The sequence below is a fragment of the Rhea pennata genome, chromosome 7, assembly GCF_028389875.1.
Source record: "Rhea pennata isolate bPtePen1 chromosome 7, bPtePen1.pri, whole genome shotgun sequence".
Classification (NCBI taxonomy): domain Eukaryota; kingdom Metazoa; phylum Chordata; class Aves; order Rheiformes; family Rheidae; genus Rhea; species Rhea pennata.
The window spans coordinates 30,316,109-30,438,004 of record NC_084669.1 but is presented as its reverse complement, the minus strand read 5'-3'; the positions used below and the strand labels follow the sequence as shown (position 1 = coordinate 30,438,004).

General features: G+C 38.6%; 3 protein-coding genes and 1 non-coding gene across 12 annotated transcripts; 2 read left to right on the top strand and 2 right to left on the bottom strand.

Annotated features, from left to right (window-relative positions):
• Positions 1-5,567: 5,567 nt before the first annotated feature.
• NCOA4 (nuclear receptor coactivator 4) lies at positions 5,568-17,644 on the top strand. Of its 4 annotated transcripts, XM_062580628.1 has the most exons (10): positions 5,806-5,944; positions 10,416-10,569; positions 11,072-11,212; positions 11,338-11,426; positions 11,923-12,031; positions 12,663-12,734; positions 13,400-13,546; positions 13,753-14,760; positions 15,144-15,233; positions 15,807-17,644. In XM_062580628.1, exons 2-10 carry the CDS (start codon positions 10,429-10,431, stop codon positions 15,810-15,812), a joined length of 1,803 nt encoding a protein of 600 aa, XP_062436612.1. In that variant the 5' UTR covers positions 5,806-5,944; positions 10,416-10,428; the 3' UTR covers positions 15,813-17,644. The 4 variants fall into 4 exon arrangements, with proteins under 4 accessions (XP_062436613.1, XP_062436610.1, XP_062436611.1 ...); XM_062580629.1 differs by lacking the exon at positions 5,806-5,944 and adding an exon at positions 5,568-5,631 and having other exon boundaries at positions 15,144-17,644; XM_062580626.1 differs by having other exon boundaries at positions 5,803-5,944; positions 15,144-17,644.
• A 4,070-nt stretch (positions 17,645-21,714) lies between these two features.
• Positions 21,715-40,532, bottom strand: TIMM23B (translocase of inner mitochondrial membrane 23 homolog B). Its single transcript, XM_062580630.1, has 7 exons — positions 40,376-40,532; positions 39,851-39,909; positions 36,308-36,401; positions 36,000-36,084; positions 33,774-33,832; positions 31,514-31,624; positions 21,715-22,370 (listed from the first exon to the last, which is right to left on the bottom strand). Exons 1-7 carry the CDS (start codon positions 40,470-40,472, stop codon positions 22,255-22,257), a joined length of 621 nt encoding a protein of 206 aa, XP_062436614.1. The 5' UTR covers positions 40,473-40,532; the 3' UTR covers positions 21,715-22,254.
• Positions 34,495-34,694, bottom strand: LOC134143103 (small nucleolar RNA SNORA74). Its single transcript, XR_009959036.1, has one exon. It is a non-coding gene; the product is annotated as a small nucleolar RNA SNORA74 (small nucleolar RNA).
• Positions 40,533-40,871: 339 nt separating the features above from the next.
• Positions 40,872-119,309, top strand: PARG (poly(ADP-ribose) glycohydrolase). 6 transcript variants are annotated; one of them, XM_062579740.1, is made up of 18 exons: positions 40,872-40,967; positions 43,938-44,004; positions 46,521-47,519; positions 50,855-51,038; positions 52,313-52,435; positions 53,608-53,691; positions 55,980-56,054; positions 77,240-77,332; positions 79,044-79,201; positions 93,052-93,131; positions 95,637-95,697; positions 96,319-96,394; positions 99,046-99,193; positions 105,299-105,377; positions 106,303-106,411; positions 110,107-110,212; positions 115,254-115,382; positions 116,166-119,309. In XM_062579740.1, exons 1-18 carry the CDS (start codon positions 40,892-40,894, stop codon positions 116,327-116,329), a joined length of 2,811 nt encoding a protein of 936 aa, XP_062435724.1. In that variant the 5' UTR covers positions 40,872-40,891; the 3' UTR covers positions 116,330-119,309. The 6 variants fall into 6 exon arrangements, with proteins under 6 accessions (XP_062435724.1, XP_062435723.1, XP_062435727.1 ...); XM_062579739.1 differs by having other exon boundaries at positions 50,852-51,038; XM_062579742.1 differs by lacking the exon at positions 40,872-40,967 and adding an exon at positions 41,315-43,285 and having other exon boundaries at positions 50,852-51,038.
• The last annotated feature ends 2,587 nt before the right edge of the window (positions 119,310-121,896 follow it).

Genomic DNA, 121,896 nt, shown 5'->3' with positions numbered 1-121,896 from the left:
AAATATAAGAGATATTAATGGAGATTTAGGGGAAAAAATCTAAATATTAACTATATGGATAAAACACGTAAGCTGTTACATTTGTATGATGGATGCTTCTTAAAAAAGAGAACATGCATTTGGATTTCAAAAATTAATTTACATTTCAAGTTGTACACTGAGTATTTTTCATATTAGACCTCTGTTCAAGTGTTACTCTTGTTAGCATTCATAAGAAATGGGATTAGTTTTGCAACAAGAACTGTATCCCTAGGTTTTTTTGAATGTTTTCTGATTTAGGAAAATTCAAATTGATTACATTCTACTTTTAAATAAAATAGGCGAACTTAACTAGATTTTCCTCCAGCCTCATACTGCTGGAGGAGACCCTTTTACTTGCTACAACTTGGCTCCTGAGCCAGTTCTGTTCAGAATGGCCCCAAATTTTCATCCTTTATACATAGGTTTTTGCTTTAGGACTCCCTGCTCTAAAATAAGCTTCTTTCCTTCTGGACATAGCTTAAGAAATGCTGTGCGTTATGTAACAGAGCCAAAAGGCCCTATTGCAACGCTGTTCCTGGTCCCCTGAGACAGTGGGAAGGAAAATGCAGTGAGCTTCTTAGTGTCCAACTGTGACCAGTCAAGGATGTTTCTGAGGAGAAAACAAAACAAAAACAAACAAACAAAAAGCATCTCCAGCGTAGGTACTGGATCACTTGATCACTTCTCTGCTTAAAAATAGTAAGAAATAATGGCAAGTTGGACTAATTGTATTATTGGATAGACATTTAGTCTTTTAAATCCAAAGCAGTAATGACCTGTCTGGAGACATGCTGAGGTAAGAGGCCTTCTGGAAGGGTGTTATTCCCTGTTAACGATGGAATAAGAAAAACTGTGCCACTTTGTTTAGGAAAAGCAGTTTACAGTGGGGTTGGAATAAATCAGCATCTTTGCACAGGGAACTAGACCCAAGAGTCCCGGTTCCCCGTGCAGGGCAGGATCGGGTGCCCCCGCAGACTGCTCGCCCCTTCCCTCCCGAGGGTTTCTAACTGTGAAGTTGCAATGTTAATACTTCATTACCATCTGTTCCTTTCAGACATGTTGAGGTGATTAATTTGTGTTCTTAAGCTCTTTGAAAATGAAAGCAGTCTATTAGTGCTAAGTAATACTGTTAATTGGCAAGAGAGGAGGAGGGAGCAAGTGTTTACTAGATGGAAATAAACAATTCTCATCAGCTTCCAGAGCACAAGTGAAAGAACTTAGTGGAACTTGCTGCATCAGCCATTTGTCTTCCCCTTTTAGGGAAATTCAGGATTCGAAGAATGAAGAAAGAGTTTTGGTTTCTGAGTGTTTTTTTTGTTTGTTTTTTCCTTCTTCTTTCCCCTGTGTTCAGAATTACAGGTTTGAAATGAAGAGCACAAAGTGCACGACGAGCGTATTTCCAGAGCCGTGGCATTTAAATGAGTCGCACGGTCCTGCCGGCCCTCTGGGAATACGGAGAAGCTGACCACGGGCTCCTGGCAGAGGCCGCGGCACCTCAGGTCTGCGCGTGCTGCATGCCCACTGCTAAGCTGGCACGCTGTTTCCAGGCTCCCGCTCCCCTGCCCTGCAGAAGGGGCCAGCTCTGGCAAGCTACGTGATTCATGAAGGGGAAGACGTGTGTGCACTTTGTGGGTGACTTGGGGATTAGTGGGAATTGCCTGCCTTTGAGTGAGTTCCTTTGCGTTCTCACTCAAAAAGAAACTTGCAGCCAAAACTTCTGCCCAGTACGGAAATGGATGCGCTCATCCTTCACCTCTGAAAACTAAGATGAGTGTGTCCATTTTCTGCCTGTGCTCCTGCTCTGCTTTTTCCTCTTGCAGTTGCTCTTCTACACAAAAGGAAAGGTCCTCAGAGAAAGGGCTAAACTCAGTGAAGTCCCAGCGAAGGACTAAGTATGCCTCCTGTGGCATTTACTGCTGGTCTGCGTCAGTGAAGGGAACAGGTATCCTTTGCCACAGTCACTTGGATGTCTGGTTTCCACCCTTCTCAAGCTCTAGAAATGCTGGGTCTCGAGCAAATAGCCATCACATGTACACGAGCCAATGTGTTCAGATAGCAGAGTACTAAGCTGCAGCTTGTAAGTCTTTAGAAGCATTAATCCTATCTAGTATATGACTGAAACAGATGTCATCTATCTTATTACTAGTCTTTCAATATACCACAGGCTATGCTACTCAGACAACATGCAAAGCAAATTTTGAAAAACAAGGGGGAAGGTCACTAGTGAGGAAATGAGACTGCAAACCTCCATCCCACTCCAAGCATCTGTTTGCTTACCAGCAAAAAAAACCAACTCTAAAACAGTCAACTACCCGGCAGTGCAGGCTTTCAGTGGTATAATGAAGGAGAGATTTTGTCCTCCATGCGGTTCAAGGTAATGTAGTTTAATTAATCTGTCAAGAGCTTTCTGTGAAATAGAGGGCAGGGATGCTGCTGGCCAGGAATCCATCTCCTAGCTCCACCTGGTGCTCAGTGGCTGGCACATGGCCTGGCAGCACAAATCCACTCACTCATCCCTGAATTTTCTTGTCTCTACTTGCCTTACAGATCATTAACTGCAGAGCAGAGCTCACAACTCCCTGCACAGTGAACCTTGCAGAAACCCACTTTTGTTTGTGCCTTCCAGGGCAAAGCTGCTGACGAGAAGCCCTTTACTTACCCTGCCTTTGACGCTGGCTGTAGTGCAAGCTGCTTCACGCCAGGTGAGGACCGGGCCAAAATTCCTGCCTGTAGGTAGGTTTAACGCTGCCTGCTGTTCACAGTGTCTGGAAAACCTTGTAAGTGTCGCTGTGTTGGAGAATCCAGTTTTAGCAAAGCCTGTGCATAAATGTGAACTCAGTTAAAGTGTTCATTTCTTCCTTGTTTTCATAGTGATCTTTGTATGCTAAATGTTGTGCTTTTTCCAGCATCAACTTCTCTACTATAATTATGGGCTAATTTAGTGTCATGCTGCTTGTAACTGCTTTCTTAAAAACGGTCTTGGAGAAAATTTGAGACAAGCATTTCTTAGAAAGCGGAAGAGACCTGTTTTAGTTTTGCAGAGATGTCTGTTTTTCAACAAGCCACTTTCCACCTCAAATTAGAGCAATCCCTAGAGCTATAACATAGCATAATTGTCAGTATTTTGAAAATTTTATTTTAAAAGGGAAATGCCTACAAGACCACATGAAAGCCCAGGCAAAAGTTAGAGGATTGTGCTTAATTTATAGTCACACAGTATATAACAAACTAGGAGAAGTTCAAAGTTTAAGGTTTGAACCAATAATATGCACTTTGGGGAATTTTGAGCAAAGGTAACACTCCTTCCTGAGACCTGTGTTAGCAGGCTGTACCTCCTAATGCATCTCTGGGAATGCAGTCTTGTCAAAAGTCTAAACTGCGGTCTGTTAGTCTGACCTCTTTATCTGGAAAACTGACATAAAATTACAGTCTAGAAATACCAACACTGTATAGAACAGAGGTCTTCTGCAAAGTGAGTCCCTTTGCAGAAATGAAGTTTTTCAGAGATGATGTCTTGAGGCTACTGCAAATTCAGTGTCCAATAACTGGACACAAAACTAACCACTCGCTGGGAACCTGCGTATGAACCGTCCTCACAGCAGAAAGCTGCTGCCCCATCTCAAAAGCTATTCACCTCCCAGCTGAGATGCATGAGGGTTTTAACCCCAAACCCAGCTCTTCAGGGAACCAAAGACCTCTAAAATTTTAGCACCAGGCCCTACACTTGTTGATAAACTTATCCATTAATGGTCTGACTTTTAAATTTATAACCTTTCTCATATGCCAAGTATGTCCTTAAAATTATTCAAAAACTGTATAGTGTATGCAAAACATTACTAAGGATTTATTTTTAATATTTATTTATCTCCTTTCCCACTAGTTAAAGTTGTAGGAGCCACTGAATCTAGGATCAATGAACCAGTGGTTGCATGTGACTTTGCCTATTGAATGTATATGTATATTTCTGTAAACTGGCCAGCAGACTACAGCAAATGGTATTTTCAGCCAAACACCACAAGGAGAATTTTATCGGGTATCAAAGCAAAGCCACATTCTTGGCATTGGCCGGTCTCATTACAAATATGCACAGGTTTTATGATGGTTTTTCAATGACACAAATGTCACTGTCTTGAAGAAGTTACTATTTAAGTCAATGATATGGTTACTGAGAAATAACACTTCTATGTTAGCAAATTTTGTCTAGCTGTTGGGTCATTCGTGCTTCCTTGAAAATGTGGTCAAGCCTATTGCAATCCACAAAATACAGATTACAGATGTACATGGATATTCCTCTGATTTGTAAAGTGTGTGGGAGATATAGTACATATCACTGTACTCAAGTATGCTTTCCACTTGATATTTGAAAAGGCATTAACATCCAAGAATCCCCCTTCTGCAAAAGTCTATGTATGTAAGAAGTGGTCACTGTTTGAGATGCACCTACCAGCTGAAGTTTTGGAGGCTCTGAGGAAAGGCAAAGGAGTGATTAAAAATGAGCAGAAAAAGTTAGATGGGGATTAAAATGTGCCTGTAATTTAGGTAATGTGTGGGGCTCTTAGGAAAGCCTCCTTGCCTACAAGGCACTGACAGTTTCGGTATCAGACTCTTGCGCCCTTCTGCAAATGTCATTATATAACTTGAGGGCAGGGAAGTTCTGTAAAAGTTTTAAAAGGGTATCAGCGTCCACCAGAAGAGAAGCATCAAACTTCAGGGTGCTGCCCAAGTTCTCCTGGAGTCTGTGATTACTCTTAAAACAGCTTGAATACTACTGAGAGCATGGGTGAACCAGTCCATGCGTCTGTGGCAAACGTGGGCTTTGGTGGTCCCAAAGTAACCCAGGGAGTGTCCTGAGAGAGGGACACGTGCGCCCCAGGACAGAGATGTGCGCAGCTGGTCAGGACCTCCTGCCTCTGCCGCCGACTTAGATCACCACAGGAAAGATCTGCAAGCGAGCACAGTGCAGTGAGGTCCGAAAAGCCGCCGCTGTGGCACGGGGTTCAGGCACGGCGGCCCGCTGCCGAGCGCCGCGCCGCGAGTGGGCGGGCAGCAGCGGCCTGGGCCCGGGCGGCGCTGGGGACGGGCCCGGCGCACAGCTGCGCCGCTGGCGCTCAGCCCGGTCGCGGCAGGTCTGGGTGGCGGCCGGGGACCGACGTCGAAGAGGAGGAGCCCGAGGAAGGTCGGACGCGAAGGGAAAACAGCCCGGGCGCTGCACGCCCGCCGCGCGTCCTGGGTGCCACGGTGCGGGCTCCCCTCGGGGGTGGTGCCCCGCCGGGGCCCGGGCGGCAGAGCGGCGTCCCCGCGGCCGCTTCCGCCCGCCGGAGGAGGAGGGCGGGCCTGGGGGCCGGGAGCGCGCCCGCTCCGCTAGCCCGGCCCGCGGGCAACTGCTGCCCTCGCCGCCGCCCTCCTGCTCTGCCGCCTCAGGTGCGGCCCGCTGACACGCGGCGCGGCGGGAGGCGCCGCGCGCACCGCGACATGGCGGCTCGCCGCCTCCGCGACATGGCGGCGGGGCGGGGCGGGGGGCGTGGCCGGCGGCGCTCTCGCGAGAGCGGCCGTTCGCCGCCTGGCAGCCGGGGCGCCGCGCCGCTGAGGGGAGCCGGGCCGCGGCCGCCGGTAAGCGCGGGCGGGCGAGGGGCGAGGGGGAGGGGGGCGCGGGGCGGTTGCTCGGCCCTTCCGCGCCGCTCTCCGCTCCCCCGCCGCGCACCCGCGCAGGCTGCGCCGCGCAGGCACGCGCGGGTGCGCGGATGCACATGCGCGCGCGTCCCCGCGGCCGTAGGCGCCCGCGGTGGGGAGCAACGTGGCGTTTGCGCGGAGCGGCCGGGCCCGGCAGCGGCTCCCGCGGGGCGCCTCGCCCCGACCTCGGCGTGCTGCCGCGGCGGAGCGCGCCTGGCTGCCAGCGGCGCAGCGCGCGGGAGCTGCGCGAGCGGTAACGGCCGTCGGCGGGGTTAAAGGCGGGGGGGGGGGGGGGGGGAGAAGGGCCGGCGTTAGGTGGCGGGTCGCGGGTTGAGCTTTTAGGGGCTGCGCTGATCGTCCCTTCGGCTTCAAGTCTGGCGCTTGTGAGTGGGGCTGAGGGGAGAAGCTGGGAGGAGCAGAGCTGGCCTTTGTTGGAGCGCTGGATAGCGCCTGCGGTCGCGGGAGGGGGAAAGGCCCACAGTCGCTTAAAAATACCACTCCCGACGCTGTCAGAGCGCGGCGTTGTGTTTATGGATATGCGAAGCGCGCAGCAGCGCTATCTCTGGGGCCATGTGCTTCGGGCAGGGCAAGGGATTTGTTAGTTGTTTTCTAAAGAGTTTCAAGTGTAAAAGGCTGCAAGATAATTGTGTTTTACTGTAAAATTTGGGCTGAGTCTACAGTCTGTTTCTTCTGTTCAGATGTCTGCTTTAGTATCTTACTGTGTGGTGGTTTCAGACATTCATTTTCAGGCATTCTATGATGTTACTTAAGCGCTGTTGCTTGCAAATATGTTCTCAGTTTAAAGTCCACAGAATAAAACTGTAACCAGATTTTCTACCAGTGCTGCACCAGCGACTTGTGACTCTCCCAGCAGCTGCCTCTTGTGAGACCTCCTCCCTAGAGGTGCTCTGTGCACTGGCCTAGCTGCTCCAGTGTCGAAGCAGACTAAAAATGCAGTTGTGTGGGTTCAGGTTCATGCCACCCTTCCAAAAGAGTGTGACCAGAAAAAAACTCCTTCAGTTCAGGAAGGAGTTCAGAAAATACATTACTATTACCTGAAATTGCTTTTATTCCTTAAGATGCTATTTCAAATTCTCTCTTACTTACAGGTGTTGGAGCCTATTTTTTTGCTTGTGGCTTCTGACTTAAAGCCACAATAATGTGGCTTTAATGCCACATTAAATGTGGTGCTTAGAATGTGATAGTACCCAGTTGCTGTTTTGGAGTAAAAAAAAAAAAAAATACCCCAACCAAACAAAACAAAACATAGAAGATTCATGTGGATACTTGCTGGTCATATTAATGCTGTGCTGTATAGAATGCATGTCATTTTTAGATACAAATGGAAATTTCTGAGGCTGACTTCTTGTACTTAAAGTACCAACTCTGCTGACCACAAGTCCCACATACCTAATTTGGGATAGCTACTTCAGAGGACCAACTGTTTTCTGGTGGGGTAAAATAGACATGAAGAGGGGTTTCAGTTCAGTCAAGGCAGCTAGTTTAAAACTAGGTCAGTGAGACCTTTGCAACAACCAGGTACTGGCAACTGAGAAAAATCATTCAACGTTTATAAATAGAGCCTGTCAAGCGTGAGTTTTGTTCGCTTCCAGAAGCTTTTCTCCAGTGGAGGCTTGGGAAGGTCATCTTCTCAGGCTATGCAACCTTCACTTGGAGTAGGAAAGCAGTGATCTTTACAGGCAGTAATTGAGATGACTGTGCTGAGCGTGAAAAGCTGGCAAAACCAGTTTTCTGCTGGGCTGTTAGCAGATTATGTAGGCAAGGAAAGTGTGTTATCCTCTCCTCCCTCTGCTCCCCAGCCGCATGATATTTAATTAAAATCTAAAAAATGATCTTTGCTGTTGAGCTTGTGAGCTGCAAAATAAACACAAGAAGAGAGGAGCGTAGGGAGTAAGAGCTGGAGGATGAAGGTGGGCAGCCACTCTGTAAACTAGATCGTGCAAACTGCTAAGAGGAGCGAGGCTGGGCCCAAAAGGTTGCCGCTGAGGCAGTACCAGCCTGCGGTGAAGTTTTGCAGCACCCCTGGGAACGGCCAAAAACTTTTCCGTGGAGACGGGCGATGGTTCGGCAGTTCGGACCCGAGCGCGGCTTCCCGGCTCGTTTAGGCCTTCCCGTTGCTTTTGTAGCCCCGTTTTTTCAGCAGACGTCGGTACCGGAGGTGCCCGTGGGCGAAGGTGCGGGCGGGGGCGCGCTGCGGATGGGGCCGCGGCGGCGAGAGGCGTTTGGTACGAGGGAGGGGGCGGGGCTGGCGCCGGGACGCCGCGGGGATGGGCGGCGCCGCCCCGCGGCCCCCCATAAAGGCGCGGGGCGGCCGCGGCGGCTCCGGCGGCTCCGGCGGCGCAGGTAGGGAGCGGCGGGGCGCGGGGCGGTCGCGGCTGCTCCGGCAGCGCAGCGCAGCGCAGCGCGCTTCTGCCCCCCCTTCATTTCCGCTCTTTGGGAGCGGCAGGGTCGCTTGCTGGAGTAATTCCCGTGGGATTTACCCGGGCTGCACCGGACGTGGGAGCGGGATTTGCAGTGCCGGGGGGGGTTAGGGGGGTGTTGGCCGTGACTGTGGAAAGGCGCCGGGAGCCAGCGCCGCCGTGCGCGGCCGACGGCAGCCGCCTGCCGAGCCTCCCGGGCGGGCGGCGCGCCCGGGGCTCGCTGCAGAGGTCACTGTGCGTTGTGGGTGCTGAGTCCCAGCGCGCGATCTGGAGCGCCTGGAAGCGCTGCGGGTGTCTTAACCCCCTGGTGCCACGGCGCTTGTGGTGACGGGGAAACAGGGAAATCGGTTGCTACACCACTCGTCTTCGCTGTTCTGTGTTACAGAGTTGCAGAAATTGAAATTAGCAATGAATTGGCTCTCAAGACATCCTCAAACATAGTCTTAATTGTGTGTTTTGTTAAAAGTCAGCCTGTAAGAACAGCCATATTGTGAGAGTTGCCTGTCAGGAAGGAGGAAGACAGCACTGAATTCTCTCTCTATTCATTTTGGAGAGAGAGTTATGCATTAAAAACAAACAAACAAACTTTGCAACAAACCAAAGTATTTTCAGAGAGCGTTAGAGGAGCTCATGGAAGTCTCTTAACTTCTTCTGCGTAAGTGTGAAATTAAGATAAAATTCAGGGGATGTTGTGAAGGATAAGCTCATCTGTTATTGAAAATCACTAGCAAGATAAAAAATGTGAAACCTTATATAATTGAACCTCTGAACAAACTACACTGTGTACATAAGAGCATAAAGCTGGGCCTTGATAGCACAGAATGGAGAATGATGTGTTTTGGACTTACCTACCCTGAATAATATGGTGCAGAATGGATATAAGTTTAAGAAATGAATTCAAGTTCCCTTCTCTTGTAGTTTAGATGCGCTCCCTGCATTTACTAGAAGATGAGCCGTGTAGGGACGAGGTGCGTGTGGGCACTTGGAGTGGTTCCTGTGCTGTGGTGGCTGGGGCCGGGGCAGGATGGGAACCCCGGAGTGGTGGCACCAGGCAGCTGTGGCCCTGCAGGCCGCCCTGGCCCCCAGTGCACGCAGCCGCTGCTCTTGCCATGAGCCTTGCATTTGCTGCCTGCGTCCATTTGGGAGCCACTGGTGGCCCTCTGCGCTCTGAAATGCACAGTGGCTCCTGGCTGCAGAAGGGTTTTGGATCGCAGTTTACATGGTCTTGGAGCTTGGGAATTGCAGGCTAAGTAACGGCTCAGTAACTCTAGCTCTGGGGTCTCGTCGTATTCAAAATACTCTTGATTTTCCTCCAGTGTATGTGTGGGAGAATCCATAAAATATTTATATGGGCATATGTGTGCTTTTAAACTAATTAATTCTGCTGTGAATTTTCATAGGTGTCACTGCTGAAGTTCTTAGATTCATAATAAGCATTTTATTTTATTTTTATTTGGTGTTTCAGGGATTCTATGAAACTTAACAGGAGAAATGAAACTTAGGTAACAAAATGCCCACAGTTTAGAAAAAGTGCTACTGCTTCCTGTCTTTATTAAAAAAAATATCTGTATTTAGCTTTTTTGCCTGACTTGCAAAATTCTTATTTTTGTAACTTCTGCAGAAATTTCATATCTGAGCTCCTTTTACTTGAGGATATATTGAAGCTAAGTTATGGCAGGCTCTGTTCACAACAAAAATAACAGACAGCTTTTTAAAGTTGGGGCCCTAGGTGCTTAGTGAAGTGTTTGAACCATGAATCAACAGGGAGTTTATCAGCTGATAAAAATGACCTCGATTTTTTTTTTAATTGATGATAGATTTTAAAGGAGCCAGTTCATTTGCGTGGAGGTTAAACCAGGGTGACTGAAGCAGATCATGCCTTCGGGTACCTGCTGCGGCAGGTTCGCTGAAGGGTGCCTGGATCAGCTCGCCTGGATCAGCTCACGGCTGCTGGAGTTTGCTAGTTAGACATAAATACTAGAGGAATGTGAACGGCAGGAAGGATTGCTTAAGCTCTTGTAGTTCAGTCCGTTGAGAAGTAGCTATTGTGTTTCCTGTGATTGCATTAATTCCACATGCCAAGGCTTTTGAGACGGTTGTCACTGCTGGAGATTTTCTTAACTTCTATCTGTAATTAGAAAACTTATTTTTGTGTAGGGTCTTAGATTTTCTTGTTCGTCTTTATAGCAAATGAATATGTAGATGGTGATTTTCATATGATAACCACCTTCTATTAAAGCAGAAGAGAAACTATTAAGAAGAATACTTTTCATCATGTTTTAGGAACACTTCAAGAATGAGTCCATCACAAGATAGACGTAGAAATTCCTGCAGCAGCGAGCCTCTAGCAAAGTGCCTTCAAGCTAAGAAGGACTTGGAAACAGCCATTTCTGGAATTGTCAAAGCTGAACAACAGATTAAAGACAACTGGAGAGAGGTAATTTAAATTAATTTAAAAATAATCAGCGTAGCTTCAACAGCAGTTCTGGTTATTCCAAAGTACTTTGTAAAATACGATACTGGACTGGAATTTTCCCAGAGGCAGCAAGCATCTTGCTATATAACTTGGTTATGCTCTTGTAAAGATATTTCGGTACTGCTAGCTTAGGCATACAGAATGTACTAAAGTGTCGGTCTGTATTTTTCTCCTGCCTTAAAAAAATACTTGGAAATAGCTTTTGATTTAAACATTAGGATAGAGAGATGCTGCAAATAACAGTGTTATTTGATACTCCTTTAGAAATTGCCTTGGAACTTGCACTAACTTGTGAGTCATGTGGCTTAGCGGGTGAATGTGGTTAGTGTTTGGAGAACTTGAGAAATAGATTGGTACAAAAATACCGCTTCTCTGTGAGAAACACTGTTTTGTAATGGGCACAACATATTGTTGTTCCTGCTGTTTGACAGTTGTTCTTGAAATGCTGCATGTTACCTTGCAGGTGAAAGCGAAGATTCACAGCCACATAAGTCGTCATCTGGAGTGCCTGCGCAGTCGTGAGGTTTGGCTGTTCGAGCAGGTAGATCTCATTCAGCAGCTTAAAGAGGAGGCCTTGCAGCAGCAAGCTCAGCAGCTCTATTGGGTAAGATTTCCTTGTAAACTGATTTAGTTGCACTGGCTTTTTCAAAGAAACATCAGCCTTTCAAGTATTTCCCTATTTTTCCCTTAGAAGCCAAAACAATAACACATGTTTTGTTTTCCATGTAGTATTTGGGACAGTTCAATTGCCTTATTCATCAGCTGGAACGCTCCTATAGTAACGAACTAGCAAACCAGATTTCAGTTTGCCTGGAGAGGTAAATATATTGTATAATACATTGATACTGATTTTGATTTAATAATTTAATCTGTTGTTTGAGTATAATAGACCTAATAATAGATCTAAGTTGCTTTTCACACATTTTCTTTCATGCTTCCTCAATGGTTCCTAAAAATAAGATCTTTAAAGCAGTCTGATATGATTCCTCTCGTGAGGAATCATATCAGGAAGTTTTTAATCTTAAATTGAAAGAACATGACTATAAATAATAGTGGAGACATTCATTTGTGTAGCTTATAAAGTGAGAAGGAAACACTTGTTTTTTGCTGGTTATTTCTTTCTCTCTCCTGTTTTTTTTTTTTTCCTTGGGGATAGGCACCTCTGTTTTTTGAATGAACATGAAAAGTCTGTCTTTAGTTAATTATTGCAAAGACTTTAGTTTGGAAGCCTTTTTGTGAAATGCAGGTCTAATCCTCAAAACATGGTAGGAGTGGAAGATGACAATTTCTGTAACTATCATCTTATTCTTTCAGACTGGCAAGTCTTACTCTTAAACCAGAAGAGTCTTCTGTCCTGAACTTCGAGGCTGATACATCTTACCTTCGCCAGGCTATTACCTCATTTGGCTCCATTAAAACAATGGTAAGCACCAAGACTTTTCTGGATTGCAATACTTCTAAAATAAATAATTAAATAAAAATGAAAGCACGGAACTTTTTTCAGAGCAGTAGTAGAATATATTCTAAGTGACTTTTTTAGTTACAAGTTGAGTAGATATGGTGTATAAATCGTATTGTTCTAGCTGTATAATATATATGAAGTTAATTAGGTTTTGCATTTAGTTTTGTTTTTGACCAAGTTTAGATCTGGTAATGTTCATGTTACTGTGATATATTTTGGCAGAGACTGAGCAGATGATGGCAGTATTCTTACACTTCACCAGCAACTGAAAATTCATTTTAAGATTTTTCTTTTTTTATGTTAGTAGTTGTATATTGTAGGTAGATGACTTTCTACAACATAAATGTTTTGGGATTCTTATTAAACAGCATATTTTTTGTATTAATAGAGATAATTCTTTTAATGGCAGTGCACCGAAAGTATTTTTATGCTACATCTCTTTCCATCCTGTTTTTCAAATGTTGAGAAATTTCTTAGCTACAAATAACTGATCCGTTGCAACACTGCTTTACCTCTACTTTATTATAGAATTTATTTTACAAATTGGACAAAATTGAGACTTAAATCAAATTCTACTTTACCTTTCTTATAGCAAACCTCTGAGAGAGAAAATACTTCTCCCTGGTTTCTGGGGCAGAATTGTACCCTAATGAACTGTGAGCAGGTAAGATTAACACTTGCACCTTTTGATTTTTTTTATTAAGGTGAAAGGAGAACTCAAGCACAGTATGTTAGTTTGCTTGAGTAATGATTGCTGTTTGTTAAGATGTTGTTGAGTAGTCAGTAAGTCGCTGTGGTGAACATTACTGCTCTGCTGTTTTAGCTTCTCCAAGATTAGATTAGTATCAAAGTGAACTTGGAATTCATACTTTCATTCAAAGTGATTGAAATAAATACTACTAGGCATTGTCACGTTGGGATTTGGAACTGATTCATTTTTAATGCAGGAATTCACAGGAAATACTGTACTGGGCTCTGCACAGAGCCAGCTTCAATGCAGATTTGGAGCGCAGAAAATTAGTGGAGGAATTATGGTCAAAAGGAAGGCTATGGTAGGGTTATGCATATCAGAACTGTGTGTTGTAGAAGTTATTACTTCTCTTTCTTGTCACTTGCACTCTGAAGAAACTGGGGACACAAACCAGTATTTCAGTGCAGTGACTTACAGTCATACCGGGAGTTCATTTTTTTTGTTTGTTTTATGAAAAGGAACTCAATGATTTTCTTTTGTTTCAGAAATACTAATGCGTGTCAAATGCCCATTTTGATGTTTACCGTAGATTGCTTCAGCAGTTAGGTATTTTTGTAACCAGGAATACTCTTTGTCAGCAGAAAACATTATATGGGACAGTGGGCGCTTCACTGGCTGACTGGTTACTTGGAAGCAGACCTGTGGGTGTTTGCCAAACTCCGTATGTACCCAGCACCAATCTTGAAGACTGGGTTTTGCAGAAATGTGTGTCAGACCCCAAGCAGGTATGCTCTTTTATGCACTAACCTAGCTTTAATAAAAAGAAAATGCAGTATCTAATTGCATCTTCTGTAATCCTGTTCTCCTTGCCTTGTGTTCAGCTAATAGGTCTGCATTTATTTTCAGTGTACTCTGAACTATAGCTGTGCAAATAGTAATTGAACATTGGCTTTCAGTGTTACTAAATGCATGTAAATGTGTCTTTTACTAGGATTTACATTCTTCCAAAGTTTGTTATTTTGAGCAAGCCTGGGGAAATCTGAAAGGTTTGGAACACTGGCTCCTGAAGAATCAACAGCATGATGCTGCTGGAAAGACAGATTCCCATAGCCGCAAGGATTCCACCTCTACTTCCGCTTCGTCCTTCTCCGTTGAAAAGATTGAGGAATTGGAATCCCTTGGTCAAGAAGAGATGGATCTTTCTGACTGGCTGCTTACGCCTGACATGGAAAATGGAAGTAGTGCTTCAGATGAGAAATGGAAGTATGAATTTAAACCTTTTAGGGAAGAATTTAATCTGAATGATTGGCTCTCTAAAGCTGAAACGTGTACCAGTTGTCGTGGCAGCCAGGCCAAAGGTGTGGAAATTGAGAACCTGGGAAATCTGAAGTGCTTGAATGAGCATCTTGATGGAAAGAAATCGCCCACCACGTCAGCTGTAAACGCTTGGCTTCTTCAGCATCCCCAGGCGCCATTTAAAGTGGAAGATGTGTGCAAAGCTAATGAGCTTTGTGCCAGCTTTTCAGAATGCGTGTGTGACGAAAACTGTGGAAAGGAGGCTCTCTGTAAGTGGCTTCTGAAGAAAGAAGGGAAGGATAAAAATGGTGTTCCAGTAAGCCAGAAAGCTGTTCCCAACCCAGAGAATGAGAAGCCTATTTCTGCTGGCAATACCTGGCTTCACCCTTCCCAGCAGGTTACAGAGGAGCCTGTGACTGCTGAGAAATCAGATTATTCAGCAGAGATAGCAGAACCCCTGAAGGTGTTGCTCGAAAGGCCTTTGACAAGCTGGCTCGCCAAGTCTGAGCACAAAGCAGAAAGTGCAGAAGAAAAGGCAAGTAGGGAAAAAGCAGATATTAGTTTCAAGAGTCCTTTCCTAGACCTCTTGGCTCCATTCCACCTCCCTCTGAATGTAAACAGTTGGGTGTTGACTTCAACCAACCTAGAAAATACCAACCCGCCTCCAGTGGAAGATAAATGGCTCCTACGCAAGAAAGCACAAGTGAGCATGTTTCAGGTTTCGTTGTTCTGGCATCTTAAGCCAATGTGCTGGGGTTTATTACTTTATTGAATCTATTTTTTTTTCCTCTTTCAAATTCATAACTCTTCTGGAGAGTACTAAGAGATGATTTTTAGATTTTTTTCCTCTTCTGATGTTTTCAGTGATTTCTTAGTTATTTCAGAAATGAAGCCAGCACTGAACATAAAGTATCAGTTAATTTTGAAGTCTAACTGGTCTTACTAAATGAACAAAATACTCATTTCAAAGATTCTCAGTATTCAGTTTTATTTTCTTTGTGAACACTTGACAGAATTTGAAGATTCATCAGAATATATTTAAGTTTATATTTAGAGACCTGTAATTAAAGCAATTTTCTCTTTCAGGAGTTTGGCCTTCCTACAGTTTGTGACCTTTTTGCCTGTATGAAACTGGGTGGGGATAAAGAAAAATGGCTGCATCAGACTCCTTTACAGGTAGGATGCATAGAATGCGTTAGAACGCTCAGACCTAAATGTAACACTCAAAATATGGATGGTGGTAGCTAATCATAATCACCATCTTTTGAGTTCTCTAAATATAGTGGCAAACATCATTGTGATTTCCTTCCTATATACCTTTTTATCAGCTTGGACCACTCTGGTTTTTCATTATTCCTTCCTTCTCTTTCTATTCCAAGCTAGGGAAGGAGTTAAACTCTTAAGTAAATCACTATTAAACTGATTAACTCTTGATACAATCTTGGTAACTTCTACTGTAACTGAAATGTCTGAATTCCTAGGCAACTACTTTCTTATCTTGATGGTGGGCCATGTGGGGTCGTGTTTTTGCTGTCTGGCAAGATTACTCTTTTTCACTGTTTAGGAAATTCATGAAAAGCATCCTTTTTGGCAAGTATGCATCAAAACCTAAAATACAAGTCTTGGTTCTAAAAACCATCTTGGTATTTTTTTTTCTTCCAGTGTGCTTTTATACATGCTTTTGTCTAAAAGCATTATTTCCTGTTTACTAGAGATCAAAGAGAATAACCCTATTTTGAATTTGTTTAGATGTGAAGAACTGGAAGCGCTGAAGTTGTCCCCTTCCTGCTGATTAATCGCACATCTATGCTGAGTGACTGCAGCCAGATGAATTCTTGTGTTTGTGTTTGGCTGTCTGCTTTTTCTTCCAAAATTATAACAAAAAGAAAAAATCTTCATGTAACAGAGTTATGGTGCAGAAAATGCCTTTTTGTTATGATTAATTCTGCAATGTAGACCCACTGAGCATAAGCAAACTGACACTCCAGTGGTGTTAGTAAATTTGTATCTGTTACGGGACTACGTGAATCCTCTTTAATGGGTTGTCACTTGAAAGCCAGTGCAGGTATAAAGCAAAATCTCTGGTGCTGTGAAACCTCCACCGTTGACGTTGGTTTGTCATTAAAAAGTGTTGTTCCTTTCAGCTGCTGCACCTTTGTCATGAGCTGGTTTCCAGCTTACTGGGATCATAAGATGGCCTAGGCTCTATTTGGAAGCAGTTTTTTGTAGGGTGGTTGCTAACTTCAAAGATTTCATTTGCATCTTCTGTTGGTGCGTCACCCGGCTGAGCCTGGGCAGTCAAGATTTCGAGAGATGTGAATTTATGGGACTTGACCCGTGACAGGAGAACTGGTAACTTAAGTTTTGTGTGAAAACTTCCCTTGCAGGTTTCTGAGCGATTCGGAGACCAGGCAGACTTGGGTCTCTTAGAGAAAAAGAGCAAAGCTGGATTGCCAGGCTCTTCTGTGGCGTTTTTAGTTTTCACGCAGCAGCAGACTGAGAACCTGCATCCCCAGCTTTTAGCAGCAATTTCAATTCCACTGAAAAAAGCTGTATGATGAAACACGTATGTTTCTTTGAGTTTCAGATAATTTGTAATTAACCTGCATTGATAAGCCACTGCATAGCAGGCATCTCAGTTAAGATTTGGGGAACTGGATGCCTTCTCATGCTATTTAACTGGAAAACACCACCTTGGCGACCTGTGTGGATCCCACTGTCTGATGCATTTTAAAGATACTTAAGCTGTGGATTTCCTTTAGTATTACGCATATGAAAGTGGGGTGGGAGCAATTGTGATTGCTGTAGCAGCAACACCATTACTCCACACCTCCTTGGGTGTGTAAGAGTTTGCACCCAGAGGAGAGCGCAGAGATGCTAGATGGAAACATGGCACGTGCTTGCCAGCGTGCATGGAACACTGTACAGTTACAGTCTCTGGTGCAGCTTCTAGACACTTGCACAGATTACTCCTAATGACTGTACAAACCAGCTTCCACTTTGCCCCATCCCCAAAGCTGCCGAGAATAAAAGTGGTTTAAGTTCTTCACAATGGTGCAGAAAATAAATTATTAGTCAGCTCTAACCGTGATACCACTTTGCAGTGTGACTGCGGTCCTCTCTGCTACAACTTGCGCATGTGTGTAAAAATGAGTTTTTTAGTATGAGAAGGATATACTGCTAGACTAGACCCCCAAATGGGCTTATGATCAGTGGACCACTTGACACTTCTATAATTTTAATAGTTTTGGCTTTCTACTGAAAGCAGAAAGATGTTTTTTTTGAAGTTAACTTTTCCCCTTTCAATGTGTCCTTGTTGCTGCATGGGAAGACTGCACTATAACTAACTCCAATAATAGCCTATTTTGATTAGCAATTTAACTTGATGAAGGTGATTGAAGTGCAGCCCACCTCTTACAATTCCTTGTAGTTGTCAGTGTGTGCTACTCTGTTAGTTCACTATGAACCTTTAAAATTTGGGGGTTACGTGTATTCATTTACTTGTTCAACTGACCTGGTATCACTAATTGGTATTTATGGTAAAACATTGATTAGTCTTTTCCATTAAAAAAAAAATTGCAACTGAAGTCTGTGGTATGTCTTCTTTCAAAGATGATTAAAGAACAACGCCCAGGAACCGTGTGTCATTAACTTCTGTTTGACCACTGCTCTAGCTGTGCCCCAGCACTGGCGTCGCACGTTCTCCGGTGCGGAAGCGCAGGTAGCGCCCGAACATCGGTGGGACCCTGGCAGCCCTGTGTCCAGGACGCCCTGGCAAGAGTAGCGCAGCATTTCCTGTCCAGAGCTGCACTGAAACATAAAGTGCACACAAAGCTGATGTGGCTAAGCCACCTGGGCTTTATTCAGGCACTGTAAGAAATACAAATTTAGACAAAAATGACATGTTTGTTTCTTATCATTCTTGAATATTTGAGGATTTAGGAATTTTAGTAGGTTCTAGCCTTCTCTGCCTGTGGCTGGAGACCATCTCTTTTCTGGCTGTGCAATTAAAGGTTAGTTTCCCCTCTCACTGTGGCTCTTCTGCTTTCTTTGTTTTTGGATGTCAGACTGTGGTGTTCTTTCTCTTTTGAGGATTTTCCAATCCTTTAAAATTGGTAGTAGTGACTTTAACCAAACCACGTTCTAGTAGGAAGAGAATGTTCCTGTAAGACGGTACACAGCTGAGTCTGGCAGCGTTTCATCCGTGATACCTTGGATTTCATGTATTTGTGTAAATACACATTTAAAAAAACAAAGGAGAAAAAAAAAGGGGACTAGAGGGTGGGTTAGAAGATACCATGTGCAGAGCTCCACATACCAGTCAAAGAACCCGAGTACAGTCAGCAAGTGGGTGAGCGCGTGGCGCCTCCCGGCTTGCGTCGGGTGGGAGGCTTCCGTGACAGACCAGTGCGTGCACGGCGAAGGCCTGCTGTGTCCCTGCGGCGGCCGATGCCGTAAGGTGCCGCCGCCTTCGGGCCGGGGGCGGCCAGAGCTCACCCAGGCGCCTCCTGCGCAGCCAGGCGGGCTGCAGCGCGCACAGGTCAGTAATGAAAGCTCGCTGGCCACGCGAGTCGTGCTACTGCTAACTACAATTTCCTCTATTACAGGAGGAATTTCCTCTTATTTCCCAGACGTGAAGTTTGGGGGGGGGGGGGGAACTTTATAAAAAGACATGAGTTAATGCTACTTCCAAGTCTGTTAAACAATGGGGCAGGAGGGTGCAGTGGCAGAAGGAGGCTCCTCTGAGCAAGTACCTACCTGGGGAAGCACTCCTGAGCACGAGACTCTGCCCAGCGCCTCTGGCTCAAACCTATGGCTGCGCCTCTGGCAGCCCTGGTCATGGGCAAGGGGCGTGACGAGCAGGATCAGGGCAGGGAGAGACACCCCAGGGACATGCGAGACCAAAATTAAGGATTGCTTGAAAGTACCGAGAAAGTTCAGTCTCCTTTGGTGCGGTGTATGCTTGTAATTGCACTGGTGTCTTGGTGGCTGATTCTGTACAGATCAAGGCCAGTTCAGAATATCCATAAAGCTCCACTTACTTAAAACATACCAACTTAGTAACTTAGTAACTTAATCTCGGCTGTTATACACAGCTGTAATCATCTGCTCAAACCTCAGAAAAGCCCCCCCCCCCCCCATGCCACTCCTTTCCCAGTCCCAGATCAGCATAGCCAAAGGCCGTGAGCACTGGAGTCGCTCTACTGCCCTAACGTCAGCTTCTATTCTGTGAGGAACCTGGAGATTCCCACCACATGACTACAGATTTTTCAACAAATTCCCCCAACTATAAGAGAAGTTTGAGAAGCTGATGGGAAATCGTGAAAGTGGTTTGCCTTTCTCGGCTCCTTACATTACACCAAGACAGCTTTACAAAATGCAGAAAGCTGTCATTATAGCCAGTATCTCAGATCTGGCTGCAGTATCTGGCTACTGCAGAAAAAGCACCACGCTACAAGATGGCCAAGCTCTCCCGTGCTCACATGTATGTAATTCTCCACAGAAGGACCAGAACATGCTTGCCAAATCCTATGGCTGTGACTTCGTTTTACTTCTTTTTATTCCCACTGACCTCAGACATCCTTTTGGTCCTTGCAGCTGCCTCTTGAGTTACTGTCTCCTCCTTTCCTCAGTTTGTACACAAGTGAGCCATCTCCACCTTTGCTTTAAGTTGTTACAGCCTGCCACCTCTCATTTGTTTGCCTTGCTCTCTGCTCTTCTCTGAAGCCGTTCTATGCCTTTAGCAACTTCCCTTGCTACGACTCAGCACTTCTGAATCCAAATCTAATCCAGTAACAATAGTTCTTCGAGGTCTACAAAATGAGAATCAGTGTCTTGCTGGTTCACCGAGTCTGGATGCTCCTTCAGTATTTTTCAGTGTTTCCCATGACTCTTTCCCTAGCTAAGAGAGCTGATGCAAGGCAGCACAGGTCACAGCTTTCGATAACAACCTTACACCAATTGTTGGCAAATTGTGAACATGGTAAAAGTCTTGACAAGGAGTGTCAAGATGGTTCCTATATTCCACACTAACGATTCACACATGGAGTTTTTGCTTTGGAGAAGTTGGATGCATAAAATATGATCATATATGAGTACATGTAGATGGCCACTGCTCGCTCTTTCCTCTGCTTCAGAAGTGCTGCATTCACAGCACCAGCTGCCTTAATACTATTTATTTATTACAAACTGAAGATTTTTCATAGCCTTAGGAGCAAAGCTGTTTCAGAAAAACGCACTCTGTTCTGCTCTGAGGCATGTCCAGGAAACCTGAGGTTACTGCACAACAGTTAGACAACACACAAGTTTGTTCCAACAGCCAGTCTAGCCTTGAGCTTGTGGCAACTTTGATCTTAGAAGCTCATTTCTACATTATCCCTATTGCCCCTAAAGGAATAGACATTTGACAATTTGCAGCTTTCCCACTTTAGTTAGGGACAGAGAGCTCCTGAGTCACACTTCAGTCCTGAGAAAGCTTCTAGCAAAACCAACCCCCAAAGATACACTGCTCAGCTCCTGACACTTAAAAGCAACTTCCCTCCCCACAGGCAACAATCCATTTCCGTCACAGTAAAGGGCAGCAGTACAGGCACACAGTAAAGGTGACCAACAAAAAGGGAGGGCAGGACTCACTGATGCCAGAGGGCAGAGAAAAGGCAGTTCATGAAGAAGGCAGCGTACGCATTTCCAGATGTCCCACCCGACAGCACCGCACGGCGATGCCCACGTCACCTTACTGCAGCCTGTGAGCAGGACGCAGGTTCTTTGGTGGTACGGCCCTTGAAAAATACATGCAGAAGGTCTAGCGCTTATACAACAGCAGTATACAACCTGCTAAAAAAAGCAGAACCCAAGTAAGGATTAAGAAAAAACGGCACTTACAAAGCAGGTCAGAAAAATTCTTTTCTTTCCTTCATGCCAGATCTAATAGGTACTGGCAGGAAGCACCTAATCTGAACTGGTATCCAAGCAAGGCTAATTGAATTCAACTGGGAAGGCTCATTAGCGAGAGCCCTCTCGCTTGCTTGCACTCTATAAAAAGCTAGTCTCAGAGGCTTCTTCCCCTCAAGAAAGAAGCTTCTGGGCAAAGCTGTATTACTTCTCAAAGGAAGGTAAGAGCTGGCTTCTTCCCTTTACTCCCCTTCTGTTCTTTGTATTTTGTTGGGTACAATACAGTTATCAGGAACTGCTGCTTCAGTAGGAAGCACCCAAATAAAGCAAGCCTGTGTTCTCCAATAAGCTGCCCACCCAGCCCTAGGTTTCTTTTTCTTCACTTTCTCTCCCTTCATGTTGTTTCAGACCAGTTTGATTGTTTACAGATTGTATTTTAAAAATTTGGGAGAATAACCTATCAAGTGGTAACTTGAACCAAATAACCCCCTGCCATTTAGTTTATCTGCAAACACTGCTCAGTACATGGTTTAACACTACTGAAACCTTAGAACAAATAAGGGAGCAGAGTCAAGCCCTGTCTGCTATGTCTCACCATCATCTCACATCAGGAGACAATCAGCCTGTTAGTTTACTTCCTCCCATCCACTAATTCTCTCATGATTTTATCACATCAGTCCTTTGAAATTAAACAGTAAACAAGAGAGCCACAGGATTTGGCAGACTCCTGTCTTAGCAGTAAGAACAGCAAAGCATAGGAAGGATGTTGCATGAGTACCACCCTTTTTATTATGATATCCCTTTTTACAGCTTACCCTGTGCTGTAAGAATAACAAGCCTTGCCCCGTGTCTGGCTTGCTCCAGCTGCTGGATGCTGGCTGATGGGGTGATGTATGTTGAAGGACTGCAGTGAATAGCTCTATGGACACAAACTTTATTATGCAGCGCTATCGGTGTAGTACACGCAACTGAACAAACCTGGTGGTGCAGCATGTACAACTATGAGGCCTGGGCACACCTCTGAGCATACACCAGAGCTTGTTGGTGAGTGTGTCACAGAGACTGGATCCTGGTGGCCATTCTGTTTGCTTGCAGGTCCAAGAAATGTTGCTGCCTCCAGCAACTGGCTGGCAGGAAGGAAAGGGCCAGTCCAGCTAAATGGTGTCAACAGGTTCCTCCCAGCATGATGTCTTCCTTCAGTTTCATGCTAATTGTAAATAAAATAATAAGGGGCACCAGACAGGTCTCAACTGATTTGACTGGTGACTATGCAAGCATGTCCTCTGTCTGGCGCTGGCTGCCCTGCTCAGAGGGACTGCTGGGCTATGGAGCCCTTCATGTGCTCCCAGTTGTTATAGAGAGCGTAGAGGCCAGTAAGAGTCAGACCTGCAATGCCGCCTCGTGCTATCCCACGCAATCCACCTGGAGAGAGGGGAGGGAAAAAAAATTACAAGCCTATTAAGTTATATCCAGGGAAATAGCCAGCTGCAGCAACTTTTGAGAAGCTGTTCAAATCCAGAAGTATCTTAAGTACAGTGCAATTCTGCTTTTTTTGAGTAACCTTCCAGAAAGGGTACCTGTGGTAGTTTCAAATGCCCGTCAAGCCTACTGCCAGATTCAAGAAAACAGGGGTCATTCCTGATCCTGACTCCAGTTCTGCAGGTGTTTCTGCTAAGCTATTTTAACACTACTGCCTTAAACAAATCAGTACAGAACAGATGAAGCAAATATGGCTTTGCCTAACTCCTACTTTACCTACGTTTTTTTTCTGTCATCACAACAGATGCTTATAGGTAGATATGATCTTTTACTACTTTAAGAGTCTCTTAGCTAGAATTTCAGTTGAGGAATAATGATGTTTGTCAGTTACAGCTGTTATGTTTGGGAGGAAGGGGAAAAGGCAGGACAGAAATAAGTGACTGCAAAAGCAGCTGATGTGGGCATGATCTGTGGCACCAGAGCTTCATGAGGGCCAGCACACGGAACTGATCACTGCTTTTAGGTTTTTGAAATTTCTGAAAAAATTGAAAAAGTAGATGAAATTAACAAGAAATGAACAGAGCACTTGCTGAAATTTTACTAATATTAATCCTCAAAATCTTGCAAAGACAAAAAAATCTAGTCACATAGACAATAAAACAAAATTATTTCACTTCTTTTTGAAACTGCTCACAGAAGACAGACTTCTAGTAGTGGTGGAGCTAAAAACACTTCAAGGTTGACTACTACCAGCTGCCAGCACAACTGACTGGAGTGAGGAGTCAGATGGCATCACAACTCTTTCCATTCCCCGTATCAAGGCTGTGATATACAAAAGTGGAGACTTTTGCCACACTGTTTTTACTGAACAGCAAAATATATATTTTTTTTCTCCCCCCCCCCCCACTTCCCCTTCAGTAGTTGACAGTGCCTTGGAAAAATTCCCAGAATACAGTATATGTGCAGGAACACCTGAGACCATGACCCCCAACGTGTCAGAAAACTTCACCAAGTCCGATATGGCAATGATTATCAATACCAAATGAAGCAAGCTTGATAATGTGCACAGGATATAGATAGTGGAATTCAAATTCGTACTACTTGAAAAGAAACACCTCCCAGTAATCTCTGTGTGTGTATTTTGGGGTTTTCTTTTTTGTTTGTTTTCCTTCATTGTAGGTCATAAAGTTGTCTCCCTGAATTGCATTTAGGCTTGTATCAGGGCAAGGAGCTGCTGGCGTCAGCTAGGCTGAGACTGCAGTATGTGTGCTGCCAGACTAAGCACAATCTCACTGAAGCTGTTAAATCTTATTTTTTGCTGCCCAGGCACATACTGAAACCAGGAAGCTGTAGAGGGGACAACAGAAGTTGGACTCAGCACTACAGGTCACTTCTCACAGAAGTTAAGACTCTGTATAGAGGTTATATCTAACTATTCTTCCTAGAAATTTTGCAGTCAGACTAGTTGTAATGACCTGAGGGCCCTTCTTGGGAGAAACGGTTGCAGCCACAGTTCAGAAAGCCTTACTGAGTGAGTTTCTACTGCTGTAACTGCGGAGAACCCAACAGCTCTCAGTGAAGTTCTGAACAGTAATGAAAGCCATACCTCTCACCTAGGTGCCTGAAGTAGGGGTTAGGAATTTGAATGTAGACTTCTGTTTTTGATAATTCATCCTGAATTTGTGGCATGTTTTTTTTTTTCTTTCCCCCTCCCTCTCCACATGTAGCGGTTACAGCTGGGTACACAGAACTGTTCAGTAGCAACCAGCCTCAGCCAAAAAGCTGCAAGTTAAATTTAAGAACACTTTGCGCAAAACAAATATGTGAGAGAATCAATAAAACCCCTACCTCTTCATTACTTCTGGGAAAATGAATAAAACTTTAGTTTTTCTTTTTTTTTTTACTTGCCCTTTATATTAGGAAGCAATTGTTCATAGGAGAAACGGCAAAAGATGGCTCTTAACCAGGCCTGTATACAGGGAAATACAAGGAACTTGCAACTCCCTCACAGAACACAAGGCAGAACAGAGCTATGACTATCCCATACTCTTACCTCCCTCCCAGTTCAAATCTTCCCCTTAAACACCTATTTTTTTCCATGGAAGAAAGGTAGGCTGCAAACTGATCAGGTCTGGTTTTGGATTAGGGGAAGCTATGATGGTACAAGAAAGCTGCTTTAATCTGGATAGCAAGTCACTTTCCAGCTTCCACACAGACTTGGATACAGTGCTACTTGTATGTACTGCTCCTAGCACCAGACAGTGTTAATACTCTCATGTGGTGAGGCAGTTAAGTGAGGATGGCAGCTCTGAATCCACTTACAAAGCATCAACCACAGCTGCCTGGAGCAGTCTATAGGTCTGCAGACAACTTAGGTGCCTTGTACTTCGCTTTAGTGGAAGTCTTTCATGGATTGGGAGTAAACTTGTGCAGTTGGTACAGGTGCACTATTGAGTCAGCTGGGAAAAACTGCAAAAACAAAATGCACAAAAGGTGTCTTACAGGTGTAGTTTGCTTTTGCTACAAAACTTTACCAGTCATCTATTTTAGTTGTCTGCTGTCTGAAATATCCACAATAACTTTTCTTAAGGCCTTTCCTTTCCCTAACTAGTTAGATTTGTATTTCAGCAAATACCTCCAGGTCTGTGGCAGACATCCTACAGCACTGCAAGGCAGAATACAGCCCAGCTGCTGCACAGGAAATGTCAAGCCCTCTGTGGAGATTACCTAGTTTAAAAAATTCCATGCCAGCTGTGTTTGCATGATAGACCAAGTTCTCACCCCTCCTCTGCAATCACTCTTTGCAAGCTTCAGATACCAAGTCTGCTTTGGCCAACCCTGCTAGAAACACGCTTGTAAGCCCCTCGTCTTGCATGTCAGAATAAGATAACTTAGTTTCAGCTGACAGACATTTCTGGAAGCAGGTATTTCAACCAGACAACTAGCAAGATAGCTGAGAAGCTGCCATGGGTTTTTAAAGGTGCATCTGATGCTCTCTAAGTGAGAATTTAGTTTTGTTAGGTTTTAGGTGATATACCCTTTCACCATGAAGCAGTGACCACCTTAGTGACACATTTAAAATCTGCTTCAGAGCACACTGTGCAATGACCCCCAGCACTCTAGCACAGCTTTGTACTGCTTGGCTCCCTAACACTGAATTTGACCTGTACAGTAAGGAAAACAATAACCGCTATTGCATAACATGAGGGTACACCTTCAGTTGAGACTTTAATGCCTCTATTAAATAGCTAAAAATTTCAGAATGTGTTACTTTAGCCATCCCAGGAAACGTTGTTTAAAGCAAGAACTACTCAATGGCAAACATTAGAAACACCTTAATTGGAAGCCAAGACGCCTATATTTATGCCAGACAAAAGAAGCCTAACAGCTGAACTGCTATTAGTTTTTTGGCTTCCCGTCTCTCTCTCAGATGTTTAGAATTTAAACATTTTTTTTCCCTTTAGGGCTTTCAGGAACAAAACCATTTTAAAATGGTTTAAGGGGCTTAACTTTTCAGACATACAAGGCAACCTCAGTTTGCTGACTTCAAGCCCAGCAGTAGCTGACCAGACTCTCTGCACCACTGGGCTCAGATGTTTGGTGAACATCTGTGGGTGTCCCTACGGCAGGAGAAAATTCTAGAACTTTCTTCCTGCTGCCCCCAGGGGTTGTATGAAATTTTGCAAGTGGACAGTTTGTGGGTACAGGAATTACTGAGGAAAATGTGGTTAACTTTTTGGAAATGAGAAACATTCTAGATAAACATGTTCCTTTTTCAAACTGCTGTAACTAAGACAGTGGTATGGTTAAAATACAGAAACAACAAAAGCTTGAAACAGGGAAATTTGTCCTGCAATAACTGGTCAGAAGGCTAAATTAGAAAAAGTCGAAGAATTTACATTTTCATTTACAAGTTAACAGGTATTAAAACTGGTGAAGTTACTCTGCATATATTAAATTATTGTTCCCTCACTGAGGGCAAACAGCAGCACCTGAACTACAGGAGACCACGGCGGTCGCTGTGAACGGCAGCAAGAACCCTGCAGTTTGCTGTGGGAGAGCAGAGCTCTCCGGCCCGTCCAGGAGAGCTGGGCAGGAGGCAGCACCGCACCCAGCTGCCCTGCGTATGCTCAGGGTTTAGCTCTCCAGTCACAAACACAGCCTCGACAAGCTCTTGCATGCATCTCCTTATGCTTCACCCTCATCTTCTACTCATTTCAGATCGTAAACAAACCGTTTTTGCCAACACCTTTTGAGTAACAGACTTTTTTCATGTTAAAAGCAAGTTTTAACAGAGGTTGTAACTTTCTAAAAGGCCTAATAGACCTTATGCTCACAGTTCAGAAGCAAGTCCTTTTAATTTTCTGCAGGCCTGTATCTGTGGCAGTCTGTAAATGTCTTCCTGTCTTCCAAGGAAAACAAAAAACAAACAAACAAAAAAACTTGTCCCAGAAGAAAACATACAAGCCCAATGGAAAGACGTTTACAGTTCCAGACGCACTTGGCTAACTCCATTGCCCTGAACTCCTACCCACTAAAGGTCACCAAACTTATCTTTGACTCTGGCCCAATTTTATTGCTAGCAATAAAGCATTTAGCCCTTCTCAATTTGTAATGTGCTGGCTTTTGGGTAGTGTTCTGAGGTCTTAAAATGATAACTATTCCCTTTAGTTATCATTAGCACGTGTCTCCCTTCTCTTCAGATGCACAGCTTCGCATACCATGTTCTGTAATGTTTATTGTGCAAAAGGCATGAGAGGTTCTAACTAGCATCAGGTTTCTACTACACAGAAATACAGTAAAACAAATGGGTCCACTTTGTCCTAAATATTAGTTCACTCTTGCTCCTATTCCTCTATCCCCCTAATGGGGGGAAAAAAATCTGAGAGAGAACATCTATAATGTGAGTAATACTCAGATAAGAGTTAAGGTTGTTTCAATTTCTGCCTAGTTAACGCCTTTTCAAGAGTTTCAATGAACAAGATATTAATGCCTGTCACACTGGCTCAGTCTAAAGTCCCACTTACCTCAGTATCTTTTTTCTGACTGATCAATAGTGTGTGCTTAAGAAGGGGGTAAAGGTCTTAGCCAGCTATATCTTTCTTGTGACATGATGACTGGAACCGTGTACATTTTCATGATGAAAGAGTGCAATAGTGACATAGTGTACAGTGACAATCGTTCTCTTGATTTTGCTCTTTTGTTTCTAATGTTGTTTGCCTTCTTAACCACTATTACTTTCAGAAACTAATACAATTATGCCAAAACAAAGATGTTGGATTTGAAACAGAAGATGTTGAAAAAGCATGCGACATAGGGCTAAATATTTGTTTGCTTTAAAAGCTGTGTTAGTGTTTGTGCTTTATACCATTTATCCTAATAAAACTTAGCATAATAGATTTTAACTTCTGCCTTTTTCAAAGTCAAAGAATACATACTCTTACTAAATGGAAAATTCATCCTAGTGGGATTAGGAAGTTGATTCTGTTTTAGTAAAAACAAAATAGATTTGACAGTTTTTTTTTTTTAAATACAATAACTTATGCTTGAATGTATAGCTCCTGAAAACAAAGGATAGACACTTTCACCAGAAACTGACTGTATTTTTGGAAAATCATAGGGAGCCAAAGGAGAACTAGTCTTTCTCCAGGTCAGTTATAAGCACATGTACAGGATAGATTTGTTTACTTTTCCCGGGTAAAAAATTAAGTTTTGCTTAATAGCTCAGCAGAATTGCAACATTTCCAATTCATAAGCCACTGGCAAAGGAACAAAAGATTTTTCATCATTCGCTTAACTGCTAACCAGAACATTCAGCTTAAGTTGTGAGTTCAAAATGCAGCTTGCATGAAGTTGCAAGTCTAGTTTATCAAGCGAATACTTGATTGCTACATTCAGGCTAGAAGCTAGTAAGTAATCACAGTAGTAAATTCCATCTCAAATATGAAAGCTATAGTCACTTTAGATAAAAGGGATCAGCCAGTGTATTGTTTTGAAGTTCCTCTAATTACTGTTTCACTTAAATTCAATTCACAAGATCTAGTAATCTAAGCCTTACAGTATTATGAAAAGGATTCTAGGCAAACACTTTGTTTATAATGGCAAATTAAGTTGCCTACTTAGTGCAAGGAGGACCATCAAAAGCCTTGGACCTGCTTCAGTCACATGCAACAGGGAATTTTCCCTGACAAATGCTACTTCCAATGAACACAGGAGGGCAGAACTTCCAGCTCTCGCAGGCAGATCCTTTTTTAAAGCTCTTTCGTGCTCTCACGCACAAGTTGTGTTAAGTAGCCTTGCACAGAACTGTTCGCAATCTAGTTCATTGCTGTGTGGGTGCTTCAGAAAGTCTGTGTTTGACTACTAGCATTTTGGTAATGATTAACACCTCCACAAGGACAAAATGTAAAAATTAGGATTAGTTCAGGCAACAAATCTCATCAACCTTTACAGTCTTCCCACTACCTTTTTTGTTTGCTTCCCCCCTTAGCAAAGACTTAGTCACTACAGTTTCAGAAATTCAACCTACGGGAAGACTTTGTGGTATACACAGAGATATTTTTTTGCTCCTGCAGGACTGTTGATGTGATTATTCCATCCAAGTTTAAAAATGAAAGCTTGCAACAAGGAAACTCCCTAACTTCATACAGTTTCTTCTTAAACACATTCCTAATCTTTTAAAAAACAAGAATGATGGAAGAGGGATATCTGAGTACTTGAACAGCACTGTCTATATCAAACCTGTATCCACCCTTTGCGGATGGTAGAACAGACTTGATTTGAAATGGGGTGTGCATGGGAATTGCCAGCTGCCACTAAAACATGAGGGTTCAGAACAGATATGTATCTGGCAGCCTTCAAAAATTATTTTTTTTAAATGCCAACATATTTTAGCATTCCCTGTAACAAGGAAAATAATTACAGATTTAATATATCACAGATATGAATCTGCATTAAGTCAAAAACATTTTTTTTAATCTCCAGTATATATTGATGCTGGTAAAAGGCAGAGTTTTTACACAGAAGGCTTTACCATAATTAGGAAGGACATTTCTAATGCAGAAAATGAAACACAAACATTGGAGACAGAGCAATAGGGGGGAAAAAGTCTCTAGAGACCTAAAAGTAAGATTGGAATTAAATTCTTTGAACAACTGTGAGTATCTTTTTTTACTCTAAGAACCAATTCTTAACCTTAAAGTCTACTATACTGCTCAAATTTTCTGTATATTCTGAAACTGTTTCTTTTTAGTTTCTGTACACTGTATTTCATATGCAAGACACTTAAAAGAAGATACTGTAATGAATACAGACTGACTTCATCTACCTTAATTGATGCTAGTATTAGCTCAATAGATTCCATGTTACAGAACAAAAGTTCCATTGTGCTCTGGTAAGAAAAATCTCTAATTCTGTAGTCTCATATGACAGTGCATATGACTAGAGCAGTTATCCGTGGCTACACTTCCCCAAAAGAGCAACATTGTGCATAATACTGTTTCTACACTTCTGAAAGGCAAGGGGGAAACTTCTGCTAGAGTGTAGGACAGCAGCTGTCTTTAAGGATAACCTTCTACAGAAAATATTGAACTCTTATCCTGCTATCCTAACCAGAGCTTTGCTTGCAATCTGGCATACTACTTTAAAAATGCCAGATAAGTCATTTATTATAGAACTACATGGTCTTGCAAGGTTAAGTGCCCAATCTAGTATTTATGAGGCTGCAAAAGCCAATTCCCTCTGGTTTCAGTTACTCAAGAGCAACACAAAAATAAGGTTTCTCAACTTGTTTTGCCCCCATATATAAAGGTGACCTTCAGGCCAAAGACACTTAATTCTAGTATTTGCATTGTAAAATACAGATAAATCAGACAGCCAAACCTTTATCATGGTACTTAAAACATAAAATACTTTCCCTCTGCCCTCACCAATCTGTGGTACCCAGTAGTTCTCTAACTACTATCTCCAAATGTTTGGCCTGTAAAATCTACTGACAGAAGTTCTGCTGATGAAGGTCAAACTCTTTCTTCTGTAAACAATTCAGTACTCAGCAACAAACCAACCTTAAATCCATGCTGTTCTCAAATAACATTCTGTTGGCTTTCATTACTACGCAAAGATTAGAAAGAAATTTCACAAACAGCTACGTACATATCTTTAAAAAATCAATTTCCTTCTACTTACTGTAATGATACAAATTTATAAAACCTGTTTAGCAAAATCTCTTCCCTAAGGAGGGGAAAGAAAAAAAACACAAGGATTTGTATTAAATCTGAATTTTGATTTTTTTTTCACTTTCTTGGAAGCAATTTTTTTCTAAATCATTATTTAGACAGTAATTTTTTTCTTAAACCATATTTAGGATTCTACATATTTAGTTTCATGTATGCTTAGAGAAGGTCACAGTCTTGCCACCTTCTAACTTTTCTGGTTAATGTTGTTTATCCTTAGAAGTAAACGGCATCATTTGAATTTTCCTTTTTTTGGTACAAATAAATCTAGCAGTAATTGAGACCTAATAGTTTAATATCCCCCAACAGCATATTGTTCTCCACACGGCTAAGACTACATAAAGGAAACTTGTACTTTCTAGAAATTATTTATTTCTAGACAAATTAAATTGGGTCCTTTCAAGCTTGCACAGGACTAATGATAATTATAGGAGCTTAACTGTGCATTACTCTAAATCTGAGTAAATACTTAAGCATTCAGTTAATATGCAAAACCTAACTCATTCTTAGTAACATTTTTAAGGTATAGCGGGAATAAGAACAGTCCACTAGTGCATGCAGGAAAATGAGAATTAACTTCTGAAGAGAAAGAGGGAAGAAAATGAATATACAGAACACAGGTTGATTGCCACAAGATCAAATGCCTTGTTAAAAGTGATTCATACGGTAGTGAGGCTGCAATACCAGAAGACTGGGCTTTATAAACAAAAAGCTATATTCTAATTCTGTATTCCTAACAAACTATTTTTTTCCACTGTTAACCTTCAGAGCAGGACTGTATTTAGAAAAAGGAACGAGTTCCTAATAGCTTGGATAAAGCACAAGAGTAACAATAGAAACATTTTGCCACTCTACCGGTGCTTTTGTACAGCATTCCTGTCATAGTTCCAGCAGCTATAGTATTCAGGTCATCTTCGGCACCTCTTGTTTTCTCAATGACAACTCCAAATGCACTGTAAAGCAGAGCTGAGAAAGAAAATACACACACTGAAAAATTGAACCAAAGTCCCATTCCCTGAGAAATAAGGCTTAAACTCCAGGCTCAGTGTAACTATTTAGGCTATGTTTCTGAAGCACAGACCTTTCCTTGAAGGAGGGAAAACCTCTACCAAATGCTCTCTGGTGTTTTCAGCTGTATTTCTATTTTACATGTAACTCTGACTAGAAAATTAAGTGTTTGGTGATAAAGTAATATTTTTCATGACACCTGGTTTCATGAAGATGACAGATTTGATGCTTACAGCAGTTCCACTGCTGTTTGAATATGAAAAATTTGTCCCCAGCCCTAGAGAGCTTTGGGGACTGATCTGGAATTGATGGGAGGGAGAAGTGTGTGGGCTTGTAATATGGATGCACATATAACCCATGTCTTTTGAAGGGGACTCCCTCTCCTGCCCACCTCACCCTGGCCAGAAAGTACCTGTGATATAACCAAGTATTAAATGGTTCATGCTGACAAAGAACAGGAGAGTTTGTTCTTTTATCAGAGCAGAAAAGACATTGTATAACTTTAATTCCTCTTCTTTCAAGAAGAATAAACATTTACTCCTGCTGAAAATCACATTAAATCCTTTATAAGCAGCCATATTACAGTCAACGAGAGGAACAGTAGCATCTTCTTTCACTCAACGTAAGAAAGGTTATTTTTACCTAATCTTAGTACATATAATATTAAAACAAGAAGGATGAGCTTTATTCCACAAAATTTTAAAATACTTCAACACAGTTGTTGCTACATTTCTTTAGGAACAGAATGACAAAAGTTGACAGCAGTGACAAAGAAATTAGTTACAAAAATACTGCACAAGTGAACCGAAATGCAAAACACTTCACCTCCTTGCAAGGAACTTCTCTAGTAACTAGCACGAAGGGGAGCTCATACTGGCTCCTAAAATGCCAGATTCTGCTTAATGCTATGCTTGGGAGGCCACATTAAATAATAATAATAATAATAGTAGTAGTAATTTGTTACTGAAATGTAACTACAAACATTTTCCTAAGTAATCTTTCTTCAAATACAGCTGGAAAAAACTGTTAATGTTTCACTTACCCTGGAACCTTGAACTGTAGTGTGCTAACACCTTTGTTTTCAGATACATTTTGATTAGTCAGAATTGAAAATACAAAAAAAGTCAGGCAATATGCACGCCAACTTGTAAACTGCTGTGCTCAGTGCAGTCTAGAATCCCACCTCTGATCATTGCCTCTATATGATGCCTCAAAAGCTGTTGTCTGGGCTAAGCAGCACACTAATCTACTTTTATCTATTCTATCTAATCTATTAGAAATAAGACAATATATTAAATGTAACAGCTTACATTTTGCATTTTTCAAAACTCAGCTGTTTCTAAATGGAGTTACAACATGACATAATCTGTTTTAAATTATTGCTAATTTCCCTTCCATTATCACATTGTGAGGCAGTAAGTTCCATGCTTTATCCATTCAGAAATAATCTCTTTTCATCAATTTTATTTCTTTCACAGTAGCAGAGCATCCTATGTTCTTGTAAGAGTGAAGAAAAAACTTGTATTCTCTAGTGCACTAGTTATTTCACTGACTGATAAAGTCCTCTAGAGTCATCTTTCTGAGGTAACTGGTGAGATTTTTTTTTTTTCTAAAGCTTATCTCATAGAAAAGTTCTTCCTTCTTGCACATCATGCTTTTGATATTTTTTTTTTTTCTCTTTTCCTAACCTGTCAACGTCTGCATTTAAAGTGGCCAGTACTATATACAATTATTCTAGCTGGGCTAAAGTTATTTCAGAAACACTTGAATTACATTTTTGCTTTAATTTATGAATTAATTAATTTATTAACAAGTAAGCACTATCAATTTTGAGTTGCAGCTTTTATTCCAACTGGTTAGAGTTCCAGCTTTTATTACACCAAAAATTTAGTTTTCTAATTACAGGCCTCTAGCTACTTGTGCTTAAACTTTTTAGTGTCTTTAGTTTTCTTTCCAATGCTTACTGAAGTTCCCTTAAGATCTAAAGAAAAAAGTTGAGTTTTTCCCTTGACAGATTTGATAATGAAAATTTTGAAGGATATTCTTCCCTTCAAATAGGTACATCTTTGTCGATTAAGTTTACCCTAAAAATAGCAAGTTCACTTACCTAGAGATCCCAGTGTGTTTGCCCATAATGCTCCTTGCCTTGTCACCATATTTAGAATTCTATATGAGAATTAAAAAGGTATTAAAAGATTTAGTTCTCTGTATTTACATTGAGTTAGTGTCCTAAACTACAAAATTAATGGTATGGGGTTTATGTTAGGCATAAAGTATTCTGCTCATTTGCTTTATTAATAAAAATGGAATAACTGAACAAAAATACATTCAAAAACATATCCAACTGGTAGGAAATGCACAGAGCTTGGTAATATATACACTCCTCTACAATGCATATCACAAACAGCAATGTGTGCAATACTGAAGGCAAATATTTAGCCCTGTCAAGACTTAAGAAAATATTCCTCTCCTTTCTGGTCTAATTTATACTTAAGAATCCCTTCTCTTCTTAACATGACTTTCCACCCTAGTCAGTACAACTTCTTTGTACGGTGACTGTATGTGACTAAGGACTGATACGCTTAGGCTGACTTATGTGCCTACAGCTTATGGATTCAAGAGCTCCAGGAAAACTATAGTGCTCCTCTAGTAGGTGCAACTGATGCAGTGACCATGCGTGAGGGAGCATGGTGATGCCTGAAAGAATGGATGGGAACCGAAGGCAAGCTTGAACAAAAGCAAGTCAGGGAGAAGAGAGGCAGTCTTTCACATCTCCATTTCTCAGCGGCAGCATGCACAATGAAAGTGAAGCGCACTGACTATTTCTGTATGTATCCTTCCACACCAGCGCTAAAGGAGGAAAGCGTAGCCTTAGCACGCTTTCAGGGAAGCACAATACCACTTCTTTCTGGCATTAGCCATCTCCTGAACAGTGACAACAGCCAGAAGAAATGATTGACTTTTATCTCCCAGCAGTGTAACACTATCACAGGCACTGTACTGCTCTGGACAGCTGACTACCACTGGAAATTAGTTCATCATTTAATGTGAACTGTTGCATGTTATGTTTCTTCTGATTTGAATTCATTTCCCATTACATTTCATTTTTTACGATTTTTCACTAGGAGACACAGGCTATTAATATGGTTAAGTAATAAAATAAATTATGGAAAACTTTATTTTGAAATGAGAAAAAAAAAGAGGCCAGAGTACTGGCTGCCTCTTCTGCCCTCTTCCTCGCTCCCAATTTTGTTAACCTTATATCAGTTCTGAACCGATGAGAAACTTCATAATCTTAGTAAGTTACCTACAATGTATTGTAAGACATCTAGCAATGGAAATATTAAGAGCAAAATTTAATTCAGGGAAAAATCTCAGTACATAAAGGATAAAGTTAAAGACAATCTAGACTAGCATGTCTTTTCTGCCTGATCAGGAAAACATGGAACTTAATACGCTGTTTCAAGGTGACAACCTTCAACATGCCTTTTCCCTTGAAAGGCAAGAACTAATAGCAGTCTGTGCACTGACTGCCACCTGCTGGGCTCGACCTGTCAAAACTTGCACTTGACAACATGTTTTTGTTTGACTTTGCTCATTTCTTATACATAAAATAGACTTTTTTTTTTCATTTAGAAGATTATGGAGGAGTCATAATGAGGAATATTTTGTTAACATTTTTAATTGCAAATATGGGTAAAGTCAAGGAAGAATACAGAAACAATATTTAAAAAGGAGCAGAGCCAATCCAAACTGTACTAACTTCTAATATTCCCTTCTTCCAAAGCACTGTGGAAGAGTAAAAATGTTTTCCCCTAGTTATTTCACTCCTCTAGGTTTCTATGCCCCCTTCACAGGTAATTGAATTTTCCTTAGTTATGTCTAATCAACAGATACTGTATAATTTTAGAAAGCGAAGCATTCTGCATGAAAAATGTATTCCTATCTATTGCATTCTTTCAAAACTTTCAGGTGAAGTGACAACATGGGAATAGTATGAGTGTTTCTGGAAGCCATAATCAGGAACAACTTGCACCACGCAACACTTGCTCAGTAGCATGCACCTATGTTGTCCTTAAGGTAAAATTAGGTAGGCCTAGCTTCTACGTTTTAATCTCTCCTGGTTTTGGAAAAGCCAGGAATTCAGAGAATTCACTCTTGGGTAAGTGAAAGCAAAAAATGCCTCAAAAAATGGGGCTTCTTTGGGAATATTTCAACATATAAAAAAAATATTTTAATACATTTATTTTTGCAGTACATTCAGGTCTAACTATGTGCCAGCTGGAAGAAATAACTGTCACTAATGTGTACATTTTTGAGATCAAGCACTTACTGTACATTTCTAGGTTTTGACCATGTCATATTCTGTGTCTCCTTCAAGCCAAGCCGCAAACCATTCAGCGCACCAAATGCTGCCCCTAGTTAGCATAATAGTAGTTATTACTTTTTAAGGAAAAAAAGGAACAAATCTCTACTAGAAGCAAACACTGACGATACTGAAAGTGTACAGACTGAAGTCAAGTAGCTGTTTATCTAAATCTATAGATAAAGACTGAAGAACAAGACACTTAAGATCTTGTGAATTAGTTTGGTATATTAATGCTACCTGGATAATTGGGGGGAAAAAATATTACCACCTACCTGTCATACAACATCCTCCAATGGTAAAAAAGGCTAGTTCAAATCTGCCCCGTGTTTTGTTGGCTCCTGTGGGCAAGATAAACTCATCTGTATCCTGGAAGAAATAAATATTATAACTTTGTATTTTTTTAGGCATACCCCCTTTAAAATATAAGCTACACTTAAAATTATTATTCTTTAATTCACACAATGAACTAAAGGAAAAACAGAAACAACCAGTGTTTCTAGATAATGGCTACGTACATTCAAATGGAATAGCCCACCTACATATTTTTAATGAGAACAAAGAAAGATTTTAAAACTAGAAATAAGTTGAAAGCTTTTCCTTTTCCAGCTCTCCTAACTTTTAAAAATGAAACGAGGCAGCCATGGAACTTATATTGTGTGATTTATTTAACAAACATTTGCTTAACAACTCATTATAATGAGCAGGCAATACAAGACCAATTGCTCTTTAGGGACCCTCCTAGTGTCTGATTATGCAGTACTGTTTTTCATTGACCAACCTATACTAATACAGTAATGCATTAAGATTTTCCCACTACTTTGAAATTAAAGAAATACTGTCCAAGTAATTCATTGCATTAAGTGACCTACCCCAAGGACATGAGAAACTAAGGAATATATTCAAACTAGTGGTGGCCAGGAAAAAAAAAGTTGGTAGTTTGGTTTTATTTGTGCATTCTTCTATAGGAATAGACTTATTCTTGTACAATAGAATTGTCTGAAAAGATGAATATCAAGAGCAATTAGGTTATAACTAGCATGTGTGTAGAGATAAGGTCAATCAAAGCACTTTTTCAGTATTAGACATTGAGATGCACATATGCTGCTAAGGTGCCAAAGAAGTAAGATCTTTTTCTGCTTCTGAAATTTCTCCAACCATGCCAATAATTTATCTACTATTTAATCAATACATCACTAGGAGAAGCACAGTCTCAAGCAACTGCATTCTAAGCCTTTTTTGGTCCATACTTGGCACTTTTATTATCCGTAGTAGCAATTATTTAAGGTGGTTGGCAATACAGATCATATGCTTCTAAATTTTGGGATATCGTAGCAATAAACGGTACCTCTCATAGGGTTCCCTGTATCCAGATTATTTGGAGAAATTGTGTGTGATTATTAATCAGCAGTTTATTATTACTTGCCACTACTCTGCAAAAAGTCAAGTTTAAGCAATCATCATCTGTGTGTAATCTCTATGTTTCTGTAGAGATAACTACCTAGGAAGGCCACCCTCCAGCTTTATGGCAAAGCCTTGTATCCTATTTTATAATAGATATCTGGTGAAGGTAACAAAAGCATTATAGAAAACACATTAGTTCATGCCTGCTTTACGGGAAGAAAAAAGGGTGGCTCTCATGAGCACAGAATCTTTAAGGTTGGAAGGAACCTCTGGAGATCATCTAGTCCAACCTCCCAAAGATTTTCTGGTGCTGGTTCCACTGGGGCTTGAACCCAGGACATTCAGCACGTAAAGCAGATGTGATAACCACTGCACTAGCACCACTGTAGCACTCCTTATAATGGAAAGGCCAGGATCAAAACGTAAGACTGTAAACAGTAAGGGTGACTTTCTTAGGCAGAAATGTGCACTCAGCATTCTGAAAGCAAATGGATGTTCTGCTTTAAAAACAAGAGACCTCCATCCCTCCACATACACTTTAAGACACGAAGCAGATTCAAAAGCTAATAATTTAGGCTCCTGTATTTTAAAATCTTAGATAAAATATTTCTCCACTTATTTTTAGAATAACGGAATTGTTGAGGTTGGAAGGTACTTCTGGAAATCACCTAGTCCAAGCCTCCTGCTCAAAGTAGGGTCACCTACAGAGGTTGCTTAGTGCCACATCCAGTTGGGTTTTGAGTATCTCCAAGATGGAGAATAGGGCAACCTGGTCCAGTGTTTGGCCGCCTTTACATTTTTTTTTTAATAAAATAAAATAAACCAACTATCCTTAATAGAATTTCCTTTTATTTCAATGTGCTTCCTAGTGATAAATGGCGAGAGCAGTGAAGTGTTTCAACACATGCTATTCTGTTAACCTCTAGTGTTACAGCAATAGGTATTTTTAGATCTGTTTTGCAAGTTATGACATTAATGCCAACAACTTCCTTTCTTTTAAAGCAAGCTATGTATTTTTAAATCTATTAGTATACAAAAACTTTGCTCCAAAAACTCTGGTCTCATCACTTTTTCAGATGTACTGTACTAGCTAAAAGAGACAACACTAAATGGCATATTGGGAAAGAGATCTATATAATCACTAGCGCTTTTTTCTTCCACTATACATTAACAGCAGGTGAGAAAACTGCACTAGTGAATCCAGCTCAGACAGAAGCATATCCCTTGTTTATTGCTTTTAGAGGAATTTTGTATTGTAATTTTGACCACAGCAGCTTATAGTGGAAAAAAAAATAGAAAAAAGTCCCCTCAGCTGCATTCAGAGTTTTCTGCTCGCAAAAGTGGTGACATAGTGCATCATGAAACAAAAGGCACAGATTAGTAGATACCATACAACTGATTATCTTCAATGCTACTCCAGCAAAATTTAATATCCATAGGTAATACAAGCCCTATATATAATATGTTAATTAAATGAAATCATTAAGACATGTTTCCTTATTGAACTAACTTAAACCTTTTTAGCTATGCTTAACATAACTGAAAAAAGGGAAAATACGGGGTCTTTAATAATCTCATTTCCTTTATGACCGCCTATCGCAGAACCACAGAATGGCTGAGGTTGGAAGGGACCTCTGAAGATCTAGTCCAACCCCCCTGCTCAAGCAGCGTCACCTAGAGCATGTCTGGGCAGGGCCCTGGGCAACAACTGAATATCTCCAAGGAAGAAGACTCCACAACCTCTCCGGTCAAGCTGTTCCAGTGCTCTATGGGCCATCATATTATATTAACTAAATACTAAGCTGTGTAAGTACAAAAGCTACATTATTCTGTGGATTCAAACACAAAGCTTTACCTCCTAACAGTATCACTTCAGCTGCTTTTCAGCTGGAAAATGAGATAGGGGAAACTAACAGAGAATTTACAGCCGCTGCGGAGACAGTACATGCCAGTTACATAGATTGTATCACCCCCTTTGTGACCCATCCAACTCATCACAACACAGAAAAACAATCCATTGAAACAGTGAATAGTTTCTGGCTGCTTTTATTAGTTGAATGGGCTCAGTGGAGGGTTGGAAAATGGCAGAACTGGGGCAGGAGCAGTGATGCAGCCACATGCCTGAGTGCAGGGAGGTAGAAGAAAAAATACAGGTGGGCAATACCTTTTCAATAGCAACAGACTATTATACTGACACAGCAGCCTCGTTTATCCTCTATATTTAAATCTATTTTCCTAGCCGCTATGGCACTGCAAGATTTTATTAAGAACAGCACTGAAAATCATTCATTGACTTTCAACTGTTCAAGAGTTAATTACACACTACGCAGCACTGCATGAATGTTGAAGTCTTGGTCCCTACCATGTCAACAGTGGAATTAAGTTCAATACGATAAAAACAGCCATTTTCTCACCTGCACTAGATACCTGGGATCCAAATTTAAATATGGAGACAAGGGGCTCATTCCAGTTACTGAAAGAAAAGAAAAAAACACTTTGACACCAGTTTCTCTGATCATTTTAACATACTGGACTTGAAATTAACAGAGTTAGTGCGCGGAAGCAGTGACAATACTGTCCTTACTGTCCTATTCTGTAATAGATTAATAGGGCGCCTACCAAGAAACGCGTATTTATAGGAAACACTGCCGACGGGTAGGCAAAGGGTATGCACTACGTTTCTGTCACCGCGCTAGGCGACACGGAGTCCTCGTTCAGAGCCTGCCTGTACGGAAGCGCGCGTTGCCGCCCCGGCGCGGCACGGGGCCAGGCGCGGGAAGCCGCGGCCCGCGCGTCGCCTCCGTTTCCGCACGCCGAAAGGGCGACGGAGGCCGCTCGCGGCCCGGTGGCTTCCGCGAGGCCTCGCGCGGCCCGGCCCGGCCCGGCCCGGCCCGGCCCCGCCGGCCGCCCCCGCGCCGCCTCCCCGCGCCGATACTCACGCGGCACCCCGGCCAGGTCCGCGTGGGAGTAGCCCGCGCCGCCGGCGCCGAAGAGGCCGCCGAGGCCCGTGCCCTTGGAGTTGCCGCCGCCCTCCATGGCGCAGCGCCGCAGGCCCCGCCGCCAACGGCCGCCGCCGCCCGCAGCAACGACCTCGGCGCCGCCGTAAAGCGCCGCGCGCGCCGCGCTGCTTTCCGGCGCCCTGCGCGCGCGGCGGCAGCGGCGGCGGGCGGGGCGCCGTTGCCATGGTGAGAGGGGAGCGGCGGGCGGGAGCCATTTTGCAGCGAGCGGCGGCGGCCCCGGCCCCTCGCCGGCCCCGGCCCCGCCGCCTCCCCGCGCCGGTGCGGGCGGCGGGACGAGCCCTGCGCTAAGCCGCGCCGCGCCGCGGGCCGGAGGATGCAGAGGGGCGGAGGCGCTGCCGCATCGTCGCGCCGTGCCCGGGGGGCGGCCGCTGCCTGGCGCCGGCGGCCGTCGGCGGCGCCGCGCGGCTGAGGCGGGCGGGCCCGCGGCCGCCGAGGATGAGCGCGGGCTGCGGGCCGGTCCCCCCCCGCAAGAGAGCCCGGCCCGGCGGCGGCAGCCCCCTGCGGAACGAAGGTTTGTACGGGCCGCAGCGGCCGCCGGGCGAGGACCCCCCCCTCCCCCCCGGCGGCGGAGGGCTCGTCGCTCCCCGCCGCTGCCCCTCGCCCCCTCCGGCCTCTCCGCTCCCGGCCCCGAAACGCTGTTGCGGGGCGGGGGGGGCTGGGCAGGCCCCGCGGCCGCGCCGCCCCTCCGCAGTTAGCGTGCCGCCGCCCGGCCGTCGCCGCGGCGAGCTCGGGGCAGGGCGGCGCTGAGCCGCGCCGCGCCGCGGGAGGCTGCTGGCGCGGGCGTGCGCGGCCTGCCCGGAGCGCGGCCCCGCGCCAGGGCTGAGGTGCGCCCCGCTTTAGCTCCCGGGAGCCGGCGGTCGGAGCCCTGCCGTGGCCAGCAGCCCGTGCTACTTCCCTTTGAAGAGAGCTTTGGGGCTGGAATAAGGCGTACCTGCCCCAATGTTTGCAAGCTTCCTGTAGTGGTCTAACCGCCCGAGTGATGTGTGAACTCTGGGGGGTGATATTTGGCAAATAGTGGATGTCTGGGGACAAAATCTTGCTGCAGTAGGAATTACGTTGTTGAGCATAGTGCTGTGCCACGCAGTGGCGGCGGGGTGAGGTCAGGGTAGTGGCAGAGTCCCGCGTGCTTGTGGGGAACCGCGTGGCCGCCCTGGGTCCGTCGCTACAAGCCAAGGGTGTTGCTAGTGCTGCGGAGTGCTGCAAAGCTGCATGGCAAAAGCCTCAGCGTGGCTTCCCGAGGTTGTTTTATTTGGAGGAAGTGCTGTTAAAATCTTAATGCACGATAAAGTGTGTATTTCAGGAGTAGAAAGGAAGAGGATGAAGGAACTTAAGTTGATGACTTAGACCTCAGTAGCAAGTAACTGAGAGGCTACTTTGAGTAGCTCTGTGTAAGCACGTTTACGAAGTGATAAATATGAACTAAAAATTCAGTTGTTTTCCCCTGTGGTAGACTCTGAGGAAATGCTTGTTTGTTTCTTGGAAAAGAGTAGGGAAATCATGACTAGAAACCTAGTCATTGCTTTAAAAAATAACAAAAAGTCTAAGTTTGTTTACACTGAATATAAGCATATGTCTTGTCTTCACCTTTTATGCTTTTACCACCTTATCAGTAGTAAACGCAGATGTTAGTAGTGTTAAAGAAAAATAATACATGTTATGTTGGTTTGGGAGCTTAAAGGGCTAGTCACATGTGAAAGTTCCCAAACCAAAGTGATTTTGTTCTGTTCTGAAGCTGCTGCTGCCATTTCTCCTTATTGTGCTAATTAATAGCTTCCTTTCTCAACACAAGGTCATTCCTCAAGAGGTAGTCAGCTGGCTTTGTAGAGATTTATTTATCACATGTTTCAACATGTCTAGCTACTTTATTCCCCTTCCCTGTTGGCGATCTTGATTTAACACATGAAATATAAAATGATGAAAACTTGACAAACAACAGAATAATTAATATTCTTACATCTCGATATCTCTTTTTTTTTAATTGTTTTGCTTCATAAAATCTGCCAAAGGCTCTTATTTTTGTTTGAGTGGGATGATGCTGAGGTATTTTTGAAAAACTGAATGGCTGAGTGTGGCACAGATGTGTCTGTGCCTTATCTATATATGGCTTGACCCATTGACTTGGTCAAATGGTAGCAACTTTGCACCCTTGTTTGTGCTAGGTATCATAAGAAATTGAAATACTTTAAATATTTTCTAAACATTACTTTCACATGCAAGAATTCTGTGCTTCGGATAAGGATGTTGATAACCAGCTGTGGAGAAAGTGGTGTTCATGGCCTTGAATGTTAGGGAAGTGCTTGTGAAATGATTTAAGTTACCTATGGCACGAAAAAATTACAGAACCCCTTTAGCAATAAAATGCTGACTCTTTTAGTAGTGACTATGAATCAAGATAGCTAGATCTGTTGTACTAGTTTGTATGTTGTGCAAAACTGCTGTTGCAGTAGGAAAATTGCATATTTTACTTATGCAATTGACAGCAGTGAGTAGTTACCTTGTATAGTCATCAGTGGCAGGTAGAAAACTTCTCCTGGCAAGTGGAAAGGAAGGGGAAATGAAGCCAGTTGTCAGATTTCTAGCATTAGCTTTAAAGAGTTTAATAAGAACAAAACAAAGCCAAAAAACTCTTCTTGCTACTGCTTCTGCTTACTACTATCCACTCTTACTTTCCGGATGTGAAATGACTGCTTTGATTTTTTTTTGTTTGTTTGTTTATTTCCCGAGTCTCTAGATAATTAGTTTCTGGGCTGCTGTTCTAAGAAAGCTTTTCTGAACCCTGCTGCAACATGGCAGAGAGGAAAAGACTGATAAATTCACTGGATTTTTATGGTTGGTAGAGAAAGATATAACGTGTTTTCTTGCTGTTTAGGAGAATCAGTATTGATAGCCTTTACAAATTGTTTATTTTTGGAGGGGGGAAGAGTCTCCTTCTCCCAGTGTTGGTCACTCTTAGAACACACAATCTTTATATCAAGACTCATGTTTCACAGTACACTACATATGAATAAGATTGAGTTGGCATCTCAGAACACAATAGAGAATGGCTAGTTTTTGGGGGGTTTTTTTTTGTTTGTTTTTTGATTACGTTGCATCACTCTTTCATTCCAAAATTTAACAGAAGTCTTTCACTGCAAGTCTTTCACTGTGTTGGTGATAATAAAAGGTGATAAAGATAGTTGAAAAGTTAGTGAGTTTTTTCCTTTAAACCATACCAAAAAATTCTTAGAGGAAAATAAACAAAGCTTGGTGTTTGTAGGGGTTATTATAGAAGCCACAGCTGCTGACTGTATTACAAATTAAACATTGCATCACATGTAACGTTAATAATGTTAGTCTGGATGCTTCCTTTAGCAGAGATGATAATAAAGATTTGACTGAGATGCTTTTACCTTCATCAAGTATAAGTTATCTTACTCATATGCAATCATATTGCAATTTTATCATGTTTCATGTAATAATGTAGTGGATTGTGGTTTTTCAGTTTGTAAACAACGGACAATTACCACTTGGTTGGAGAATAAAGGACCCCAGACAACTGAGTCCAAAAGGTAAAATATACAGTATACCTATTCAAAAGTTGTGTTCTTTGAGTGGGCCTGTGGAGAACTGAAACTGTGGTTTGGTTTGTGAGTACAGCTAGCCCCTGAAAAAAGGTACCTCTGTGTCTGCTGCTTTCCTTGCCTAGGCATGTCTCCCATGGATAACTAGTTGAGAGTTTCACTACTGAAAACTAACTAGCTAAAAAAAAATTTTTTTTTTTATTTTTTTCCTGCCTTGGCTTCCTGAACTAGCACACCATTTAGGTGAGTAAGCACTGGTTCTCCTGGAAGGAAAAAGATGGGAATGTGCAGCAAAACAGAAGTGCTACTTTCAGTGGTAGACAGCCATTAGATCAGATTAGTGGTAATGTCCTTAGTAAACAGTTCTGCTTTTATTTTGGTTTAACATGAAGAATAATTTTCAGATTTTGACTGATGGTCTTGTATTCTACTCACAGTTCTATTGTTAATTCTGTTAATTTGCAGACAAAATTCAACTTTGCTTCATCTCATTGGACTCTGATAGTATAAGCAACATGCAGCTCAATTTAATCTGGACTTTCTGCTGATGTAAACTGTCAGGAGCAGTGTTGACGAGAAAGTTAAACTCTTATGAGTTTCATTTTAATGCGGTCCAATGCAAAGGAGTATCAGATGGTACTTTTCCACAATCCCAATTGTAGATATACTGGCTTATTTTTTATTAATATTTGTTAATAATTAGAGATTATAATCCATATCAGTGCTAAAACGATCAACAAAAGATAGGAAAACTTATGAAAATGATTAATACAGATGTCCAGAGGGCTTGATTATGGGCTCACAGATTGTGGTAAAGCAAAGACATTAAAATAATACTTAAGAAGTAAATGAATCTTTATTTCAAATTCCCTTTTGAGCATTGTGTTTATATATCCTCTTCCAGCCTCACTGCCAGATTGAAGCCTGGCCAGTTTTAAGCAGTAAGATTGAGTCATGTGAACACTTCATGTGCCTCTTTCTTGCTGATAAATTTCATGATTCTGGTTTACTCTATTTGAATTTTAAAACATTTTTTTAAAAGATTTGGTTTCTCATTTATTTTTGACATCTGTTCAATACCTTTAAACAGTCACTTCCTGAGATGGCATGGCAATAGCATGACTTCTTCATTTTGTTCAGTGAAGTTTTCAGTGTAGGAACAAATGGATAGATGAAGGATATAAGTTCTAACATAAAACAGAAGGATTTTAGGGGCTTTTCAAGTGATTTTTCTATGTTTAAGTTCCAAGTTATCTGTTGATCCAAGCCCCTTCTTTTTTATTTTATCTGTCTTTGTTCTGTAGTGCTAAGGTGTATGGCTGCTTTTTTTTTTTTTTTTTTTTTTTTTTTTTCCCCCCTTCTTCTTTTTAATCCAGAGTGGTCTTTCAGGAGGGAAGCTGTAGTCATTCATGAAGAGAACGAATGCCTTCAGAAATGCATTAAGATGCTCAGTTGCTGGATTTAGGATTACATGGTGATCAGGAATTCTCTTATTTATCGCAAATGGCAGACTGCGCAATGACCAGACAAACAATTTAACATGTTTTGTTTGTGTAAATTATATGCAATACTGTAATAATACATTCTGTAGAAGGTTTTTTCAGTGATATGTTCACCAAGAGCAGGTAGATTTCTTTTAAGATTCATATAGCATCTAAGTATTTTTCCTCATCAATAAACTTGTACAAAAATCAGTATGCAAACTTGATAGGACTTTCCCATGTCTCTTGAAAAGTTTAAGTTGGTTGTATAAAACTCAATTAATTTTCGTCCTTAATCGTTAGGAAACATTTTCCCATTCTTTGTGTAATTCTTAGTACAGAACAAGTTAATTTTAATAATCTTTAATTTCTTAATAATTTAAATAATTACAATTTAATAATAATTCAAAATTTATTTTTTGTTATCAGTTCTAAACATACTCCAGTGTTATACCTATGTATGGTGATTTTTGTTAGCAGCATATGACTTTTCAAGAGTAAGGAAATAGCATGATGTTTTTGAGACTATTGGATTATTCTGTGTCCTGCTCTTCTAAAGGTGAATCTGAAGCAATAGCTACAAAACAACAGAGTTCTTTACTCTTGCTGTTCTTAACTAATTAAAAAGAAAGTTAAGGAGGACTTTTCATGATTTCTAACTTTTTTTCATTTGGAGAAAATACCTGAATAATGAACTTTAAGCTAATAGAGGCATAGCTTAATACAGTTTTGGAAGTTTAGACAGAACTTAGATTTGAACATAAGGATAATGAATCACTGGACTATATTACTAAGGTAAGCAACTGAGTCCTCATTCCTTGAAGCCTTTAAATGGAAATACATTATTACTGAAATATATTTCCCATTTCAGTAAAACTCATCAGTGCTGGTATTGCTCAATTAGCAGACATGATGGAGTTTCTATTGTATGTTTATAATCATTCTCTGTCTTAAAAAAAAATAAAAAAAGAAAAAAGATTTCATTTGGAGATAGTATTAAGTTCTGTTACTTCTCTTCCACAGCTTACAAAGCAAAATTAATAATAATACTGAAGCAAATCTCAAGATGACTTCCATTAAAAAAGACAACTTTTGTGAGCATGATGTGAGAAAGCTAGAGAATATTTGTCAGCAAAATTATCCAAAAATATCTGTGGAAGTTGGTACAAAGCATGCAAATTTGCCTCAGACAGGCAGCATGTATAACTGGGAGGCTGGAGGTGTGTGTAAAGATCCAGTCTTGGACACAGAGCCTGTGAAAGGGACCCAGTCTGGAGACCTCTTTAGAAATGCCAACATTGATCAGATGCACAAAACTGGCAAACAGGCTCAAAGACACTGTGAAGAAAACAGTGACAATTGGACTCAAAGGAAATTATTGTCAGGCCGGTCTTTGAAAATGGGAAATACAAAACTTTCCTCAAAAGACACCGAGACTGATGGACAAGTGGCTTCATGCAATTCACAGAAGCTTAAGAGTTGCAATTCTGTTGATGTAGTCTGTTTGATGAGTGAACAAGAGGAAGGGGATGTAGTTCCAGAAAGCCCGCTTTCAGATGCTGGTTGTGATGCTGGCGTATCTGATCTTGGAGGTCCTGGAAGACTGAGCAAATGTCGGAGTAGTTCTGGGGATTCTCCTGCTTTTGAGAAAGAAAGTGAACCAGAGTCACCAATGGACGTAGATAATTCTAAAAATAGCTGTCATGGATCAGAGGCCGATGAAGAAACAAGTCCATTTTTTGATGAGAGAGAGGAGATTAATATGTCAAAATCCATAAACCAGTCTTCCAGAATTCGATGCATGGATGCTGAACTGGAGTCAAGAAAGTCACGGTTTTCTACCAAGGGTTGTGAAGGCTTTGAAGGAACAGACAATCCTGTCAAAGAGGATGGTCTGCATACAAAGTCACCTGGGATCTCTCCTGTTCTGTTGTCAGAATGCAAAGGTGCAAAACAGGGTGGGAAGAAAGACTCCAAAATCACCTCTCATTTCATAAGGATACCAAAAATTGAGGAGAAAAGGTAATGTTCTGTTTGTTCATCTGTATTTTCTCACTTTCTTTTAATTCTCAGCGATTGCACTTTGGATGCTGGATTTTGCAAAATATATGCTAAGAAATGAAGACAACTTTGCTGCAAGCTTGAAATAACTATTTTTAATGGGACTACATTTTTAAAGGATGTATTTTTTTCTACTGCAATTTTTTAAATCATTGGAATTATGCTCAATGTAGAAAGTTGATTTTGTTTATGAAAGAAGTGATTTAGGACCATGGCATTTTTAATGCTTGAAAACAAATGGTAGTACAGGGAGTGATTTGCAAAATGTAGATTTAGCATTCATTGCTTCCTTTAGAATATTTGAGGAAACTAGTGTTTTCTTGGTTTTTATTGTTTTGCCATGTTTTTAAAAGTGCTGAGTCAATTTTGTTGCAAAAACAGTGATATTGATGCTTTGATTGAGAACAGCGTGAAAAAATTCCCTTTTCAAAGAAATTGTATAGATGTTCATGAAGGTTTTTGTTTTTTATTCATATTTTGGGAGAAAGGAGGAAATAGTGATTAGACACTACAGCATAAAACAGAATGACCTGAGACTCCATATGCTAGAGGTTGTAAAGGACAAAAGGGTAATCTCTGCCTCAAAGAGCTTAGATTTCAGCAGGAGACTGAGAAAGTGAGGGAGAACTACTTAGTGGGTGTAATAAGCAATTATCTCTGACTAATGTCTCCTCTCAGGCCTTAAAGTAGGACAAGAGGGTAGTTTTTCACACATTTGCTGAGAGCTGCCTCCAGATGTGAGGAGCACCACAAACCATACTGATGAAAGAAATAACAAGAGGGTGACAAAGGGTGGGAAGCTTGCATATGAAAATCTTAAGAGATGAGTAGGTTGGGAATGGATTTGGAAAGCAAGAAAAAACAGTAGCTTCTGGGGAGGAAAAGTAGTGATGAAGCACTGGCTAAAAGTAGTATGGAAAAGATTATCATGAAGTTTAAAATGATGGATTAAGTGAATATTCTTTCCATTAGTTTAAATTAATTGCTGTTGTAAAAGTACAGCAGAGGTTGAGGCAGACTTGCAGTTGTCAATGCTAGAGAAAAATGTGTTAAAATACTTACATGTTTGAGAAGGGAAACTGATGCAAAGTTTTACTGTATGGATAAATGGGAATATTAGTGGGGCTTTACAGAGTAATTAGTAAGGTGAAGTATGAGGCTGCAGGGAGATGTTCTGGTGTTAATAAGATGATGTGGGAGTTTTATACTTCACTCCCAGGCAAAATAGTGAAATTGTCTATAGTGCTTCAGAGATCAGTTAGAAAATCTTAAAGCTCTCCTCTGAATTTTAGGTAGACCAGGTCTGCAGCAGGTAAGAGTAGCAGAAATCTTAACTGGAGGAGAAAGAAACAGGGCTGTATTAAATTGATTTCAGTCATCAGTAAAGTCATGCTAATGTGACTATGCCATTTGCATATGATCAGCCAAAGTGACTATGCCGTTTGCATATGATCAGCCAAAGTTTGGACATTATCTGCACCTGAAGATACTGGTGTACACAGAGATGCAGCAAACAGGTTGGACATCTTTATCCAGGAGATGGAGTAAGCTTGCTAAGGAGCTTAGAGATCTAAACTATACCTCAAAGTGTAGGCTTTTATCTTATTTTGTGTTTTTCTCTGAGAACCTTCTCTTTTGAATGAGAAACATTTGGTATGTCACATCAAACACATAGCTAAGCTGTAGAAACAACCAAATCTGTAGGAACAGTTGTAACTGCTATGTAGGGACTCTTACCTGCTGCAGTCAGATTGTGTGGTTACAGTCCAGCAGAAAAAGAGTTGGTAAGTTCTCCTCAAGAAGGAATAATAGTGACATTACGTGAAATGCTGAGAATGGACAGCAGCGCAGCAAGCGTATTCAGTGTGACGTGCTGAACACCAGAATATGCGTTTATTTGAAACCTGGGCCTACTTTTGCTTTTTTGCGGTAGGGGAGGGAGGAGTGAAGTTTGGAATGGACTGTCATGTCCCTTCATGTTAATTTCCAGGTAACATTTTTGCCTCCGGTGTCAACTTACAAGGATACAAAATTTATTACACATCTGAAAAAGTTGCATCTACACATCATATTGCAACATAAAAGCAGTCTTATCTAGAAACATGGTGAAGGTTAAGAGGCCTTCCCAGTATTTTTATTTTCTGATATCAAAGCAAAACATGAGGAACAAAAAAAAGTATAAAAATAGTGTTGTGTGGATTACGTGCTTAGCTTTGAAAATGTTTTCTCGTGTTTGAATCTTTAAAGGAAAAAAATTATTGCAGCCATTGCAAGTGTTTTGTACCATTTGAAATGGAGAGGATGTAGGTTTCATTTTTTCTAAATACAAATAAAAAATTTTGACACATTCTCTCTGAAAGTGCAAAATTTTCAATAGGTTTCACAGATTCTTGATGCCATTACTGCATAATCTTATTGCTAAAACTTCTACTTGGATCCAATTTTTATTTCCATTATAGACCTCCTTTTGGTTGCTGGATTAAAAAAAGGGAGGGAAGAGGAGGTCTACTTTTTTTTAAGCCGATGTAGAACAAGAGTCTTCCTTCTCTGTTCTGGACAGACTTGTTTGTTAGGCAGTTCGTGTGCATTTGCTGTGGGTTTTCATCAGGTTCAAATTTTTTTTCCCAAAATATTTCAGATCAACAATCAAACATATTTCTTTAGAAGAGGGTAAGTTCATCTGCTCTTGCGCGCATTTGAAATTTGCAGGTGTCATTACAAGTTTTTATCTGACATGAAAAATTCAGCTGAGAAAAGGTAATCAAGAGTTTAATTTTAGTTTTTAGTTTGTATGTATGTGTACATATGTGTGTGCGCGTGTGTGTGCACGGGCGTACATGTTTCTGTTTTGTTTTGTTTTTTGTTTTCCTAACTCAGAATTGATAAAAGACTCTAGAGAGGATCCTGACAAATGCAGACCAGTGGGTCTGACTTCTGTCCCTGGTAAAGTCTCTAACAAGGAATAGGATCATGGATAAACAGAGTCTAGGAAAGAGGTAGCATGGCTTCACAGAGGAGAACCCTGCCTTGTTAACCTACTGCATTTTGTAGGTGTTTCTGAGCATGTAGAAAAAGGGAATTTCAGTGGGATGAGGGGAAGAGGCTGGAGTTAGTGGTGGGATTCCCCCCCTCCCCGCCCCCTCCCCCAAATAAACCTTTGGCCTGCGGCTGCAGCAAGGCTCGCACAGAGGCTGGCAGGATTATAAACTTAACCCAGAAGTGGAAATCCCATGCATTTGTCTGCTGTGTTTTTCAGTTGAAATGAAATGTTTAATTATATTTGTATTTAACAGCAGGAAAGAAAAATGTGAATTCAAACCTCAGAGGCTGGGAAGGAAGATTCCTAAATATATGCCACCTCCTCTTCCAACTAATAAGAAATGGTTTGGGACGCCGATTGAAGATATGAGAAGAATGCCTTTGTGTGCAGCCCGTCTTCCGCATTTGCGACCTTCAGCTAATCACACAGTAACCATCAGAGTACGATTATTCGACGTACTACTTGAAAGTCTTTTTTTTTTTTTTACTGAGTTGATATTCGTTAATAAGAAATTAATGCAATCCTGCCATGCATTAGTTTTACTACATTAGCAGGTTGCAGAAAACTTTCTTTGCTGCTCCTTGCTATCAGACTGGGGCAACTGATTTTGCTGAAAGTTGACTTGTCTTCTGATACATAGAATTGGGATATTAAGATCCAGAGGAAATGTAATAGTGGTTTTACAGCCTCTGGCCTGTTAGAGAGAAGTATATTCATACTTCCTGGTATGATTTGTAAACTGTGGGACTTAGTCTGCAAGTAAAATTTGTACTTAAAAGTGTTCTATTTTTAATATATCTATATTTGAATTTGAGATATATAGTAGGTTCAGGATATATATATATAAAAAGACTATGAATGAAGAGGAGTTGGTAGCAATTTTAGCACTGAATTTTAGATCGAATCTGACATGTATGTCTTTATTCCTTTGGAGTAATGTATAGTAGAATTATTGTTGAAAGAAAATGTGTGACCAGAAACCTGTGAGGTCCTGGACAAATCCCAAACAAAATAAACTGCTCTAAGTTTAAATAAATGCAAATTTCAGAGAAATCAGTGCTACCAGAAAGCCATGTAACAGATTAGGTCTTCAAGAACATTGTATTATTTATTTTGTAACATTTTCTCATATTTTATGGAGTAAGTTTAAACTATTGCTTAATCTATAATAACTTACCATTCTGATCATTATTAGTTTAAAAGATGTTATTTATGTACTTGGCTATGGTTCCTTTTCAAACTATATTTTGAATACTTTGGTGAAAATATTTTGATTAAGTAGCTACTTCTTAACTTTATAAATGAGGCTATCTAACTGATAATTAGACATGAAAATAGTTGCACATATTGCCTTATTTCTGTGCACATAAAGAGCTCAAATAGCAAGGTGGTGTTCTTTTCAGCAAGTTTAAGACTTGAGGGGATCTTTAATTCTGTAGTTTTTACCTCCTGTCTGAAGCCATAGAACTCCTATCAGTAACCTCAATGAGCAGTTGTTTTTGTTTTTAAGTTGTGGCGTGTGTTGTTCTGGATTTAAAGAAATGGAAAAATCCATTGCACTGTTTTTTTGATGTCTAGCTTCCCCCTCTTAAAAAGCGGTGACTGCAGATGAGAGCTTTTTGTGTAATTATGCTTGTGCTTTCTGTTCCTTTGTTCCATATAAAATTTCAAAGGTGAAACTTTGAACTTCTTTCTCTCTACCCCTGGGTTGTAGGTAGACCTCTTGAGGGAAGGAGAGGTACCTAAACCTTTTCCAACGCACTACAAAGATTTGTGGGACAACAAACATGTTAAAATGCCCTGCTCAGAACAGAATTTATACCCTATAGAGGATGAGGTAAGATAACAGTGCTTACGGTTGTGCAATAAAATGTTTGTGTTTAGATATGTATCTAAGTATACATTTAAATGCACGCATGCATGCACATATATACACACGCACACACATGTACTCACATACATATATATGAATTGTATGTTTGGAATTGGAAGACCTGACAGATAGACATATCTGGTCTGAAAAGCTGGATTCTGAGAAATGATGCTTCAGACAGAGGGAAGGTTTGTTTTTTTTCTTCTAGTAGTTATTTTATCTAGCCATTTAGGTGATTTGTAGAGGATTCACAAATATGAATGAAATTAGCCAAATTCTGACTGTAATACTCTGTCAGGTGTTACTGATTGAAATATATGTGACTTTACTGTTCTGCTAAAATGATGGCAGAAAGATTATAGAGTTGGCCTTGCATGGTTGTGTTTCTTGTCATGGCTTTAAGCATGCCTGCTGAAAGAGCTTAAAGGGCAGTGATTAAAGTATGTGTCCTGTGGTGAAAACTGTATTGGTGATACTTAAAGCTGGAATGGAGATTTTTATAGCCTCTAGGAACTACTCTCTCTCTTTTTTGTTTATCAGCTTTACAGGTGCAGTATTAAATGAATTCAGTTGATATTTCAATGATAAAGGGTTGATAAAATCTTTGTTGCAAGTTGAGCAAGACCTGCCCCTCAGTAGTCTCATAAATATCATGTAATTGCTTGAAATAGGCACTAGGACTTCCTATTGAGAAAAAATATTGTGGGATGTTTTAAATTGGGTTGATGGAAGAGTGAGCCATAGTGGTCTGCTGTTGTGATCAGTGTCCTTAATTTTCTTAATATTACATTTTTTTAAAGTTAGTTCGATTTATATTCGAAGCAGTGGATTTCATAAACTGTGGTAATGTTGTATGTGCAAAACCCACTTTCTTTATTCAGCCTGAGGAATAGTACTGCATGTGTGAAAAAGACAGCTTCAATTAAAAAGGAACTCTTTAGGAAAGTAAAATGAAACAGCGTAAAACTTTTTGAAAGTGCTTTATAGTAACTCAAAATACATCACTTATTTAAAAATAACCTCACAAATAAGATTATCCTTCTAAAATTTTGTAGCAAGGAAGAAAATTAGCACTAAACACGTCTTTCCGTTTTTGAATGTTTTCAACTGACTTTTTGGGGGGTTTTATTTTAAAGAATGGTGATAGAACTGCTGGAAGTCGATGGGAACTAATCCAAACCGCCTTACTTAACAAATTTACCTGCTCACATGATTTGAAGGTAAGTTTGTCAATTTGAAACCAAGTCTGTATAAATATAAAGATAGAAATACTTTCAGGCTTTTCATGTGGTGCTGTTAATGAGTTCTGCTCAGTCCTATTTATTTCATCACTTAATCTGTGCTGTTCAAGATATCCCCTAACAAGTTCTACAAATTCACTAGGTAAAGAAGATGTGAAACATCTTGTTTTTCTCTCTGTAATCACTTCTGGTTATGGTGGATGTCTTTGAATGCTATTAAAATTTAAAGGGCCTTACATTTGTTGAGAACTCTGGTTTACTGCCTCTATAAATACAATAGCTGCTGAACAGCATTGTTAGATCTTGTGTTTAATGTTTTTAAGCCATATTTTTAAAACTAAATTTAAAAACAAATACTGTTACCCTTTTGTGAAACTCAGATATGGAATTTCTGTTTTATTCTAACTTAGTTAATTTGTAGTTAGTTTGTAACTGTAGTTAATTGAAAGAATTAGACAGAAGGATTAAAGATAGTACTTGTGTTTTGGGGGGAATCTGTGGTCCTTTATTTTCCCATCTTCAGATTAGTCTAATTTAGAGTAACTCTATAGGCAGACAGAACAGTCTGTCTCTTATTTTTGAAAAAATAACTGCTCAAAGTTCTATATAACACACAGTAGTAGTAAAATAAATAAGGCATCCAGTAGTCAATTTTATAGAGAAGCTACTTCTGTTGTGGAGTGTACAAAACTTTCACAAAACCATCATCTTTTGCAAGTGGCCAAAGGGTCACAAAAATAGAACTGTTCCGAAGCTGCTCTCAGTTCCAGTTTTGCATGTTAATTTCTTTGTGTTTGTCACTTTTGTATCAAGAGAGATAAAATTTAAATATTTCTGCTGGCTATATAGATGGAAATATCAGCATGCTAACCTGCTTCATACTGGGGAGTAGTGGCGCTTCTTTTGAAAACTTGAAAGAAAGGTGGTCATTGGATGAGTATTTGTAAACTCAAAGAAATTCTAAATCTTTCTCGATCAGATGAATTATGAAACGTGTTCCTTGCTGAAGTCTTAACACTGGTATCTGGTTCAGTGTCAGATAATGATTCTTACTACTTGGTAGCTTGCCAGAGACAGATTGTGTCATGTTTATTCAGTGAAAAGAGACTAGTATTAACTGTATTAAGTGAAAGAACTGTATTTTAATTTCTATGGCTTGCTTGATGCATTTTCTCATTACTAGGCTGCTTAGACTAATAAGTAGTACAGTGATGGCTAGGCAAAAAAGCCAAAGTTCAGACTGTCCTAAATGTTGGCACTGATTTTCTTTGGTGTTATTAAAATAAATTATACTTTATAAGTGAATACAAAACTATTTGTCCAGCAGGAGCAGCTGGGTTGTGGTAAATGTAGCACCTAGACTTTTTTATAAAAAGAATTGTAGGGATATAGGCAGGTGAAAATAAGGTTGGCTTCTCCTGAGTGAATCTGACACAAGAACTGTTCCCACAAGTGTATGTCATTACATTTGAAAGAATTCAGGCTGCTGGGGGAAAAAAATCTTTATATTTTGAGGCTAATATTCTATTGATAACTCTGACAATTCTCCCCAACTCTTGACTTTTCCACCAGGATTTAATGATTTGAGATTTGGAGCAGCTTAAAATTGATCTTACAGTTCTACTAGGAATAACGCAATTTAGTTTACACCTGAAAGGCAGGGAAGGAGGAGGATGGGGAAGCTACAGACACTTTAAAGGAACTGTTAGTGCTTCTTTCCTCTTCCTTCCCTTCACCCCAAGCAACTAATCCAATTTTCTTTGATAATATTATTTTATTTAATATTAAATTTTCTTGAGAATTCTTTAAACTGGTTCTTGGTGTGCAAGGGCCATGTTAAATTTGTTGTGCTTCCAATTCTTTAACTGGTAAAACTTCTACCATATTGCAGAAGGGTGCTTTTCTTTTTTCTCTCCCCCTCCCCCCCCCTTTTTCCCCTCTTTTCTCTTTCCTGTCTCCATTTTTAAAGACAGCAGGGGTGTGTGTAGGAATGCTTATGCTGTGTGTTATAGGCAGATCCAAGGAAACCTTGTCTTGTTTTGTGCTGGGAGGAAACTGTAGACCATAGCTTTTTCACTACTGAATTTAAAATAGGGGATTTATTAACATGGGGTTGTGCCATGTGAGTACAGTTGAATGTATTTTGATAGGCTCTGTGACAGGTTTTAGCCACTAGATGGTACTGTTCCTTCAAAAAGGAAACTTCATAAATTAAATCCTTTTTCTTCTGTGTCTCAAAGCTTTATTTTGCTGTGTTCCTTCCTTAGGAGGCCATACTGAGATACAATGTTGCTTATGCCAAGAAATGGGACTTCACAGCTCTTACTGACTTTTGTGATAAGGTAAACCAAGTTGATTTGATATAAGAAAAAAAGGTAAAATCTGAAGAATTGTACTTTGTTTATGTATCTTGAATTGCTTTTCGCTTCATTTCCTCTTTCAGGGGTGAAGGTCTGCCTATTGCAATAAAAATCTATATGAATAATCATTTGGCTGATAACTTCGGTTGAAATGTTTATTATGCTTTAGAGACTAGATTTGTTTTAAATCTTATGCAGCTAACTTGAGTGTTTCAGTAACAGCTAAAGTTACTGAAGGTAAGAAGGTGAGGTACACTTCCAGTGTAGTTGTTTCTTGTTTTAGAAAATGCTGCTGTTCTTTTAAAAAACAAACAGTAACTTTAATGCTACATTGTAGTGGTGTTTGTAGAGACTGTGCTTTGCTGGTCTAGCAGTAAAATTTTACCATATACTAAGATGATAAATTTAAATCCTGGAGCCCTTTAAAGATTGGGATCATTGTTGCATTTTCGTATTTCCTTCCTGGAAAAGGATTGGCTTGGAGGAGAATAGCAGATGACAGATGGACGTTGGACTATTCTTAATGTACTCCTGGTTGACGATCACAAACTGTAGCAATTAACACAGTACGGGAGATTAAATGAGATGCAACACAAAGTTGCCCCCCACAACTCAGAAATGTTTTTAAAAACAAGTGTGCTTTTTTATGTTGGGAGGTTTGCTAAATTGTGTTAAAATATAGTGGAAACTAAATATGAAGCGAATTTTTGTTGTGTCTGTTTTAAACGGGTGTCAGCTTGATTCATGCAAGCAGAAAATTGTTCTTTCTGTTGTCTTTTCCCTTTGGTTTAAGGACTAGTATTTTACATAAAGGGTTTTGTTTTAGATTCAACAGAATACTGGTATTCCTGGAGGAAAGCAGCTATAAAAATTCTTGTGGCTTCATGTTTGCCAGCTATGAGAGCTACTGCATTGGTCTGTCCTGGTGATTTAGTGCTTCCTCCTCTCATCTGAAATCTCTCTCTTCTTGAGACTGTAATGATAGAGGTTGTGGACATTTGGCTATTTTGCTACTGTTGATTCTTGTGTGACTTGTATTAGATTTAACTGGTCCGTTTAACTGGCCTTGAACTGATCCCTTTTATATTATCAAAAAAAAAAAAAAATATGCAAATTATAAAAATGTTTTGAAGTATAAGCAAGCTATTTGTTCAAAAACATTACTCAAGAGTGCACCTGGGTGACACCCTTTTGTTGCAAATACATCAGAGCTTGCCATGAGGCATTCACATAACACTTTTGGGAATTCAGAACCTAAGATTGGATTCAGAGATTATCAGCCATGGGGAATAAATAATATCACTTTGCATCAAGAGGAGAGGAACAGTAGGAAAATAAACTGTATTAGGCATCAGTCTTTCACTGAGGGTTAAAAGGCAATTTTTGTCACCTAGGAGTGATGATTGATTTGTGAAATTCTCAGATGAAAGGAAGAAAGCTGTTCCAAAATATTTTCTTAAACTGAGGTAAAATGTACAGAACTATATTTAAAAAACAAATAGTGAAGACTGGGAACTGGTGAACTACCAGAACAGAACTCTACTCTGAATTAACTTATTCAATATGTTGATCTCAGTGAAAAGAACATGTGGAGAAGGGAACAGCTTAGAGAGAAGTTTAAATCTATTTTATCATTAAGGGATGTGAGAACTTCAAGTTTTGTAAATTAGCAAGGCATCTGCTTTCAGAGGCTTTGCACAATGTATTTGTGGTCTGCTTAAGTGAGTGTCTATTGAGTGAAATGTTCAGATCCACTGTGGAAATGACTTAAATATAACAGCTATAGCAAAGTATGGCTTTTGAAGTTTACTGTGTTTGGGAGCTAATGATTATGGATTTGCCACCAGCTTATGTTTTCCCTTATGTCTTCTGTTTTTTAGAGGAACAGGGGAAGCATTTTGGGTGACTTTTCCTCAGCAGAAGTTGAGGGGATTGCATGATAGGAAAACTGGCTTTGAGTAATCAAGATGAAGAGAGGAGAAGCTCAGTAGAGAGTTTCATTTCAGAAGGAATGAGAAATATATATTTTAAAGTGATTAAACAGTTTCTTTCAGCCTCAAATCTGTTTCTATTCTTGGATACTATTGACCTGGGTACTATGCTCTTAATCAACAATTCTATGGACTGTTTTAGGAAGGAACTGAGTCTGCACATCTAATGGTGTCCATTTTAGTGATTCATTTGTGACCGTTGTATTTGGGTATTACTTTGATACGTCTATGTTTGTTAAATTATAAAGCATAATTTGGTGTTTTTTCTTTTGATTCTGGACACAAGTCACCTCATCTATTGCTAAATGCTTTCATATCAGTGGGTTTCTCTTGCATTGTATTTCCAATTTTAGGTAGTTTCGTTTCAAAATATGCACTCAAAATAGTCGCTCTTCAAAACCCTACTTGTAAGATTCAAATCAATCTCCTTGTAATAACAGTAATTACCAGTTTCTGGGACTTTTTTTTAAGTTTGTTTTCCTAACTAAAGGAAAGCAAATACATACTGTATGACCCATGACTTGCTCTGTATAACTATAGGTCACTTCTTTCATGGTTCTGATATTGTCACATACATGTTTTTTACCGACTGCTAGGTGATATGAGGAGGGCAAGATATAAAAAGACCCTTCCCTGTAAGACTAATGGTATGCAGATGATTCACTTGTATTTTTTGTAATCCTGTGCTGGATACAGATACTTAATTTTGAAGCTGTCTTGATAATTTGCTGAAGTAAAGTAATTAATAAAATGGTGGTTTTATCTGTTTGAGTTGACTTTTCTGTCTTGCTGAAATTCTTTAAATAGTAATATTTATCAGGCTTGTTGATGTGATTATCAAAAAGGCTTGGTGATTTTGCATAGACTGTGTCACTTGGTGACTGTGGCATCACCTGGTTATAAGGGTAACATAAGAGCTGTGGTTCTTGGATAGCAGCAAGAGCTTAACTAACAGTGCACTGAAGCAGAGGGACAAATGCATATTGAAGAAAACAAAAACACCCCCACCCCACATACGTAGAGTAGTTCCTAGATTCCACTGTTATCCCCAGTGCTTGGCATAAAACTGAAAATTGTTGTCTTTGTAACCCTGATTTCCCTATGCCCTCCCAGGTATGTTTTCTTACCGTGAACAGTATACTAAAGGAAAGGTTACAAAGGTAGCTCTATTGTAGGCACCTACCTCAAACAGAAGCGGATGTTTGTTTCTTCACTTAAAGTCCTGTTCTGTACTTAATCTTCCACACAGCAGATAAGGGGAGGATTATGTGGAACAAATTGAATATAATGAATTGCTTCAGGAGAGACAAATTTTGCAGGCCAGTTCAATTCTGTCATGTAAAATTGATAATAAGTTGATGCCTTGAATTACCTGAGCAACACTAGGCTAAAACTTCAGTTGTATTTAATAACATTTTGAGGAAGAACTGTCCTTTGAAAAACTTACCAAGTTAGAAGAGCTACAGTGTTGCAGTTACCAATGAAATAATGGTTGCCTTTTATAGTAGTTCTTGCTGAGAAGACATCCTGGCACAGAAGTAAACTATTTGACTTGACTGCTTTTGAAGCATCTCGATATAATAATGCATTTCAGTTATATCTGATGTTTCCATTCATGTTTTCCCCGATCATTGTGAATGTGTAATTTGGCTTAATTAAACTACAGACTTTTCACAGTTGTGTACCTAATTGTACAGTTGTTGCGCAGGCCCTGATCTTTTTGTGGGGGTCTTTGGGATGATGTAATAAAACCCATAAGTAGCTACATTTCTTTAAAATGCTAACCAGAGTTATAATCAGGAACTGTCTTAAAAGAGTCTGTAAGTACTTAAAGTAGTAGATGCAAATTGGTTAACTTTTAAAATAATTTTAAAATTACTTCTTAGTGCATGCTTCAGCCTTGTAAAAGTCTCCTTTTAGCTTATAGCAGTCTGCTTTTTTTGACACTCAAGACATGAAGTACAGCTGAATAGTACATCTGTTTATGCTTTAAACACAGGTTTATGTTAGGTTCTCAAAGCTAGAGTGTAAAAAGTGTCAAGCCAGTGTGTCATGCTTATGTCTTTGGTAGAAGGCATGGTAGTTTAAAATAAACTTCCACCTCTTGCCTGAACTTACTCAGTTCTGTTTAAAAAACAAACAAAATCCCTGTCTGTTAGGAAATGATGGATGTTTTTCTGTCATTAACAAGGAAAAGATTTGGAAAAGGAAATACTAATCCATGTAAAGCAATATATGACAGTGGATTTAGTTATATTACTAGCATTTAAAAAAAAAAGGTGAATGTGTTTAAGTATGCCATATCCTTTTATCTCTGATTTAGGAAGTTGAAAACAGTGCTGACCTCAAGTGCAGGTATCTATTATTTTTGCATTTTATGTACTAATACTGTTCTTCCTTTTTGCCAGCTACTGAAAGTACCAGAAACTAATATACCATCTTTATGGCTCTCTTGTGTAGCATTCCAGTAAATTAAATCCAAAATATTTGCCAAATAATTCGTATTCTCAGTGAATCAACACACTTCAGTGATTTTTCACAAGAATGTGACAAATTACTCTATCATCTGCTTATATATTCAAGGTGTTTTGAGAGGCTTACCTGCAAGAAAGGTTTTGATTTTGATTTTTATCACATTCCTATTATATTGCTGGAAAGTTTTTAATTTGGCAGTATTTTTTTTTTTTAATATGGAGGTTTGGTTTTCTAGGAAACAGTTGTTTCTTGTTTTATGTACAGCTTTGAAACTTAAAACAATTTTCAGCATGATACCTTCTCAGAACATTTTGAGTTTTCAGGAGGCTCCATTTCAAAATAAATGGATGCTTAGAATGAGAAGAAACAAAACCCGTGTATGAATGATACATATGGTGTGTGAAGAGGAGGAAAAAAGCATAGTGTCTGCTCTACTATTGCTTCTACAGCTTGACTTCTTTACAAGGAAAGGATAGCACTTGTGTAATGTAGTTTGTTCTCTCATTTTTTAACAAGTGTGTGTGTGTGTGTGTGTATAAATGGTGTGCTAAGTAAAAATGAAGCAATACATATGACAGTATTAGAGGTAATATTAAAAATTAGTCAAAATGCTTATAAAAAGCAGAATTCTAGTTGCATGTGTAAGCTTAGAAGGTTGCAACTTAGTATTGAATTTTATATAGATTTGTTCTTGTACTGAAGCATAAATCTGACATGTTGCAGCTGCTGTCAAAATTACATACTTTTTACTATTTTCAGCTTTTTATTTAAAATTTGATGAATTTACATGCCATGTAAAGAAGATTTTGAGATGTTATTTCTTCATGTGTATTTGTCAAAAGAAAAAGGGTTATAAAGGCAATGTAGGTGAAGTTTTTAGTCTTAGCATGTCTTGTGGGGGATTGCAGGGTGGAAAGAAAAAATGTTAAGAAGTGACAAAGCATATGGGGGGGAGAAAATGGTATGTGGTAGAAGAAAGATAGTAGGTGCTGCTTCTAACATTTTATTTTGACTGGAATCTAGTGTTTATTTTTCCAGGTAAAACAACAAGAGCATTTGTCTCCTTGATACGTTCATGTTGGTGGCTTTGAGGTCTAATAAATGTTTCTTCTCATAAATAGTATATTTTGACTTGGATTCAGCTTTTTAAATTAATTAACAGAGTTTAAGCTTAAAGAAAATCTCACTGTTTAAAATCACACTTCAATATTGGATATGGAACTTTTGAGAGGTATGAAAAACTTTAGTACTGTTACGCTAATAGTGTTGAACAATTTTATTTGAAAGAATTACAAAAAAAAAAAACAAGACTGTATTTTTAAGTGCATACTGTGTTTCACCATCCATTTAGAAATTTGTGTCCTCTAGTGGCTATTTAAACAATACTTTATATGTTTGGTCATGCTTAATGATTTTCCTTGCTATACTATTATGACAGCTAGCTACGGTGGCTGATGTGTTCTATGTCTGAGTAATAATTCAAGGCCTGAGGAAAAAGTTGCAATCCGGATCTGAGATACAGTTTCAGTCTTTTGTTAGGGAGCAAGGTTGTAGCATGTTGGAAATGCTTAAAAATTTAAGAGCTGGATCTCAGGATCAGAGGGAAAGTGTCTTGGGTTATCACTTGGAGTTCATCAAAACAACAGCTTTTGGTCAGCAGTGCTGCCTTGAACAGTTGCCTCTTGCTCCATAAAACCATCTGTGGATTTTAAAACAAAACAATAACTAAAAAAACTACAGACAAGTCTACTCTGGTTCATTTGACTAACACATGTGGAGATTAACAATACTCCATAACTCTAATCACTCCATTAATTACACTGAAATGCTTATCCATTGATACTTAAGCTGCAGTTTAACATCTGGCAGCAATACCACTTATTCTAGCTTAAATATGTACTAGCTGTTAGCCTCTGTGCATATAAGTTGTTCCCACCCTGACTTGCCATTCATGCTCTGCCAGAATAAATTTTTAAATAGATGTGCATTCAGGTTAGAGGAGTAGCCTGAAAGTGTTAGACAAATTCCTTGATCCTGTTCATCGTGCAGTTGCCCAAACAGGTGCACCAGCACATTTGTGTGTCTTTAATACCTGACCCTAAAAGGGTGCTTGTATCTGTCCAACAACCAGAAGAACGAGATGGGAGAAATCTTCTATCAAGTATCAGTCTTGTATTTTTATATACAGTAATGGTTTATTTTTATCTTCTAATGTGTCTTTGGTTGGATATGCGTGTATGGAGTTGTTTGTCTTTGCCTCTGCAACCTTTCCTCCAAAGGCTTTTGTGCATCTACAGACACAGACTTAGTGCATGGTTGGAAAACTGGACGTTTTTACCTAATTGGTAGACATTAATCACTGGTGCAAATATGTTTGTCAGATTTTTATCTAACATCTTTTGTCTCCTCTTGCTTAGAGTCTTAGTTTTAAAATGGAAATTCTCACCCTTTCAGAATTCTTTCCAGCATACAAAAAGGCTCACAAGATTTTTGAGGGGCTTATTTGCTAAAGCTTGTGCTTATGTTATTGCTCAGTCTAATTAAAGACAACTTTTGCAAAGTGTTGTCACAAGAGGGAGCCCTCACTCTATTTACAAAACATTTCTCTGGCATGCCAGTTAATGCATGAAAGCAAAATTCCTATTTGTGTACTGAAAAGTAAATGTGGGAGATTGTTTAAAAATTTTGTCTTTTAAAAACTTCATAACAGATCAGTAATGTACGTAAAGTGCTCAGTGAGTCAGGATAGTTCATTTGCTGCAGACATCTGACATTTTTTTTTCCTTTTTTTTTTCTCCAAACAATTTTCACAAATCTGTTGTTTTTCCCTCCATTTGTTAATATTGACAAACAGGCTTAGGATTTATTCAAGTTAGTACTTAATAGATAAAAATTATCAATGCTAACATATTTTTTGTCTAACTTGCAAAATTCTGGTGACTTGAAAGTTCGGAGAAAACAGATGGAAGGATAACTTAATTGGAAGCCAAGTAGGAAAGAGTAAACAAGAAGGAGAAAAGGAAAAATGAGGATAGTACTGTGGATGGAGCTATCTTGGCCCCACAGCAAAGTGATGTAGATGAGCTTTGTTTATATGAATGATGATTGTTTCAGAATTTATTACATGCTTTCAGTCACCAGTGCTGTATTTTAGTAGTTTTTTTTTTTTTTTTTTTTCCCTCGTAGATTGACCCTTCTGCTTCCAGGGAGGAGCAGATTCTTTTGCTGCTTCCTTAGCGCACAAAATAAGCCTTGCATGCTCACATCAGAGTTTTTGTGTCTTAAACTATATCTCCAACAATAGCAACTTTACATAAAGAGAAGAGGAGAACTTTATAATTTAACAGTCTGTTACCTTAAATCAATACTGACAGTTGTGGGCATACTTTGTTTTTATTGCATTGTTTTTAAGCCTTTTTAGAGCTTAAGCATAATTTTCTCATGGTGATGCTGTTTTGTGAACTCTTCTTATTGCTTGCATCTGCTCTGCTCTTTCAGAAACAGTTCTTAAATCTGAAAAGGACGTTGAATAAGCAATGCAGACTTTCTTCAGAGGAGATACTACTTTTATAATCAATTTTAGTAGCACAATGTGCAAGAAAAACTTAAATGAGCAGGACTTGCATTGTGGATCTTCAGTGACTTTATGATATAGAACCTCTGTCACTGTTAAAATCAGAGCTCTTTTGAGATAAAACTGGTCTATGAGCTGTCTCACATCTTTTTTTTTTTTTTTTCGTCTTTTGCAGTAGAGCTGTATAAAACCAAGTTATTTGGCCCTATGTAAAACCTGGGAATTTTATCAGCAATACTCAAATTAATAGGAAGGCCACTGGAAGGAAAGACAGGCCCTTACAGGGACATGAAGGAACAAGGAACTCGCTAGGTAACAAAGTAACAATGGGAGCTTTCATTGTCCATATGGCTTAATTTTGGGCTCCTTTCAGAGCCTTTAATTTTTGTCCTCCTGGTTCATGCAGCATTTACATCTTGCTTATCAGTGTATTCATTTGTTTTCTGACACTAATATAATTTTCAGTTTTTACTTGCAGATCATCTAAGTTCTAGGTGCTTCTGATGTGCTTTAATAAAAGGGAAGCATCAGATCTAGTTACTTGACTTTTATTTGTTTGTTTTTTGCTTTGCTTTTAGCCACACTTGCTGCTATATGCAAAACAGAGAGAGGGACTCATTTGATGTATGCACGGCTGTGAGTGTTTAGAATATGCCGAATGTTTGGGTTAAAAAGCTACTTTGGAATGGATGCCTGTACGCTGTCCAGGGCTGAAAAGGGTTAAATCCAGTACTTAAGTATGTCATTAAAAGACAAACTGTAAAATCTGTTGGTCACTCTTTTACTGGAAATTGCAAATAGAAAGTTTAGGTTTGAAATTAGATCTCTTATAAAGCATTGATTAATATAATTTTTACGTTCTTACATGACTGTGCATTGATCTTGTGCAAGTTGCATAGTGATGTGGCACGAATACCAAATGTTGATGACAAGAAGAATCTATGTACTCTTTCCTTTCATGGGAACAGAATAGTTAAGATGATTGATATGAGAACAAAATAATTAAGATGACATTTTAGATGAACATTACTTGAAGCAGTTCATATCTTCTGGAATTTGTTTTTCCAGGCTCTCTGTGAATCTTTAAATCCTTGGTTCCTACTTGATGGATGTTTTGCAACCAAGACAGAGACTTAAAGGGTGTACGCCTCACAGAGATGCTCTCTCATTCTTCACTGTATAGACTCAATTTCCAGTCTTTGGATATGTGTCTGAAATGCTTTCTGTTCATGGGTGTAGAGTGATTTTTTTTGTTGTTGTTGTTGTCACTAGTCTTTTTGCAAAGCTGTTTGCAGTGAATCCACATAATGACCAGAATTTGCATACTTGCTGTTGCTTTCCCCATGTAAAACTAGTATCCTGTACAAAGAAAGTTATTTGTCTTCAAGACTATTCTTTTCTAGGATTTCTTTTTCTTTTATGAAGGGAACTTCATATTTTTCCCATTTGGAATTTTTTTCTATGAAGTTGAAAGAAACATGATAATACTCTTCAGAAAGGCTAGCCTCTTCAGTTATCTATCCTCAATTGCAAGGAAAAACCTCTGCATGAAGGAAAAAGGAAGAATTTGCCAAACAACCCCACCTGTTCTTTTTTGTTCTTATTATAGTCAAACACAGTTTCACCAGTTTTAGCCTTAAAATTGGAAGTTCTTACCAGTTCATTTTTTTTTTTATCGTGGCCCAAATCTTAGTTGATCCAAAAATCTGATAGAAGCTTTGTAGCAAGAGAACAAGGTCAGTTATCAAGCTGAAGCAGTGTATTCTAGTTTTTCTTCATCTTTTAGTTATGCTTTTACAGGTTTATAGAAAATAGGCTATTAAAATGTTTGTCTCATAGCTATAATTACTTCTTGAGATAAGATTAGGAAAAGATTCCTACTTCTACCTGTGGCTTTCCATTAAAACTCACATGATGATCTTGTTGCTGGTCACTGGATCCTTTTGAAGTTTGGAATGGTCAGGATGTGAGACTTCATTGTTGTCTCCTTTTATGTGCAAGGGTCTATCTGTAATTTTCTGTAAGAGCTTCACTTTATAATTGTTTTTCAACTTCTATAAATGTGTCTCTCACAAATCCGTGTTACAGCTTTTTTTGCTCTTTCAAAAATCTAGTTCCCGTTTTTTTGAAAAATTAAAGTTGCTCATTGTACCAGAAAATGTCTTATTTGCACAGATTTTTAAATTTTGGTTTAGCAATGTTCACGTGAATGTGTGCATATTTTTTCAAAGGTACATGTTTTTTCTAATGTAAGGTGCTCAGTGCAGACTTCAACATATAGGAGAATATTCTTAAAGAGTAGTAGAGCATACTACAATGAGTCTCTGGTTCTATTGGTCAATGTTTTGCACTAAAAAATAAAAATAAAATATATTTCCATTTTTTTTTATTATTTTAATTTTTCTCATCTAAAAAAGACAGTAAGTGCAACATATCTGAAGATAAATTTGGCTGTAGTATAGTCTAGTTGGATTAGAGTTGAGCTCTGGATTTTCAATCATATCTTGAGAAACTAGACCATTTAAGAACACCCTTTGGCATCAAGTGCATGCGTATTTTGTATTCTAATAAGGCTTTATGCCACTCTTGCCTTCTAGGAGGTCTTTTGAACTACTTTAGTCTTTTGTGTATGCTTTGTTGTTTGAATGAACTGCTTGAAAAAAAATGATTGCTTTAATCAAAAAGCTGGAATCAAAAAAACCCTTAAAATACCAAATTGTTCTGATGACTGGTTTTTTGATAATCATTTTTATAATTGTCTGGACAGTAGTAACAGAAGTGAGCATTGTAGAGAGATGTCAATGTTACAAATGTAGGCTTTTAAGCAAGAAACAAAGTGCCGTGAGGCTTGAAAATAGCCTATCCTTTGCTCTTTGCTGGATTTCATTTTAGTCCAGATGTTTCCAAACAATTTTCATTACATCAGATTACCTTTTAAAAATCTAAACTGAAAAGATCTTTTGAATGTGTAGTAGAGGGTTTCCTTTTCACAGTATCAGAAAAGAGCTTGTCCCCATATTGAACAAAATGTAAGCTTCTCTGGTGTGGAAAGTAGCTGGGGGGCAGTACTTGTGTGTCTTGTACACATTCAAAACATTAGAAGCTAGCCATTGTAAAGGTGAAATAACAGTGAGTACAGAATTACAGGCTTATTGTTAGTTCTCTATACTTTCCTGGCAAAACAGATGAATATCTGAAAAGTCTGTTTTGTAAGCACCTTCACAGTGGCTATTGAATAGACTCAGAATTACAGGGTGAGGGACAGGCTATCTATGTATACCAGATGTAGAATTGTAATTATAATGTCTAAGGTGTTTGTGGATAATGTCTAAGGTGTAATGTTTTGAGGCAATGTAAAGATACATCCTTAGAATATCTTCCAGAGTGTTTTTTTTACTCTATTGAGAATATTCTGCTTTAAAAAACCAAAACCTTAAGTTCCTTTTTAAAACCATTTCCATTGAAAGCTACCTTTTGATAGTTGCAGGGGATGGGGCTGATGAACCAGATTTCTTCGCTATCGTTAGATTTTCTGTAAATCATCATTATCTGTGCTAGCTATTCTATCTCAAATGAGCAAAATAAACTTCTGAATATGGTAACTTTTGTTAGCTGTTTTGTACCTTTAGATTTTGAATGTCTAGAGAAATTGTAATAAAAATCAGGAGATAGTAAAACCTGTTGAGAGAAATACTCCATGGGAAAGTATGTGTCGAAGCGGGGAGGAGATAGAGAGGCACTGCCATTATTATGAGGACTGTGAAGGCATAAATGAAGTGTGTAATAACTTTATTCTGTGTTTTGCTCTTGCTCTTTCATCTGAGAAGCTAAATTTGTTTATATTACTTGTACTTCATTGCACTTTGCTATTAGTAGCTGGGCATTCTTTAAAGTGAGTATGCAAAGGTGATACTGAGCTTGCACCTTGAAAACAGGTGCCTGTATCTCTATCTCCTTTGGCCAATATAATCTTATTTACTGGATATTTTTCTCAAGATATCACATAAGTTCAGAATTTAGCACTGAGAATCTACCAGCAAGTATTCTGTATATTTGTTGAAGTCCACAATTTGTTTACTGTTATCTTTAGTTAATTCTTCTCTTTCCCCTCTATTAGACTTTTTTTTTGTAATGCTTAGAAAATACTTTTTACAAATGCAGTAACTAAGTTGTCTCATGAAGCTTTTAGTTGAGATTATAATTTTCAAAAATGGTCCCAAAATTGTAGTTAAATATCTGATTACTTTTGAATGCTTCCACAGGGTAGTTCTTAATAGATACTTTGAAAATCAAAGGCATAATAAATATTATTTGCAAGAATTCTGTTTAGGCAGGTAGAAGCTTTGAATGAACCTGTAAACTATTTTTCCACCCTTGGGTCAGTCAGATGAAGATAGGACTACTTTGGTGTTTCTCATGTTACAGCCCTGCTGTTGTCCTTTCCAGAGCACTGTAGTTCCCTATAGTAAGCCATAAGTATTCAAGAAACAGAGTTTGGCATTTCTTTGCATGACTCGGCCATTGCCTGGGAAATGGCTGTGATGCTTCGGTTCACATTAGGATTTCTTTTCAGTGAATGTACAGTTAGTCTGTTGAGAGCCTGCTGAAAACCAAGACAAAGGTTTCCTCCCTTAGTAATGAAAATGATCAAGGTTAGCTTTCCAGTGCTGTGGAAGTCTGAACTATGCTTTTAAAAACATTAAAAGGAGAGGCAAGAATAAATACACACTTTTATATCTCATAAATTACTGGATTTTTTTATTTAGAATGTTGAAAAGCTTTAAGAACAAAGCAGTTGTGAAGGATGATACACCTGAGAGATCATTCCAGGGTTGGATTGGCAGATGTGAATGAGCCTTCAAGGAAAAAAAAAAAGAAAAAAAGAACAAAAACGAATTAACCTCTGCCTTGTAAGCTGTCTTCCTTTTTCCCTTTGAAGTGTCAGTTTATGATTTTGATAAATGTCAGAAGCATTCTTCTCAAGTAAGGTTCTTCTCCATATAATCCAGTGGTTGTCCCCCCCCCCCCCAAAGATTACTTCATCCTTCCTCTGATTTCTAATCAGACAAGTGCTCAAGAAATGGGATGGATTTGACAACTAATTGTGTTTCTTATGAATTAGTTTTATGAAGGAACTAAAGGAGGGAAATGGGACAGTTTATTCTTTATTGCAGTTTGGGAAATTCATTAACTTAATAGGAACTAAATGTTCTCTCTCACCCCCACCCCCCCCACCCCATTTCTTTGCTTCTACACTTTACGTTTGTTCATATGTATAACATTTTGCATAATAACAATTGACTATTAGTCTGTTTTACAGATACAATGACAGATGTGTACACAAGTTAGTGGGCTGTACCTTGATGTCTCTGTTTAGGTACCCAGTACACCAGTAGTTGTGGTACAGTGCATTTCAGTAGGCATCACCTACTCCCTGTCCCAAAGAAAAGGGTATGCAATAATGATTGTCTGATAACTTTCTAGGAAGTATGACTTAAAGCAAAGTTATTTTTTTGGTCAGGTATATTAGCTTAATATATTAGTTTTCAAAGCTACCTGGTAAGAATTTGTTCAGGTGGGTGTTTTGTCTTTTTCCAGCTGATTAAAATGACATCTTCAGAAATGTTTAAAAGTATTCTCTAATGTTTAAAAGTACTTAAGAGACAAGGGTTAGGGTAAGCTTTGGGGAAGAAAGGGAGTAAAGGTTGGCAATTGGAGGTTGTTTTACTTTCCGGTAAAAGATTTAAATTAAAAAAAAAAAAGTCAGTCTTATACTGACATTGAGAAATTTTAGTCATGGATCAGGAGTTCAGCCTGTTTAAGCATCACAAAGTCCTTGCACAAAACACACAGACCTTGTATATGAGAGAGAGCAAGTAAATAAATATGGACTGATCTGGAAATAAGAGTAAGATGACAGCATTAATTAGTGTAGTAGGGAGCAGACACAGGTTACGATTGCTTAATTATGTAGAAATTTTTGTATTATAAGCATTGTCTCAAAGGAAAACCTTAGCAGAGGGGAATAGTGAAGGAGATGCTTCAGGATACTGTGAGGTTCTTAGGTAGAGTACTCGTGAATCTTCCTAAGGAAACTTTTCTCTTTGTGAAAGCATTAGCAGTATCCCATTGTTCACTTATTTTTCTTCTTCTTTTGTTTGAATTGCTGACTTGAGCGAGGTTCAGTAATGATGATAGGTCTAGGTAGGCTATGTACACCCTTTTTTGTTACGCTTCTATTTTCAATCGAGTTTTTCAACTCGGAAGTATACATTGTGGAGATCATGTTATCTTGTAAAATTACATGAAGATTATTTTAATTTGAGACAAGCTGTAGGTACTAAAGAAAGAAAACATTATTTTTATTCCAGAAAGCAGAGGAGTAAAATTACTGTGTATAGAGTAGATATAAATTACTTAGTTTGTCTAATTTATTAGTTAGAAGGTCATTGCCACTGCCTACCATTGATATCTTCCATTAAAATTAGGAAAACTGTTACTGGAAAGGCAATTCAGTATAGTAACTGGTGATTAAAAGAGCACTTTCAAAGAGGAACCGAATCAAGGTCATTCTGAGAAAACAAAAGAGCATTTTCTTGTTCTCAGCATTATGTCCACTTGGAAGGAAGGAAGGAGTCAGATGGCCAAAATGCATTACAGTTAGCCTGCTGCAACTTGTATTTCTTTTGGGGGATGTTGGGGGGTGGGAACACTCCAGTTTTCTCCTCATCTTTCAGAATGAGGTTCAGTCTGTCATTGTCCGACCATAGTAAGTTAATATGGGGAAATAAAAGCAAACAGGTAGAAAACTTTAAGCTTTGCTGTCTAAGCATGCTCTTGGCCTGCTGGCTTGATTATTCTTCCTTCTCACGTGATAGAGCTGTGCAAAATTCTGTTTTGTATGTTTAGTTTGTTTGGTCTGATGAGCTGTCAGATTTAGATTTAAGTGCTCTACCATCCCTATTGCCCTGTACTACCTCAGCTCCTTCTCATTGGGACTGTCAGGCATACTCGTCCATTACAGTTTGGAGGACTGGTTTATAGTGACAGGAAGCTGTTATTTATTGCAGTATTTAGTCAGGCCTCTTCACTGCAGTGTAAATGTTCATTTTGCTAAACAGTAAAGAAGGTTTGGCCAGGAGCTCTTACCTCTGCTCCAAATCACTGATCAATTTGCATCTTATGAATTGGAGCCCTAAGTCATGTTCATTTAATCAACTACTCCAGTATAAACATTGATGAAACCACCAAGTGATTTCTTTGGCAAAAGGCAGTTCATATTTTGTAGCTCTGATTCTGTACACTCTTCCCTGAGGAATAACCTCTGCTTTTAATCTCATTCTTAGGTAGTTCTTTTGCTTGAATGGAGGCTTATGAATAAAATCAGTAATATATTTTTATGGTTTTATTTCAAATACTGAAAGAAGCTGCAGAGAGCATGTGTGTATATAATAAGGCAAGGACAAACTGATCAATTATAAACAAACTCTGCTATAGTACTTAAACAATGTATTTCCCTTTATCAAAAACTGTTGACAACCTTTTCATATTTTAAGAGTTCCTTAAGTTACAAAACAAGAAATGTTACATTTTAAAAATTGAAATAGAATCCTTTCTCTTAATGTCTTAAGATTTTATGGTTTTGTACACAGTTAAAAGCACATTACTGAATCAATAAAGATGTTCCTGTACTAGGAGATCTACTTCAAAGATGCTTATCATAATAGCTTCATACTAACTAGAACATTATTGTTCTGTGAGAAGCGTTGTGCCTTGACCCATGGCAAGGGTGCCTGGTTCCGTTTCACCTACCACCCACCCTGCATCACATCTGGTAATGCCTGACCTTCTAGGGGGCAGGTTCAATTAATTAATGCAGTGGGAAACTGTTTGTTTTAGTTTTGGGTTTTTTTTAAGGGAAAAAAAAAACAAATTTAGTATCCTGTGGAGTTAGGAAGCTGAAAGATCTCACAGGAGGGTCAAATGAAGATAGGAACTGATGAAATGGGGTGGATAGGTGTGTTTGAGGATGTAGAAAGACACCAGCTCTTTCAGCAGTAATGAATATGTAGATTGGTTCAGACCTACTTTGTAAGGTGACTCTAAATATACTAGACTTTACATCAGTACAAGTCATGGCTTTCTGAAGAGGATTACCTGGTCACGAAACTGAGTAAGCTTCAGAAGGAATTCTTTGTGCTGTTGTAATGTTCTCCCAGGTCAGCATTTCCACAGTGGGACGTCTGCCAGATGCAGCCGCGGTGTCAGCACTCTTTGTCCTGGAATCCTTTTACCTTCTACCACTGACTGTGCTTTTTAGATGTTTTCAAAGTCCTCAAAGAATTTTGCAGATAAGAACAGGCTTAGTGTTGCATTGAGCGTAGCTGAGAATATACAGTGATAGTAGTTGGCCTGCAAAGCTAAAACTTTGCTGGTGGGCTGTTTTGGTGGCCCAGAGAGGATGAGGGCCAAGCAGTCAGTTTTGGAGGTGTTGCTCTTCACAGAAACCTGACAGGAATGTTACCTGTATAGAAAGAGTCTATAGGAATGTTACCTGTATAGAAAGAGTCTATAGGAATGTTACCTGTATAGAAAGAGTCTATAAATTGGAGCTATATGCATGTGCTAGTGACTTGGGTTACTTGATTTTTCCAGAATCAGGAAAGGACAGACATATGTTTGTGCCTTACTGCTGCTGTTCGATAATAATTTATAGCCTCAAGGTATAACTGGGAAGCACAGACTGAGTAGCTCTCAAAGAAGCTGAGCCTCTGCTGGGCCTGGTAGTGAGGGGTAAACTGGAAAAGAATATAGAAGAAGCTGTACTTAAAAAGACAGGCAAAAGACACTGATATTTTGGGCCTGTTTTAGTAGATGTCTGGAAGGGATGGATACTTTCTGACTTGATTAAGGGAAGAAATACTGGGGATGAGAGAATTGTACAAAAAGGCAAAATAAGCATTGGTGGAAAAAGTCAAAAAAAGACTCTCTGCAGCTGAGAAACAATGTTCTTAACTTGTGCACTACGTACAGCAGCTACTCTGTGAAGTTAAAATATTTCTTGGAAGAAATAAACCATGTTTATGCTTGAAAACTATCAATATGCTTCCCTGTAGTACTTCAGGGACTTTTCCCTAAACAGGAGCACATTGAAACTGAGATGCTTAGGCTACTTTGTAATTTGATTGGAGAAGGGTGCAGAGTTTGGAGTTCCTTAGCAAGATCTGTGAGTTTAGCGCTTACAATGATTACCTCTTAAGTGGTGTCCTTTAGGTTGAAGCAGTAGGAATGAAGTGATAAAATTATCCTATGAAATGCAGGAAGGTTTTCGTGGGACTCAACCCTGTTTACTTGTAAACTTATTCTTGCATGCAATTAAAGAACAATCCATCTGAAGTCCTGTGAGAACATCTCTGGACATTAACAGCTCCAGATTTTGAGGTTTTCATTAGAGGAGGACCTACTGTAAAAACTATGGGTGGTGGTAATGTAGACAGGAGAAAATACTCTTGTATGACATTAGGAGGAGAAGGAGAGGGAAACATAGAATTTTAGAATTTAAGATGTGCCTTTTGTTTAATTATGTATTCTGCATCGGACCTGAGCTGTGCAGTTGCTGGCCCTGCTTCTGTTTTGGGAGGAGATTGTCTCATACTATTATTACATTGTTTTCAAATGAGCATAAAGAAAAGGTTGAAGTCTTGACAGCTATGACAAAGTCCAGTGCCATAATGTGTCATCAGATAAGTGATACTGTATGGTCTGTGGCAGTCAGCAAAGCATGGCAGCCACTATTTATATGTCAGCTTTAAAAGACAGGAAGTGTTACTCGAAGGGGAAAGAATATCAGAAGTTGAAAGCCTGGTAGACATCTGGGGTTAAATGTCAGCTTTTGAATAGATTTAACTTACATATTCATTTTATTTTGTGTACTGAGATCTGAAATTCCAGTCTTTAAATGCTCATCTTGTTATTTAATAGCACTTAAAACATTGTGCCTAAGAAGAACAAGGCAAAGTTTCCTGCTAAAGCAGATGATGTAAATGGTTATGTGACAGTTTTCAGTATCTGATTAATACTGAATAAAAATGTAAGTGTACCTGCAGCGAACAACTATTGAAGAGAGATAAGTATCTTATTCATTCTTTAACACTAAAAACAAACAAAAACTATTTTTAGTAATAAGGTATATATTACTTGGATTCCTCTTCTATTAAATGAAATTATTTTCAGATTACCTAGGCTTCATCTGAAGCTTTTAAATTAAAACCATGCTTGTATTTCTTCATGAGCAGCATGTATAATAGAGGGAAAGTAACTAGGGTTACTGTTGTAAATATTGAGATTATTTTCTCCAGCCAAGCTGTTTGTCCTTTGAGCTTTGTTGTGTGGGTGTTTTTTTGTTTTTTAAGCATCCTGAGCACCCTTATTCCTTTAATATCCTTTGGAACAGGATGGAATGAGACAGAGACATTTCTATAGTCGCTTTAATGATCCTGTAGAGAATTTGTTAGCTTTCAAACAGTATTTTCAACTTGTCATTTATGGGGAACAGTATGCTGTGCAAATGAAGCATTTTATTTTCCTCTTCTCAAAAAACTGCCAGAATCTTCTATTACAATCTGAAGTCTATGTGAAAGTTTCCATAGAAAAATGAATTATAAATCTTCGATTGTATGACAAAAAATACCACTTTTCTGTGATTTCAGTCTCAAATTTTGCAAAGATTGAAGTTAGCACCCTTAGGGCATTTCATCCGGTCTGTCTCTTATTGGTTTTGTGTAAAATCAGTAGCATGTCCAATTATTTTTCCAACAGTTTTATTTCAAAGTTAGTATTTTTTGGTTTTAAAGCCCAGCTTCAGATTTTGGATGGTTTTAATGCAAAAATTGGTAAAAGGTAGTCCTCTCAAGTATAGATTCACAGGATGTAGGGGAAAGAAGGAAGCAGAGGACTGAACTCTAATCTTTGTCTTCCATTCCCCTGCTGTTTTGCAAATTGCATATTCTCAGGAAAGCAATCCGGTTGCTCTCTACTTCTTACCTTAAATGTACTAGGCAGATCTAAGTAAGTCATGCGTGGTGCATGGCTCCCTAGATGAAGAAAAACTGCACTGCTGCATGGGAAGATGGAGAAGGTACTTTTCTCTCCTTGATTGTACTGCGGCCCATTCATGTGGCCGACTGTGGGACTTCTGAGGATGTGGCATGCTTTTGTATTGCTTGCATATTGCAACTGCACTTTATGTTGCTTTTCTCTCCACTACCTCCCATGCATAGTTATATTGTAGCTTTTCTTAGAAGAATGCTGCCCACCAAAAGGAGCCTTTGTATCTTTTGAAAGCGTGTTAAAATGTTCTTGATGAGCAGAAGTGGTATCAGAAGGGAAAGAAAACTAAAATTTCAAAGAAGGAAGGAAACTAGTTGTGCAAAAGTAACCTGTCATTACAAGCAGCCACTGTGCCAAAGACTCTTGTGCTGAACAGTGTATCTCGCATCTACAAAAAAAGACTCTAGAGGGAGGGATACTGGCATATACAGGTCAGTCTGGCCATCTGTTGCTGGTGAGGCAATAGTATTTATTAAACACTAAGGTTAATGAGCACGTAGATAAACACAGTCTGGGAAAGACCACAACTTCTGTAGAGAAAAGCCCTGCTTTTCTACCCTACTGCAGTTCTTGTGAAGGTGTTTGTAAATATGTGGAGAAAGGAGAACCAGTGGATATTGCACGTGTGTGTGTATTTTTTTTTTATTTCTTTCTTTTTCTTAAACCCACCCCACACCTCCCAAAAAAGAAAGCTTTGTCCAGGTTCCACAGCAATAACTAGTACAGAAAATTAGTGACTATGGAATTAGAAGAAATTTGTAACATTCTTTTTATGGATTGAAAGCTGGTTAAAGCATGGGAGAGCAAGGGGTTGTGTTTTAATGGTGATTGTTCAAGCTGGAGAAGAGCCAGTAGTGGTGGCCTTCAGGAATAACTTCTGGGATGAGATTTATTCAATATTTTTTTAATGATGTGGAGAAAATAACGAGGAGAGAAATCACCAAGTTTGCTGCTAACATGGAGGACCTTCAGGTACTGAAATCCCACATTGATGAAAGGGCTGTTTGGAGTTCTTTGCCAAACGTGAACAGGAGGGCAAAAATATGGTAGATGAGCTCCAAATGAAGGGCGTGGTATTTGAATCTTCAGAGGAAGATTTAGATTCAATTCAGATTCTGGACTCGCCACTGGCAGCTCACTGAAGAACATGATCTCTGTGTGCTTTGGCAGCCCGATATGCCAACAGCGTACCAGGAAATAGGGCAGAGGGCCTTGATGTGACTTAGTCTTGAGTGTGAAAAACCATGCGAGGCTTCACTGCATCCATGTTTTGAGTGCTGGGTCAGTCCTGGTCTCTAAACCTCAGGAAGAACATTAGAGCACGTAGAGAGAAGGGCACCTGAAATAGTGATGGAGATGGGTCAGCTGTCTTAAGAGAAGAGGCTGAAAAGGCTGCAACTTCAGCACGTGGGTGCTTGAGGACGCAGGCAGGGATGCACCCTTTGATGTCTGTAACCCAGTAGCTGTGGGGCCAGGGGAACATGCAAGGAGGGGGCCGCGCTGGCGTGCCACTCTTAAATAGCAACAGTTTCCCGTTGCTGAGGTCCATTGATCTGACCCAAAAATGCCTTTTGTAAATCCTTAACAGGAGCATGTCACAGGTACTTCTCTCAGACTATAACCTGAATGTGGAACTAAAATATATAATTCCAGTACTTCTGTGATTATGTAGCGATTCATTTCATTTGAGAATCCAGTTTATTATTTTGAATAAGTGATTGCTTGTGACTCCAAGGTTTCTTTATATAGTGTGTTTGATACTCTCAACAGTAACTTCTGTGAGAGTTGTTGCTCTATTTGAATTTTGTTTATTGTGAGGTAAAATGCAATGAGATACTGTGATGAAAAGTCAAGCTAGAGATGTGCATTAAGCTAACAGGACCTAAGATTTTTTGGATTTTTTGCTCATGCTTCATTTGGACAGGACTTTTTTTTTTTTTTTTTTTTTTTTGGACAAACTTCTATGATTGTTATTTCTGGAGTAAAAGCTTTTTATTTTTAATTCTTTATTTAAACAGATTCTTGAAGATGCAGAGGCTCAGCATTTGTTCCAGTCCATTCTTCCTGATATGGTGAAGTTGGCACTTTGTCTCCCTAGTATCTGCACACAGGTAAATGAATACAGCTAGCTGAGTGCTCTCTGCAGGCTAATTTTTAGCAAAGTTTGACTAATGGCTAGGGTCAAAATACCAGGGCCACATTATCTTTCTTAATAAAAGTTACAGTTTTTAAAGTTATAGTATTTTTGTTGAATGTAGTTGAGGGTTAGGGAGTAGAATGGAGAATACACCTCCACAGTGATAAAATGGAATGTTGGGGGCAGGACCCCGAAAACCCTCTCTCTCATATCTTTGACCTGCACTTCAGTTACACCTTACTTTCTGTGTGGTAGAGTTGCTTCTTATTTTTGTTTAGTGAAAGCAGCATAGAACTGTTCAGGTTGAAATCAGTTTTAGCAATTGAAATATTTCAGTCATCTTAAAACATCTGACTTGCTTTTAGATCTTTTTTTAATCATGGAAGTACTATTTGCATAAAGCCTTCCTTTACTCAGGAGCGTACTTGACTCTTGTCAGAGCCTCACAGTGCTTTTGCACATACAGTCCTTAACTAATTCTCTGCTGTTATTGTGGGAATCAGTCCTGTAGATGCTGAAACTGATAAAAGGTTTATTGTTGTGAATAATTATACTGAAGTGAATAAAACTGCTCAAATAAGTGAAGATGTAGTGTGTGATTAGAGCAGGGTTGAGACTAATTTGTAAGCTGCTTTGTCACGGTTTTGTAAATCAGTTTTCTTGGACTGGAGCAGAAAAATCTCACCTTACTTTATTATGCTGGAGGGGTATCTACAGTAGATACACAATTTCAAACAGTGTGAATATTTAAGCTTTTTCTTTTTTCTTGTTACTTGATGGAAACTTTTGAGAGTGTTATGAAGTTTTTGACTATAATAAAGTCAAGCACAAAACTTCCAGTTCATTAAATAATGTCTATTATGAAGATGATGTAGTGCCAAGCCATATAAATGGTTAAGAATTTTTCATAAGCTAAATAAATGTGAAGCTAAATTTGATGTTTCAGTGTAAACACACCATTCAAAATACCCTATTTTGTAGCCTTGTAAAATTTATTAATTAAAGAGTCTTTGTCTAGAGTAAAATAAACTCCCAAAATTAAAACCAGTATGACGCTGACATGAAGCTGTGTTTCTTAGTCATTCTAATTATAAAAGAGCTACTAACTGTACCTTTCTGCAGAGATTGGTCTATTTTTTCAGGGATGATGGAAGATTCAAAGCAAGTTACAGGATGATGATTATTAAAGTGAATTCCACCTTTCTTGTGCGCTCTAAAGAGCAAAGTATGGCCATTGTAGCTGAAAGTATTCCTTAACTGTTCTTAACTATATGGCTACTGAAAGAGGGTTTTTTGTTGTTGTTTTTAGTTCAGTTTTTAAGATTGCCCAGGATTGCAATATCCAATCTATTTTTTTTCTCCCCACTTCCCCTGCTTTTGTTTGACGAGTTGTATTTTCCTGGCCTTATTATTATTGATTAGAAATCTGCAGTTTCTCAAGCAAGCTTTTCCCAATCATCTTGAATAAACCGTTCTTGACTTTAATGGTGCTGCTGATTTAAGGGTCCACCAATAGCCTAAATTACTCTTGCTCTAATTTAACAAATGTAATTTTGTGCTCCTGTTTTTTCTTTCTTTTAAAATTGGTAAGCTAATTATTTTTCTTTTTCTTTCCCTCCCTTCCTCCTTCCCTTGCTTCTCCTGCCCCCTCCCTCTCACCCCCGCCTATTGTTCCCTCTTGGTAGCCAGTACCTCTGCTGAAACAAAAGATGAATCACTCCATCACGATGTCACAGGAACAAATTGCTAGTTTTCTGGCCAATGCATTTTTCTGCACTTTTCCACGTCGCAATGCGAAGATGAAGTCAGAGTATTCTAGTTATCCAGATATTAACTTCAACAGGTATGGCACTCTGGAGTAAATGGAGCTGATAACCTTTGAAAGGAAATAATGTTATCATTTAGGGGAGAAGCCTCTTTCTTCTTTCATGTTTTTAGAAGTTTGTTGTCACTAATTTCAACAGATTGCTTTGCGTCTTTTCTTTATACCTTTAAGAGACAGGACAGCCACATAGCTGTGTTATCGCTCAGAAATAAGAAAGGATTTTATGGAAAAAAGATATGCTTAATATTCCTTTTTTTTTCCCATTTCATCCATTTCATGCCTCCCCCTCCCTCTTTGCACTGGCATAATTAGGCTGATATAGTTCCCTACCTCCTTGTTGCCACTCGTCTAAGAACAGCATATTTCAGTTGTGCCTTGAGTGTTCTGTATGTACCTACGTTAAAGCTCAGCATTGCCCCAACCTTACTTCTGTCTTCTTTGTGCCAGCAGCTGTGATCTGCACGTTAGGTCAGATCAGCAAGACTTGCCTCTTTAGTAACTATGCAATCTCTCATCAATTCAAGGCATTTGTGGAATTACATGTTAAAGTAAACCTGTCCTTTTTGTCCCAAGTTAGCCAAAAAAGGTTTTAAGACCACAGCAAGAATTTCATTAATGGTATTCTGATTTCTGAACAAACTCTTATTCTTTTCTTCTCAGTATTAGTTTAGACACAGATTAGATTTGGAAATTATTTAAATTTGCTCACTTCAGTTTTAAATGGGGGAGGAAGCTCCCCTGCTGATTAAGGTTGTTCTCCCACACTTGTAGATTTAAAATAAAAATAGAGTTCTTGTTCTTCTGGACTTTTCCATTCAAGTCTCTTCTTCAGTTTTTCTTATTTTCCCGCTGTTAATGTATGCAGCAGATGTGCTCTGAACAATGAAATTAATTATGAAAGTACTGTATTACTCGTGAACCAACACAGTTGATACTTGAATCATAAGAGCTATGCTAGGCTGGAACTTTCCAGAATAAATTAGTCAGTATGGTGATGCACTTGAAATAGTTTGGGCACTTGCTGTCGTTAAGGGCTAGCACTGCATGTTTCAGGAAAGAGAAAAGGGACCAGAACATTATTCTGAGAAAAGGTTTGCTGACTTGATCTTGATTCCAGAAGTGTGGGGTAGACATTCATGCCCCGCACATTTCAGCATATTTTTCCACTGTAAGTTCATAAAAACAAATAAAATGAAGAGTAGAAAGACATTAATCAAAAAAGATTTATGTTCAGAGTAGTGTAAGATGACTAAGGCTGTGGTGAGAGTCCTATTTGATTATACCAACTAAGCACTTAGAGCTGAATATTTTCTTAAAGAACTTACGAGGTAACACTTTTTTCTGCAACTTAATAGCCTGATTTATAGTAAGCTTATTAAGTACAGAATAAAATGTTGAAAGAAAATTTTAATCACTGGAGTAGGTTTGTATCCTCTAAAAATTGCACAACAACATAAAGTCAAAGCAACACAGTGTAATATTAATAGTTAACGCTTTGAAATACTTTTAAAAATTCTTGACAGGTTATAAGGTAAATAGTTTACTGCCATAGTGTCAAACTACAACCAGTGTAAAGTACTAAGTATTCAGGTTTTTCTGTCTTATTCTGGTCAGTCTTCCTCTTGTTTCTGACTTGGTTTCTTAGCTCCTGTAGCATAGTTGCTATAGACCAAAATAAATTGCAACAATGTTCTTTAAAAGGGATAATACAGCGGAAGCTGTTCAGGCCCTCCTTGTGCGTTATGTTGAGGTAACTCTTGGCACGTAAGGTAGAATGTCACCCTTGCTTGTTCAAGTGCAAGAATGTTGTTGTCAAACTACAGAAAAGACAGGAAGCCGATATCCTCTGGTTCCTGAGGCTTAAAAGCAGCTGTTCCTCAGTGTTTGCTAATTTGTGTGTGTTCTGTATACAAGTGTAGTCTCCTTTTGTAATACTTTTTTTGTTCAATCATTTGTTGGACCAAATATTATATTTTTGTTCTTTGTGTCAAGCTAATGAGCAGATTAGTGAACAATAAAAAATGAAAAATAGAGCTGTGACTCACAGTGAATAAAATGGAGTGAATGTGTCAAAAGGGACTGATAGAATAAAAGCAAAATGATCTTGATGTGAGTGAGTGGAGAAAACTACAAGATTTTACACCATTTTCTGTCATGCTACTTCGTGTAAGCTGACTTAGTTTAAATCTAAAATGAGAGGGAAGGGGCAGGAAGGATTGACAGAAGAGAAAGAAATGGGATACTGTCCACCTGTCTTTTTTTCACCTTGAAAAATTAGCTCTTTGGTAGCAAGAAAAAATCATAAAATACCGTGTTTTCAGATATTGTCTCAGATATCTCTCAGATTTGTAAAGAGGATGAAGTTTGGCCCATTGCAGTGTGTATTTTCAGCTTTTACAAAAAGCCTTTCACAAAGCTGGATGTGTTCAGAAGAGAGTAGGCAATGACTGAAACTATACTTTTGTGATTTTTCTTTTTCTTTTTATTTTTTAATCTACAACAGTATTTTAATTTAAAGACTTAGGAGGCTGTTGCTCTAATCTGTTTAGAGATAGGCATAAGGATTGTGCCACATAGCAACCCTTTCTCCCCACAATATTATAGTTTTCGTTTTCTTCTAGGCTTAGTTCTTTTCTCAGTGTAATTCATCTGTTGTATGACTGTGGGTGAATTATTCTGTTCCTTTGGATACAACAAAATCATGTGCCGTAGTTCCACAATGAAGCAGAATTACTGAGTGCATGCTAGCATTTTGAGAACATTTTTTTTGTTGCTTTTTTTAGCAAATATGGTATTCTTAAATTTCACTGTGCATGCCCTTTCTGAGTTCCTATCAAAGGCTTCCCCTGTCCCCTGCCAGTTCTTGAGATTAGAAAAAATAAAATTTTTGTCCCTCGTTGCTTACACAATTGTGTTTTGAATTTAGTTTTTCTTGGGTCTTTTCAATTTTATACAGCAACTGTTGATGAAGTCACGTTATACAAATTTAAATATTTGCATGTTAAGTAGTTTACATTTTTGAATGTTGTTATAAAGGCTGTCAGGTTGCCTCTTCCCTGACGTTCTTCCTGCTTGTAGGTTTTATGCAGTATTAAATAGCATATTGTGGGGGTTTTTTTTCCCCTTCATCCTCACCCAGTACCAATCTTTTTAACAAAACAACAAATGCTTAGTACAAGAATTTACCTTTTTTTCTCTTAAGCATTTTGCAGTGCCCCGGTGCTTGGCCCTGCCAGTGCAGCGAACGCGGCACGTTGCTTCATTGCTGGTGCACGCGCTAAGGACTGCGGCTGATGGGGAGGAAGGTCATTTCGTGCGTTAGTGTCACGTAGGTCGTCGGTGCTTTGCCTCTCTGCTGTCTGATGGTCTCACTAGCTGAATGGGGGGAAATGAGTGTTTCTCTTTTGACACTGAAGCGCTCTAGTTTATTATCTAGTTTGTTGTGACACTGGGCGTCTATTTTGATTGCTCATCATGCTGCAGAGTGAAAGTAGCTTGTATTGTAAAACGCTTGCTAATTTAGTTAAATTCCTCTCCTTTGAACTTGGCAAGGATGGGCTTCTTATGGTTCTTAAAAGTCGTTAATAACATAATTCATTAAAAATGTAGTTGATATAGTGGAATTTATACTTTAACTTTGAAAGCTTGAATGTTTATGAATTCTAGTTGATAGAACATCATCTGTTCAGTGATCAAACATTAAATCATACAAAATATCCTAAAGCATTGTTTCTGTTCAAAACATCGAATTAAATAAACAATAATGTGCTCAATTTTTTTCTAAAATGTTTTTATAATATTTAAAATGGAAATTGATAGGAATGCCTTATGCAAAAATATCCCATCACAAAAGAAAGACATTGTTAAATTTGCAGTTTTGTTACTATAACTGATAAACTTTCCACAGAAGTTGCATTCTGATTAAATATAAAGTATGAATTGCACTGACTTTTCCAAGCTCATCTGTAGAGGTGATCTCTGCAGGATGGACTTGGAAGAGTCAGCACAGTTCACACAGTTCAGTTGTGAGTAGTTAATTTTGGTGTTGCTTCTAATTAATCTTTTTCATGAATAGTTTGCTTAATGTTATACTTCTCTCAAAAATGAAATGGTTGTTGTCCCGCTTCTTTTGAAATACATTAATATTATCATTGAACTGTTATGTTGCATTTATTTTTGAGTAGATAGTGAAAGGGATAGAGTCTGCTGTCACACAAGACTTTGTTCTGTGGGGTTTTTTTCTCCCCGCTATTGACTTGCCTCTTAATGTGATAGGATTTAGGAATTTAGGAAACTACCAAGTTTGATATATATATAAAAGCAAAGTTGCAATCTAGAATCAATCTTCTGGATAACTGAGAAAGAAACAGGTTTGTAAAACACTCCTCATCTTGCTTTTGCTGTGCCTTTGATCTGCTGTTGATCCATTCTTCAGAAGAATGTTAACAGAAGTTACAAGAACTCCTTTCCTGTTCTGCTTTCAAAAAATAAGCTAGTTAAACTGGAAATAATATGCATCTCTAGTAACTCCCATCAGAGGAATTCAGGTCACATTCATAGTTAAAGATGGTATGTCTAATAATGTACACCTAGTAGATCTTTTGGCACAGAGTGAGGTACTCTGGTCACAACATGGAACTGCCAATACTCCACTAGGACTGAATTTCTTTAGTCTTGTCAAACAAGCTTTTAAAGTAATTTCAAGTGATTGAAAATCAGAAAAAAAATACACTAGTTAAGATATATATGTATTTTATAGAATGTGTAATATATGAAAGGAAATGGGCAAACTGTATAGTACATTTATACAGGAGAATTTAAATCTAATTTAACAGTAATACAATTGTCTCTTCATAAACAACATAAATTTTGCAATGCTAATGAGTATTCTCTGGGGAATATGTTATCCAGCGCCTTTGTGAGAACTTTGTTTGGACTGAGAGATGCATCATTCCTATGAAAAGTGATTCTAGGTTTTCTGTGTTTACAGATACTGATCCTTTCCCTGCTTTAAGTTTGTGTTCTAATTAGCCTTGAATATTATGCTAATATTTAAGCAGAGTGTTATTTTCTGAAAAATTTAAAGTGGACATTTGTATACGGTGGTGATACTCTTTAGTTTCCTTTTAAATTTGACTATTTAATCTTAACATGTTCAGTGTAACTGATTTGCTTTAGTGACTAAAACAGTGCATTGATGTCTGAATACTTTACTTCTTTGGTAAATTGCTAAATATGGTAATGTAGTCCACAATTTAATTGTGCTGTGGACTGTCTCTTGTTTTAGATGCTCAGTATAGAATATTTTAGCTTGTTGTTGTTTGGTGATGAATACTTGGAGTCAGCATCTTTGGATTCTGTCAAAGTCAACATGTGATCTTAAGTATAAATCTGATACATTTAAGACTCCTGAATCACTAATAACTCTATAAAAAACAAGTTTATAATCTCATTGCTCTAAATCGCTTGCCAAAATAAAAATCTAAAAGCACAGAGAATAGGAGTGAATATGAGTGTGTAGGAAGGGAAGATTACCAAAAAATTCTGTAGCTCAATTTCTGTATGTTTATATAAATCTCAAGAAAAGTCAGTATTTAATCTAAAAATGAAGTTCTAATTAAACATAAGGATGTTGAGTGGTTCGGAGTTCTTAAATAACATCAAGATGACAGTTGAAAGCTATGACATTTGACAGTAAAGAAAAAATTGCCTGTGAGGTTGAATTGTTGAAGGTATTCGTTTTCTCATACTTGATGCCAACGGAGTTCAGAACTTCCAAATTACTTTTTGTATAAACAAAGAAATAGAAGGTAGCTTAGAAAGGTGAACGTCACATAATTGGCATACTAGGCACCAGAAAAACAGAATTGGTGCCACTGTACCTAACTCGTGTAAGGTTGCGCTAAGTTTTCCTGTCAATAAATGCAAGATCTAGCCAGATAATGGCATTTTACTATGTGCTGTCACACGGTGGGTTATTTTGTCTGCCTTTCGTCTTTCTCGGCAGATGTTCTCACATGGATTATTTTGATTTTTGATTCATAAAAAGTCCAAAAATCATAAATTGAAATTTTGGTGTTCTGAAAACTCTTATCAAGTAATCTTTTAGCACAAATCTCTCCTGAGCCAGGATAGGATCTGGTAAATTGCAAAAGATCAAGCATTTTACTTTTTATTTGTTTGGGATTTTGGATCTATATTTTTTAACAAATGTTGCTATATTTTCATTAATGCTTTATTTGGTGCTATATTTTTGGTTCTCATTTAAAATATTTTCAATGGCAGTAGGACTTTGTTTGTATTTTTTTTTATTGGATAAAAGAATTTTCCATTTCAAATTTGTTTAGCTTTCCTTGTCTTACATTGTGTAATTGAAACTTCTAATGATCTAAGGCACTATATTCACAACATACAATATGTAAACAGTTATGAAACATTGGGTAGCCCATTTCTCTTAATAATGGGAGTATAAACAGTAATAATAAAACATTTAGTTCAGCTTTGTTCTAATGAGAAGTCCTTGACCTGTTACTGACTGGAGCAATGTTTTGTTTTCACTGAAGTTGAGTAGCTTTAGTGTTGTAGCACTGTGGTTTAAAATACAAATAAATATTTATGTATAGGGACCCCACCCCAATAGATAATCAAGTGAAACAACTGTCTCTGAAAATACTTCAGTGAAAAGATATGGTTAATTAATGCAATTCTGGTTATTCCTTTGTGATAGGCGTGACTGCTATCACATTTAAAGAAAAAAAGATTTCTCTATCTTGAGCAATCATACGATATGCAAGTGAGTGCATGTGTATATATGCAAATATGTATAAATGTGTGCATATATACCCCCCCACTCCCTCCCACACAAATTTCATATGGATTCTTCAGATTTCCTAGGCAGTGGATACACTAATCTGACATCTACAGGTAGTCTTAAATATGCATGTGGCTAAAGCTACTTTGAGCACAACTGAATAAAAATGTCAAATGATTTAATAGTAAATTAAAGCAAAATGTTTTGGTCGGCTGTGCCTAGCATTGCGAATCAAAGCCTGCAGATACTTCATTATAAATATGACATAGTTTTTGAAAAATAAGAGATTTTTTTCCCCCTCTTTTGTTCTTGGAACTCCAAGGGGAAGAAAAAAAATGCAAGAGAAAGTAGAGGTGCTTCTGTTTGCTTGTCAGTGCAACTGAAGTTATCCAAAATGATTTTTTTATTGTGCCATGCAACACTGTATTAGTTTTCCCTTAAGATCCCGTGTAGCAGTATGAAATATTAGCAGTTCCCATTGAGATTGCTAGCAACTGAGAATGCTTAACGTTTTAATGAAGATAGCCCTTAATCATCCAGAGTGATACAAGTTTGAAAGTAACGTGTGCAGGCATGATGTCTCCAATCTTACATGTATGTATCAAATAAGCTCAAGTTTGAAATGTAACAAGCTACAAAAATTAAGATATTTATTTTATTCTTTCTTCAAATTTTTTGTCAGTCTGTGCATTAGACTAAAACTCTCCTTAGTGATTAGTACTTTCTTGAGGTTGAAAATAATGTCCATTCTGTATTTTTACTTCTGCCTTAACTTTCCTTTTTCTCTCTGTTCTGTCTCCGTACTAGGTGAAATTCATCTATCTATAGCTGTTCCTTACAAATCTTTCTTATGCTTTTTTTGTAGAAAAAAAATGGGTTTTTGATAATGTGTTGCATTTACTTAGATGCGATGTTATCTTTAGCGAGAACATAGCATAATGCAAGAAAGAATACAGTTTGTCTTCAACTATAGTAGAAAAGCTAAAGACACTTCAGATTTGCACTACAGGCTGATTTTACAAGTGCCAGTGGTTGGGGGGCCGATAGGTATGATTTGTATAGCCACACATTTACAAACAGCATGTACGAACGCTATTCATTTATGGATGGGAGGTTTATACAGCGCATTGCGGTATGATATGTATCTGCAAATTTTTGCACGTTGTTACAGTGGGACAATTTTTGGAGGCATGTGATAGTTGATTTCAGTTTAAATACATCGTTATACTCTTTGATAAGAGACATTCAGAGGAAGTTCAGCCTGGGGATGAAAATACCATTATGATATTACTTAGTGTTATCTGGGAGGTTAAACTACATGATTGTAATGGTTCTTTCTGCTTGTGAAATTACCGAAGCCAGTTTTTGGAGTAACATCAAGTGATCATTTAGCTCCTTGGAAATAAATTTTTACAAGTAAGCTGTTATATTCCATTATACCTTAATCAAAAGCAATATATTTTAGAACTGTTTACTTTAGATGTTTCAACTCTTCCCCAGTAAACTATGTCTATGCCAAGGTCATTTTTGGGTAGCACTTAATGTTACTAAATCATCAGGTTGATGTTGCATCATTTGAAATGCACCCTTTGAAATACTTAGCAGATTTGCCATGAGATACTTTTAAAGTTTTATAAAGCACTCTGTGAGCATTCATAACTCCTGTGTGTCTGTCTTTGATGCATATTCTTTGCTTCTGTTATTCTTGGAAAAAATAACACTTGTGCAGTCATGCTGAAATTCCTAAGTTAGTTTTTGGTTGCTGAACTTGCAAACAGAATGTGCCAAACAGCAAGCTGAAGCACTCCTGAAAGCACTTACCTGCAGGCTTTCTAGGGCTTTGGTTATACTCTGCTATCAAAGGTAGAAATGTTAGGTGAAAATAAGAGAACGTAGAGTTTTTAACCAATCAGATAGCAAGGAAACAGAATATTGATCACACTTTTAAAATACTTATTTTCCACCTTGAAACTTCAAGAAAACACTAATATAAAGCAACTGCAAGTGTTTTCATAGTAATTAATATTGAAACAGTATAAACTGTTCTTTTGTAACATTTCTGAGTGTTTACTCACAGTTATGTGATTTTTATTTACTTTTTAACAATTTCACAATATCTGTTCTTAGTATTTTTGATATTTTCTTTCTCAAATGTAGGATTTCTGTTCAGAACAGTTAAGTGTCTGAATATTATCTAGGAAAGTTTTTCTTTAGTTACAATTAAATTTAATTACAATTTGAGCCAGCCATGTGCCCTTGTGACCAGGAGAGCAGTGGTCTCCCGGGGTGCATTAGGAAGACTGTTGCCAGCAGGTCGAGGGAGGTGATCCTGCCCCTCTACTCAGCCCTGGTGAGGCCTCATCTCAAGTACTGTGTCCAGCTCTGGGATCTCCAGTACGAGAGAGACCTGGAGCTACTGGAGAGAGTCCAGCATAGGGCTACAAAGATGATCAGAGGGCTTGGAGCATCTGTCCTACGAGGAACGGCTACGAGAGCTGGGCCTCTTCAGCCTGGGGAGGAGAAAACTGAGGGGGGATCTTATCAGTGTGGATAAGTACCTGAAGGGAGGGTGTCAGGGGGACGGGGACAAACTCTTTTCAGTTGTCCCGTGTGACAGGACAAGAGGCAATGGGCAGAAACTGAAGCACAGGAAGTTCTGCCTGACTGAGGGGGGATTTCTTCCCTGTGAGAGTGGTGGAGCCCTGGAACAGGTTGCCCAGAGAGGTTGTGGAGTCGCCTTCTCTGGAGATCTTCAAGGTCCACCTGGATGCAACCCTGTCTAACATGCTCTAGGTGACCCTGCTGAGCAGGGAGGTTGGACTAGATGATCTCCAGAGGTCCCTTCCAACCTTACTGATTCTATGATTCTACAATTACTTTGACGGTTTACTTTGTGTTTATTATATTGTTCACCCATCTCCTTTCTGTGTTTTAATATCTCTGCCCTTTATTCCTCAGAATACCTTTCTATAGCCCTCTATAGAGGTCTACTGATTGATTAACATTGCTGCCATCCTTTCTTGGAAGTTGAAGAGCCAGAGATGAATTTGCAGCTGTGGTGATCAGCTCTGCAAGCTTTCATGGATTCTGTATCTGCTAACATGCAGTTAGCCACGTACCAGTTAGAACATCTTGTGCAAAGCAGAACCAGCTTACATATGCAGTTGCAAGTCATACATCAAGTACTTAAGCAGAAAGTGGGCTTTGCACTGCTTTGTATTTAATTTACAGTGCACTCCATTTAGATGAATTCTTTAATTTAAATTAATTGGTTTTGGCCTTGAGTAGTTCTTGTCAGTGAGTTCATTATGTGTTTTCTACTTGTGCTTTTGGAGTATTTTTCAGTATAATCTGTGTTTCAGAGCTTGAAGAAAAATTCTATGTAACGTATTATTCATGTTCCCACATAACTTTGTACTTTAGAATGAAGGTATTTGCATCAGAAATAAAAGTTCTGATAATATTGCTTAATTGATCATGTAAGAAGTAAGGTTCTAGAGTGGACAGTTTATAATTTTTCTGTGTTATGTCCTCACTTAAGTTAATGGCATCAGGATCGGGCCATTTGTGAGTGCTGTAAATATCACTTTTACTGTGGCATTAGGTAGATGTCCAGAAAGATGACTGGTTACTTTGTGCTGTGCCTAAGAAAGCATGATTATATGTATACATTGGCAGTGGGGTTTGTTGCTCAGTTTTCTCCTGCACTCTTCTTTTTCCTTCTGACTTCAGTATAGCTTGGAAGCCTCCTGAATTGTTAATGTCATTGTGATCCAATTTCTGTGCAGATTTAAAAGAACATAAGAAGCAATTGCGTTCAATTGAATTAATACCAGCGATTATTGTAAGTAGTTAGATACTATGATGGTTTAAGGCTAGTCTGTAACCCATTAAAATCCATGGGGATTTTTCTAGTGATCTTACTGGTCTTATAAACAGATTCTTAATGTTGTAAACCGATTTTACTTGGAATATCTGATTGAAGACAAAGGAGTTCCCGGTCTAGCTATATGAAAATATATAAGTAATATTCTAGTTTATTATATATTAGTTTACAATATAAAAAAAACTCCACATTTGCAAATAGCTATCTTAAATTTGCCGCTAGTTCACTAATAAAGATGCATTCTAGAAGCAGAAATGTGAAATCATCCAAACATTGATCTAAGGCATGGTGCTCTTTGCAAGGCATTTGTTCAACCTGTCGTACATGGCCTTCCTATTATGAGCGAGTTCAATTTTGGACAAACACTATTTGTGTTGGATTTAGAGCTATTCTTTTTAGAATAATTTGTGTTAGGGACTCCTATTGCCTATTGCTCTGAAAAAAAAAAAAAAAAAGAAGAAAAGTGAAGAAATTTGTGTATTTAACAATGTGAGTGGTGGTAGATTTTCAACGTGAAAATACATAGTGTGTTGTGTCGTAAGGAGGAAAAGTAAATACTGTGAAGAGAAGGATGATGGAGCTTGTATGCAAAATGCAGTAGAAGATCTGATGTATGTAGTTACACTGGGTGCATATAGTTACCAGGTCAAAACAGAAATAATTCCTGGATGTCATTGTATTGTTCTGTCTCTCCTACATGGGTTGTCCCTCTACAGCATGGAGTATTGTGTTGGAATTTAGGGCTTTCCTAGTTTTTTTTTATGCTGTCCTGTAGTTTTTACCTAGCATTTTAGGGTTAGAATAGAAACACAGCTCGCTCTTCTCATTATTTTAATTATAGAGTATGTTTTTGGAATATATGTTTTGAAAATGAGATTTTCAGAAGCAATCAGCTTTGATCCTGAGGTGACAGAGATTTATCATGGCTTTTAACAGAAGAAAAGACAGGCCAGTGCTAAATGATTCAGATTTTTTTTTAAGTACCTTTTTGGTTAAATTCCCTACTGACAGAGAGATGACACTTTGATAATAACTGTAACAGATGAAATCAAGTTCATCTGCCTTGCCGTTGCCTTTCAACATTATCAGACTTATTTCAGGCATAGTTTTTCCAGTTCAGGACTTCTGAACAGTGTATGCCAGTTACACTGAATCATACAGTGCCTATGTGAAATGAAGAACTCCCTTTTGAGGGTTTGCAAGATGAGCAGGATTTCAATTTGAGGTGAAGAGGCAAAAAAGAGCTGGTGGAAGGCATGACTGCTCTAATACCTGAATTAATGCATATAAAGGATTCATAGCAAATGAGACTTCTGGATAAAAGGTCACAGATAATTTCTGCATTTAGAGAAAACTCATACACATACATAATCAACTTTTTCTTATATGAACCAACTATTAGTTCTGCAAGTGTAATACCTTGCTAGAAGTTGCATATTAGTCCAATTTAAAGTGGACCATTTAAATATACAGTTTGCTTTCTTAAAGTCTGTTTTAATGTTTGTTCCAAGAATGAAGTCAGCGTAAGACCTTTTTAGCTTTTTTCTTTTTTAATTAACTTTTGTAACATAATAAAGCTTTTAGATAAACTAATCTCTACACCAAGAACACTTGCAAGAATTTTTAAATATTGAAGAAAATCTAGTTCATTTCAGTACTAGAAAGCTACATTTCCCTGACAACATTCTGCTTTTTAAAGACAGGTTGTCATTGCAATGCATGGAAACAAATTATGTTGTGTCTTTTACTTGCAGGCTGTTTTTTGTGGGAACGCGGGAGCTTTCGTCCTCAGAGCTTTCACTATATCCAACGTCTTTTAGTGAACTTCCTACTTTAAGGGTATTATTTCTGAAGTCCCCACTATTCTTCCTTCCAGACAAATTCCATTATGTGTTGCCAGTAACAATGCCATGTCACTCTCTTAGAAATTAAGTAATGTGTGCTCAAGCTTCTGGAAGATTGATGATGCAGTATTTCAGCTAACCTTAAAAAATACATTCACTTAATAGCTAAAAATAGGATGCTTCTCTTCAAAGCTTAGGTTTTTAGCAATGTATTTTAGAATATCAGTAGTAGCCCTGTGGATAGAGCCTTCACTTAGCATTCTCGTCAGAAATTTAGCAAGTGAATGAACTCGCCACTCCTAAAGGCTAGCTGTACTTTAAAGAATATATGTGATGTTGATATAGAGAAGACTGTATTTGGATTTGTACAAAGCAACTGGTCAGTGGCTTCTGATTTGTTTCTGTTCCACTTTAAAAACACTAGAGGGACATACCTTCTGGACTTTGACTGTTCCTCCACTTGTTTTTGTTTCTTTAAGTCTAATTTTGAAAACAGATGTGTTGCTTTGTTTATGTGAACTGTCTCTTTAAACTCCATGGAATTACTTAAATTAAAAGAAAAATAAGCCAATATCTCCAAGAGCAGACCCTTACTTTTTGCATTTCATTGAGATAGGGACAATCTCTTCCACACTGTATTGCATCAAGTGTATAGGGGTTACTACTTTACTATGTGTGATTTGAAAGGATAGTGGAAAATATGCTACTGGGGCTGTAGAAATTCAGAGAAATTTATATTTTTATAGGTATTTTTAGGAAGGAGAATAATAATGTACAAAACTTGTAATGGTTTGGATGTCAGAGCATGAGCAGACACTTTTTTTTTTAAGGTTGAGAATATTGCTGCACTTGAACAAACAACTAAAATTTACTTTCCTGAGAATATCAATTTAGCACTTCTGTCTTTAAAGTGCACTACCTAGCGAAGTGTGTAAATATGCTTGCCAGATAGCTGTGGGGAGTGTAACATCTTGATATATATGTGTAGATTTCGAGGCCCGGGATCCCTTCACAACTGGTGTGAAGGGTATGGCTGCTGCTAAGCCCTAAAGTTTGAGGTCGTGGCGATGGAGGCACCAAGTAGCAGCTTGCCCCTAACATTACGCCGTGGAAAGATGTCTCTGGACATCCCCTCTGCATCTTCATCGTGTAATGCTGAAGGGCTTGACTTTAATGGAGGCAGACTATTTTTCAACTTGTGTGCATAAGTACTACTGATTGAAATACCTCAAAAGAAAGAAGATTAAAAATCAAATCACAATTTGTATGTAGCCTAATTACTATTCACTGTGTCACTCAAATCCTCCTAATCACTTTTGTTTTCCAGATTGTTTGAAGGACGATCACCAAGGAAGCCTGAGAAGCTTAAGACCCTTTTCTGCTATTTTAGGAGAGTCACAGAAAAAAGTATGTCCTTTAGTACTTTCTTTGAGCTACAAAACAGGTACAGGGTGAGTTAAATCTCATTAAATTTAGAAATGGCTGCGCAGCATTATAAGGGAAGTTTCTAACAGGAGCCAGCTTGCTGAGTACACTGGTATTCATATTAGTGTAGCTTCCTCTTGTGTAGATCATGCATATGATTTAATTTTTTTGCATAGAAGTTATTCTTTGTTCTTTCTCTTTGTGATTTTATATATATATGTGAGGTATATGTATGTGTGTGTGCTTGTATACACATATACGTACATACACACACACACGTTTGTTGTGTGTGTTTAATATATGCACCTATTTGCTGCAGTATATCAGAATGAGAATGCAGAGGGAACTTTGCAACATATGTAGTCATTAAAATCATACAGATATACCTAGGTTCCACTGCTCCCTTAAAGAATCTGAAGTTTCAGATTTCCTGCTGTATGCGTATCTGGTACATTGGCTCTGACATTTGTAATTCTGAGGAGTTTTCCCTATTTATGTTGATATTTCATTTTTTCCTTTCTATTCTCCTAAGGAAAAGCTATTGTGAAGTTTTCCTAGGTTAAAATAAAATAAGTGATAGAGTGAGGTATGAGATATCCTCAACATTTTTTTTGAAATTAGCATGATATTTTCCTTGATGTGTTTAATTAGATCTTCTGTTTTTACCATGAATTTGAAAGTCTACTAAACTCTCAAAAATGTACTTATTTTTATGAAAGAACTGTATCAGTGCTTACATATTTTATTGGGAGGAAAACAAGTATACTTTCATAGCATACATCACATCTGCAGTAATATCTTATTATAGTAATTTTTTAATTAAAAATGACAATTTTTCACTATTAGCTTTATATTTTCTCAGAAAAGTTTGTTTTAAAAGAAAAATGATTTTAAGCTATTAAGTAGAAATCCCTTTACTTGATTCAGTCTGTCTTTGGTATTTATATTCCCACCAGAAATTAAATGCAGCTACATGCTGTTTCAGCTATCAAACTTTAAGCAATGTCTATAGAGCTAAGTCTTTGAGGTCAAAAGTGAATTATGATCTGTGTTTATGACTGAGAAGTATAGTGTACTGGCTTTTTTACACTTGAGTAGTAATGTTTTAATGCAAAACAAATCCTAAATTTATGCAGCTGTCACTGCCCATGCATATGAAGTCTGTTGGGAATGCGCTTTACGAAACTATTTTGTATTAGATTTCTTAACATTAGAATTTCAAATAATATTTAATGAGATTCTCACATGCAGTTACCTTGCATTAAAGAATTTGCATCATACCTTTAAAAGACCCAGTTTCTGGTTCTTTTCTGTATAATGAATTAACAAGACTGAAGTAACTTAGCCCTATAAATTACTTTAATAACTCTTTTTATTATAAATAGTAATTGAATTCCTTGTAAAAGAATGCAGTGGAGCCCATATAAGCTGAAGTCTTTGTGCTATGCTTAATTTGTGAATTACCACCACTGATATACACAGTGCTTGCCCTTGAGGGAAAGCACTCAATTACTGAAAGCTGTACATTTTTTAAGAGCAAGTAACCCTTCATTTTCCTTAAACCTGAACGATTTCTAAGGAAGTTGTAGGGTTATAGAGTGTTTTTGGAAGGATATATGCCTTACAGGTTAAGTCTTTTCAATGTTTTCTATGAACTAATACAACAGGGTTGGTGCAGCAAAGAAATAAACCTCAAATTAATTTTTTATTAGGATGGCACCACCTAATGAAAACTTTGTTTTGTTTCTGTAGCACAACTGAGCTTTTTTTTTCTTTCATAAAGTAATGGGGAGATGGTGATTGTGCATCTTCCCTGTAATGAGTACTCTTTTTCTCTTGAGTGCAGGAGTTCTTCCTCATTTGCAGTACGGTGAATTTCAGGCAGGGCTGGAAACAGCTGTATTTGGAATCTGCCAACACTATAACTTTATTGAAACAGTAGGCCTTGCTGGGAAACATGAGGTGGCTTTTCATCTATCCGCAAGTTGAGTTCTCTGTGCATTCCCTGTGGACCAAAAACAACAGATAAAGCAATCTCTGATATATGACTTTTTCTTAAGTGGCAGCACATTTTACTCTCACCTCACCTATCAAGTCCTTTTAGTAAAGTACAGTTTAAGTGAAAATCACTTAGAGAACGTTTTTTTCCTTGATCTGGAAAAAGAAAAATACTCAAAGTACAGAGGAAAGCATTGGTTATTGATAATACCTTACAGCCACTTCGGTGCTTTTGGCTGCTTTTTTTGGTGCATAAATAAAAGGAAGTGGAAGCAGAGGAGCAAGTATTTTGGTCTTCGTGTTAATTGTTTTCAGTTTGAGCATAGGCTGTTGGGGAGGATATAAAGCTGCTTTTGAGGAAAGCTAAATTCCTTTATTTCTGCCAGTAACCATGTCTGCTGTAGCTGTAAAAGCTTACTGGTTAAAATAATCTAAGAACTAAAGCTCTAGCAGCTAATGTATTTTCCTCTGGTGTTGGTTTGCCTGTAGAACCTACAGGATTGGTAACGTTTACAAGGCAGAGCCTCCAGGAGTTTCCAGACTGGGAAAGGTAAGACAAACATACCATTATATAAAAGAAATTTCTTAAATTAGTGCTAGCCAAATCTTACTCTTAAGGAATAGATGGAGGCTTAGAAGTGGTTGGTATGGGTTGCTACTGAGAGAAGTCCAGAAGGAAGTGGGTGAACTGGCAGAAGCAGTTTGGGTGCTCTGAGGTTTTGAGCATGTTTGTTGCCTGTGAAGTCAACAGGTCTCTTGTGAATTTTTAAAACAGTAACACATATTTGGTGCTGTTAGAGTGGGACTAATGGTCACTTGATTTCAGAAATGACAGGGAATGCAATAAATTATGGATAATGGCCACCACAGAAAGATTGTTACAGCTTTCCCACTGGTTAGCAAGTTAAGGTGGTACAAATATGTGTGAAAAATGTGGAAGTTCAATTTGAGATTTGGGGTTTTACGGTGAAAAATGTGGAGAAACTGAGGGGCTGACTGTTAAACCTTAATTTTTTTCTGAGTGGCAAATGCATTTCTTTGATCAATCAGTTTTTAACCACCTTATGCTGGAATGTATAGAAGCTGATGTTTTTGAATGGATTCTTCTTTTAAAATGTGGGTAGATTCTATAATTGTCATTTCTGTACAATGTCTTTTCTCCAATGATAAGATCTCAGAAAAAACTGTCTAGATTGCATGTCACCTATGAAGGCACTATTGAAAGCAATGGACATGGTATGCTACAGGTAAGCGTGCAACAGCAAAATAGCTTTATGTCATGCTTTTGTCATACTTTGATTTGACAGCTTAGTTATTTGTTTATCCTCAGTTGATTTAAATGATAAGATGATATACAGTGTAAAAAAAACCAACAGTCTTATTACAATGTTCCGTAGTTCATTTAGTTTTGCAAATGTACCTGTTACAGAACTAGCTGACAGAAAAGCACAAGCCATAGACAGCTTCAGGTCTTTTAGTTCAACCAAGATCAAAGACTGACAAGCTAAAAGTTTCCAGCTATGATCTTGATGAGCTGTCAAGGTTTTTAGTTTATTTTTTAAAAAATGATTTTTGTGCCCCAGCTAGTGACCAGTTCAATAGTTCAAGAGACTTTTTTGCTGTTGCCAGCACCACTGTTTCAGTCTGGGAGCCAGTCAGCTATAAAACAGATTGATAAGGAGGATGTCCTGTCCATATCTATAGCAAGGGACATGTCTGAATTTTTGAATTAGTTAAAAGTTTGTCTTCTAGAGTTGAATTACACAAAAAAAAGTTGAAATTTCTTAGCTAGGAACAAGTGATGCAATGTAAGAGGAAGTGCGAAAATTAGCCTCCTTTTTTGAAAAAAGTAGATGCTAGAGAACAGTAGAAAGTTAAAATTTTCTACTAAGACAGTTAATGTGTAAATAATGGAAGAAATCCTCTTCCTAAGTTACGAAAAAAAACCAGAATGTGAACTTGCTCTTTAATCTTTTCTCTTTCCCCATTCTGCTGATATTAGTTGCATTATTTGTTTTGGCTGATAATAGACTTAAGCTTTTCCATGAGGGAACTGTCAGTTCTACTTCTGTGCTTGTAGAGCAGTTGGGATGATGGAGGTGTCTCAGTAGGTATTGCTGAAGGAGGAATAGAATAATTAGTTGATTAAATATCCTGGTTGATATCCAAGTAGCATAGCTCAAAAATGGTTCATGAGCAGGGAGGAAATCCTGAACTTGATGTGCTCAGTTGTTTGATCCAGTATGGTGTATCTGTCAAGCAAGAACATCACTCATTGGTGTTTTTTCCCTAAACCTTAAAATCTCCCATGGCCTTATGTAACTTAAGCAGCAGAAACATATACTGAAGTTGTTATAAACTCAGCAATTGCTCAGCAGTGTTCATTTTTCTACTGTCTCCTAATCCAACTAGCTCTAACTTCAAAGGAAAGAGAAGTTTAAATTACATCTTGTCATGTAAAATGTTAAAAACATAAATGTTTGTTGCACTCAATAGAAATAAGTATTGCCTAGGGACTCATATTCTCCCTCCTGGCTATTTCAAGTCTTATCAAACAAAACAAGTGTCTGCGTGCGGTGAAGGAGTCCCCTGGCAGCAGGGAGCAGGACGAGCGGGGCTGCTCCGCCAGGGAGATGAGCTGGGTGCCCAGGGTGGCCGCAGCGCGGGCAGGGCCGCGTCATGGACAGCCACGTGGGACCAGCGGCCAGGCTCGGTGACAGCCCCGTTTCTGCTGCAGTGGGTGGTGGGCAAATAGATGCGAGGTGACGAGTCAGCTCCTTGGGGTCAGGCCTGGGAGTCCCATCAGCAAGTTGGGTTCAGCAGAGGACAGGACAGGGCTGGGCATGGCTCTGCATCCCTCTGCATCCAATGTTGATAGGGAGCTCCTGTGCCTGGGGGCAGAGTGTGTGGGAAGGGGGGAGTGCTAGACGCATAATTAAGTAAGAATAATTAAGGCCTATCAATGCATTTGGGGCCCTGACTGTTGGGTAGCTTTTCATTTTTATTATTGTTGTTGTTGTTGATGATATTATTACTGTCCCTTTATCATAGTAAAATTCATCAAATCTTCACCTGCTGGAGTCTGTCGGTGTTTCCAGGATAGGCTTCAGGGACTCTTGCTGATCAGTGGCTGCCTCTCAGGGTGCTTTAACTTGAACCTGACAGCTGAGCCACCTTATACCCTCCACTGACATTCATGCCACTCCAGCAGCAGGGTGGTGAATTTGAATAAACAGTAATCATGGAATAAACCAACATTTTTGCTTTAAAAATGGTTATGTTGCATTACAATGCAATTTGTAAAATACGTACTATTGCTGCAAAAATTAAGAGTTCAGAGGTTTTCTCTTTTGGGCAGAAACTTTAATGATCAAAATGACTTGCCTTATACAAGAGCATTTCAAGGAGAATTCATAAGAAATTCTTCTAGGTACAGAACAGCTGATATAGGGGCAAAGTCACGCTGAAAAATGCTCCAGGGTGGACAGCTGGGGCAGAATGCTTATTAAAGGATAATTGATCAGAGTCTGTAAAATTCAAGAAGAGACTATTGTTGTTTGCTGTTTCCATTGTTTACATATATTGAAATGTGTCCTAATACATGTACTTCGTTTAAAAAGAAAATCTTTGATCTAGAGCGTTTGAGATGCAGAACTGTATTTTTCTTTAGAATGTCTAAATTTTCTAATTTTAAGTTGTCTCAGAAGAAAAGGAAAAATGAAAAAGACATACCGTTAATCGAGGACTGTCCTGCTGCTTTTATTTTCAAATGATAGCAGCTAAACAAAACTGTAGCAGAACAGCATTGAAATTTGTGTGGGACTATTTACCTCACTAAATGAAAGGATGTTATAGTGTTCACTTATCTTATATTCTTCCTGAATATATTTTTTGTTAGGTTGATTTTGCAAACCGTTTTGTTGGAGGTGGTGTCACTGGGGCAGGACTAGTACAAGAAGAAATTCGCTTTTTAATTAACCCAGAACTGATTGTATCTAGGCTCATCACTGAAGTCTTGGATCACAATGAGTGTCTTATCATCACAGGTTAGTGTTTGTGGAAGGTGTTTCACATATCATTCTGATTTATATGTTGCGTGTGTGTATGTATATATCTTTTTTTTTCAAATTGAAGTTTAAAATGTTTAAGTATTAAAAAAAAAAAAAAAAAAAAAGAGGAGGAAGAAAATTAATACTCATTTAACAATGAGTACCTTTCTCCTAAGGGTACTCCTGATGATTACCCAACCCCTAAGACCATACAGCCTCTGTTCCAATAGAAGTTTTGTGAAGGAATTATTTTAAAAGAAAAAAGATGACAGCAAGCAGCCAATAAATCTTATAAAACTCCTTTATTGTATGCACACGTGTGTTTGAAGTCTCAGCATTTTTAGTGCTAACTAAAGAATACTGTAGTATGATACAAGAAAAAGTTGCAATTAAGAACTGTTAGCTTATACTTTTGTTGTGCTCAAAGCAGGGGGGATTCTGTTCCTTTCTGCAACTGGTAACTTTCGGTGAGATCAATGTGATTGAAAACTCAGTGGGAGAGGAGGAACTGGCCTCTAGTTACCCCATAGAGGAGGAAGTGGAAAAGGAGAAAATCAGTATTCATAAAAAAGGATTTTAAGTCAGTAAACGTCTCTGAGAATGCTGATCTTGTAAGTTATGCATTTCTTTTGACAGTTAGTTAAATAAAATTTAAAAACTAATTGCTTTTCCAATTTGTTGGGAGGGCTGTGTATGGAGATATGCTGACTGTCCAGTGCTTCACTGAAAATATTTTTCCTTTTGTTTCTGCATCTGTCTTAACATGTTTTATTATATCTTTATTATATCTTTATTTTATATCTTGGAATGTTTTATTATCCATCTAAGTGGATCAGAAGAGCTAATTTAGGTACTAAAAGGTTGGAGAGGCCCAGATAATGCTGTATATGTCTGTTCTACACCCAGTAATGCAGTAAGCAGCTATGTGCTTCCTGACAGAAAAATAAAGTGGATGTAACTTACTGTAAACAATAGCTATAAAGAAATACTTTGACCAGAGAGATCCTCTAAGCAAATATTATAAGAAGTTATATATACTTTATATTATTCAGCTTGCTATAGTAAAAATAATCTTATATTTAGTTACCTGAGCTGCCTCAAGAGGCAGCAAGTTGTGGAGGTATTGGAACAGATTCCTTGGAACAGTGCTTTCGGAGTGCTTGTGCTTTCTCTCATGTGCATGCACAGTAGAAATTTGAGCTTGGATCTTCCAAATCTTACGCTGGTCACTGGGCAATAGGTTATATTGGGCAGAGCATCTCTTGGTTTTGGTCTTAAGCTTGGTAATCTTTCTAAAGAAAGACATTATTTTTCTTATTCTGCCTAAATTAATGCCTTCATGTGCAAACTTTTTGACAATTGGGCTTTTGTGATTTTTTTTTTTTTTTTTTTTTTAATGGAGTCAGAAAATTCTTGGCCAGGCCAAATTTCTGCCATGTATTTTGGGTACGGTACTGTAACAAGATTAACATATTGAAGTATTGTCCTTTGGATGTGCTCTTCTGGGGAGGGTAAAAGTAGAGCACAGCTGTCTGTCTGTGTGATAAGTGATTTGGGGAAAATAGTGAGTTAATGTTTTGAAAGGACTTCTTCCTTTTTTCCTGGGGAGGGAGGGGGGAAGTGGTTTGCAATGAAGAGATGAAGGTGACTTTTTCAATGAAACAATATTCTTTCAGTTTTACTTTATTACAGCACTTTGCAATTAAAATATATGATACAATATTCTCCTCTTCTAATGGAAGTGGCTGTTCCATCGTCTTCATTTCATCCCTGGCATTCTTCCATCTCGGTTCTTAGCCAAGTCTCCACTGTGTGTCACCACCCTCTTGATAAATTGTATTTTTTCTAAGATGTGCTTGACTCAGTGGCCTAATGGGTATAACTGCGTAGCTTAAGTTTGCAGAAGAGTCTGAGAAATTGGAAAGAAATTCAATTTGTTGTGATTGCATGGTATCTGGGTAAGATCACCGCGGTAATGAGTATGGAACTGGTCATGCAAAGAGGCGAGTTCTTCAGCACAGGCATCTACCTACAGAAGTGCCATCTGCAATGTCAAAGATTCCAGTGGCTGCGTTTCTGCTAGGTTTGCTTTGGTACAGCTGCTCATAAGTGTCAATATTTTTATTCAGTTTGGGTTTTTTGGGGAGGCAGGGGGGAAGTGTTGGGGGTTGTTTGTTTGTTTTCCGAGTTCATAAGTACTCAAGCAGAGTCAAGAGGAGATGAAGCTGAGTTCCATGGTTGCTTTGAATCTAGAGATTGAACAGTGGCTGGTCCTTGCTGCTCTGGGCAAAGCTTTCTCAGACACTTGGAAGCACATGCAATAAGCTAGCTCAGGCAGTTGGTCCAACTGAAAATCAGCACTGAGGGAAAAACTGTTTTTCAACTGGATTAGTTTGTTGCTTGTGCCACTGTGTGGAGAGCCAGAAGACGGGTGGTGGCACAAGAGAAGGGTTGGAAGAACTGACTGAGAGGGAGAGCAGGACTTCCCCTCACCTCTTGGCAGGAAACATCTGTTCATATTGGCCTACGATGACTAAAAAAAACTCTGGGCAAAAAAGCGCAAAACTATCCGTGTGTTTTTGATATGTACTTAATTTTGGGGGGTGATAGTGGTAGTACTTACCTCCTGCCTTTGCAGTTATGATTTCTAACTCACCAGACATAGTGGTAGGATAGTGGGGTTTGTTTGTTTGTTTTTTCCTTATTGCTGGGTACTTTATAATGTTGTATAGATTATATGCAAATGAAAAGTAAGACTCTGGAGTCTGAGAATGTTATATTTAGTTTTAGAAATAATTGCAACTCTTCTTAGATGGACGAGTGCTAGCATTTGGCAATTTCACTGTTCCTCTGCTTCTGTAACGACTACACATTTTTACTAAAAATGTATGTTTGAAAGATTTTTTGTATTTTTTTTTTCTTTTTGTCTTTGAGTAGGTTTCTTTATTTTGTAGCTTCTTTTTAAAACTCTGATGGAACTGCGGTCATGTGCTGTATCTATGGCTTAGGTGTTTTTTTTTCCCTTTCCATGTTTTTATGGGAAGAAAAAGGAGATTCAGCAGAAATGTTTACACACATGATTCATTCTGTATTACTTCAGTTCCCCCAGCAGTAGCAGTTTGTATCCCTATGATTCACAGGCAAAAGTACTGCCAGTTGAGTTAGCATTTTGATCTGACCTCTTTCCAGAGCTTTACTTATAGAAGCCATTGATTTTCATTAACTCTAGGTTTTGAGACATAAGTTTAGAGTTTGTATGATTTGTTTGTTACTGATTTTTATATGTGTGTGTGTGTGTGTGTATATATATACACACACAGAGAGATATGTACATATATATATATTTACTTGTTTGTTTTCTTGATACTTTCCTCACCAGAAGCTTAATATTCTGACTGTCATTTAATCCATCCTGATGCAATATCTTGATAACTCAAGCTTTTCTTTTCACATGCTAGATGCCAAAGGAAATCAGCTTTTCAAAGCTGAAATTTTCCTAGACTGTCCCCTAGAGAGGGTTGTCAGAAAGGTCAGACATTTCCCTTGTTTGTCTTTTCTTACTATTTGCTCAGATGCTTTTCCCAAGCATATCAATAAATCTAAATTTTACCGAAGTCATGAAAAATATTACTGAAGGCTGATAGCCTAAAATTTGATCAAGAAACTGACTTCTGAATATTTCAGCCGCTCATAGTTGTCTCTTGTGTTGAGGGCATGGATGTGTATGAATATATAGATATATTCTACCATCACAATTTTGGGGACTTTTATACTAAGAAGGCAAGTCTTGGTGTGTGGAATTTCTGGTGTGATCAGTTAGTATAATGGATAAATTAGCATCGAGGGGGAATTTGTGTCCCCAGTGTGGCTTATCTAGATAAATCTGAAAAAAGTATGAGCTAATAATGGGGCACGTAAGTTGAAGGAGCACTGGTGAGAAGTTTTTTTTTGGTTAAAATGAATTTGGGTAAATGGGGAAAATGTCTTGAAATATATTCATCATTTAAAATGATTTTTTAGCAGCTTATGTTTTATATGCTGAAGACCACTGAAAGTAAGCAGTCAGTTGAGGTTAAAGTAAATAGTTATGAGGTTAAAGTAAATAGTTTCTGACTGTTCAACTTTTTTTTTTTAACAGATTGGAAGACAGATTAAATTTGAACATTTGTATTCTGAGTTTCATCCATCTATGCAATAGTTATGCATGACTCTTGTCTTAGTAATCAGACACTTTGTTGTGCTGTCAATTATTTTGAATGCTTACAGAGCTTTCTAAAACCTAGTTTCTGTTAAATTTGTAGGCATAGTTGGTATCACTGCCTGTGATTAAGGAGTTGCTTTAACAGTTCTCATTTGGTTAATATTGTGCCAAACTGTACCTGTGTGAGGTGAAATTTTCTAAACAATGCGTTTTCTGCAATCCTCTGCTTTTGAAATACAAGCAAAAATAATTCTCCTATTGTGAGCCCAGAACTAGGGGAAAACTTGTGGGTTTGCTGTGGTGCTGCTTCAGAAGTATTTGAAACATTTATGCATTGCCAAATTTTGAAGCAGAGACCTGAAGTTTAGCAAGATAGGGTGAAAGATGGCTTTTGTAGAAGGCATGTGATTCTTTGCTTTAGTTAAAATGTTCACCTTCTTGCTCTTGGGATAAACCTTTAAAAAGTAGCTTGCATACTAGAGTATAATAGCTAAAATTGCTAGAGATCTTAATGATTTACTTTCTGGCTCCCCTTAATGCTTGCCAAGATGCCCTGCTGGTCTTTTTCGTAGAGTAGCCTGGTATATTCTAGACCCTGGCTTTGCTGGGTTGGAAAGCTTTTGTAGAAGTGGTCTCCTAGGAGTGACCGCTGCAGCGGAGAGCAGTGGCTCTTCAGTGTGTTCGGTGTTGTTAATTGCTGTAATACCTGAGAATTCATGTTGGGAAACACAGTTTTATCATGTTGCACAAATGCAAAGCAAAATGATGACAAGAGGGAAAGAGGTCCGAGGCAATGAGACTTGGAAGCGTAAGAGTGCTACCTCCCCTTGCGTAAGGCTGCCCTTGGGAGGTTGTAGGGCGTCAGACTGAGTAACGCTGGCACGGTTGGAACGCTCCTGACCAGAGGGCTTTTCTCCAGCTTTATGGATTTTAGGCTATGCTTAAGAAAAATAAAATTGGTCTGTGGAAACCTACAGCTCACCAAGTATACTTTTTATCATTTTCATATTTTCTCCTCGTGTTTCTTAGAGCTGTCATCTCAGCCCTTAGCTAAACTGTGATGTAGTAGTGTTGCCATGTTTTGAATAATAGAGTGACTATTTTATCAGCATGTTTAGAGGTGGTAGTCTTCAAGACGCTTCTAGATTTGAGTTATGCTAATTAATAACTTGTCATGTAGTGAGCCTGGACTGTATATAAATGATTTGTTTATCCCTGATGCATTAAAAATTTCTGTCCTTAAACTTTGCTGCTGCTAGTATTTTGGAGCAAATTCTGAAGGTTAATAACATGCCATTCTATCAAAAACTCTGTAATTGACTTGACTTTTGAAAGCTTGGGGTTAGCGATTACTACTACATCATTAAAACTGAGAAATATACTGCTGCTGCACCTTTTATAGCACCTCTGTCAGTGCATTCCAGGAAAGCTAACCTGATCCTTTTCTTAAGTTTACTTCTCAATATGTTTTAGGAATCTCTTTTTTCCCACTCCGATCTCAGGAAAAAAAAAAAATCCTAGTGAAAGGGAGGCACTCAATCTTCATTAAACAGATATTAGTCAGTAAAATTTCCAGGAAGAAAGGCCATTTGTTTAGAAGCTATCCATGTTTAGGGTGGTAAACTTAAGAATTATCTTTTAGTTACAGACTGGACAGCGTACATGAGATTTGTGTTTGTCATGTTCTGTGATGGGTGCTAACTGTCACCTGTGGAAAAGAAACTTTTACTGGTTACAGGAAGACTTGTATTCATACACAGATGTGAATCTCTAGCTTCCACCCATGCTCCTAAGTGTTACATGTTCATTCAGAGAAGCAATGATTCCTGTGAAAGAATATTTACCAAGAGAAAAAATATTTACAAATTTTTATATAATATGGAACATTGCTTGTGTTTCAGGTACTGAACAGTACAGTGAATATACAGGCTATGCAGAAACCTACCGGTGGGCGAGAAGCCATGAAGATAAGACCCCAAGGTAAGGTTTCACATAAATATTTCAGCTGAAGGAATAAAATTTTAAATGTCTAAAATGTCTAAAATTTTGAAAAATTGGTGGCTTGAGTATTTTCTAGCCTTTCTCCTCATGGAGAATTTTACTGTTTGTTCCTGCTCTTTTCAGCAGAGTCAACAAACTAAGTAACTTACTTCATGTTAATCAACAGTCTTCCTTGCTTGCTTGATGCTAATGATGGTATCTGCCAATGTGTCAGTTTTAAACCAACGACTTCTGTGTGTTTTTAATCCAAAATTTTGTTAACATATTGACTGAGGTGTGGGTTGATAATGCCTCGCAAGAAGCTTGACAATGATACCTTGGGTGCTACAGTGCCAGTGACACTTGCATGGCAAACTAAGATTTAATGTAATAAATCTGAGTTGAAAGCCGTGTGTGTGTGTGTATGTTTGGGTTTTTTAACTCAACAATATGATGATAGTGTATACACAAAATTATGCATTTGGCGTGGTAACAAGACAAGCTGAGGAGAAATGAGCTCCTTTGAAACATATGCAGTGTACTCTTACAAATATTGGAGGACAATGGAGCCAAAGTGCCTTTTTTTTCCTGACCTTGCAGTGTTCCTCTGTAATTAATAAACAGTGCAATTTAATTTTGTTTCACACCTCTACTCTGATGTTCAAAGTCTAGCCAAGTATTTTTACTTTTACTTGGAAGCCTTTTGTCTCTTTCCTGATGCTGCTGTTTCTTTCCCGCCTCCCCCCCCCCCCCCAAAAAAAAAAAAAAAAAAGACAAAAAAGGTGCTCCATTGAGCTTTACCTTTCTGGCTTGTACTAGCAGAGAACCTCTGTGTGCAGGGAGTTGCTTATTTTGGATCATGGTTGTATGGCCAGTACTAACAAACTAATTTTGTTGTCCACTTCTGTCCTCCCTCCAATTTTAGGGATGAATGGCAGCGACGCTACACTGAAATTGTTGCTATAGATGCATTTCATTTCAGACGTTTTCTTGATCAGTTTGGTCCGGAGAAAATCAGAAGAGAGCTCAACAAGGTCAGTAACTTTTTCTTACAGACAGCAGTCTAAGGCTGTTTCACTGATGTTTATAATACCTTTTCAGTATTTTTGTATTGCTGCTATCTTCAGCTAAGGATGTTCTTACTTAATTTTTTTTTATAGAAGGTGTACTTTGGAGTTTTGTCCTCTAATGTTAAAGTAGAAGCTTTTCAAATAGAAGCAGTTATTCTTTGACATTCTATTCAAAGATATGTTTTCTTTAATGTTCAAAAATATGCACAAAGTTTGGATATATGTGTTTCTAACTCTCCATTGTCCTGCTCCTAAAAGGTAGTGCAAAGTTTCTGTCCTGGTATTTTCACAGGATTGAGTTATGACTCTGCTGAATCATACTCACCCTACCAGTTAGTGAAGAGGGATTTTTTAACATTTTTTAACATGGCAAATAGTGCCCCTTGCTTTTTTCCCCACTTTTCATGCTAATTCTTGAGGTACTGTCATATGCAGATAGTGTTATTTTCCCAGTTGTGGCAGATGCTTCATCCTGTTGCTTGGCTGGCTTGGCTTTTGTTTTTATTTCTTGCTTAGCTGCTGTTTATTTTCTTGAAGCAAAAGCAGTCTTTTCCCAGCTCTCAAGGTTGTGCTTTTCCATGACCTGTAATTGCCATCAGTAAGTTGTTTATAGTTTGGGGGCCTTAGCTTTCAACTTTTGTCCATATTTTCAAGGCCTTTGCTGTTACCCCATGCTTAAACTGCGTGTCATAACAAGAGACACCCAGTACCAAGCTGTATTTCACAATGCAGATTCTCATAACAAGCTGATAACCCAGCTAGCAGGCCAGAACTGGGGCTTTGCATGCTTAGCATGAGGAACAGTTAGTGTAAGGTCTGTGGCCTGTTACAGCAATGGCAGTACTGTTTTACAGAGCCATTGAGTACAAGGATGCTTACACAGTTGGTACTGTGCTTATGTTTGGGTTAAAAACAAGCTAATACTAAGTCTATTTAGTGCACTTCTGCTTTTATAGATCATGCAATAGGCCTTGGCTTTCGCTCGAGGATTAAAAATAAGGAGACACTATTGTTGAAGCTGTTGAAGTTTACTGCTTTCAGAAGTATGTTGATAGGACGCAGTAGAATTTAATAGGTTGTATCTAAATACATTCCACCCTAGGTGAGTATTTTCCTAGCCATCCAGCTAGAAAGGGAGTGCAACTTAAAGACCATCGATTTTTTTTTGAAATGGTGTACAGTGATGAAAGACTAATTTAGCTTTAAAACTTGTGCTTCGTGACTAAAATAACATTCATCAGCTTGTTTCTTTGTTTGATAGTGAAATTAGCCCTGAAAATAATTGAAAATCAGTGTAAACTTCTGTGACATTTCACTACAAAATTCAAGTTACCGACTCTACTGAATTTATAATATGCCTACAATTTTCAGTATTATTGTTTAGATTTAAAATTTGGAGTAGATTACAGTAGATTCATGAATCTTCTATAGTGTATGTCAGTTTAGCTGATGTTGTTTGAGAACTGGTTGGTAGTTAAAGAAAACTTCTAAGTCTCACTTAAAGAAAATTTTATTGTGGTAAACAAAGAATTAAGTTTGTTATATTGTTGAATAAAGTTCTATGTTACTTTAACAAATCAAATATGTTGGAATGTACTCTATTAAGAGTTCTTTTCAATTGTCTTGAGTCAAAATTAATATAAGCCTTAAGAGTTTTCTGTGGTGGTGAAAGCAAGTTGAGGGAATAAGTTGTAACTCTATATCTTCATTATGTTTTAATAAAATAGAGCTCAGTAAACAAAATGTATGCACATAGGCTATGAAATACAAATGTATCTAGGTATATACTAGGCATAGCTTAGCCCCTATTTGTTTCCAGAGGTTCTTTTGACCCTCTGTTACTTTGTTAGTCATTAGGAAATGATTGAAATAACTTCAAAATAAAATAGGAAAATACAGGTCTGTAAGAAGAATTATAAGCATATATGATGTCTCCTTTTCATGCTCCATTTGTCTTCAAGAACCAGATGTTCACTGTCAAATTTCTCAAATGGCAACTGTGTTAGGCTGACCCCTATTTCTGGTTTATCCCATGCCTGGAAAAGAAGATTAATGTTGTCCTAAATTAGCTGCTTAGAACGAGAAACAATCCCATTGTGTCCGATTTCAACATTTACACGTGTACCTGTAAATCTGAAAGATGTCATAGCTTTATCCTTGCTACCCTCTTGAGATTATTGCCTAATGAAGTCTCTCCCTAGCAGTAACTTCTTTTAATTGGAAGTTCCACCTTCCAAATGCAGAGGAACAACTGACTTAGTTGGGCTTGCAATCACATTCATAAATGTTACAAAGTCTGTTCTGATAGCTACTGACATAAAAGCCTATAGCTTCTTCAGCAAGAAATTATTGCCTAAAAATTATGGTATGGTTGTTCTAAACAGCGTTAACTGTGAGAACTATGTTGAGCAACTGTGTGGTACAGCTTGAGCAGATTAATTCATGTTGTTCAAAGGCACCAACTTTTCTGCTTTCCATATGGAAGCAACTGCTTTTATGTACAAAAATGCTTGCATGTTTCTGTATTCTTAGGTGAAAACTATTTAAAATGTTGATGCATTGTTTCTTTTTTAGAAAGTGATTAGTTTTCTACTGGATTTAAAGATAGCTTTACCTTTTATTTGCTATGAAAAATCATATGAGAGTACTTCCTTCAGATATTTTTGTTGTTGTTGCTGGAGACCTTCCAAGCATTTGCAGCCTTTCTTACAAGATAGTTTTTATTCTCCATGTTTTTTCCTGGTTAGTTGAGAAACACATGCTCGTTAAATAAAAACTGAAAAGAAAATGGCATCCTATTGCAGCACCAATCCATATCCATCACTGGGAGGATGAAATTTGAAGAATTATTCTTCCTCACAGCTGATGTAATAGCTTGCTTGGCCCAATCATCTTATACAAATGTGCTTTGAACATTAAGCACACTGTAATAGTTCTGTTTTTAGAGGAAGCTTAAAAAGCTGCACCTGATGGAACAGGTAATTGCTAAACACTTTTGCAGACAGCGAGTCATGGTACGCTGCCAAGTTATAACTAACAGAAGTCAGAATTTACTGCTTAAATCTGGTAGGGCTAAAAGGCATAGATTTTTTTCAATCCATATCAGACAATATGTTCAATTAATCTTTATGCCATCTCAAAAACTTCAGAGAGATGTATCTTTTTTTCTGTATATGTAAAGAAATACCTGCCATTGCTCAAGACTTCGTAGTGCATATCAGACTTTCCTCCTCCCTCATTTATTGCTTTATACCTGCATTTTAAGATGCCATTTTGCATTATGTTTTCAGTATTCATGAATTTTAATAATACTGGATGAAGTGGTCCAGCTGTCATATGTATTAAGTGGGCTGAAAGGCAACAAACATGATATAGTCTGTCTGGCTAATCTGGAACTTTTCTGCAATTTTGATGAAATCCCTAGGTGTTTACACTTTTATCTAATTTTTAGCTTGGATCCAAATACAGAAAAATTCTGCTTGCCTTAAAGTCTTTAATGCTACTGTGACTGATACTAAATATAAAGGAAGCCGGACGCTGTATTGAATTTATTTGAATTTGCTTCTAGAAGATAGTACTGATCGTTGCTATCTAATTGTACAAAAAAATTGCACCAGATTGCCTGTCAACGTCATCTGCTGATTCTTGTGTGCCTGCAGGCCTACTGTGGCTTCTCTCGACCCAATGTTCCACCTCAACATCTCTCTGCAATAGCCACAGGGAACTGGGGATGTGGTGCCTTTGGAGGGGACTCCCGATTAAAAGGTAAATTGTAGCAATACATTAATGCCCAAATGAATCAAATAACTTACATTTTGGTTCTTGGGCATAATCTTTTTTTTGTTAAAGGAAGTACAATTTTCCTTTTTGTTCACTGTTTATAAATTTTAGCCAAGAATTAGAATAATAATTAAACTGTCTACAGGACTGGTTTATTAACTCTCATTTTTAGGCCTTGAGTAACCTGTGCCCCTGAACAACACAATGCTTACTGCTTTTATGTGCCATCTGTAGTTGAAAGTTTAAGGTAGGTACAGCATGTGAAATGCTGTGTTTAAAGGGACCTATAACCCTGGAAACTTCAAAACCATATATCTGCAATATTAATTCGCAAAAAGACATATTTGTAGTAATTTTCAGTCATATAAATCAATTGACCTTTCTGGGCCAATCTCTTAGACTAAACCTAAAATATTTTCATCCCTGCAAAATTGCTTTAACTAAGTACCTGGTAACTTAAAAGGTTTCCAAAACTCCCTGGTAATGCCTAATGTTCAGTCTTGCTCCTTAGTACATTGCTGTATGCAAGAGACGTTTCCAGTTTACCCACCGTCGCTCAGAGACGCTACTCTCTCCTGATTCACCTGCTAGCCATCACTTTCCCAAGTCCTTTATTAAATTAAAATATTTATAGTACAGCAGATATTGCATGCCTGCGTTCCTTTAAAACTCTTTTCCCATCAAACGGACTGATGGATCCTGACAATTAAATCCATATGCTGATTTAAATAATTCTAAGTAGAAATTTACATTTTGGTTATTGTCAAACCTTTGGAGTGTACTTAAAATTTGTTCTTCTGAACAGCTTTAGGTGGTTATGTCCTCAGATGAATAATTTTCAGGCTACCAGCTTCATTAGTTTTCTTTCCGAATGTGTTTTATTCATTGAGCATCTATTTTTCTCTCAATGCTCATTGATTTTATGACAGCTGTCTTTTGGTTTCCATTAGATAAAATGAATTGCCAAGTTCAGATCATCAATATCAGGAGCAATATTTATTGCAGGATCTGATCATATTTGATTAATGAGTCACATTAGGAAGGCTTAATAAATGTTTTAAATTGCATGAGATCTGTTGTTGGATCTGAATTGTTGTACCCCACGTATATTTTTTTTTAGCATATGGGTTTCTGCTAAAAATACTGCTCATCTTTTATAAAACATTATTTAACATCTGGATGTGAATTGTGGACTAGAGATTGATCACTGGAATGCTTTACTTCTCCATCCATGAGAGCTCAAAACTGAGGTATACTAACAAAGACCCCCAGAGCTGATTCTGTGTGTTGAAGTAGCCCGTAAGAAAGGATGTTGTAGGTGTAGACAAAGAAATGGGCCGTAATCATGTAGTGCTTCATAGATTAGATGTGAACGCTGTCCAGAACAAGAACATGTATAAGCTTGATAAAAGTGCTTGTTATATATCCATAACATTGTTTTGTTTTAGCTTTTACCTTATTTTGATCTTTCATTCGTTATATTTTCCTCTGGTTTTGGATCAACTTCATTTTTTTAAAAGTTTCCCAGCGATAGCATTTAAAAGCGAGTTACAGCACTGCCATTGTTCTGAAAATGTTTGTCTCAGTCTATGCATGTACTCTTAAGCCTTCTCTTGTTCTTTTGTCAGGCCTTACAAAGGAGGAGGCTGGCCCAACTTTCATTGAAGTTGGTCTTTTTGTAAACTGAACTCAATTACTTAGTTCACTCTGCAAAATCAATGCTTAATAAAGAGAATTTAAGGACAATGATGTGCAATGGAATATGGAACTGGTCATTTAATATGTGGCACTTTTTTCTGAGCCAGTGCTGACTGGGAACAAGATGACTTAATACATTTTTTAGTAAACTGAGCTACGAAAAGGGCACAGTAATTTAAAAAGCATATGTGCTTTTTCTTTTTGTCAGAGTGGTATTTGACATGTGATAACCAAAGGAAGGTTCCTTTTCATGGGTTGAGTTCACAGATACTTCCTGCACAGTCCTAAATGACAAAGATGTTTATCCCTTTTGTCCTAAAATGTTGTATAAGGTTATTTTGAACCGCAAATTCTCTCAGTGTTTTCACTTCATCATGGCCAAATCTTTTACAGTGGAGAAGAGTCTTCTGCAGTTTACAGAGTATCATAAATATATGATACTCTGTAAAATATATATATATCTTCATTTCAGAAGATATTTTAGAAAACTGAGGTTATCATACCACAGTTTCACTGAACCCAAGGGAAAAACTGTTGCTGGCTACAAAGGCTAGACAATGTGTTGCGTATTTTGTAATATAAAAATATCCTTTTTCCTATAACATTGTTTAGATGCACACAATTTTCATTTCAAAATGATCTGTAGATGGATCTGTAGCAGAGACTTTAGGACAACCGAATAAGCCCGACTTTGTAAGTGAAAGACCTGATATTTTAACAAAACAGATGGATCTCAGTTAAATTGTAGATATTTCCACAAGTTTTCAGTATGGACATAGGACTTGAAGTATTGAAAAAGTATTTTTATGTAACTGAGAGAGGTTGGAAGATTTTGGCTAATTTTTCAGACCAGAGGATAAATTAACAGTTTGTAGATGTAGAGGGTATGTTTAATTGTCTAAAGATCAGAAGAGGGTTTTTTACTGTTTAAAATGCAAAGGAGACAATGTGAAGTCAGGCGTTTTGTAAATACATAAATGTAACTTTGAAGGATTGTGAGAAAATACTGTTTACCTGAATCAGCGCTCTTATCTAGCTGAGAAAACAAGAGCTCATTGGGAAAGCTATCATCAGCGTTAGACCCTTGTGGAACTGGTGGAAGAAAACAAAGCTTGCATCGTGCCTAGTGTAAACGCATGTGATATGGTGGTGCTACAGCGATGGCATTGTCTATTCTGTAAATTCAGAATTACAATGATACAAAAATAATAGATGTTAATTCCAGTGCAGCATTGTGATCCTCCTGGCCCAGCTTCTTCTGGTGCCACTTTCCCCGTGCCGATCTCTCCAGGCTTCTGCTGCCCCATGTGCTGCTGCTGTGCCACAGTGTGGGGAGTGCTGAGGGGCGCCGTGGTCGCTGGCCGTAACCCCCTTCCCCCCAGAAGAAGGGACTGGAGCACAATGAAGTTCTCCGGCATGTGAAGACCTGGGTCCGTAGAGGGGTCTGGGTTGTGCTGGAGCTGTGGCCTTGCTGGGTGGTGGAAGAAAGTGCACCCTCCTTTCAGGAAGAGTTAGATGAGAGCGGGCCAGCTGGGCTGAGGGGCGAGAGGCCCCCTGGTCCCCGTGCGTGGACTTGGTCCCCGCCGCTGTGACGCTGCTCTTGGTAGCAGGGCGCTTCCAGCGGGTGTTACATACTGCCAGTGCCCAGGAGATGCTGAAGCCTGACTCTTGTCAGAACTGTTTGGCCCTTGTTTCATGAGATTTAGAGCAAGTCAGAATAAACAGCAGGGTTTTCTCAATGATTTTTGTGTAAGGCAAAACTGTGTAGTTTGTTTGTAATGAAAATGAAGATTCATTAGATTCTGTTCCCCTATGCAAGCTAGTTAATTAGGCCCTTTAAAAACCGAACTACTGAAGCTTTACCAAATCCACAGCTGGTTCAGTAGTTTAATTAAAATACCATTCCCAGATTGAGATTAATTTCATATGTGAATCATGTAATTTATAATTTTAGCTATGAGTTTACAAGAGTTTTTTTGATTAAAGACTGCAGTATTTTATTAGGTCTCTGTTTAAAAATGTGAGCTAAGCTATGAACAGCTTTCTGTTTAATTTTCACTAGCAAGCAGTAGTGCAGTACATTCTTTGTTTTATTTAAAATGAAAATTTTCCTTTTCTAACCAGTAAATAAAATTAATTAAAATGTGATTAATGTTGTCATTGGATGATTAATATTGAAATTGTGTCCATCTGATCTGAAACAAGACAAGCTCTAGTAGACTAAATAGTCCGCCAATTCAACTGCTAAAGTAGCAGAAAACAGGTAGATTTTATCCCTCTGTTGTGTAACTTTTCTGCCGGCTTAGCGAATGGAGTTAGCTCAGTGAGATGTCTGATGAGCACCTGAGATGCTGCAAAATAGGTAGGAGGTTGGTGGGAAGAGGAGAATGCAGGTGGGCAGAGCCACCCTCTCCAGTTGCAGTGAGATTGTCTCAGCTTCCTCACTGATCAGGACCCTAGATGGTTTCTCAACATAAAGCTTAAAAAAATCTCTCTTTCTGAAAAAGGGAGCATTCTTCGTTCTCTTCCATATAGAAAAACAGAGTCTAAGTTAATTTTGTAATGTTACCTATGAACAGAACATGCGATGCAGCTTGGTCCAGTTGGTTTCAAGATAAAGCTAAAAATTAAAGAACCTGCATTGCATTCATGACACCATCAGCCACTTTTTATAGGTCAGAACGAGCTATCATATTATATGCTACATACTTTTATTATCGATTAGATGGAGACTGAATTGTACTGTAAGAGGCTGCAGCATCATAGATTTCCTCTTGGGAGATGAGGTTGGGTCAGCCCTTTCCAGGCAGAGTCTGGCACTGTCCCGTTACATATTGCTTACTTAGTAAAAAGGGTTTGCTCCATTTTTTCTTAAGGATGGCAGAGAATGGAAATCGTCATGTGCTGGTGGTTTTTCTTTACCCCTTTCTTGCTGTGACTTAACCCAAGTACCTTAAAACAGGATATAAAATGGTGCTCTGTGTTTTCTTGTGCTGGTGTACCCACTCATTGGATAGCTAATGGTTGATTGCTACTTGGAAGAAAAATTTTTTTCTTCTAAGTTGTTTTCTGAACAGAAAGATGTGTGAGGTGGTTGTCTCTTGTGACTCCAGCAGAATACTTCAACCCTCTTACCTGCAGTGTCTGGTTTTCTTTACTTTGTTTTAAAAGTGGGAGTAATGCTTACCCACCCAGTGGTTAGACTGCTGTGCAGTATTCACCTAGAGATAGTGGTGTGATTATTTCCTGTAGGCTTAGGATGTGCTTTTCCCTTCAACAAATTGTTTTATTCCATATTCACCTGTGTAATCCCTTTCTGTTCTTTCAGCCTTAATACAGATACTGGCAGCTGCTGAGGCTGGACGTGATATTGTTTATTTTACCTTTGGAGATGTGGAGCTGATGAGAGATATTTATAGCGTGCATACTTTTCTCTGTGAGAAGGGCCAAACTGTGGGTGAGCACAAAAAAAAAATCTTTTCATACAGCAGAGAAATTTATCCTTCTTTAAGTGGAAATTGTTTAGTAAGAACTATTGTCATCAAGTCCCAAGCAAATTAGTCTTAGTTTATTTGCACCTATTTCCAATGTTGGGGAGCTGCTCTGATCCAGGGTCAACTGAGAAGTGTTAATTTGTTACAAGAGATTCTGAATCCTTGTAAAAGATTAACACTTCTCAGTTGACCCTTGGGATTCATGCCCCAGAACTTGGAAAATCTTGGCTATATGCAGTAAAAAGAAGGTTTACAAAGTTAGTTATTATTTGAAATACTTCAAAAAAAGGAAGATTTGCTTACACATTCTTGATAGAGATTTGTTTCATAATGGTTTTGGCTTGATCATGCAAGATGAATTAGTAGCCAGAACTATTATCTGGTAGCAGTACAAGAAAAGCTGTGTATGCTTTGCCCCACTGTAAATGTTAATAGTGCCTTAACTTCTGGGACAGAAGCACAAAGCTAGCTGAAGGTCATTGGTAAGACACTCGTAAAGCGTATGTGTGCAAGCTAACGTTCAGGTCGTGCAGAAAGCTGAGGGAGATCCACTGTGTGATGTGAAAGGCCTGCAAAGTGTCCCCCCTGTATCGCTCTCTAGCTCCCCTGTCACTGCTCCTTTAAAAAGAAGTTTGTAACCACTCTCTCAGCACAAATGTGTGCTTCTGTTTGCAATTGCAGTCATGCATTCATCATATGGTATAATCTCACATTTTTAAAAATGTATTTTTCTTTTCATTTTTAAGGGGACATTTATAGGCTATTACTGAGATACTACAATGAAGAATGCAGAAGTTGTTCTACTTCAGGACCAGATGTCAAGCTGTACTCTTTCATATATAGCACCATTGAGTCTTATGCAGATTCTACTGATGATGATGAAGAAAAAGGATTGTGCTTTGAGGATTAAAATAAGTATGTTTAATCAAAACATTGTTTCTCTCCTCCCACTGGCATATTGTTTGAATTACCGGATGTAACATACAAATTGGCTTAACTTAATATGTATTGACTTCATTGATAGTGTTGCATGTATCATCCAAACAAAAATCAAGCTTTGAGAGAGAGAATTTTTTTGTTTGATGGTTTCATACATGAAAATCTTGTTCATATGCATAGGGAAAGGATTTCGTTGGTAAATCCTGTTTGCATTATACCTTGTTCAGCAGGAAATTTTAATATATCTGCATTTCAGTCAAGAAATTACTGAAAAACTTCAAAATATTTCCCAGTATTACTTTGCATTTATTTTTGTGCATCCTTACCTGTATTTCTTATGTAATTTTAATGCTGGAGTAGAAGGAGCCATGTAAGTCTTGGGATGAATAAGAAGTTAGCATGAAGGAGTAGAGCAAACCTGAAGTACAGGAGAGCAGGAAAAGGAGAAATACAATCAGAGTCAGTAGAAATAGAGGGAAACACTTTCACAGGAAACTTTTAAAACCTTCTAAATTTTATTGGACCTGTCTGTGACAATATTGAACAAGGTCTTAAACATACTAGTATATCTGAAGTTTCTCAGAGTTCATTGTTGTTGGCAATATCATTTGAATTCAGGTCTGCTAACTGTGTTTATATTCTCATATCAGTCCTCCTTTACTGAAATATTCACATACAGAAGCGTAAGATGCAGATGGGATGATTCGGGTGAGTAAATGGAAATCACATATCAGTGTGCACAATGTCTTCAGGCTACAAATAAGAAAAAAGTTGGAACATAATGTCTTGTTAGGAACTTGTGCCTGGGTCTTTTTAGATGTATGAAAGACTATAATGAATAGAGATCAAAAGATGTCTGAAAAAAAGAAAAACTGTGCTATTGCCATCTATGTGAATACCAAATGAATGTTGCTGTAGTACATTAAATAAAAATTAATAGTTTACACAAGACTTCAGGTACATCAGTGATAAAACTTTTCCAGGACAGGACAAGGCCAGTCCAGTGAAAGGTTTGTCTCCTCATTGTTCATCCAGAGTTGAAGCCCAAATTGTTAAGTTTAGCCTCATCTGTGTTAGATTTCTTTTGTCTGGTCTGTCGTTGTTACAACCAGTTTAGCAATACGAGCAAAAACCAGCTGCAGGAAACGTAGTGAGCTAAGGCACTGGTATCAACAAATCCTTTGGGTTTGTGTCTGATGGAATCTCTCCGAGCCTGCAATATAACATAACTAAATGCTGGAAGCTGTTGGGAGCCTGGCTTAAAATAACACCTTCACTGTTGGAGCTGCTCTGGTAGTAGTGACAGTGAAGAGTTTGGGTCATTTAAAATACTTCAGAGTGCTACACCATTGCATTAGTGCTACAGTGGGCAGCTTGGAAATTTGCTGCTTGGAAGTTGACCCTGCAGCCTAAGCAATTTCTTCCCATCATTCCTGTGAACTGTTTAGTTTTCTCTACCCACATCCATTATAACAAAGAAAAAAATTGGGACAGGATTTCAGGTCCTTTACTTTGTTCACAGCTTATGTCCTCAGAGGTAGCAAAAATAGTTTTTCCTGCTCCTAGTGTTCCAGCATTAGCTTAAATTCTGGCAATAGGAATAACACTGTTATAAGCTCCTATTTCGGCATTTAGTTCAACTATGATAGTGTTTCTAGATGCAGTGCTGATGATAAATGTACCCTGATAATTAAGACAAGTAATGGAAAATTGGTGCTATTTGCCAAACCTTCCTCACCTTACTGCTCAGGATTTCATACAGAAAAAATAAACAAAATCTGTTCCTGAAAAACTGGAAGAAAATATAGCAAAAAGCTTTAGGTGGCTAGGTATGACCTCCCTTTTCTTGTAAATAAGAACATGTTCATTAGTGCAATATTTATTTTCATCATGGGGGAGAAGAGATTTTTTGTTTATGAAAAATGTACCAAATAAGATAGCATAAAATTCTACATCACCTCTAGAAATAGAAAAATACATTTAACTTTGGAAAGATTCTTTCAAGATCATATTACAGTGTATTCAATAAAGAGAATTTTTGCAGTATCTAGTATTTCCAGGATAATCCTACTATAGTCTATAATTTCACTGATACACTGAAAATCCTCAGATTTTCTAACATGGAGAAGAATATCTCTTATTTGAGGTCATTCTTCAGAATATGCTTCCCATACTTTTTTCCTGTGAAATATGGATGTAGGGACAGGTTAAAAGGCAAATAAGAGTTAAGAAGCTAAGTGTTAGATTCCTGTCACTTTCTAATTTGAAAAAAGAACTAAACTGCCCAGAATACTGCATCAGTGTGGAAGCAGGAATTTTGGATCAGTCTAATCTGTGCTCTGCATCTTATTTACGTTTCCATCCAACTACTACTCTCCATTTCTAAACTACCTGAAACATTTTCTTTAGCTAGAGATGTTATTTTGGTGCTCTACATGAAATGATGTGAAATGGAGATGCTGATGGCCTCTTTGTGCCCCCTAGTAAACTTCAGTTTCACTCTTCTAGAAACCTGTTTATGGAGTACTCTGTTGTTGTTGTTTTTTTATTATTATTATTACATTAGGGATTCTCGCTATATGATTTCAAATAAACTTCTACCAAAACTGTTTTATACTTGTTTTAGCAGCTAAATTGAATGCTTAATATGAAACAACGAAGGGTGGTCATTTAGATTGCAGTGTTGCCTCATAATCAAGTTTGGTGTCAGAGCACGTCTGTTTGTTTTATGGCTCTTGCACCTAAATTCCTCAGTTATGAGGTGTTAGTTATGAGGTGTTCTTATCTAATGATGAGGACCCGTTACTGTATATATTAATTTATAAACTGTTGAAGTGTTGACATTCTTTTAAACCTACAGTTTATGCATCATTATATTGATTTTTCTGGATCTGTATGCTAATGTTTACATGATTTTGTAGGAATACAATTAAAAAAATTCTGACAAGCAATATCGTCTGCTTTTTGCTCTCCTTAATATACTTTACAGAATATAAATTCTGGCACACTTGACTGTACACTGTGCAATACTAAAGATAGTTCTAGTAGTAGATTTAATAATTAAAATGAAGTTTGCCCCATAAAATATTGTAGCGAAGTAATCTGTTCTTAGTATATAATATTTTAGGAGTTGATCAAGACTTTATAACAACTTAAATGGACTAAAAGAGCTGTATATTTCCAGTGCAAACTAACCGAGAAGGTGTGAACATGAATGTGAGAATTCATAAGCGTAAATGTATATGACAATATGTAGGCATCTGGATGTTAAATTCCTAATTTGCCTTTGGAAAGTGATCATTTAACCATCCTTTGATCTTCATGAAGAAAATATAACTAAACAAAATACAAAATTGAATAAAATTAAATAATGAACATGTTGCTTAAATGTTTGCAGGGTTTGTAAAAGTAGGAGTAATGTCCTCCTAAATGGAAAGTAGTAAACTTTTTTTTAAAAAAAAAAAACAAACTTGCTTTAAACTAAAAAGGAATTAATTTTTTAGCCTTACAGAACAAATAAAACAATTTCTGGCTGCTCATGAGCTTTTACGTATATCTGAACTTTGAGTTTGTAATATTAAAATTAAATAATTTAAGATTTACCATACAGCAGTGACTGTAAAAAAAACTTAATTTCCTTCTGGAGATTTTAGCATTTTGTGTTGTTCCAGCAAAATGTACTAACGGTTTTCGTCTAGATCTTCTGACTTGTAGAGTAAGAAGTGAAAGTTACATTTGGCTAAGGAAATTACTGTTTATAGTCTCAGCATTGCCAAATGTGCAGTTTTCCTCTCTACTTTGAAAGAAGGAAAAAAGAATGGAAGAAAGGCATATTTTTTTGAGAAGTGCTGTTGCAGAACTAGGAAAGAAAATGCACTTGCAGTCTGTAAGCAGCCAGCAGTTTTACTATCCCAGAGGATCACAGATATGAGTCAGTTATGTGCTATCTTAAAGCAGAGCATCCCAACTAATTATAATACCAAAAAATAATAGTGTTTGCTTATGTGGGGGTTGGTGAACCAAAGCAACAGCTTAAAATGCAAGTTCTCCATTACCTTGAGCAATTGGATTTTTTTTTGTTTTTTGTTTTTAACTTGTCCAAACTGGCTGAGGACATGAATTGAGATTTTTTGCATATGCAAATATTACACAAATCAGCATAATAAAAAACAGCCTCAAGGTAGTTCCAGTGAAAATTCCTTGGTGCTGCTCCTTTATTAGTAAGAGGTGCACTCAGTGATTGCACCTTCCTACAGTTGCTCCCTTTATTCTGCTCTATTTATGACCCTATTTATCTTCTAGAGTAAGTGCTATACCAGAGTTGAAGTGCATTAGGTAACTTAAAGAACATGCGAACACATGCAATATATTAACTGAAGGAAGTTCTGGGACAGGCAGAATTGTCTGTGTGGTGTTCATAGAAGTTCAGTCTGCAGTGGCTGGCAAAACAGGGCCTGATAACAAAGACCGCAACGGTAGGAAGCATTGAGGAGGAGGCTTGTCGAGGAAGTACAGCTGCAAGGTCTCTTTCCCCGTGGCCTTTGTTTTTCTTCTGTCTGAATTGCAGACCACAGGTGCCCCAGCTGTCAGTTCTCAGATGCAGGAGTCCCTGACAAGCAAGGTTCACAACCCTTGCTGATGTTCATGTTCCAAGCAGTTTCCAGCTCCCCTCCATCCTGAAGCCTAAGCAACTTTCTGCGAAGGAGCAATGGATGAGCGGATGTTGGACCTTGGGGATACCAAGCTGCTATAAATTCTTAAGGTTTAGCAATGTATTTCTGTGTAATCCAGCATAGGTGATGCAATATTTGCTCTGGATAGATGGCTGTTTTAAATAAATGAATAAATTAAAATGAAAATTAAAATCTATCTAAAGTCTCCTTTCACTATTACGCAGCACATTTTTGACGAGCAAAAACATACATAAAATGTTGGAAATTACAAGATGCTGCAGCTGTCTGAAGTTTCCTTAACTAAAACTTGAGTATTTATGGTCTTGTTTTGTGCTAACAGTGTTTCATGCTCATTTATCATTGCTTAAGTGAGTGTGACCTGGAAGCAATATCGGAGGTATCTGTCACTGATAACTCCATTACAGCAATACCATCAATTTCTGGTTAACTGAGCTGTCAGCTGGGGTTATATTAGATGGTTCTGATAGGTGACACTCGGTGCACAGTTAAAGGAAGCTCTAGTACGACCCCAGTCCTCTTGACGATATTTTGGTGTAGTACTGCGATGTTAATGGATATGCAGGGGTAACAAACATGCTGTGTTGTGTATACTGGCAGTTGATACATGTATTATAGGAGCTTAAAGGAGCCATCACAAACTACTAGAGCAGAGATTGTTACTATATAGTAAAAATCAGCTGTATATCCACCAAACAGAGAATGGGGGAACCTGTGCCCAACAAAAAAAAAAAAAATATTGCAGTATCTCTACAATGAGTCTCATTTTGCTTGCTGGCTATCTTACAACCAGAGTTCACATTCATCAGCATTTTATAGACCAGTTCTTCTCCAGACCAAATGAGTT

Bases quoted from the DNA above. Each gene is read 5' to 3' on its own strand.
- PARG (XM_062579739.1), top strand. From the start codon at position 40,892: ATGAGCGCGGGCTGCGGGCCGGTCCCCCCCCGCAAGAGAGCCCGGCCC. The intron at 47,520-50,851 runs GTAATGTTCTGT...TGTATTTAACAG, and splicing joins CCAAAAATTGAGGAGAAAAG to CAGGAAAGAAAAATGTGAAT. The intron at 95,698-96,318 runs GTAAGACAAACA...TCCAATGATAAG, and splicing joins GAGTTTCCAGACTGGGAAAG to ATCTCAGAAAAAACTGTCTA.
- NCOA4 (XM_062580629.1), top strand. From the start codon at position 10,429: ATGAGTCCATCACAAGATAGACGTAGAAATTCCTGCAGCAGCGAGCCT. The intron at 13,547-13,752 runs GTATGCTCTTTT...GTCTTTTACTAG, and splicing joins GTGTGTCAGACCCCAAGCAG to GATTTACATTCTTCCAAAGT. The intron at 14,761-15,143 runs GTGAGCATGTTT...TTTCTCTTTCAG, and splicing joins TCCTACGCAAGAAAGCACAA to GAGTTTGGCCTTCCTACAGT.
- TIMM23B (XM_062580630.1), bottom strand. From the start codon at position 40,472: ATGGAGGGCGGCGGCAACTCCAAGGGCACGGGCCTCGGCGGCCTCTTC. The intron at 39,910-40,375 runs GTGAGTATCGGC...CTTTTCTTTCAG, and splicing joins GGACCTGGCCGGGGTGCCGC to TAACTGGAATGAGCCCCTTG. The intron at 33,833-35,999 runs GTAAGTGCTTGA...ATTCTCATATAG, and splicing joins TCAAAACCTAGAAATGTACA to AATTCTAAATATGGTGACAA.